This window comes from Cololabis saira, chromosome 15 (assembly GCF_033807715.1).
Source record: "Cololabis saira isolate AMF1-May2022 chromosome 15, fColSai1.1, whole genome shotgun sequence".
Classification (NCBI taxonomy): Eukaryota; Metazoa; Chordata; class Actinopteri; order Beloniformes; family Belonidae; genus Cololabis; species Cololabis saira.
The window spans coordinates 24302916-24438555 of record NC_084601.1 but is presented as its reverse complement, the minus strand read 5'-3'; the positions used below and the strand labels follow the sequence as shown (position 1 = coordinate 24438555).

Below are 135640 nucleotides of genomic sequence, written 5' to 3'. Positions count from 1 at the left end.
GCTCTCCTCTCTCGCCGCCGCCGGGAGGGAGACGCCGGTGGGTAGGAATGATGCACGTTTGGGTGGGCATAGCCCACCCCTGCCCCCCCCTAAAACCGGCCTCGGTGCTGGGTCCACCGTTTGATGACAGACCAGAGGCTGAGGGGACTGGCCCGGGACTTTGACGAAACGGGAGGCGCAGACTTCGCGTCAAATAGGCAAGAACATCTTTATTTAATTTAATGACGCCAGATCTGGCTGGGGTTTTTATTGTAGCATCGGCTATCTGCTAGTTGAAACGTGTGGTCTGTTAGTCTATCTGAGTTTTATGGTGTTTTTATAGTTCATGCTGTATGGTGCTGTACTTTTTTTTTTTTTTTACTTTTTTGTAGGTGCGCCGTCACCTTAATGTTTAGCTGTGTTTTGATCTGTGTTTCTGGTGCGCCGTCACCTGTTTAGCTGTGTTTTCATCTGTTTCTGGGTGTCAAAACAGTGGACGGGGGCTAGCAGGAGCCACCATCTGACGTCACTACCCAGAATGTAAACAACAATGGCGACCTACATGTTAAATTATATTTTCAAATTTTATAAAAACAAAGACATCAACAAGGTTTTTTATATCACATTGTTATAATTGATACCAACATTTATCTTTTAAGACCTACATGTCTTAATAGCCAGGGTTCCTTTAGAGATTAGGAATCAATTATCAAGATTTGATTCGATCCGATTCGATTTGCTTCCGATATTGGAATCGAATCGATTCTTGACATTTGAATCAATCCCCAGCCCTAATTAAAAGTGTTAAATTTGATTTTAGAGGTCTTATTTTTTGCAGAAACATGCTGTGAATGATATTTCTACAAACAGAAGTCCATTTCTACATTGTTTGCGCTTAAATCAGCACAATAGATAACATAAATAACACTGACTATAATCTTCAGAAACACGCTGTTGGAAGGGAAAAAGTCCATCTTGTGTTGAAGAGTGAACACGGCGTGTGATACCAGCCTCATGTTGCACGTGAAAGATGTCGTGGTACTTTTAACATTTTTAATATCTGTAAAAGCTTTAAAGATTATATTCACATATCTTAATTTACCTGATTAATGTAAACGTCCTACACCTCTGGTGTCACGTTTAATCACGTGAATACCAGAGGAGGTACCAGCAAAGACCAGCAGAGACCAGCAAAGACCAGCAGAGACCAGCAAAGACCAGCAGAGACCAGCAGAGACCAGCAGAGACCAGCAAAGACCAGCAGAGACCAGCAGAGACCAGCAAAGACCAGCAGAGACCAGCAAAGACCAGCAGAGACCAGCAGAGACCAGCAAAGACCAGCAGAGACCAGCAGAGACCAGCAAAGACCAGCAGAGACCAGCAAAGACCAGCAGAGACCAGCAGAGACCAGCAGAGACCAGCAAAGACCAGCAAAGACCAGCAGAGACCAGCAAAGACCAGCAGAGACCAGCAAAGACCAGTAGAGACCAGCAGAGGGAGGTAAAGATCAGTAGAGACCAGTAGAGACCAGCAGAGGGAGGTAAAGATCAGTAGAGACCAGTAGAGACCAGCAGAGATCAGTAGAGACCAGTAGAGACCAGTAGAGACCAGTAGAGACCAGTAGAGACCAGCAGAGGGAGGTAGAGACCAGCAGATGGAGGTAAAGACCAGTAAAGACCAGCAGAGACCAGTTGAGACCAGTAGAGACCAGTAGAGACCAGTAGAGACCAGTAGAGACCAGCAGAGGGAGGTAGAGACCAGCAGATGGAGGTAAAGACCAGTAAAGACCAGCAGAGACCAGTTGAGACCAGTAGAGACCAGTAGAGACCAGTAGAGACCAGTAGAGACCAGCAGAGGGAGGTAGAGACCAGCAGATGGAGGTAAAGACCAGTAAAGACCAGCAGAGACCAGTAGAGGGAGGTAGAGACCAGCAGATGGAGGTAAAGACCAGTAAAGACCAGCAGAGGGAGGCAGAGACCAGCAGAGACCAGTAGAGACCAGCAGAGGGAGGTAGAGACCAGTAGATGGAGGTAAAGACCAGTAGGGACCAGCAGAGACCAGGAGAGGGAGGCAGAGAGCAGACATGGATGAACAGGTGGCCTCTGACTGGATGGATTATCATCATCATCATCATCATCATCATCATCATCATCATCAAATGTTGATCCAGGGAGGAGAGCAGAGTGCTTACAGCAGCCAGGATGATGTTCTCATCCCCCTCCTCCTCCTGATGACCTATGACTGCACACCGACACACAGCTCTACTGCCATCTTTAAGATGGCAGACAACACCCCCGTCCTGGGAATTAGCTCAACAAAGGAGATGGTGATAGACTTCAGGAAGTGTGACAGGAGGGACCGTTGGCGGAGTCCTGAGGAAACTCGGACTCTGCACCTTCTACAGATGCTCCACTGAGGGTGTTCTGACTGCTCCATCACCTGCTGGTACGGTGCTTCTGCTGCTGACTGGAAATCTCTCTGAGGGTTGTGAAGACAGCGGAGCACAGCCCTGGCTGTAAGCTCCCCTCTGTGCAGAGCATCTTTGACACGAGATGCTTCTGGAAGATCGAGACTTCTTGGACACTCCTCTCACACTGTGTTCATGGACTTTTAGCTGCTGCCGGCTGATAGAAGCCATTTTACTAAAAATCATTAAAGAAGTTAAATTAATTGAATAACATTTTATAAGAATGTTAAAAAAAACATTAAATGAGGATAAATTGCATTGCAGTGTTCTTTGTAGTTTACTGTCGTTACACAGGTGAAGTTTCTAAGTCGACAGCGGGGATGAAAATTCACATCCAACAGTTCAACATCTGGGGTGCAGATGTGCTCCTTCACAGTCACACCTGTTGTTAACAAACACTGCAGAGGTCCTAACCCACTTGTGTCATGTGTCTGAAGACCTTAATCCACCTGCAGCCTCTAAAACACATGCAGAGATGTTTGAGTCCAGAACATGATCCTGCAGTCACATCATGAGAAAGATGATATTCCTCCTGTCTTCTCTGAGTTCTCAAACTCAACATCACGATCGAGGGGAAAAATTGTTAGAAATCTCCTCTTTTCTGCTTTCCATGTTTAACATGTTCAACATCTTTGACCTCTTCCCCTCATATGCAGGCGAGATCTTTTTACGATCTGGGCAAAGCTCAGTCTGCTGCCTCCACATGTGAACAACCGTCTCTCGTCATGGAAACTCGTCATAACCAATGTTATAAAGTTACATAATTACCAGTAAAATTCCTCGAGGCAGAAAAGCATTCAAACCAGTGTAGGGAAAATGTTTTAGGAAGAAAATCGATAAAAATCACAGTTAAACAGAAAAAAAGGTTAGACCAGACATAATTAAGAATAAAAGCAGAAATATGTTTTTTCCTTTTCCTTATACATGCATTTGTTGTTTTTACATTTCCTTTTCTCCTCTTTTTACCTGAAAACTAAAACTAATAATAATAATGTCCAGATTTATAGTTAACAATATTTGAGAGGGGAAGATTTTTTTTTATTGTGCACTTCGAGAAAAAAGTTGAAATGTCGAGATTAATGTTGAAATGCAATTTTGAGAAAAAAGTCGAAATTTCACCTTTTTTCTGAACACTTCAACTTTATTCATGAAATTTTGACTTTTTTCTTAACATTTCGACTTTTTTCTCGACATTTTGACTTTTTCCTCGAAGTGCATAATAAAAAAAATCTTCTTCCTCTAAAATATTATTTTTATTTTTCTCCTGCCTGGCCCTAATACTCTCCTGTAGTTCCTGTCCATGTGGTGACTAAGAAGATGCTTTAAACAAACTCTTCAGAAAGCTCTGGGTGACGTCACACGTTCTCCAGTTCTTTATACGGACTGAGAAAGCTGGCTAAGTAATTTAGTATCACTCTGAATTTTGAGCCTTGTCTCAAGCGCCCAGAGATTTCTTCAGATTCTTGAAATATTTTGCTAATGTTATATGAAATATTGCAAATGAACCTAAGTGGCAGTAAGATATTCCTCCTGGTAGTTTTTTTTGCATCACTTGTTTTTCCATTTTTTTTTCCTTTTGTTTTTTTTTGCTTATGTCCTAACTTTTTAAAACATGTTGCTGTCATCGAATTCATAATGAACTAAATGTCCCATTTTTAGTATTTGTTGTGTCTTCTGTGTTCTATTGTGAATAAAATGTGCCCTTTTGATATGTTCAAGTCACTTCTGTGATTGGGTCTATAGTAGCACCTGCTCCAGACATTCGGGTGTTGGGGGAGGGTCTGCAAGAGTGTCCTTTTGTAGACTGGTGGGGGTGGGAGTGTCTGCATGATGTCTGAGATGCTCTGATGATTGTTTAGCACTGCGGCATTCAGAGCTGCTTCGTTCTGGTGATTATGGGCCATTCACTGGATCCTTGGAAAACTACATCCATGCTTGTAACGTTCACTTCTTTTGTAATCATTTAACCCAGATATTAGAGACCGCCAAAGCAAAGCTTCACTCTGTGTTTTCAGTATTCATACATTTACGAAATCTAAAAATAATTGTGATAAAAAAATACATTATTAACAGGACCAGATCAGGCAATCAGTTAATAGTGTAAAACTTAAAATGTGTCACAACTGAGAACTATAAACAGACATTTCAGATGTTCAGAACACATAAACCATTGTAATTATGCTGACACGCCTCAAGGTGGTGGTTTACATTGAGCTTTTGAAATAATCCAACCGTTCCAGCTGATTTACACAATAAAGAAAAACGAAAATCAAACATGCTCACGCCATTTTCAAAAAGCTAAAATGATAAAAAACATATCTCAAGCCATTAAACCGATGGAAGTTGATATTCATGATCTACAGTCTATCGTAATGAAAAGTTGGCCAATCTGTTTCTGAGGAATGTGCCACTCAAACATGTGGGCGGAGCCTTTATAAACTATTTTGTCCTGTATCTTGTGCAGGGCCGTTTTCTGGTTCTCTGGGGACGCTGGGCAAGTTTCTGTTTCTGGAGTTCGAAACTCTTCAAGGTCTGTGGAGATGCATTTCTCCGTATCATTTAAAGAAGAAAAAGACTAGATTTGGTCATTAGTTCTAAAACCATCTTTATCTTTTTGCGGTTCTAATAGAGGGAATGCGCATGACGTCACAGATGCAACTTCACAGCGGGTTACGCCCACTGAGTGGCAGAAAGACTTTCAGTTTGAGCAACTGGAAAACCTCTAAAATGGGAAAGAGCTGTTGTGCGATCGACTGTACTCATAGATTTAGCAAGAAATCTGAGTTATCGTTTTATAGACTGCCGAAAAATAAGCTTAAGAGAGACAAATGGATCACTGCAATTCACAGAAACAACTGGATTCCAGGCACTGAAACGTGGATTTGCGGTTCCCATTTTGTATCAGGTAATGTTGGATTTTTGGGTAGCTAACGTTAAACGGTCAAATCATAAAGTTCGGTGTCCTCATCACTTTAATTTCTACAACAAATCCTGCCTTGAAGTTGGACCAAGCGTCCAGACTTTTGTATGCCTTCAAGCTTTGCTTCGTGTATTTCCCCGGCGTAGAAATGAAGTACATATAAATATCAGGAAACTGGATTCGTGGCCAAATATTAATGTCCATGGACCACTGGTTCTTGGGGTAACTGTACGGGTCACTGTCAAGTCCAACTGCCTTTAATTTAAGCCGATAATCGGCTGTTATCCCGTCTTCTCCACTAGTTGCAGCTATTTTTGCTGATGTTTTACCTGAGTAAGGGGGCGTGGTCCAGTGGGGAATTGACGTCAATGCAGACCCTCTATTCTGAAACGAGTGTCAAATCAGCTAATCTACAGTGAGGAGGCGGGACATAGCCGGTATCCTGTAGCCCTTTGCATCAATGTCAGAACTCCAAACTCGCTTTTCACGGTCATGGAGAACCAGCGAGCGGTGGTAGATTAATGTTTGTCCCTTCTTTATCACATACATTTTATAACGATATTAACAACTCACCTCCGACAGTGTATAAAGCTGAGCCAACTATGCCCCCCCCCCCCTTAAGATTGATGCTCTAATTAGATTCTCATTTCAGAATTGCAAAGAAAAGGGTAACCAAGAGAGATGGTTTGAAAATGGAGATGTGTAAGAATGACAAAGGAAAGTGTAACCCAGAAAGATTAGTGCACTCTGGGTAGAGATGATCACCGGATTAATGGTTACAGGTTCTGGCTTTTGATTAACCAGATCTTGACTTTTGATTCAGAATACATTTGGTGTTGAACCGGTACAGCCTTAGACAGCTGATTTACAGATTGTTACAGATTACTTTCGTAATACTGTATTTGACCCGGTCTTTGTATGTTTAAACGTTGTGATAGTGGCCAATGAGAGCCCAGCAGACGTTTGTACGTCTGAACGTTTTGAACGTATAGAAACGTAATTCTCAGTAAATAAGACCTGGAAACAGGCATTGTGGCATAGAATTGTCAAATTGGTTTAATTCACCGTACGAATTGTTACAGATTACTTTTGTAATACTGTATTTGACCCGGTCTTTGTACGTTTTGACCGTATAGAAACGTAATTCTTGCCATTGTAAGAATGAGATGTACCTGCTGTATTCTACTGCCCTTACTTTTTAACAACTTGTGCTTTCTATTATTTTACCTTTTTCTTATCATTTTATTTCTTTTTATTTGTTATTTATGTTTTAATTATGTCTTTCCACTTTTAATGTTGATGTAAAGCACTTTGAATTACCTTGTGTTGAATTGTGCTACACAAATAAACTTGCCTTGCCTTATGGGGACACAACTCACACATATAAATGTATAATAAGCTGATTTAACTGAAAGCTCAAATTTGATTCTCTTATGCTTCGCTTCATTACAGGCGCTACCTAAGCATGACTTGGCCGACATCTGAAAAGGGCTGATGTGAAAGATTTGTGGTTCATGACACTTTAATGATGCAGTGTCACAAAGATACGTGGAAAAATTTGACTATATTTAAAACATCAGCTTACAACACTCAGGAAATTTTGATTTTGGATCATATTTTGGGTGTTAAAGGTGATAAATATGTATATAATCTCTAATTCCCTCTATTTTTAAGATTTAACTGTATTCACAAACCACTCAACACTCGATAAAACATTCATGTTACAGCAGAAAAGCAGGAGCTGAGTCTGTCCTGACTCAGCTCGGGGGTCTTTCCTCCGTCTTTCCTCCGTCTTTCCTCCTTCTTTCCTCCCCCTGAGTGAAAATGGATGCAGGTTTTCTGAGGCTCATAACAGTAACAGGACCAGATCAGGCAATCAGTTAATAGTGTAAAACTTAAAATGTGTCACAACTGAGAACTATAAACAGACATTTCAGATGTTCAGAACACATAAACCATTGTAATTATGCTGACACGCCTCAAGGTGGTGGTTTACATTGAGCTTTTGAAATAATCCAACCGTTCCAGCTGATTTACACAATAAAGAAAAACGAAAATCAAACACGCTCACGCCATTTTCAAAAAGATAAAATGATAAAAAACATATCTCAAGCCATTAAACCGATGGAAGTTGATATTCATGATCTACAGTCCATCGTAATGAAAAGTTGGCCAATCTGACCATTCAGAGGAATGTGCCGCTCAAACATGTGGGCGGAGCCTTTATAAACTATTTTGTCCTGTATCTTGTGCAGGGCCGTTTTCTGGTTCTCTGGGGACGCTGGGCAAGTTTCTGTTCGGGGCCCCGCCTCAGTAAAACTCCAGTGTGATGGAGGAGACTCTTCAAGGTCTGTGGAGATGCATTTCTCTGTATCATTTAAAGGAGCATGAGGCTCCTTTTAAGAAATGAGACTCTCTAGCGCCACCCTTCACCACGATGGCCGTCGGGGGTACTGCAGCCAACAGCGAAGTCGGCACGGGAGAACGGGGAGAACAGCAGCGTCATGTGACGTCACATCCGCAGGGCAGCGCGGGAAAAGCGGCCCCAGCCTTGCAGCACATTTTGCAGCACACAGCCTGTTCAAGGCAACGGACAGATATACTAGAGGGCTCATTCTTTTTGGTTTGGAACGCTTCATCTGACATTATTACTAGAAAAATTAAAACGTATACAATTTTTTTTCATAAATCCAGCCTCAAGCTCCTTTAAAGAAGTAACAGACCAGATTTGGTCATTAGTTCTAAAACCATCTTTATCTTTTTGCGGTTCTAATAGAGGGAATGCGCATGACGTCACAGATGCAACTTCACAGCGGGTTACGCCCACTGAGTGGCAGAAAGACTGAGTGGCAGAAAGACTGAGTGGCAGAAAGACTGAGTGGCAGCGTAAACCTTCAGTTTGAGCAACTGGAAAACATCTAAAATGGGAAAGAGCTGTTGTGGGATCGACTGTACTCATAGATTTAGCAAGAAATCAGAGTTATCGTTTTACAGACTGCTGAAAAATAAGTTTAAGAGAGACAAATGGGTCGCTGCAATTCACAGAAACAACTGGATTCCAGGCACTGAAACGTGGATTTGCAGTTCCCATTTTGTATCAGGTAATGTTGGATTTTTGGGTAGATAAGGTTAAACGGTCAAATCATAAAGTTCGGTGTCCTCATCACTTTAATTTCGCCAACAAATCCTGCCTTGAAGTCGGACCAAGCGTCAAGACTTTTGTATGCCTTCAAGCTTTGCTTCGTGTATTTCCCTGGCGTAAAAATTAAGTACATATAAATATCAGGAAACTGGATTCGTGGCCAAATATTAATGTCCATGGACCACTGGTTCTTGGGGTAACTGTACGGGTCACTGTCAAGTCCAACTGCCTTTAATTTAAGCCCATAATCTGCTGTTATCCCGTCTTCTCCACTAGTTGCAGCCATTTTTGCTGATGTTTTGCCACTCAGTGTGAGTAAGGGGGCTGGTCCAGTGGGGAATTGACGTCAATGCAGACTCTCTATTCTGAAACAAGTGTCAAATCAGCTAATCTACAGTGAGGAGGCGGGACATAGCCGGCATCCTGTAGCCCTTTGCATCAATGTCAGAACTCCAAACTCGCTTTTCACGGTCATGGAGAACCAGCGAGCGGTGGTAGATTAATGTTTGTCCCTTCTTTATCACATACATTTTATAACGATATTAACAACTCACCTCCGACAGTGTATAAAGCTGAGCCAACTATGCCCCCCCCCCCCTTAAGATTGATGCTCTAATTAGATTCTCATTTCAGAATTGCAAAGAAAAGGGTAACCAAGAGAGATGGTTTGAAAATGGAGATGTGTAAGAATGACAAAGGAAAGTGTAACCCAGAAAGATTAGTGCACTCTGGGTAGAGATGATCACCGGATTAATGGTTACAGGTTCTGGCTTTTGATTAACCAGATCTTGACTTTTGATTCAGAATACATTTGGTGTTGAACCGGTACAGCCTTAGACAGCTGATTTACAGATTGTTACAGATTACTTTCGTAATACTGTATTTGACCCGGTCTTTGTACGTTTAAACGTTGTGATAGTGGCCAATGAGAGCCCAGCAGACGTTTGTACGTCTTTGTACATTTTAAACGTATAGAAACGTAATTCTCGTCAGTAAATAAGACCTGAAAACAGGCATTGTGGCATAGAACTGTCAATTTGGTTTAATTCACCGTACGAATTGTTACAGATTATTTTTGTAATACTGTATTTGACCCGGTCTTTGTACGTTTTGACCTTATAGAAACGTAATTCTTGCCATTGTAAGAATGAGATGTACCTGCTGTACTCTACTGCCCTTACTTTTTAACAACTTGTGCTTTCTATTATTTTACCTCTTTCTTATCATTTTGTTTATTTTTATTTGTTATTTATGTTTTAATTATGTCTTTCCACTTTTAATATTGATGTAAAGCCCTTTGAATTACCTTGTGTTGAATTGTGCTACACAAATAAACTTGCCTTGCCTTATGGGGACACAACTCACACATATAAATGTATAATAAGCTGATTTAACTGAAAGCTCAAATTTGATTCTCTTATGCTTCGCTTCATTACAGGCGCTACCTAAGCATGACTTGGCCGACATCTGAAAAGGGCTGATGTGAAAGATTTGTGGTTCATGACACTTTAATGATGCAGTGTCACAATGATACGTGGAAAGATTTGACTATATTTAAAACATCAGCTTACAACACTCAGGAAATTTTGATTTTGGATCATATTTTGGGTGTTAAAGGTGATAAATATGTATATAATCCCTCTATTTTTAAGATTTAACTGTATTCCCAAACCACTCAACACTCGATAAAACATTCATGTTACAGCAGAAAAGCAGGAGCTGAGTCTGTCCTGACTCAGCTCGGGGTCTTTCCTCCGTCTTTCCTCCGTCTTTCCTCCGTCTTTCTTTCCTCCCCCTGAGTGAAAATGGATGCAGGTTTTCTGAGGCTCGGGATGCTTGGTGACTGATGTTGGAGCTCTGCTGGAGCCAGAGCTTTCTGAGCTGTGATTGGATGAGCCTGCTGCCTGCCGGGCTCTCATTGGCCTCTATCACAAACACAATCGTCTCATTCCATTCAAATCTCAGCCCTCCTTCAGAGAGGGGGGGCCGCAGGGTGTGTCAGGCCTGCTGATCCCTGCTCACGGTCTTACAGGCTGCAGGTCTCGCTTCCTCTTTTCTGCTGTTTACATCAGTTCTTCTGTTGTTGCTGATTTCTTATTCAGAAAAAACTAGTTGTGTTTGTTTCAGACTTCACAAACTCATAAATGTGTGAGGAAACAATATCGTAAGTTTAACAGTTCATAGACTGCCAACTTTATAAGAAAATAACTAAATAAAAGAAAAAGATAATGAATCTTGCTCAGCTAGCAAGATAGCGTAATATGGGGAAAAAGCTGTGTTGTGTTTGAGTTTTTTCTTGTAAATTTAGAATGATTTAAATCAAGTATTTCAGAATTTTCCATAAAAAACAATCAGACTTCCTTACAAATGTGCAAGTTGATAAATGCTCCATCAGCACTGGATTAAAATCAGGACCTCTGGGATTTCAATTTAGTGCAAATTTTCCGTGTCTGTGATTTGCAAAGTAAATCATTCCACCGCGATGACCCACCTTCTGTCAGCAAATACCCAGGTTAGGAGATACTTCTAATGCACATGCACATGCATGTCAGTCATTTGGTGATGGGGGGCAGGAATCTATATTCATAAAAAATTTTCAAACAAAGAAGTCCAGATCAGCTGGAGAAGGACATGATGACATGTTTAAAAAATTACAAATACTAACAATCTATGATGTGAATAAGTATCAAACATGAATCCTGATATATAAAGTCATATGCTCTCCGTTAACGTTACCCAGACATTTTCATAATTATTTTGAGTTTAATAAAACATCTAAGTGAAACATGCTCAACATTATCTGCATTCAAAAGACAGCTGAAAAAAAGTTTATAGATTTTTAATATATCTGTTTTTTTCATTCACCATTATTCAAATTTATTTCTAAGCTATTTAATTGTATTCTGAAGTATCGTATAACTCTGAGTTATCAGTTATACTGTATTGTGCTTATATGGTTTTGTGAATTATTGTTTTTTATTTTTTCTTGTTTTTAGGAGGGGGGAGTCGCTTATAAGCCCTTCAGGTTTTTATGACCTCTCCTGCACATCTTTTCTGAACCTTTTCCTATGTGTAATGTTCCTTTTTACCAGTGCAAACAATAAAACAAACAAACAAACAAACATGTAGCTGCATCATGAGTAGGGACGGGAAGTGATAACATTTTTAGATTCCAGTTCCATTTTCAACTCCAAAATAAAACTGTCAGCCAGGGACAAACACAGTCAAGTCAAATCCAATCATACTGTTTATTTTTGCAAATCTTCAACCCTCACCCAGTATTGAAAATTGCACTGTTTTCGTGTTTTTTACTGAAATGTGACCAGACTTTGGAGCGTCTGTATCGCTTGGGCGCCATGTTTACTATCGACTGCTGGCTAATGCAACGTTTCCTAAGCTGTGCGTGATGATGTCATCGTGGCTACTGGAATCAAAAAAGGGAATCGAAACACTGGGAACCAGTTCTGACAAAGAACCGGTTCTTGATTCCCATCCCTAGTCATTATGAAAGAAACCTTTGTGAAGCTTAAACCCTCTCTGACAACGCAAACCTTTAGGCTTCAATGGAAAGTCTATTTACATTTTCCATGGCAACTTAAACATGTAGGCTGATACACCATTTTCTGTTTTTGTCACATGTGAAAATGTGACGTGTGGTCACTGAACTAACTGTTGAGTGTGTGATCAGACGCTTTTAGTTTTTTTTTGTCAGGAATTCTATTTTTTCTAACTCTTCTACTACCTTTTGAAGGAACTCGGTCAATTAAGCGTGACAGGACTTTTTGGTTTCCACCAGCTGAGAACAGTTTAAGTGCTTTTTTCTTCTGTAAACTCTGGCTGGTTGCTTTGCTAAACGCAGTAGTGTGACGATTGCGAATGAGGAAGTGATAACGGCTAGCCATTGAGGGGAAAGCTTTCTATAAACTCTCCTGGTGTGGTAGTACAAACAAATTCATCCCCCTCAGAGTCGTCATGGATGTGAAACCAAACAACTGAGACCAAAACGTTTTTTGGCAACAAATCCCGCGTACAAATGTTAAATGTCGAACAAACCAAATCACTTTTTCCATCTAGTTTTAACATAAAATAACTTCTTCTTCATCAGAATGTATCTGTTGCGCCAAATTGGTGTGTTGTTGTGAGAAACAATATCTTTGAATATTAAAGGAGCATGAGGCAGGATTGAGGCAGGATTTATGAAAAAAAATTTGTATACGTTTTAAGTTTTCTAGTAATAATGTCAGATGAAGCGTTCCAAACCCAAAAGAATGAGCCCTCTAGCGTATCTCTCCGTTGCCTTGAACAGGCTGTGTGCTGCAAAATGTTCTGCAATTCTGGGGCCGAATTTCCCGCGCTGTCCTGCGGATGTGACGTCACATGACACTGCATCCACTTTCTCCCCGTTCTCCCGTGCCGGCTTCACTGTTGGCTGCAGTAACCCCAACGGCCGTCGTGGCGAAGGGTGGCGCTAGAGAGTCTCATTTCAATTAAAGGAGCCTCATGCTCCTTTAATTGAAATGATAGGACACGTTCATCAAAATTGAATAACTTGGATAACAGTTTTAGGAACGTCAAAATCTCATCTACGGCAATGTCTGACTTAATAATCTGACAAATTGTAAAGAAATAAAAAAAAAGAAATTCTAACTTTACAAACTACAGCAATTTCGGAGATGCTTAGATTTCCAAAGTGATGAACCGCCAAATCTATAAGAAAATATAATAACAAATAAGGAGGTTCCATGCTGTCCCGTACTTTGTCTGCTGAATGATAACTCTCAATTTGTAATGTCAATACACGAAAAAAGAATTTGGCTTTCCGGCTTAACTGCTGCTAAAAAAATTTTGGTAGTACGGTGGAAACCACCACATAATCTACCACTGGATCACTGGTGGCATCTTCTGATGGATATTTTAACCCTTGAGCTCTCTGTTGCACGGTCTCATGGAGCAAAAGAAAAGACCTTAAAATCCTGGTCAGAAGCCATCAGAGTTGTGAAGTCTTGCCTATAAAGGGGGGGAACGGGGAGGGGATGGTGCAGATCACTCACTGGGGTGGGAGGGTTTTTCTTTTTCTTTTTGTTGATTAATTGCTAGTATTGGGATGGGTATGCAAGGGTGTGTGTGTGTGGATGTGAATGTGTGTCTGTGTGAGAGCGTGTATGTGTATGTATGTGGGAGGAGACAGACAAGCGTAAATATGTACAACATATGAAATATTTTTGTTTTGTTCTAACTATTGTGACAAATTCTTTCCCCTGTTTTTTGCGTTTGTTTTTTTTTTCAGATGTACAGTGGGCATGTTGCTACAGCAGAGCGGTGCTTGTGACTGTCTGCCCCCTTTTTCTTTTTAAAAGTTGGCAAAAAATTAATAAAAAATTGTTAACAAAAAAAAGAAAATATAATAACAATAAAATGTCAGTTTTTTTTAAATTCTGACTTTATAAACTTAAAATGTTATCAAAACAGTGCCCCCCCACCCGCCCCCCCTCCCCCCCACCGTGTGCACACCCATATACAAAATCTGACAATTTTGACAAATAACCATAATTAAATATGAATTTTGATTTATAAATGCTCATATTAACATAGAAAACCTGGATTACAACACATACGGATCATAACTTTGTAATTCTATAAAAGTACAAGTCACTATAGGTGACAGCTCATGTTATTTCTCCATAAATACTTAATACTGAAGCTGACCTTACAGCTCATGACACGTCTAGTGGCTATCAGGGCTCGATGCAACATTATGATCTGTATATAGACAGAAACCACTCTGTAAAGAGAAATAAAAGCTTTCTGATTAAATTGAGCTGTATTTGTCAACTATAATTGTCATTTTTTGACCAAAACAAAGCACCGTTTGGCCACATATCTCGAAGACAGCCCCATACGGCAGTACCGTGCTACAACATGCAGACGTAGACCCTCTGCCTGTCAGGCAACACTGAGGTCACAGTGACAAGTGTGCTGCTGGTACCCAAACACATTATTGTTGAAAGCTGCTGGTTTTATAACACTGTGTCCTGCGGATGAGAGGAACACGGAACATCTGCTCTCGCATCGGATTTGTTTCTTCCTCTGCTGGATGATCCGGGTGAGTTTTTCAGCCTCTCAGAGAACATTTGTTGACATTTTCCACATTTCCAGGCGCCTTTTGTTTCATCCTGACAGAAAAATCACACCTCTGAATGGAAGGTCTGATGATGAAGCAATGGTTTACACCGATATGAATGAGGAAATATATGCTGGCCTTAAATCTATGCAAACAAAGACATTGTATAGTGTTTCTGAAAAGCGGAAAATATTTCTGTGCTAGTGAGAGATCATCATCTATGTCCCCTCATAAAGCCTGGCTTGTGCTGCAGTTTTGGATGCAGTGCAAGCGTATCGCCTGATTTTCCAGGACCATGGACACATCACTGTCTGAAAACAAGAGCAGAATTTTCTGCTAAAAGAAGGAAAGGATCTGCACGGGAAAAATATTCACCTGTGGTTTTACACAGGGCTGGTTCTAGCTTTCTGAGGGTCCCGGGCAAGATTCTGTTTAGAGGCCCCCCACCTTTTAAAACTCCACTGAGGCGGTAGAATTCAAAACCTCTAGAGATGCAATTATCTGTTATTCTGCAAGAATAAAACGGGCTAAATTTGTGTGTGTGTGTGGGCGGGGGGGGGGGGGGGGGGGGGACAAAAAAAATTATTAAAATAATCTGAGTTCATACACTTAGAAAATTGGACAGGAAAGGATAGAAAAAAAGAGACAATTAATCTGGTCCAGATTTAACAGGTACTCCAGACCCATCCTGTCTTTGTGTTGGGGATTAGTAGCTGAGTTATCAATAAAGTTACAGCTGTTGTGGTTTATTTAAAAATGCTTTTTTGCTTGTATGGATACTGCTCTTCCAAATGGTCCTTTGAAACTAGAAGCATCTAATAAAGTAATTGGATTGATTTACACACATCATCGTAGCACAAACTAACCACCAACAGGATCCTCTTCTGCTAAGCTAAAATCAAATAGACTTCTAGTGTTCTTAATAGATCTCATTGGGTTGCTGATACAATTAAAGGTGTTTTTTCTCTAGGATTTTATCAGGAAGCATAATAGTAAGCATTTGTGTAAACAGTAAAATCCGGCTGTATCATGGCTAGATTAGCGTCAAACATATAGCTGTTACTGGGTAAAGAGGTGGTTATGTTGCAATATGTCAAGAGAAATTGTGTCTGAGACAAAGACCTGGTTTCTCTGGGTGTCAAAAATCTAAATTTTGTGTTTATTAGATATAAGAGTATTCTGTATAAGGTGTTTACAGGAGTTGCTTTTCCGATATTTATTACATATTATGGGTTTAAGTGTTTAGGTTAGACTTTTATTACTGGTTCCTGCAGAATATTCTGGTATAGAGGGGATCGTGGTCCACTTGGTGACCAGTTTCTGAAGCTGCAGAAGAAGCCCAAACCATCATGCTTCCACCACCGTGCTAAACAGTGGATATGAGATGTTTCTGCTTTCTCCTACATGGTGCTGGACCGTTACACCAAACTCTCACTTTGGTCTCATCTATCCATTTCAGTTCATTTTTAATCTAGCTTTATTTATACAGCAACAAATCACAACAAATGCCATCTCCAGGTAGGGCAAGAATACAATTCAGCCCAAGTAATACTAAGCCATTAAAAAAAAAAAAAAGCTTAGTTAAGGAAACAAACAGATCCCCTCAAAACTTTTCATCAATACAATCCCCTGTCCTGAGCAAGCACCAAGCGACTGTGGAAAGAAAAAAAAACTCCCCTTTAACAGGAAGACCCTTCTGGGAAAACCAGACTCAGGAAGGACGAGCATCTGCCTCAACTGGTTGGGGTTTTAGAGGAGAGGAAAGAGGTGAGAACAACAAAAACAGCAGATCAGGAACACCTGCTAGGAAGAACACGGTTAATAACAACAACAGCAGTGTCAGCTGGAGTAGAAGAGGACAGAATGCATCATGGGAGCCCCCCCGGCAGGCTATAGCAAAGATACTCTATACAGAAGATCACGCATTACCGTTTCTGACAATGGTATGAAATGGTATACACTTCCTGTCTCCTAAGTGGGCGTGGTCGCCCCTCTCCCCACATCGTTTTGGAAGTGTTGTGAACGATATGACAGCAGCTAATATTAATAGCTAATTTATTACTTACCTGTCTGCATCCTTTGGAAAAGAAAAGACTGACAACTGCTTGTTCCTGTTATTACAGTCAATTGCCGCACAAAGCTTAGGCATTTTTAACACTAACGCTTTACTGATGGACTATTATCTGTTCATGTCAAAACAATACAACATACAACACTAGATACAGTACAACTTTAAAATTTGCGCCTTATTTTGCTGCTCGTTTTTTTTTATCTGCTACCTTAATGCTACCTGATATCAACCCAGTACAAGATCATCAGATCAGTCTAATATTCTTTTTTTCCCTTCCAAAAAGACTTCAATAATAACATTAACAGTATTATTAAGCAAAGAAGCAAGTTTTATTTTAGTTTAAAATTTCAGTTTATCCGATTGGAAAACGACGTTGGCAGTTCTGCCGTGACCGACGACTCTGAATCTCTGAATCAGCACCAGAGAGGAGAGCTATAGCCAAAACTCACAAGAGTGTGTTGCTCAGACAGAGACAGATCTCAAACAAAGTTCATTTTCTCCTAATCTGTCGGTCTGAAAATTTCCATTTTGGTGTCAGAATGTTCAGAAGGTTTGTGGCTTTTGAAAAATGGGTCCCATATTTACTTAGGTTACTATGGGGCGAAGGAATTGGTAATAATCTGTGCTCACGTTCACTTTTCCCATAGGACTCAATAGACTCAGGACCTGCTGTTAGTCTCCTAAAGGGCAGTGGGGAAACCCACGTGACACGGATACAGGAAACTGAACCGTAGTGGGGTGTCTCGTTTCAAATAAAACGTCTCTGGCTATAGGCCTGTAGGAGGATAAGTAAGGGATGTTGCAGGACACCCGAGCCATCCCTAACTATAAGCTTTAAACAGGAAGGTTCTAAGCTTAATGTTAAAGGTAAAGAGGATCTGCTTCCCAAACTCAAACTGGCAGCTGGTTCTGGAGGAGAGGAACCTGAAAACTGAAGGTTCCACCAAAATATGCAACTATGAGCTCTTTGAGGTTTGGCAAAGCTTGGTCATGAATGTATGTGGGGACGTCCAGAGGACATTGCTCCAGAAGTCTGCCCCTTTGTTCAGATGCAGTTTTATGAATCTCAGTTGTGCTTCCAGGTGAGGTTTTCTTCTGGAAAACTGTCTAAACGAACTATGCTGCTTCAGTCTTCTCCTAAATGTGTTGTCATGGACTACGTTTACATGCAGTCAAAATTCGGGTTATTGCTAATATTCCGGTTACTGAAACATTCGGAATATTCCGTTTCCATGCGTGAGCAAACAGGGTTATCCCTGTATACATGGTAATTAATCATTTGGGATATCTGGATCAAACCAGCGACGCACAGAAAACAAATTCATATTCCGTTTGATCGGGATATTCCGTTTGGCGTTTACATGACCGAATATTCAGGTTTTTAATAGGAGTAACCCAGGGGTAATATTCCGGTTTTTAAAAACCGGAATATGAGCAAATTTAGGTTATTCAAAGGGGTTATTGGTGTTTACATGGCCGTGCAAATTCGGGTTATTGCCAATATTCGGGTTTTAAAAGGGTTATTGAGTGCATGTAAACGCAGTCATGGACTTTAATGTTGAACATACTCAATGAGGCCTGCCGGCTCTGTGATGGATTTTTTTTCCTAACTTTTGATGTTAACTAATGCTATTTAGCATTCATTCTGATCAAATGTGTCCATCCTTTCATTGTTTACCTCAGTTGCCACAAACTAGTTATTTTAGCTGAACTTAGCTCATGCTAGCCTGTGGTGCTAACTACCGGTTTTCTTCTATTTTTTTTTTCAATTTTATTTTTGTTTGGAATCACATGTCAACAATACATACATCTTTAACGCATAGTTACTTGTTTCAACACAGTGCTCCAATTTGTTTTTTCCATTCACAAAACATGTTATAACAGAACACATGAACATGGGGTGTTTTCTATTATAGTAATAGAAGAAAATAGATACTCAAACAAATCTTGTTTAAAAGAGGTAAGACAAAAGAAAATTAAACAAAAGCAGGGCGTTTCAGGGAAATATAAATTTTCCATTGCTCCCAGATGTCTTTGAATTTAGATTGCTGCAGCGTCATTGAGAAAGTAATTCTTTCCGTCACAAATATATCATAAATTATATTATACCGTTCATCTATAGATGGGATGTCTTCTATTTGACTGCATTGCACAGTCTGCCATAATATTCATTTACTGGAATGTTTCTTTTAAAATGCTTTTATAACCCTTTCCATGTTGCAAATGTTCTTCTAAGACATTAGTGATGTTGTTCCCTCTTGCTATTATGTTAATAATGTTGTTGTTAATGTTGTGATGCCTCCTTCTGACCATTTAACTTACAGATGTACAGGTTTTTATGGACTGATTTCTGTTCCTACTGTAAGTTTTTTTTCTGAGGGCTCACAATAGTTAAAGGGTAATAAAAAATTTACACTTCTAAATAATTCACATTTTCTTTTCAACCGCAGCAGGTTAGAGACCTTTTCTTTTTGTGTCTGGAAGGAAATATAAAAATAAAATACTCCAGCCTGCAGACAAAAAATTTTTTTTGTTTTTTTAAAAATATATATTAGTGTTTGATAAAAGCGTTAACATTGTTTTTTTATACTTATATTTATATATATTAGTGTGGTATTTCTACAGCTTCAAATGAATGGCTGATAAAAATAGATAAACGCAGCAAGGTTCCAGTGGCAGAAATTCCAGTATTTTTCTCATGATGATTTTATCAACTTCATTGTTTCATTGTATCCGTTGAATAAATCTAGATGACCTGCTTTATATCCAGATTATATGAATATGTAGAACTGTGACGAGGCCGCTAGCACGGTACAGTCAGCATACGTTTAGCATATCTGATTTACTAGCCTGCTAGCTACGATTTAGTGGAGCAGAACCAGTCTAGACAAACAGGTGAACTCCTCCAATAGTCTACTGAAGAAAACTGTAACTACATTCTTGTGAAAGAGCACAGAAAATGGAGAGCAGAAGAAGCAGCATCACAAAAATAACCTAAGGCCACAGTAGCTAACCTTTTAAACATTTAAGTTAATGGTTTAAGCAAGCTCACTTTTTCTACTGGCAGGTTTCTTCATTTACACTCATTTAGGCATCGTTAGTTCAACTTTAACTCCAAAGTTGAATCAGTGTAGTAAACATTGTCTGATTTGTGGGCACATGGCTTCCAAAAATGCTAGTGCAGCGCCATATACAGGTAGTTAGCTAAACAACTAGAATATTATGGAACTGTGAAAACAGCTTATGTGCTAGCACCAGGCTAGCGATCCTCCTGAACTGAGATCAGCTGAGTCTGAAACGGCACCCTAACTACTAGTCCACTAGTCTGCTGCCGCGTCATAGGGATTTGTTTGCTAAAGGAACTGTCAGAGTCTACTGAGGTGTTTTGTTGGCGCTGTTCCCTGCGTCATCGCTGTTAACCAGATAAAACATAACTGATCACCGCCACCGCCTTCATCATTACTGTAAAGACTACAACCATTATTATAACTAATATGAAGACTCTCTCCAGCTAATCCCACAATCTAGTTTGTGAAGAATCAGTAAAATAAGGTGTATGATCATGTTGTCATTTAGCTTGTTTGATACATATTTTGTTTGAAGACAAGTTTTTTTTATAAAAAACATTAACATGGAGCTGTTTTTTTTTCTTACTTGAGCACAGTATGATGGTCTGGATGGTTGACTAGTGACCATTGGTTGCACACTGCTTTTCATTGCATTGTGGGATACACTGAATGCAATTAACACAACGTGACTCCTTAACAAAACATGAGCAGAATGAATGACTACATTTACATGCAGTCAATAAACCTTTTCTAACTGGAATATTAGCAATAACCCGGTTACGCACGGCCATGTAAACACCAATAACCCCTTTGAATATTGCTCATATTCCGGTTTTTAAAAACCCGAAAATGACCCCTGGGTTACTCCTTTTCTAACCCGAATATTTGGTCATGTATTCGCCTAACGGGATATCCCCATCAAAAAGAGCAGGAATTTGTTTTCTGCGCATGTTCTTTTCGCAAGGAATCTTGATTCTTTTGAGTCCAGGAAGTTCTTATAAACATGGAGGAACGCAAGACCAGGAGGAGACTAATCACTTCATAAATGTAATGAAAGACATGAACATTTTGGCATTTGTAGACAGTAGAAAGTACCGGGATAGCCAGATTTACAAAAAGGTGAGCGAAAAGATGCGCAAACAGGATTTGTACGAACGCCAGACCAGATCAAACCCCGCTGGAAGATGCTTGACTGGAAGACGTCAAAAACACGCTGGTTTTTGTTGTTGTTTTGGATTTGGATACAGGAAGAAGAAGCGGAAATGGCGGGAATTGCGTCATGACGTTCTCAGTGCGTCGCTGGTTTGATGGCGATATCCAAAATGATTACAATTACCATGTATACAGGGATAACCCTGTTTGCTCACGCATGTATACAGATTATTCCGAATGTTTCAGTAACCGGAATATTGACCTTAACCTGAATTTTGACTGCATGTAAACGTAGTCATGCGCTGCGTCTGAAATCTCATACTTCCACCCTAATGAGTATGCAAAATGAGTGTGCGAGATTTCTTAGTGCGTCCGAAACATTAGAACGTACTCAATAGTGTGCTCTATCCATACTCATTCCAGAGAATTTTTTTAATGTGGATTGATGGACACTAGCCGAGCAGAAACTTCCCACAATGCAATGCAGTGGCGTTTGGTTGCTAAGTGATACGTATATGTCATAAGTATAATATTAAGTATAATAATATTATTATATAATATCAATATTATAATATTCGTATTTAATAATATTATATAATGTAATCTTGTTTGGGCCAGAATAAACGGGAAAGAGCAGAGCGCTGCTACCGCTGCTGTGACAGGTTACCATGGTAACAACCCCACCCTCCCTACGGCAGGAAGTGCCGTGTGCGCTCTTAATAGTACGTCCGAATTAATGCACACTACTGATATTTACTCAAAAGTGTGCCAAATTTAAGTATACGTTTTAGTATATACTTTTAAGTATGGCATTTCGGATGCACCCAATGTGTGTGTAAACTGTTCAAAGAGTGACATTTAAGCATAAACCAGCATTCATGAAAATAGTAGTTCCAAACCTTTTGTAGCTATGATCAAATGCACTCCTGCCTGTGACCACACGCAGCGCTTGTGTAAGTAAGGAGAGCACCTACACAAGAATTCATGATTTATGAGGGTCCTGCCAGTTTGTGATTGATTGGCATTTCTGAACGTTCACGTGTTTTTTCAATCCAATCACAATTTGTAAATCACAATAGGTCAATAGTGAGGATGCAATTTACCTGTAAATCTACTCACAAATTTACAATCGTTTCAGGAATGAAGCCCACTCTGTATTTGTCGAACTATAATATGATAAATGGGCCACATTGAAGCTACAAAGCAGTGGAAATGTCAGTAGAGAAAGCCATACAATCTATCAATGCAGCAGAAAATGACATCTTAGTGACAATTTGTCTTAAAATCAAGATCAAAATTACCAGATGTGTCATTAATATAAATCCTGGAAGCAGTATGCTGAATTCAACATGTGTTTTTTGGGGGCAGTAGAGCTCATTAGCAGCAGGTGACCTATCCTCACAGATGTTTTGCTCTGACTCATTTTTGTCTGTTTGTGGCATTTTTCCATCTCCTGGGTCAGATTCATCTGGGTCAGGTCGATTTATAGTTTGGAGTTTGAATGTGGAGTTTCCGCCGGCATGGTGGCCTCTGGGGAGGGAGGGGCAGCCCGCTCCGTCCAGACTCCACATCTGCACACAGCGGCCTCTAATCTCACACAGTGCCAGATTAATTTTAAAGCCGCTTTTAGTGCTTAACCTCGCGGTGTGCACTCTGATATCAGCTATCACAGCCACAACTCCAGACAGATGTATATATGTGTACTTCTGTTTGTCACAAATGTGTTTCAGTTAGAAACCATTAAGCACAGGTCTCCAAGCTTGAAATATACAAACGAAAATCAGAAATAGGTGAAACGATGTGGAAATGTTTAATGGTTTTCATGTTTTCTTTCTTTGTTTTCCAGTTAACCATTTTCTGGTCTGAAAGTCATCACAAAAAAATTGGGGATATTTAGTCCTGGTAAAAAGTTTTAATAACTATATTTTAAATATGGGATGTTATCAGGTGATCGTAATAGGAATTTGGTACAAAAAATGAAGAGTCTTTGAGCATAGACAGAGGAATTTTTAGCTAGCCACCCCACCCTAGCCCAGTTAGTTCATATTAGAAAACCAAATAGCAGACTTTTTCTTTAGGATTAAGAAACTCTGAATTCAAACCAACTCTGATGTCTGGTATAGTGAGAAGGTCAGAGTCTCCCAGGGACTCCAGAGCAGCCAGTTAAGGTGGTTCATCTGGTTAGGATGCCTCTTTGACTTCTGCCTGTGAGCTGTCCTGAACATGTCCAACCAGGGGAAAGCCCTGAGACAGACCCTGGATGTAGAGGGAAAATATAGCTCTCCTGGGAATACTTTGGTATCCTCCTGAAAGAACAGGAAATTGTGGATGTGGGGAGGGAGGTCTGGGCCTTTCTACTTAGGCTGCTGCCACCCGTGACCCGTGAAATAGAATTAATTGAAGTTAATTGATGGATGGATGGATGGATGGACAGATGGACTGATGGATAAATGGATGGATGGAGTGACAGATGGAATATCTCTGAAGGCAAATTGCCTAAAGTATACATTATGAAATGTTAAAGGTATAGTCTGTAATCGTATTCAAAAACATTTATTGTTATACTGGGTGAAATGGTCCTTCCATCCTGAGAGTAGCCAGTGAATAATGTGTTCAGAAAAAGGAAAGAAAAAAATCTGACCTCTCTGACAGCTTTAATCCTGTAAAAACTCCAATCTGTTTTTTGCGCACCGAATGGCACGGATTGGTCAGAGGACCAGAGGATTGGCAGGGGGGAAAGAACCAATCAGATGCCTTCATTTTAAGTCCCGCCCAGGCCCCCCCTCTGTCCCATGCGCTCACTCATCACGTCGAATGTAACGGCTCGCCCTGCTAAAAAGGCTAAAAAAAGAAAGCCAGAGTGCGATTCTGCAGCGCAGGTTGTCCGCTACTGGGGGTCTGCCACGGACCGTGGGGTCCGTGGGGGTGGAGGCGTCTCCATCCTGGCGAGGGCGGAGAGCGCCGGTGCGGGTGGCGGTGCGCTGCGGTGCCCTGCAGGCTCTGGAGCCACGGCTACGGCGTAGGCTACAGCGTACCTGACGTCCCAGCACCGGCGCTCTCGGTGAGGGCCGGTGCGGGTGGTGGTGCGCTGCGGTGCTGTGCTCAGGAGCCACGGCTATGGCGTAGGGTACGCGGCGACGCGCACCATTCTGCGTTGGTGTAACGCGGAACCATAAATCAGCCTTCAGTGTGTGCTCTGTGCGCTGTTCTGAACGTCTCTGTTTCTCATTTTGCTGGGACATCGGGTCCCTCCGCCGAGACACAACTTTTGCGGTATGCGTTCATTGTTGTGTCTAAAAATGATGCGCAGTGCCCACCCAATCAGAAACGGTACAGATATTTTGTGATATTTTTTTATTTTTTATATTTAAAAAAATAAAATTATAAAAAAATAAAGGATCCCCATAACTTTGATTGGGTGGGCAGGACGCACGTTTGGGTGGGCACAGCCCACCCCTGCCCCCCCCTAAAACCGGCCTCGCTTACAGGTGAATGAGACATGGGGTAGTTTTGTTGAAAATGTTTTGTCCAAAATGTCCTGGAAAACTCGACTCCTGCAAATGCGCGTTCCCCAAAGTTTGTTGGGGCGTGGCTTTGGACGGAGCGCTGACGGGAGGGGAAGGAGGGGGTAGGGCTTAGAGGAGGTGCCACTTTCAAATCTTGCTAGCTCTCCAACATTACTGACTATACCTTTAATATACTTCCTTGTGTAAAACACTACAGAAAAATTGTATATTAATCTTTGGAGGGAGTATAGAAAGGAGGTGTGAAGGACAAGGGAGAAAGTCTTAGCTAGATATCCATGATGTCCAAACCGCAATTCATCAACAGCCAATAGAATCACATGGACAAGGGTTACTGTGGAAACCTTTCACAACACTTCCGTACAAAGCGTGATTCATTTATGACAATTTAAATGTCACAGTGTAAACAAATAAGATCTATATCAGGGATAAGCCATCACACTGTGCAAACATAATTTACACTAACTGAGGATTGCCCCAAGGCTCTGTATGAGGACCTCTGTTTCTTTTATTTTACATGTTTCTACTCAGTTTCATTTTGTGATAAATAATACAAAAGTCAGTTTAAATGCAGATGACACTGATTTATGTTCTCAATTAGTATTCCAGATGCTTTTTGGGTAGAAATGGGCACTGTGTGTGAATTTCATCACTTCTTCATTAATTTAATTAGTATTATCCATCTTTTTCTGATTTGCAGTTGTACATTAGGATGTATTTTATTCTCCTTAAATGCCACATACTACGTATAATATTAATATGTAGTTGAGCTAATATTTCCCTCAATAAAATAGGTTGCTGCTAATTGGCTATATTGTAGCCTGCTCTTCAAAATTATATCAAAGTGCAGTATAAATATGATCGTTCCACATTAGAGTCAAAAGCTTCATGGTAGCTGTATATTTATAGTGTATCAGAGCTACTGTATTAATCTTGAACTCTTCATTGGGGGTGTTTTTCATGGCAGGAAAGTGTCAACTTAAGATTTTATCCTGTTATAGACTGGAAGGTGGAAGCAACAACAAGCACAACATATGATGTGATAAAACTCCCAGCTACAAACTGCTGTTGTGGACCATCTGCTCATCTGCTGTGTTTAGTTCTCCTTCCACACTCCGAAGCTCACCTGGAACCCAAATAGCGATTTTTTCTCTCCCTGTCAGCATTCATGTGGCAATGCCAATGTCTACTCAGCACTAAGGCTTCCTGCTGCTTCCTCTGCTGTTGTATCTTTAAACTCTTAAACTGTCAGCAAACCTGTGAATCCCACTGAGAGGAACAACCTTTTTTAACATCTCTCCCTGCATAGTAGTAGCTTATAAAGATTGAGGAATGTAGGCTAGAATGATGAAGTACACATTCAAACCTCAAATAAGAAGCTGGGATGACACTTAAAATGCAAATAATGACTTTTAAATTGACTCTTATTACAGTTTAAACCCTTAGTTAACAAATTAAAAAGTAAAAAAAACACTAAAATAAACCTAAGAAAATACAAATATATACAAATATAAAAGAATACGGACTCTGCTGTGTTTTTAAGATGATAAAATCCTGTCTTTGTCTTTCAGAGTCAAAAAGAACGTCCAGATTTCTCACTTAGAAGATTTAAAAGGTTGCAGTTTTGTTCAAATGATCTCTCTCTTGTTTTCAGGACTGATAATTAAGACTTCAGTTTTGTCCCAGTTAAGGTGTAAGTTATCTGCCATCCATGACTTAATCTCTAAAATACATACTTAATAATACTTCATGTAAATAAAATACAACAGAACTTTAATAAACAAATAGCTGATTGCTTACTTTGGTAATGTTACTAGCTACATGTTGGATTATGAAAAAGGAGTGAGTGAAGTTCCTTCAACGTTCAGAGTAGGGAGTCCAACCTTAAGGAGCATTAAAAAACTCTTACTGAAACTTGAGAGTACAAATATTGGTTGGTTCATGGCAATTGTTTGGTGAGCTGTGAAGCCGCCATGGACAAAATTTACCAAACTTTGGCATGAATCCAGAGTGTTGTATTGACATGCAGTTATCAAGGTCAGTTAAGTTTGGATTATTACACCAGAGGATACTGGCTAAAGAATATCACGGATATCACGCACACAAGTTGTAAATGTGAACAGATTGTTCAATAAAGATTCTCTCATCAACTTTTCATTGTGAGGTGAGGTATTGCAAATTGTGACCACACGCAGCGCTCATGCACAAACGTGTGAAAATCAAAGAAAGTACCTCAAACTATTTTGTTCCTTTCAAATGTATATATTTTTTTTAAATGGCAGGGAACTAACATAACTACTGTAACTAAGAAAGTACCAGAACTGGTGGGTTTGATTTAGTTTTGAGTTCAAGTCAAAGTATATCTTTGAATAAACTTGTATTTTCCATATGACCCCAAGTTTTTCAGATTTGGCTGTAAAAACCATTTTTGTTACTGTTTGTTGCTAATTAAAGTCTCTCTGTCACTGTTGACAACTTGTGATAGTTGTTGTTGATCTGTATTCAGCTGGGCACCCTCACTGTTGTAAAAAATGCATCCCTGGAGGAAACTGATCATGAAAACAGCAGACCAAGTCACATGCACTTCCACTGGGACTTGATACTAACTGGAGACAAAAGAACTAAAAACAAACCAAAGTTTCATCGTTTAGGTTGGGAGAAATTTCTATTTAACAAAGTCTGATGTGATGAAAGTATTTCTAGAAACGTCATCCCATTTCTATTTTTATGTCCTCTGAATGGTTGAAGTTATTTTTGGTGCTCTTGACAGTGAAATTATTAATAATGGTCTATTACTCAAGCTATGCCGTGAACCTCATTTAGCTCCACTCAACCACCAATGTATAAGCTGTTGTAGCACAATGTGGCTCCAAAATGTAAATAATGCCAGATAATTCTAAAAGAGGTTGGGGCATACATGAAAATTGAACAGAATCTCATAATGCCAATCTCATAAACATATATTTTATTCACAGTGAAGCAATGAAAACAAGGAAATTTAGCATTTCAAGGAAAAAGAAATGCAAAGGTGCTTCGAGGCCGAGTATTAACTGTTTTTATACCAGCACTGCATTACATCATTACCCATTATAATTTTTCTAAGACAAAGCCAATTATGAATTATGAGATATTAAAAATCTTCATGTTTTACAATATTCTTAAACTGATTCACCATTTAAGTCATTTAAGTTTTTCTCAGACTGGTGAAACTTTGTCCTTCTTTACCGCTAAAAGAGACATCCTATTGCCATTTTTAACAAAAAAATGCCATCAGTCAAATATTGGACTTTTTTTTTTTTTATGTTTTGATACAAAGCTTTGGTTTTGGAGAGGAAAAAGTAAAAACATGGCCAACACACGGCCAACGTTCCGGGGGCCGACCTCGGGACTGGGCAGACCGGCGAGACAGCTCGGGGGGACGACCCCGAGGCCTGGGTCTTGGCGTGGGACCTGGACGACTTGGCGTGGGGCTTGGCAGGGGAACTTGACTTGACGGGGGAACCTTGACTTGACGGGCGACCTTGACTTGACGGGGGAACCTTGACTTGACGGGGAACCCAGGATACGAGGCGCTGGCTGCGGGGGGTCCGGGACCATCACCGGAGCTGATGCGACCGGGACCACCGCCGACGATGCACCCAAGACCACCGCCGGAACAGCGGCTAACTGGGGCTGGCGTTGACGCCGTCGCTCCAGAGCCTGGATGCTCCGGGGCCCACCTAGAGCCAGGCATGTTCCCCAGAAGGGAGACTCCTCCTCGAACCACCTCCTATTTCTCCACCTCCCGGCAGAGAAACATCCAGAGGGAAATCCACTCTCCCGCTGGTTCCATTTTTGGTCGGTCCGTTCCGTCACGTCACGTCTGGTGTATGGTGTGGACCCAAACGCAGGAGAGCAGGAGGCAGGAGTTGCAAAAACCAAGAATTTATTCCAGAAAACCAAAAACAAAGCGCTGCTTGGCAGGATCAAAAGAAACTAAACAGGGATCAAAAAACTTGAGGCAGGAAAAACGTTCCAGGAAACATGGAGGACAAAACAGTACGGACCGACAGGGAACAAGGGAATGGCAAGACCAGATATACACAGGGGATAACGAGACACGACGAGACACAGGTGCAGACAATCAGGGCAGATGGGACACAGGCGGGGCAAAACAGAAACTGAAAGGCTGGGGGGAATGTCAAACCCTGACACCCAGTTGTGGAAGCTCTGCTCGTCTCCCTCTTTTCAGGAGTTGACCAGTCCCAAACTAAATTAATCCAAATGTATTTTTTTAATTTATTATTTTAATATTTTAACTTAGTTTATGCTAACTTACAATGCTAACTAACTACATCCGTTCTGATAAATCATACGTAAACTAAAATAGCTAGCTCTTGGTAACTTACGTGCTGACATGTGAAATCAGGATGTTTGGTCAGATTTGATCAGTGTGAATGTAAGGTAACTGTAGTTAGCATCTTAGGTTAGCATGAGCCAAACTAAACTAAAGTTGATAGATTTGATCTCTTTCACAAATGGACTGTTGCAGCTCCAGGTCAACAAGATATTTAAAATATTAAGCTGTCGATTGGTTTCCTTACTTGGTATTTCTTTGCAGGTGTTGCCATGACCACAGACGAGGTGGAGAGTCACCAGAACAAGCCAAAGCAGCAGGAGGAAGCCGGCCAGGACGCCTCCCCCGAAGATGAGCAGCTCCAGCCTCGCAACCGAAACTCGGCCGGCCGCGGCCTCACACGCCTCTTTTCCTCCTTCCTGAAAAGACGTTCACAGTGTGACAGTGAGGGAGGAGACCGGGTCAAGGACGATGAGGAAGAAGCCAAAGCCCCCATCGCTGACCCAGAGCCTGAACTGAGAATAGAGGGAGAGGTGGCCCTGGACCAGCACTCAGTCAGCAGTGCAGACGCTCAGGTTAGCCAATGTCTGGGTCTCTGGGGGGGGAGATGTCACTCCTGGGTTTGGCATCATGTCAGGGAAGGACACTGAATGCACTGTTGGGAGGTTAATTACTAGGCTTATCCATGCATCCATCCATCCATCCGTCCGTCCATCCATCCATCCATCCATCCATCCATCCATCCATCCATCCATCCATCCATCCATCCATCCATCCATCCATCCATCCATCCATCCATCCATCCATCCATCCATCCACCTCTGTTTACCTGAGGTCAACTTGCAGTTGAAACATAGAGATCCAGACCTCCCTCTCTGCAGCTACTTCCTCCAACTCTTCTGGGGGAATGCCAAGGCATTTCTAAGCCAGTCATGAGATATAATCTGTCCAGTTTCTAGCATCTTCCTGGTTGGAACATGGCCAAAACGCCTGTCCAGTGAAGCTTCCACGAGGCATCCTTATCAGATGCCTGGATTACCTTCACTAACTCCTTCTGATTGGGAGGGAGACTACAGCTACTCTGCAGAGGAAACTCATTTCAGCCACTTGTATTATTGATCTCTTTATTGTGCTCTCTGTCCACAACTCATAATCACATGTGAGGGTAGGAATATCAAATTGACTGGTAAACAGAGTCTCTTAAACTCCTCCACTTGAGGGGGCACCTCCTCCCAAAACTTGCTATTTGATGAACCCAAGAGAAGCAACATTATCTAGAACAGGGGTCGGCAACCCAAAATGTTGAAAGAGCCGTATTGAACCAAAAACACAAAAAACAAATATGTCTGGAGCCGCAAAAAATCTTGTATAAAAGTCTTGTATAAAAAAAAAGTCAAAATGTTGAGAAAAAAAGTCGAAATTTGGAGAAAAAAGTCAAAATGTCAAGAAAAAAGTCGAAATGTCGAGATTAATTTTAAAGTACAATCTTGAGAAAAAAGTCGAAATGTCGAGAAAAAAGTCAAAATGTTGAGAAAAAAGTTGAAATGTCAAGAAAAAAATCAAAATGTCGAGAAAAAAGTCGAAATGTCGAGATTAAAAAGGAAAGGAAAAAGGAAGAAAAGAAGAGAAAAAAGGAAAAAAAAGAAGAAAAAAGAAAAAAAAGAAGAAAAAAGAAAAAAAAGAAGAAAAAAAGGTCAAACATTTTTGAAAAAGCTCCAGGAGCCACTAGGGCGGCGCTAAAGAGCCGCATGCGGCTCTGGAGCCGCGGGTTGCCGACCCCCGATCTAGAATAAGCAGAGATGAAATCCTGAGGCTCTCAAACTGACCAATTACATACTTATCACTAAATAGAAATATGGAAAATATCAAGAATCACTTGTTAGAGACAAAAAGTCACTGAGCTACTTGAAGAACAACAATGAACACTTCACTTTCTACAGCCAAACTCTGAATTCAGTCTTACCTGTATAATCTTTTTATTAGAGTTTTTTTGAAGAATAATATTTAGACAGGCTTTGCAAATTGCAAAATGCAATTCCTTTCAATAAGAACTATTTTGGGTTGGTTTCAAGCGTCAACCATATAACTTCCGGATTGAGTCTCACGAGGATTCGTTACAGTTCCTCGACTGGCTACTAGAGACTGGCTGCAAAAGCGATTCAATCTCCACCGACTCTAATGTTAAAATGTCCAACATTAGAGCAGAAATAAACATATTTACAGCCTGGTTTTGGTTTCAATCCTTTGATTTCACATCCATGACAACTCCGAGGGGGGTGAATGTTTGTGTACCATGCCAGAAAAGTTTATATAAAGCGTTACATTTCTTTTTAATATGATTGATGATTCATAGTGATTGATAGTCAGCTTAGCCATTGGCTAGATGCAACGTCCATTTTTAAATTTCACCATTGAGGAAAAAAAAAAAAAGGAACGACAAAATTAGCTTCAAAATCAGTCTTCAGAAAACATTTGACCTAATGGTTCATCCATTGTTTTGTCTGTGGGTATACTGGGTGACTCAGCAATTTGATTGATTGACACCTCTATAGCGTTCCACAAATAGACAACACCTCAGACATTGTCCAAACAGAATGAAGATTAAATCTCGTGGAATTTTTACAGGAATCTGATTAAAGTCTGAATACAGAGTTGGGCTGTAGACAGTGAAGATGTTTTTTTCTTGTTGTTGTTTAAATGCTATCTCAGTAATTTTGTGTCACAGAGTCAACATCTTACACCGTTACAATTTGTGGAGCCTTTGCTGGTTTATGGATAACAGACTACTGTTTGTGGGCGGTAGCAGTGGGTCGCTACTGCTACTTTAACTTAACCTACATACATTTAAACTGCTTCCCAGACAGTCTATTTAATTTTAAGCACACTAATGTAAGTTTTAGTAAAACTACCAAAGGACAAATTATTTACAGATATTATTAGAGTACAGCATTGTCATCAACACGACTCTTTCAGGCTCTGCAGGCGGAGAAGAAACAAGCAGAAGAGAAAGCTGGGAAGGACAACAACAGTGAGAAGGAAGAGGAGGCTGCTCTGGAAAAGGATGAGGAAAAAGAGGAGTCTGGTCCTGAAGGAGAAGATAAAGAGGAGAAGGAGAAGACTGCAGAGGAGGCCAAAGAGTCCAGAGCTCAACGGCGGCTGAAGAACATGCAGATCAAAGTCACTCTGCTGGACGGCACCCTCTACGAGTGTCAGCTGGACGTAAGACATTTTTTTGTTATCGTTTTAGAAAGATGATGAAAATGGTAGAAAAATAATTATTTTTGTGTAAAACTAACAGCAAAACATTTCTGTTTAGAAAAAGTTTACATGTAGTAATTATTTCCATACGGCTGTTCTGCTCCTTAGTTGGAGGAATGGCAATGATAGACCATCATGTAGCCTGGATTCTAGACCTGTTGTTGATAACAGTCTGGATTTTCCTTTTCCGCTTTGGTCTGGAGCACTCAGTGCCCATTTCTCCCAAAACAGATCTAGAATACTAATTAGAACATAGAACATAAACCAGGGTGTCGTCTGCATATAAACTGACATTTGTATTAATCGTTACAAGACAATGATGAGTGGGAGCATGTAGAGTTAAAGCAGCAGAGGTCCTCATACAGAGCCTTTTGGGACTCCTCAGATAGTACAATGTATGTTAGGAGTGTGTGATGCGAGATCCCAGATGCCTCCACGCCCACAGATATTGCATCTCGACAAGGTTACCATAAGGGTTATTGTGTACATAGTAAGGTGTTTTCGGATAACACCTAAAGATTTTTTTTCTTTCTTTATCCTGAGAGAAAAAGACTGCTAGCTATCCAGTTTGTCAGCCCTAGCCAGCACAGTGCATGTGTTTTCTCCGAGATCCAGAGCTTAAGTTCAGATGGCTCAATGAAAATGATACATGTAACACCACAATAAGCATTGAAAAAGTTTCACAACTACCGAACACTGAAATTCCTCCAGATTCATTCAATAGTTTAATGATATTCTGCACTGTAGAATGAGAATTAAACAAATCTCTTCCAGTCTTTCTTTTAGGTATATTGTTTCGAAACATCTCAAAGCAGAGCTCTTCCGTCAATCGTTGCTCCTGAAAGATTCATATTTTCAAAAACTTTTCATTTTCCGCCTTGTCCTCTTGTCTGATTTGACCGAAGGCATGGATAAGTGTTGTGGATCTTCACTCACCTGCAGAGTTTTGTTTTCATAGCCGAGCGATGATGTCAGGTGTGAATCATTTTTAATATTCTTCGTCTTGTCTGTGTCTTAGAAACATGCCAAAGGCCAGGAGCTGTTCATGGGAGTATGTGATCACCTCAACCTACTGGAGAAGGATTACTATGGTCTGGCCATCTGGGAGACTCCCACCATGAAGGTGAGATCAGTTAAAGGAGCTTGAGGCCGGATTGAGGCAGAATTTATGAAAAAAATTTGTGTACGTTTAAAGTTTTCTAGTAATAATGTCAGATGAAGCGTTCCAAACCCAAAAGAATGACCCCTATAGTGTATCTCTCCGTTGCCTTGAACAGGCTGTGTGCTGTAAAATGTGCTGCAATTCCGGGCCCGAATTTCCCGTGCTGGGCTGCGGATGTGACGTCACATGACGCTGCATGCGCGTTCTCCCCGTTCTCCTGTGCCGGCTTCACTGTTGGCTGCAGTACCCCCAACGGCCGTCGTGGTGAAGGGTGGCGCTAGAGAGTCTCATTTCTTAAAAGGAGCCTCAAGCTCCTTTAAGGGAGGCAGCTTCATACTCTTTCTCCCCTGATCTCAGGGTTTTTCGTCTAGGCTGTATTTGGCTAATATTTGGGAAATATATATAGCAACGGGCAGAAGGTTTAGCCTCTGTGCTAAAGGAGTGATCTGTATTTCACGAGTAATCTCTTTCTCTTTTCTCAGACTTGGATGGACCTGACCAAAGAGATCCGTAGGCAGGTTCAAGGTGAGTTGAACTTAACAACATTCACACCCTCAGTTGTCTTTTTCTTTTTGAACATGTGGCTTTCAGGCATTTTCTTATTCCAACACAACTTTATTTTCTTTCCAAAGGTACCGACTATAATTTCACTTTCAATGTGAAATTCTACCCACCAGACCCGGCCCAGCTGTCAGAAGACATAACAAGGTTTGGTGCTACTTCCACTGATTCAGACTTCTGATTCTGGTTTCCCTTTAAATATCTTGAACTTGATGGCAGTAGCTCCTTTAAAAAATGTTGGGACATGGAAACGAAAACCTTTCCTTATATGATCAATAGATATGGAGTAACTGAAGAAATCTCCTGTGCGTTCGGAGAAGGATGAAAATCTGTACTGGATGCCAAACGTTTTGTACAAAAAATGGATGGCAAGATTTGTAAAGTGAAACTCTGAAAAAGTTTTAATTTGAAAAAAGATACGGGATGTAATATCTCTGTTTCAAAACTGGAATGCGTTTAGGCTAATTTAGCTACGTCAATGCAAAATGCAAATCGTGAATTTTAATTCATTAACTGAAGTAAAAATCCACTAAAAACTGGAATCAGACCACATTTTCACCAAAATCATTTGAAACATAAGTTAATTCAGCTAAATGGAAAAAATACTGACTCGGACTGCATTTGAATAATTTAAATGGAAATATATTTGGATTTAGTTGGACTGAATTGAATTTCAATGTACTTCCACTGAATAAGACTAAATTATTCAACTGAAATGAAACGAACTGGACAGGACTTGGTTGAAAGGATTTGGACTATAATTGGATTCCACATGACAATATTTCACTGAACTGAACTGGAAGGGAATTTAATTGAACTGGACCAAATTGGTGGTTTTTAATTAAACATGAGTCTAGATTCTCTGCTTTGCATTAAAGGTCCATGAGATCAGTTTTGTTGTAAAATACTTGTAAAATAATTCATTGAAATCCACAACTGCTCCTATCACAACCCGCTGTTGTAGGTATACACCAACAGCTTGACTGAGCTTTATTTATCTACATCTTTAAGTTCTCTCTGTAGTAAAGCTGCTTCCTGGTTCCTTCTAGGTACTACCTGTGTCTCCAGCTGCGGAAGGACATCCTGCAGGGCCGTCTTCCCTGCTCCTTCGTCACCCTCGCCCTGTTGGGCTCCTACGCCCTGCAGTCGGAGCTGGGCGAGTACGACCCCGAGGTGCACGGCAAGGAGTACGCCAAGCAGATGAAGATGGCCCAAGGTCAGACGAAGGAGCTGGAGGATAAAATGATGGAGCTTCACCAGACGTACAGGTCAGGAGATCTCAGTTCCCCAGAAACACGGCTCCACTTTCTTAATTCATCAGCTAGCTTTCATCAAAGTATAGAAAACAGAAATTAAGCATATTAAGCTCTGGCTTTCCTCCCGTTTCCTGCCAAATAATGCTGTGTTTAAAGTACCAATGGGTCGGCCCAGATCTAAGATTTTGTTGGGTTTCTTCTGGGGTGTCGCACCAGGTCGATGAGTCCGGCCCAGTCAGACATGATGTTCCTGGAGAACGCCAAAAAACTCTCCATGTATGGAGTGGACCTCCACCAGGCAAAGGTGAGTGCCAGAAGGTCCACCAGATACGGACTCATGCTGTTAGACCCAAATCACACAAAGTTGGGATGATGCCAATGAAATACAAAACAACCGATCTGACATTTCCTTCGACTTGGCTGGTTTAGGGGCTATGTGTTATTACTAGGGCAGGGACTTTATCGCGTTAATTACGATTAATTAATTACAGAAAAATAACACAACAAAAAAAAATAACGCATTTAATCGCAATTTACTTTTGCACTCCAAACAGTGCGGAACGTTTCCTATTGCACGAGTTTCCGGTATAAGTTACCCGTAATACTGATGCACAGTACTCAACACGAGAAACGTCAATGGAAACCCAAACCGATGGGAAGTCGTTGCTGGGTTCGGTGGGCGGAAATTTTAGTTTTAAAAAACTACCGAGTGGAAACCTGGACAGTTCTGTGCAAATTGTGCAAGAAAGAATTTGCCTATCACCGGAGCTCTTCCAGTCTCCGCTTGAATATAGCTAACTTGAATTTAAGTTTGTGCCCTGTGGACAATGCAATCATAATCCTATTATTCATATTGCACTTTATATTCACACTCAGTTATCAAAATAAACACAATTTTGTTGTTTAAGCTCATTTATGTGTCAATTCAATGATTCAGTCATATACCAAAATCCATTTAAATTGAAAAATGTTGCTTCTTGTGTCAAATATTGATATGCGATTAATTGCGATTAATTAATTACAAAGCCTCGAATTAATTAGATACATTTTTTTAATCGAGTCCCACCACTAGTTATTACTTCATTTGATTTGGTAATAGACCATTTCCGGCCTGAAACCAATTCTTAAAAGTTAGGATATGTTTAAAAGTAATAGCGGATGATGCGTCTCTGGGGTTGGAGGCATCTGGGATGGATGAAACGGACCATCCAGACTGGTGTCAGCAACAAGTTGCCTTCCCTCGACATTTCTGAGTCGCTCCCTCATCGAAATGGTGAACAGTGTCAGGTATTCTTGTATTTAGGCGTAGTTTGGTGCAGCTGAAGATGTGCTGATGGATGCTGGTGTAAGTTCTCCACACATTCTAGGTGGTCCTTTACCGCTCTTGTTCCAGTTACTCCAAAAGAGATGTGCAGCACTGATTGGGAACGGACTACATGGACTCAAGTAGCCAGAGTTGATCGTCACACCGGCAGGGACTCTTGAGACATTGTTTTCATAGACACCTACTTTAAATTTGTCCTCTTTAGCAGCTCTACCAGCTGTCACTCTTTTTGGAGGGTTTCTGTGGAAATCCGTGTCCTTTCATTCATGAGGTCAGACACCGACGTTGGACGTTGGTCTGGCTCACAACGTCAGTTTCAGTTCTCCCAAAGGAGCCAGATGGGGTTGTTGTCAGGGCCAGTCCAGTTCTTCCACAGCAAACCCCAACCAGGCCTACACCGGTGTTGGAGCTCAGTCGTGTTGGAAGTTCTGAACTCTTCAGCCCAGTGGCGTAGGCAGAAATATTTTTTTGCGACTAAAATGGGTGGGCCATATTATCCCAGAAAAACTTTTAAGCAGAAAACACGACAAACAGACAGATTAAAGGGGGTTCATCAATTCCGGATAAATGGAGGGGTACCGTAGGTTGACCGGGAGAGAATGCTGGTGCCGGCGAGCCAGCGGCAGGACTAACCTCCTCTGGGGCTGAGTGTGAAGAAGTGGGCTGGGTGGACTCAGTCCGAGTTTAGCCATTGTTGTGGTGATAAAGCCGGCTAGCTTGCTGGCTAAAGGCAGCTCAATCTGTCGGAACCAGAGCAATCAATTATGTCCCGAGGCTCCCTACGACTTGTTTCAAAAGTAAATTTTTAATCAGAAGAAATAAATAAAGGCTGAACACAAGTCAACAACAAATCACATTTATATTTATAACTTTTCTCATACAATATTTTAGAATATGTTTATGTGAAACATGTATTTTGATCAAAGTTGGCTGGCAGGGCTGTGAGTAATGTGGGTGGGCCAGTGAGTAATGTGGATGGGCCAGTGCCCCCCACGCCCATTACTGGCTACACACCTGCTTCAGCCATGAAATCATCAGAGCATTGGCATCTTTTAACCTCCACACGCCTCAGCAGTAGCTGATGCCACTCTGATTTTACGTGGTCTTCTGCTTCCTGGCTGTTGCTGTTGTTCCTTAACATTTCCACTTTTTTTTTTTTTTTTTAGATTTTTGTGGCTCTAGTGGCCCTTTATTCAAGTTGCAGACAGGAAGGGGGTAGAGAGAGAGAATGGGGATGACATGCAGCAAAGGTGAACAGGTGAACAAAGGTGATTCGAACCTGCGGCCGCTGCAGGACTGTAGCCTCAGTATATCAGCCGCTTGCTTAACCCACTGTGCCACCGAGCGGCCCAACATTTCCACTTTCTAATAACATGACTTACAGTTGGATGTGGGATATCCAGCAGCGATGAAACTTCAGGAACCCTCTCACAGCGAAGGAAGTCGCTGAGCTCTTCACAACCAAACTATTTGTTTCACAAATGTTTGTGACTTACATTTTTCACAATCATTTTTGACAGTTTCACTTTGTTTTTTTTTTCTGTATGGTGCTTTAAATAGAAAAATTAGCAGTGGATTTGTTGGTAAAGAAAAAAAAAAAGAAAAATCTAATCAAGATAACTTAGGCAGACTTTACAGATGTTTTCAACCTGAAATGTGATTCAAAGTGCTTTACAGCGACGAACTGGAACTTAAAAGGCCATGAATGGTGATAAAACAGCAAACATCAAAATGTTAATAACATGATCAGATTTGAAATGCAGTGATATATTTTTAGAAACACAACTCCAAATTAAGAAGAGGTTTAAAGCAGCCACCCGTACCTCCATCATCTTGAACACCCACCTCAACGGCCGCTGGGGGTGGACTATCCGTGGAAGTACAATTTAACATGCGGACAGAACAAAACGGAGCTAAATATAAAAACAACAGAGCACTCAGATTAACTGGAAGGGTTCACGTTATGTAACGACACGCGATGTGCTGCAGAACCTCATCAGATTAATGTGAACATGATTCCTCCTTGTGATCCTGCGTCAATACAAATGTCTTCAACAATACATTTCCAGTGTAAAATCTGGATTCAAAGACATCTGGTAAGAAGAAAAACAAAACTGGCTTGGGAGGGTTCACCCCAGAAATCAGGTCAATCTGTTTGCATCAGAGCAGGACTGAAGGACAGGTGGATGTTTTTAAAGGCAAGGCTGCCTCCCTGTGGATGTCTGGGGGAACTGCAGCAGCAGAAGGCTCTGGCCATCGGGCTCCTCCACCTGCTCATCAACTACAATACTGACATACTGACCTACGACGGAGTATTAGGGCCAAACTAAGACAAAAAAAAATGGAAATTACGAGAATAAAGTCATAATATAATGAGAATAAAGTCGTAAAATTACGAGAATAAAGTCGTAATGTTGCGAGAATAAAGTCGTAATAGAATAAAGTCGTAATATTACGAGAATAAAGTCGTAATATTACGAGAATAAAGTCGTAAAATTATGAGAATAAAGTCGTAATGTTGCGAGAATAAAGTCGTAATAGAATAAAGTCGTAATATTACGAGAATAAAGTCGTAATATTACGAGAATAAAGTCGTAAAATTACGAGAATAAAGTCGTAACATTACGAGAATAAACTCGTAATGTTGCGAGAATAAAGTCGTAATATTATGAGAATATAATTTATGAGAACTCTAACAGGAAGAGCTTCTTCTCCCTGTGTTAAAATGAGGAATATTGAGCATCTTGTGAAGTTATATTTATATATTTATAATATATTACGACTTTATTCTCGTAATATTATGACTTTATTCTCGTAATTTTACGACTTTATTCTCGTAATATTATGACTTTATTCTCGTAATTTTACGACTATATTCTCGTAATATTACGACTTTATTCTCGTAATGTTACGACTTTATTCTCGTAATATTATGACTTTATTCCTTTTTTTGTTTTTTTGTTTGGCCCTAATACTCCGTCGTACTGACCACACCGACACATCATGGTTTCTATGTTTTAGTAAAGTAACAGCTGAGAAATACATACATGACACATTTTTGCCGGAAGAGTATGAGGGCCATGCAGGAGAAAAAATATTTGAGAGGGGAAGATTTTTTTTTATTGTGCACTTCGAGAAAAAAGTCGAAATGTCGAGAAAAAAGTTGTTAGTTTCTCAGTGCTCTCATGTGTTGTATGACCCGACACGTGTACATGTTAATGAAACTCTTTCTTTGGTTCTGGTTTCACCGTCAGGATCTGGATGGGGTTGACATCATGTTGGGCGTGTGTTCCAGCGGTCTGATGGTTTACAAGGACAAACTGAGGATCAACCGTTTCCCCTGGCCCAAAGTCCTCAAGGTTTCCTACAAGCGCAGCAGCTTCTTCATCAAAATACGGCCGTCTGAGGTAAACCCTGGCTCTTCAACTCTGAATATATGAGAACCAGAACTGCAACCCAAGTTAAGCCTTTCCCAGTAAGACCTAAAGACCATTTCAACAAAAAGAAATCATAACTAGTGACCAACAGCTCTATGCTACAAAACACTTGCCATTTATGGGTTTGAAGCTAAAAATCCAGACTTTAGCAGGATTAAGAGTGATTTATGTTTCCACAAAGGAACAGTGCTGGTGGCCAGGGCCGGCCCAAGCCTTCATGGGGCCCTAAGCAAAAATTAGATTTTGGGTCCCTCTATTACTGCCAATTATACTGATTATTGATCATTCAGACACCCACTATAAACTTATTTCATGTTCTTCCCTGTCATTACAAATACACTTGTAAAACTAGATGTAAGAACTTTTTGTTTTGTTGTAGATTAACAAACTTGCAGAAAAATCTTTCAATTAATATTTTCCAAAGAGCTGCACAGTTGCAGCAGTGTTGTTTCCATCATCCTATCGTCAGCCTGGCATGTTTTTATCCATCTATGGTTTTTAATCTGAAATGGGAGCAAATTCAGCTACAAAAGCGGCCTGTGGTTGATTAACATGTAACATTTAAAGTGATATAGGCTAGTACTAAGTGTGATACTGAGTGTCATCTACAGTGTAGGCCTACTAAAAGAAACAAAATAATCAAATAGATCATTTATAAACCATTTACTGTAAACACGTTATCTACTTTATTTTTTGGGTTTAAATAAACTGCAACAGCAATGTGCCACAACAATTTAAAGTGAAACAACAACAATTAAGTCCAACATCAAAGTACTACAAAAACTAGAACTATAATTAAAATCATTCAACTTAGATAAACAGTACGACGCCAATAGCCTTCAACCTACTCGTCAGATGCGACGTGCCGTCCGTGATGCAGGGTTGAATGAACACATCACCAGTGGAGCTCTGGAGCCGAGTGGCAGTATCTACTCTAGTCTGTTAACATAATATTGTTTATGTAAAAATATTAATTATTATGTTTTTGTACAATAACATACCTTTGATAATGTATCATCATTCACACATAAAAAAATAATGTTATTTTTTATTGTATTTTTTTTTACTCTTGGGGGCCCCTAGTGGTCACGGGGCCCTAAGCAGCCGCTTAGTTTGCTTACTCTCTTCTGTTGGCCATATAAGGCTGCCATTAATACAAGGTCTGATTTGACTTTTGTTGTCTTGATAAATGTTGACTTTCCCTGATTTGACAGTTTACTTTATACATCTGCTTTGAAAATGACAAAGAAAAGCCCGTAGGGAGACACACGTGGAAGCATCTATCAGTGCTGCCATGTGCACCCATCATATGTGTTGTGGTCCACGTTGACTCACTTTACTTCATGTGTTGCTGGTTTCAGGGAAACGCTTTGGCGTAGTTGTCCCTGGAGATGTGGGTGAACTCTTAATTCAAGTCCTTTTTTAAGCCCAATCCATACAGGATAAACCCTGTTTTATAAACTAACCTCTCGTTCGTTCATGCACAACTGGGCCAGTAGTGTTGCCTGGACTGTTGAGCCCAAACATGTTATTACGATCATTTACAAGGTCCAGCAATGAAAAAGGGCCAGGCCACCATAGTTGACGTCTTCATCTGACATTGTATCAACATCTTTGACTTCCTTCAGTGTTGGTGTGCTCTGTTACAGGAGTGGAGGGCGGTTCGCGCTAGACTAATGGGAACGCCCCTAACAGCTAACAGCAACAGTGCTGCATCTCTAACATTAGCTGAGCTGCTGGTTGATGTAGATTCACAAGGGCATTTGCAAATATGAAAGGACATTTTTGTTTGAACAGCTTGCTTCATCTTAGCTGTTCATAATTTAGAGGAAACTAACTAAATTAACGGTTTGTTTTCTCAGGGATGACCCACCCTACTCTGCTTCTGATTGGCTCATCAGTCATCCTAAACCTAACCAAACTAATTAACAAAAGCAACAAGTACTTGACATTTAAAGGCAGCAGAGGGTGGGTCATGCTCTCACCATCGCCTGGAAGAAAATTGGGCAATTTGTCTTGAATGATGAGCATCAGAGGGGGCTGAGAAGTGTGTTTGCTCAGTGCTGACTGAAAAATAAGTGGGGGTGTTTAGCTTGCGCTAGACCACTGGGTAGGAGCATGAATCGCCAGGATGACCACACTGACCCAACAAAAACTGACTGAGCTGGCGGCTGAAGAAGAACAGAAAACCACCTTCATTTTCTGCAGCCTCACTACTGAGTCACCATCATGAATCTGATTCAAGGAAAAACCAGATTCATGTCATTCCAGGCCTCAGTGACAAATCAACATCCGTCTTGATCACTCAGGTTGTTTCTGTTTGCAGTAAAAATGTAAAAAAAAAAAGCAGGATGACAGAAAATATACAATCTTTTCCTTGTTCTGATTGGATAACACCTAAAGTCATGTGGATTTGTTAATTGCCTGTCGTTTCTATTAGCTGTGAAAACACAGAGATTTAAATAATCTAAATCCATCATGTGAGATATGGCCTTGCCCTAACACTCAAACTCAGCAAATACGCAGCCAGGGCTCATAGGGCGCCTACTAGGCTTGTAGTCAAGAACGCCTAAACCGAGACCAAGACATTACCAAGAACAGAGAGTATCAAGACCAAGACCACGACTAGTTATTTCATCATCTTGCATGGGTTGTAGAACATCAGCCCCATCCTGGTTCAGCTAGTTTCCATATGAGCAGAGGTGGACAGAGTACTCAACCCCAGTACTTGAGTAAGAGTACAAATACTACTGGTCAAAATTTACTCTGTTACAAGTAAAAGTAGCTCAGTCAAAATATTACTCGAGTAAGAGTAGAAAAGTACTTGCTTTTAAAAGGTACTTAAGTATCCAAAAGTAAATGCTTTTAAATTTACTTTAAGTAAAAGTAAGAGTAAGAGTAAATTTCTTATTTTCCACATCAGTAAATTACTATATTTTTTCTAAATTAATTTAAGGATCTTTTAACTCTTGTTTCTGAGAATTAACTCTTTGAAACCAGCTGCACTGATGTGCTGCTTTTAGAACCACAATGTTATATAAAACCTGCAGAAACACCAAAAACAAATCAAATGAATGGGATCATAAGAGGACAGCAGATGATGCAGAGTTTATTAACAATCATGAACTGAAACCAAATGAACCTGCACCATCCAACTAAGTCTGGATCCCCCTCAAAGACCACTGCTTTACAAAAAAAGCAGGCGCATTGTTGCGCCTCTGTGTTGACAAACGCAGGCTACTTTGGCGGTATCGTTTTGAGGAGGCTTGACGTATTTCCGCTTTACGTACATCCCAGTGGAGAGCGTGCACTGTGATAGGTCTCCTCCTTTGACAAAAACAGCTTGTGTCCAATAGGATTTTAGGGAAGAAGAAAAAAGAGCAGACCTGAAAGTAACGAGTACTTTTCAGCTTTCCTAGAAATTTACTCGAGTAAAAGTAAAAATATTTGTGTTGGAAATGTATTCAAGTAAGAGTAATACGTACCAAAGAAGTCTAATACTCAAGTAAAGTACAAATCCTCTGGATATGTACTTAAGTACAGTACTCAAGTAAATTTACTCTGTTACTGTCCACCACTGCATATGAGGTTGTTTTCAACTGCAGCTCAATAACACAGAGAAGTGGATTTCTGATGTTGAACTCACTATAAATGTTTTAATAAATTAGCTGAGATCAAATATGTGACTGCACGACTGCTATTTCTACACTATTGGAGGATTGACTTGCTTTTAATTTGCTCTTTACAACATCAGGAAAATCAGACCCTACCTGACAGAACATACGACACAGCTCTTGTTTCAGGCTCTGGTCATGTCACGTATTGACTACTGTAATTCCTTGTTGGTCAGCCTTCCTGCTGCTCCAGAATGCAGCAGCACGTCTGATCTTCAACCAGCTCAAGAGAGCTCATGTCACTCCGCTGCTAATCTCTTTGCACTGGCTTCCAGTTGCAGCATCAAGTTCAAAGCTCTGCTTCTGGCTACCAGACAATTACCCAAACGGCTCCTGCCTACCTTCACTCCTTCATCCAGAGCTACACTCCCTCTACCTTCACTCCTTCATCCAGAGCTACACTCCCTCTACCTTCACTCCTTCATCCAGAGCTACACTCCCTCTACCTTCACTCCTTCATCCAGAGCTACACTCCCTCTACCTTCACTCCTTCATCCAGAGCTACTCTCCCTCTACCTTCACTCCTTCATCCAGAGCTACTCTCCCTCCACCTTCACTCCTTCATCCAGAGCTACTCTCCCTCCACCTTCACTCCTTCATCCAGAGCTGCACTCCCTCCACCTTCACTCCTTCATCCAGAGCTACACTCCCTCTACCTTCACTCCTTCATCCAGAGCTACTCTCCCTCCACCTTCACTCCTTCATCCAGAGCTGCACTCCCTCCACCTTCACTCCTTCATCCAGAGCTACCCTCCCTCTCCACAGCTCAGCTCAGCCAGTGAAAGACGCCTGGTTCTTCCACCACAACGTGGTGTGAAATCAGTATCCAGACTCTTCTCCTCCATTGTTCCCCGATGGTGGAACGACCTACCAAACTCTGTCTGATCTGCTGGTCTGGACCTACTTTTAAGAACAAGCTAAAGACTCAGATCTTTAAGGAGCACTTCTGCATCTAGTAAACTTCTCTGCTCATGAGAATGAGTTAGAAGATTTGTCGTTAGCAAACTCAGCACTGAGTAAGCTGCATGTACTTATGACAGGATGATCAAATGATGGTGTCTTTTTAGACCTGGATTTCTTGTATAAAGGGACTGTTGGGTTGGGCGGGGAAATAAATAAATACATTCTAGCACTGGCATGGCAGCGCCTGTGTCCAGCTGGACTTTCAGCAGTCTGACCAGCATTGATCCAGCTGTACCCTGCTATGTGATTTCTTGCTTGTGTTGTTCTTTCAGATGTAAGTCACTTCGGATAAAAGGGTCTGCTAAATTACAGTAGTAGTAGTATTAGTTTTACGGATTGACACGACTACTAACTAGTCCCAAAGTCACCTAACAAAATAACCAGTCTCCAACACCCCCCCTCCACCTCAGAAAAGTCTAATGAATAGTAAATGTTACAGATTTAAATTGTAATTAATTTGTAGATGAAACGTGAATTTTAAATATTGAAGATACACACAATTATCGACTTGAACTTGCACTTCAACAATACAGTCAACTTATTCCAATGGAGTCCAATTAATACAAAGCCAATGAAATGACAAGAGTATTTATTGTTTATCAAAACCTTTCTTTTATACAATACCCCGTCCTGAGCAACAACAGGCGACTGTGGAAAGAAAAACTTCCCTTTAACAGGAAGAAACCTCTGGCAGAACCAGACTCAGAAAGGACGAGCATCAGTCTTGCAGGTTGAGGGGACAGGAAAGAGGTGAACCCTTCTTCCCTGTACACCAGGCAGTTACAGCGGATAGCCACGACCATTTTAAATGATAGTTTACACCCTTTGCACAGTGAATTTCAGTTTCTCCCCTCTGGACGGAGGTTGTCAGTCCCATTTTGTAAAACAAAACGTTATAAAAACAGCTTTGTTCCAGCTGCAGTAACACTGGTGAACAAGCTGTAGTTTGCACAAAAGTTGCACAAGTCACTTTTCGGAGCACGATGTATTTTACAATGTTTTTATCTTATTGCTCTTATCCATTCCTAACTTGGAGGAAATTTTGCTCTTGGTGTTTTAATTCTTTTTTAGCCTCATGTCTTTTATTTCTTATATTTATTTCATGAACTGCAGCACTTTCTGTCGAGCCGAAGCTGTCTCTTGTTTTATGTGTATGTGTTTTTCTTAAATGTCTTGTTCCTGAACTGATTGTTTGTTTTCTGTTGCTTGTTTAACTCTCGACTGCAAAACCAGTTTACCCTTGGGTATCAATAAAGTAACCTGACCTGAGGAGATAAATGCATTTGTTCATTGTTATTTCTTTTAACATTATTTTTTGGTCTGACAGGTGGAACAGTACGAGAGTGCCATTGGCTTCAAACTCCCAAACTATAAAGCAGCCAAAAAGCTTTGGAAGGTTTGTGTGGAGCATCACACCTTCTTCAGGTTGGATTCTCTGTTTTTATATCATGTTACCAAACTGACACAGCATCAGATCTTGTGACCAACGTCCATCTGGCTTGTTCAGGCTGACCTCCACCGAGATGGCCACCACTCCCAGGAAGTTCCTGGCTCTGGGTTCCAAGTTCCGTTACAGCGGTCGGACTCAGGCTCAGACCCGGCAGGCCAGCTCGCTAATCGACAGACCGGCGCCGATGTTCCAGCGCTCCTCCAGTAAGAGGAACTCCCGCAGTCTGGATGGAGGTACGACATCAGAACCTCAACCAGTGATTTTAAATTTTAATTAAAATTTAAATTAATTTTTATTTTAATTAATTAAAATGTAATTTTAATTTTAAATTTATTCACAAATTTTATTTAACTCCAATTAAAATGCACAAAATTTCAAAGGATATCTCTTCAAAATGTCCAAGATGTAAAAGAATCGATGGAACATTTGTACATACGTTTTGGTAATGTGATCTTTTAATAAGTTTCTGGAAATCAATTCATTCCTTCACACAATCAGTATTAGAAATTAATTTTGAGTTAAGCTCCAATTTGTATTTATTAAATGACACACTGGATCTTCAGTTAGACCGGAAAAAAAGCAGGATATTAATTATGATCACATACTTCGCTAAGAAATGCATACTTTTACTTTGGAAAGATGATTCCCCTCCAACTTTCAAGTTTTTTTTGGATCAAATTTCAGTTTTTTTACCATTGGAAAAATTAACTTTAGAAAAATACAACCGTGCTCATATTTTTCAAGAATTTTAGTTCCCATTATTCTCAAAACTGGATAATTTTTCCAAAGGGGACCAATGAGTATCTTTATTTTCGAACTTGTGCCTTATATGTATATGTTTGTATGTATATATGGGTATATATATATATAGTTTGATATCGCTGTTGCTGCCATTATATATTTTTTTATTTATTTATTTATTTTTTAATATTTATTTAATTTTGTTCTCCCTTAATGTATGTTTTTTTTTCCCCTAGGGTAATTATGGGGAGGGTAGGAATGTGGGTATAATAGAAATCATGCATGTGAAAATGTGAATTGTGAAAATTATTGTGAAATAAAAAGATATTAAAAAAAAAAAAAAAAAGGACCTCAACCAGGACGCCCTGGAGGTTTCAAAGACAAATTAGAGTTTCGATGTCTCCAGTCGTTCATGGATGACCTTTATACGAGAGAAGAGACAGTCATCTACAAAAGTTTTATAGAGGTTTTCAGTTCTTTATAAATGCAGACATTTTGCTTCACACCAGTCTGGAAAAGATTATAAAACCATTTCCAACCTGTTTGGAGTTTAATGTCCAACAGTCAGAAGGGTTATTTAGTGATAAACGTGAAAGACAGGAAGTCCAAAACCCCAAGATGAGGAAAACAAGCTTACATCAAAGAAGCGTAGAGGCCTGGTTGGAGTACAACTACCGTACCTGTGTTACCACAAATTAGCCATCTTCACCCCCAAACCCTTCCAGACCGATCCAGTGACTGTGGTCTCCCAGTACAGTTAACAACACAACAAGTTATATTATCTTTAAAGTTAGAGAGATCCATCTCTGTTCTACTTCTGGTCTTAATTTACAGCTTAGCATTACATAGTTAGTCGATTGACACGATAGACCACGATGTAGCGGCCCCTCATGAAACTCTGTTTATGCATTAATTTGTGGTCTAATATAAATGAACTGAAAATGAGACATTTTAACATGGAGGTCAGTGGAAAGCAGCTCACTTTGGGAGACAACTTTTAGTGTTCATACAAAGAACTACATATTTTAATGAGGTCTCTTTAGCGAGCCAGACAAGCTTCTTGGTTCCGACAAAATTAGACATGTTTAATATCATCACCAATCTTTATTCTTGTCCCATTCAAACTGCAATAGTTCCTTGAAGTAGTTAAACTCAACTACAAAGTGGGAGCATTGATTGTTGTTTTGTAGTTGTGTCAATAATGACCACAATATTTGCAAAACCTCTGTCTTGTAGTCTTAATTCTTTTAATAATCTTTCTTACGACTTTTGCAAAGCAATCTTACGGAAGAGTATTAGGGCCACTTAAAAAAAAATAAAAAGAATTCTGAGAAAAAAGTGAGAATTCTGACTTTAATCTCAGAATTCTGAGAAAAAAGTCAGAATTCTGGGCCACTTAAAAAAAAAAAAAAGAATTCTGAGAAAAAAGTCAGAATTCTGAGATTAAAGTCAGAATTCTGACTTTAATCTCAGAATTCTGAGAAAAAAGTCAGAATTCTGACTTTAATCTCAGAATTCTGAGAAAAAAGTCAGAATTCTGACTTTAATCTCAGAATTCTGAGAAAAAAGTCAGAATTCTGACTTTAATCTCAGATTTCTGGGAAAAAGGTCAGAATTCTGACTTTTTTTCTCAGAATTCTGAGAAAAAAGTCAGAATTCTGACTCTAATCTCAGAATTCTGACTTTAATCTCAGAATTCTGAGAAAAAAGTCAGAATTCTGACTTTAATCTCAGAATTCTGACTTTAATCTCTGAATTCTGAGAAAAAAGTCAGAATTCTGACTTTAATCTCAGAATTCTGGAAAAAAGTCAGAATTCTGACTTTAATCTCAGAAATCTGAGAAAAAAAGTCAGAATTCTGACTCTAATCTCAGAATTCTGACTTTAATCTCTGAATTCTGAGAAAAAAGTCAGAATTCTGACTTTAATCTCAGAATTCTGGGAAAAAGGTCAGAATTCTGACTTTTTTCTCAGAATTCTGAGAAAAAAAGTCAGAATTCTGACTCTAATCTCAGAATTCTGACTTTAATCTCAGAATTCTGAGAAAAAAAAAGTCAGAATTCTGACTCTAATCTCAGAATTCTGACTTTAATCTCAGAATTCTGAGAAAAAAAGTCAGAATTCTGACTCTAATCTCAGAATTCTGACTTTAATCTCAGAATTCTGAGAAAAAAGTCAGAATTCTGACTTTTTTCTCAGAATTCTGAGATTAAAGTCAGAATTCTGACTTTTTTCTCAGAATTCTTTTTATTTTTTTTAAGTGGCCCTAATACTCTTCCGTACAATCTAGATATGGTCACCATAAAAGGCAGATGTGATGCCTCACTGTTGGAAATGGTTTTATAACCCTTTTTAGATTTGACGTGCACCAACCGCTTTCACCGAGACTTTAAAATGTTGTTTCCTCCTTGGACTATTTTAGCAATGGCCTTGACTCCTGACAACAAATCCAGTCGCCCGGTCAGCGCACCCGTTATGTCCCCGGTCTCTCCGGGGGAGGCGACCCCATCACCACTGCTGCCCATGCTGCAACGCCACGACCGCCATTACAGCTCCACACCCAAAAGCCAACGCTCCTCACACAAGAAGATGGAGCACAAACCGGAATGTAAGCCAGAACACACCAAGAGCCACCACAGCCCCAAACCACAATCTACTCCAGAAATCAAGGTAACAGACTCTTCACAAACACACGTGTAGATGGATTTTTTGCTTCTTGGACTGGATGTGCTCCCACACATAGGTTTTAGCATGTTTTTGATTGGAATTGACCCTTAATATGTGAGTTTTGTGTATGCTACCAGCACACGACCAAGAAAGAGAGGAGGCATTCACCATCTGTAACCAATGAGAGAAAGAGCCAGGTTTGTTTACCTGATGCATGACCAGACTCGACATGTTCAGAATGGTTAACTCTTTGTAGACATGCTAGGGCTTTATGTGAAACAGAATACTGATCAATGAACACCAACCATCTGTGGTGAAATTTACAATCTCAAACCAGACATTTCCGACTAGAACCTTTTTTCACAGACAAGGAACACACGTGTTTTATGTCTTTGCAGACTGAATGAACCCAAGTTATTTCATCTGTTTCTTTGCCAGATACAAAGAATTCATGGTAATTTACTTTCACTTTAAATCTGAAACACGTTTCACAACCGCTGAGACAATTTAGAGTTAGTAAGGAGGTGAAAGAAGAAATAATGATGTTATTTCATATTTCAAGTGATCTTTACCGGTTGTTACAACCCAGCTTGTTGGGCTGCAACATAAAATGGAGTCAAGGTTTTATTAGAGTTAAGAAGTGTGAAGAACACAGGACCACCACCAATAACATCGCAAGCAGCAGCTAGATTGGTAAGGCCAATGTGATCCATGCCAGGGAAGTTATATCCACACCGTCAGAGGTGCTGCCAAGCTGGATTAGAAACAAAGCCACCAAAACAGGATTACCAAAGCCATCTGTAAAAAGAAGAAAAAGAAAAACTAGAGAAAAAACTAAGAACTTCTGCTACTACTGACCAAGTGTGATATGCTCAGATCTCAACATATTGCACACAGAAATAGTTGGCAGGAGAGACAGATGGTTAATAATTTCCCCAGCCAAAAGTGGATACTCTCAATTATGAGGATCAATGTAAAATGGAAGTGTGACAAAAAACCAAGTGAACACAAACAGGCACAAGACTAATAGATTGGTTACTAAACAACCCAGAAAGAGCAACGAGTACTTCAAATGTGAACTGCCAGCACAAGTAGTCACAATTTCACACACAAGTTACAAGATCCACTGAGAATCAAGTAGTGTAGCTCACTACCACACAAAGTTACTGTGTTCACCTAATCAGTAACATCCATAAGTGTTCCAACAAAAATTGGACAGACTTTGACACAAAGGGTCATTATAACATAAAAAAACAATAGCCTCATCTCATTATCATACAATCATCCATGACCAACATATGCACATAAAAGGTAACACCTGAGCAATCCTTAATTTACTGCATAGCTCACCTGAAGACCATAGCAGAGCTGCAAAAAAACAGAATGTTCAGCTTCAGAACAGCCAAATACATCACTAGATGGGCCCAAAAGAGATTAAGCTCATGCAACACAAACCCTTACAAATCCATGCTAAAGAAGGTAAAGATGGTTTAGTAAGCTTGTCCAGAGATGGGGTGCACCATCAGACCGTAGAAACATGGATTGCACTGACTGAGGAGTACCGCAAGTCTCTGTATGAGGATCTTTGCATCTTTTATTCCACATGCTCCCTAGTTTTGTGTTATTTCATACAAATGTCAGTTTATATGCAGATGACACAGATTTTTTTCCCCATAACATTGCTGGGTTCAGAAGTATCTGTAATAAACGTAGACAGAGTAAAAAACTAAATCTTCATCAAATTAATCAAAATAACTCCTGGAACGCTTCATCACTTGGTATTCTCAATCCCAGAACACATTTTTAATGTTGTGAGAAGAAACAGAGACACAGAAAAGTGGTAAAACCTTTACTGTTCCAGACTTTTTTGGGAATGTGTTGCAGATGTAAAACTCCCCAAAAATGTATATATTAGCAAATAAAATGAAAATAGTTAGCTAGACCATGAAATACCTTGGGTTCACTCTGCAAAGAAATGTTGGTAATTGTTATACATTGTCTGTGCTATCAGAAGTTTTTCTGTCTTGGGTTTGTATTCTCAGTTAACCAGTTAAAGTCACAGGAAGTTTGGGGTTAATTAGAAAACCTTTTTGCATGTTATGTTTCTTAATGTGAGGACAGGTGTTAATATGTGTTTCTTCTGAGGGGGAAACAGCACTCTCTACAGGACAAAAAGATGGAGATGGTTCGAGTGAGGAAGGTCAGCGGGTGTCACAGCTAGTTGTCTTGCTGACCTGCCATCTCCATGTCAACTCATTGCAATTTTCTGCTTGCTGTTACTCTGACGTTCTTTCAGCATCTTCCAAATCATTCAAGAGTGGCGTTGCTGAAGCCATTCAACCATTAGAGATTCTGCTTGGATCTCAGTAATCTCTGCTTGTATTTCACAAAAGATATACTGCAGTCAATTAGTGTAAAAACTTTTTTTTTTATTGTTGGACAGGGTTATGAGGAAATACCAGTAGTTTTTAATTCTCTAAGTTATAAGTCAGACTAAGATGAAAAGTATAGTGAAAGACAAGAGCTCATTCACAGTTACAAAGAAAAAAGTTAGCTTAGTGTAGCATAGAGTAAAGGTGATATTCTGGCTTAGAAAATACTTGTTAAAGTCTAACTCTGTTGACCCCCCCCCTGATCTTCATCTAAGTCACAATTTAAAAAGTGAAAAATAAGCAAACCGTTCTCTGTTTCCCATACTTGAGTTGAGTTTTGAAAACCAGAGATGGCCCTTTGATCCCTGCTCATTTTATATTGTTTATTTCAAAGAGATGCCATCATCACAAATGAGCAAAAACATCACCGCCAAACAAGTGAAAGCCTTCAGTGACTACTGATAACAGAATGTCCCATTTCAGAGAAGTAGTTTTCAACCACCCCTCCTTGGGAAGACTGGAACTGACTCAAATTCACCTCAACGTGCTTAGACATCCGTCAGTCAACAGTTAGACTGGAGACAGTTTAGTTCTCTGACTACTCTACCTAGAGGTGATATCCAGCCGAGATGACTCCAAAGACACAACACAAAATTCTCAATGAGGTAAAGAGGCGGCAGCTAACAGCTAAAGGACTGAAGACATCACTGGAACTGGAAACATCTCTGTTCAAGAGTCTACCAGGAGTCACTAGACCAAACCCAAAATGTTGAAAGAGCCATATTGGACCAAAAACACAAAAAACAAATATGTCTGGAGCCTCAAATTATACACTTCGAGAAAAAAGTCGAAATGTCGAGAAAAAAGTCGAAATGTCAAGATTAATGTTGAAGTACAATCTTGAGAAAAAAGTCGAAATGTTGAGAAAAAAGTCAAAATGTTGAGAAAAAAGTCGAAATGTCAAGATTAATGTTGAAGTACAATCTTGAGAAAAAAGTCGAAATGTTGAGAAAAAAGTCAAAATGTTGAGAAAAAAGTCAAAATCTCGAGAAAAAAGTTGAAATGTCGAGATTAAAAAGGAAAGGAAAAAGGAAGAAAAAAGAGAAAAAGGGAAAAAAAGAAGAAAAAAGAAAAGGAAAAAAAGAAGAAGAAAAAAAGAAAAAAGAAGAAAGAAAAGGAAAAAAAAGAAAAGAGAAGAAAAAAGGAAAAAAAGAAAAAAAAGAAGAAAAAAATGATTTTCTTTTTTAAAAAGCTCCAGGAGCCACCAGGGCGGCGCTAAAGAGCCGCATGCGGCTCTAGAGCCGCGGGTCGCTGACCCCTGCACTAGACAGTCAGATAGAACACCACATAGGAAGAAAACGTTAAAGGTTTGCCAAAGAGCACCTCTGTAATCCACAACACTAGAGGGGAAATGGTTTTGCGGACCGATGAAAGACCAGTTGAATTGCTCAGGAAGAACAATCAGAACATAGTGTGGAGCAAAAACATCAAAACATCATCCACGACAGGAAGCACAACGGAAGTAGCGTCATGATTTGGGCTTTGCTTTCGTTGCTGGACTGGTGCTACTGAAATCTTTTTTTGAAGTCACGCCCAAGGAGGCTCAACCAGACTGTTTCCTCCAGAGTTATGGATGCCCAAAGGGTGCGTTCAATCAAAACGTTCACCTTAAAAGGACAAAATCCGCAGAGATAACCTAGAAACAATCCTAAGGTTCAGCTAGGCCAGGGGTCGGCAACCCAAAATGTTGAAAGAGCCATATTGGACCAAAAACACAAAAAAAACAAATATGACTGGAGCCTCAAAAAATTAAGTCCTGTATAAGCCTTAGAATGAAGACAAACACATGCTGCATGTATCTATATTAGTTATAAATGGGAGAAGATTTTTTTTTTCATTATGCACTTTGAGAAAAAAGTCGAAATGTTGAGAAAAAAGTTGAAATCGAGAAAAAAGTTGAAATGTTGAGAAAAAGTCAAAATTTTGAGAAAAAAGTTGAAATGTGGAGATTAAAAAGGAAAGGAAAAAGGAAGAAAAAAAGGAAAAAAGAAGAAAAAAAGAGAAAAAGAGGAAAAAGAGAAAAAAGAAAAAAAGGAAAACAAAAAAATTAAAGGTCAATCATTTTTGGAAAAAGCTCCAGGAGCCACTAGGGTGGCGCTAAAGAGCCGCATGCAGCTCTAGAGCCGCGGGTTGCCGACCCCTGAGCTAGGCTTACCCCTGCTTTACACGATGGACCCCAACAGCGACACAGTAGACCAGGCTGTCGGGGGGGTAGTGACGGCCTTCCCTCGGCATAAATGAGCAGCATGGGGACAGGACTGCTGCCGGGGCCGTAACAAGGACTTAGATGAATATCAGACCCCATGTGATGGTGAATTAATTCAGAAAACCAGTTCATTCCCAGGGGTTGACATACTTTTCCAACAAGACACGTGAAGGTTAAAAAATGGTGATAGATTAATGTGACGTCCTTTAAAATATGCAGAGAAGCAGATACAGTCTCCGCTCTGTTCAGCAGCATCTTTGCATGAAAAACCAGTCACAGAGTCTTCATGGTTATCTGTCGCTCTTCACGCTCATTACTGACGGTTGTTTGCTAAGTTCTTCATCTTCTTTGCTGAAATGGCCAAACTGTGAACTGCAAAAAACGACTTTGTTTTCCTGCAGCCCTTTTCTTCTGTTGTTCATGTCAGTGTCATGGTCATCACTCCTCTTTGTGAGACATGAGTCACATATTTCTGGGGCTTACAAAGTTTGGACAACATGCACTACAGAGACTACAACCAAAATAAACAAAAGGTCGAGATGACATGGGAGATGCAAATAAAAGGGAAAGTATTGGTTTTTGCTTTCCCTTTGAATATAATTTTGCTAAAGATTATCGATCCAAGAGTTCATGTTAATTTTCCCCTCCTCAACTGTCTTTCATTTTGTCACTGTACATCATTTTTACAAATCAAAAACCTGCAGGATATTCCACAAAACGTTGGAAATCTATAGCAAGTAATGTGGTGAAATAAAAAATGATGTGACCTCAAAGAGATGATGTCAGCAGGTGATTAATAATGATTTAGAAACCTTTTCACTTCAGGCTTCAGAAATCAAATATCAGAGTTTGGCTCCTTTTTTGCATTTTCCATATTGTCCCTACTTTTACTGATTTTGAGTTGTTGCAAGCTGACCACGTATGGACAAGTGCGTTTCCATTACCACTAGATTTGTGCAAGAAACAAATATCGACAAAGAAACCCTGTAATGGAGATGGCACTAATTTAAAAAAAAAAACTCCCAAATATTGAATAAACCCTTTTTACACTTCCAGGAGGTGGTTTTCTTCACCTGATTTGATTATCCACTTGTTTCCAAAACTGTAATATGAAACACTTTTTGCGCATTTGCATGTCTGGATGTGACACAGCCGGTCAATCTAAAGTCTAGTTTCCAGCTGTTTTTAACCTCATAATATGATGTAGTTGTCCTGCAACATACTTATGGTAATCATTATACATCACATAAAGGCTTTACCTCATCATTTAATGACGATAGCAGCAATCGCAATAATTTATCAAAGACTAAAGATATTTTTGTCTATCTTCTTCAGTTTTGAGGATTTTCTTTTTTTTATTGTTTTGAAGAGAAGTCTCGCAGGACGAGATACGCAGAGAGTTACGTGAATTACGCTTATTCAAAAAACACAGTTCAACAGAAACACCGACCCCTGCAGTGCTGCCTTCATCGGAAATGCCGACATTTAATTTTTTTTTGCGCAAAAGTGTAATGGAAACGTGACAAGTGTGTGTGTGTGTGTGTGTGTGTGTGTGTGTGTGTGTGTGTGTGTGTGTGTGTGTGTGTGTGTGTGTGTGTGTGTGTGTGTGTGTGTGTGTGTGTGTGTGTGTGTGTGTGTGTGTCTTTCAGCGGTCTCACACCCAGAGAATCACTTAACAAATGAAGTGACTTGAGTACTTAAATCAATCCTGTGTTGTTTATGATGAGCTTCCTCCTTGTCCTTATTTTCCACAGAAGAGAGCTAAGAGACTCGAGGGTGAAACTATTTATATCAGACATAGCAATTTAATGTTGGAGGTTTGTATTTCGGTCTTCAGATATCTGTGATGCTTGTTTGATGTTAACGTCCGTCTGCCTCCAGGAATGCTGTGTTCACTCTCATTATGCTTCATTTCTATGTTTGTTTCCTTCTTTCTTTCTTTGTAGCTGAACCCTAAGGGCTTGGCATGCACCATTTTCATGTCCGATTCTCATGCAAGTAGCTTCACTTCATTTATTGTCATGTTTGTCGTCTTGTGAAAGAAATAATTGGGAAAGGTCATCTCAAAGTTACAGTTGTGCAAAAGTTAGTTGTGCAAAAACAGTGAAAATCATCTGGCTGTAGTGGAAATTGGTGTTAGGTAAATGAAACCTCAGACAACAACATCATTTTTCATCACACCATTATTTACTGTGTGAGTATCCTAAGTACCCCCTTACCGTTTCCATAGTGTTTGTGAGGCTACCGGTAAGTTTCCGCCAGGTTCTGTTAATTTTTTGCATATTAAGCAGTGATGAAGGGTTCATGGTTTGGGATTGCGATCATTAAGAGGACCATGAACTCCACTGAGACAAATATGAAATCCTCTAGCTTAGTAGTTCCCACACATTTCTTTTCATGTTACTTCATTTAGAGGTAAAGGTAATAGGATGGTGAAAATGTTCAGTGTCGTTGGTCTGAGGTTGTATTTACTTAATACTAAGGCCCACTATGATCATCTGATTTTTTTAAGATTAAAAAACAAACAAACTGAAGCAAAAAACCCCAAAACATAGGATTTAAAGAGGGATCAAGGCTTTTGCACAAGACTATATAGCTGAGTATCATCTGCATAGAAATGAAACCAATGTACATGACTGTACTGTGGTTCCATTCAGTCAGGTGTCGGTTACTGAGCATGCTCAGTGACTGGTCTGTAAGAGGAATGCATCTATGATGAATTCCCTCTGCTGTTTGGCTGCTTTGACGAGTTCAAGTGTTTGCAGACGCTCTCTGAACTGTGATGATACAAAGAAAAAAGTTCCTTCTCTCTTTCCCAGTCATTGATGTCCCTCAGCTGTCCCTCTCTGGTTCTGGATTGTTCTTGTTCCCGTTGACTTCCCCAGTCTGATTCGTTATCTCCATTCTTCATGCTGCAGACTGTCTATGTATGACTGAACTTCTGTTGTCATGGTTACCGTGGTGAGTTTCCATAAGGAAAGGGATGACATTTCCTTCTCTTGTAAAAGTCCTCGCTGTGTCATAAACCTGCAGAATAGCAAATTCTGCAGTCTTTTTCAGATTTTTAGTTTTAATCATTTCTTGCTGATTTGCTGACAGTGTACCTGGCTTTCAGGTACAACCATGACGGATGATGTCATCCCTCTCCTCATGTGTCTCTACTGTATAGTCATGATAAAATGTGAAAACATCTCATGGAAATAGATGGATTTTATGACATACTTGAACAATTTTAATCCTATGAGGACCATTTCCACGTAAAAATGACGATTCCAGCACCAAGTGGTTAAGCTAATACATGGCAAAAAGTCAGCAATGTGGCATACTGTGGAAAACCATAACTAGCGACCAGCTGCTAAACTCTAAAATCACTGGACTGTTATCGAATTAAAGACTCTGAGACAAAAACTCACTGAAATAGTAGCCAAAGAACGACAAAAAACAACTTCACTTTCTACAGCGCAACTCTGAATCTGGTCCTAACTTTGGTGTTTAATCATCATAAAATCAGATTCCAGAGAAAAGGTCCACTAGATTCATGTCAGGTGGGACAAATAAAAATCACTTTTTGCTGTTTCTCGTCATGTCTGTTGGTGGCATGGACATGCAACACGGAAGTAGCTCTTGCAAACATACAACTTTGGCTATATCCCAAATGGGATACTTTTATGAATACCCTCCAACTAGGGCTGTTCGATTTTGCCCAAAAATAAAATCTCGATTTTTTTCTCTCAAAATCCGATTTCCGATTACGATTACGATTATTTTGTGAATTGACAAAAGGCAAAGAAATGATTTCAAATATGCTGTTTTTTATTGAATATTTGCCCCATTGGGCTTTAAGTGCAAACTTTGCTCTTATTAAACCAAAAATGAATGAATAAAGTGCAAAACTCTGTAAAATAAGTTGAAAAAAAGTTTTAAAAAATATAATAAAATATAAAGTTTTATCTCTGGAAAAAAAAATCAGCAAATCAGCACTTGCAAACATACAGTAAGTTATATTTCCAATTAAATAAAACAAGACATTTTCTAATTAAACTAAACTGGGTCTTTGCATGCTAAATAATAATGCAACCCATGAAGGAGGTAGAGGTGTGTAATGTCAGTCATTACATTTGCTGTTCACATTTGCAAGTTTTTTGCAAGGAACACGAGCCGGTCTACCGCATCTGGCTTGAGGGATGCCCGGTGGCATGTTACAACGCCCCCTCCTACACTAAAGAGCCTCTCCGATGGGGCACTTGTCGCAGGTATTGAGAGGTATTTCCATCAATCATTAATATGGTATCAATCATTAATATGTGTGCAGACAAGGTAAAAAAAAAAAAAAAAAAAAAAAAAAAAAAAAAATTAAAAATCGATTTTACGATTTTCACATTTTAACATCGTTCTAATTACATAATCGCGATTACGATTTAAAATCGATTAATCGAACAGCCCTACCTCCAACATAGTACACTATGCACTCTGTGTACTTACGTGCCGAGTATAAGAATCAGCGCTGTTCCCACGTATAAATACCTTTGTGCTCTTACCGGAGGTAACACAGGCAAACTTTCTTGGCTGCTTCCTGAATTACCAGCATGCCAATAGCAAATTGTATATTTACATATTATTAACAAACATTTAAAAAAGTTATCAATTTTGTGTAAGTATGGATGTAAAATAACAAAATGGTGTTATTTAAAACAGGTGATGGCAACAACATATTGTAATGATAATTTAACCATGTTTATTTGTATTGTACTATACATTATACAGTGGAAACATGTATTGGAATAACCAAGGAGTACCACAAGGCTCTGTATGAGGACATCTTCCTCTTTAATGTTATCATGTTTATGATTTGTGAGCAGCAGTATGGTTTCATTCTGATGTAAACATACAGGGGCAGTATTATTCCTTTTGTGGGATCGCTGGAAGAAGTCTGCAGTGTCAGAAAGTTTTTGTTAGAGCGGTTTAAGACATGCATAAGGTCAGCATGATACTCCCACTGCCCCCTCACTGCATCAAGCATCGGGTCTGAGCCCTTTCATGGTGCCTGTTAATGAAGTAGGGTGAAAGATGAGGGCACAGGGGGGGTTTATTTGTTTTTTTTTGTCAAATTCCTGAAGGAATACCTGTTGCCTGAAGACTATGACCGTGTAAGGAAAATCCACTCTCTCTTACATAAGGTACAAGCAATGACCACAGTTCTCTGTCTTAGCTCTACCCAGGATCTGCAGAATCGTTGGGACTCTGCAAATCCTGCCTTTCCTGTATTTCTTTTTAACATGCTCTGCTGTAACACAAGTGCACCTCATTTTGATGTCACGTGTAAAACGATAATTAATCACTGTAACATTGTACACAAGTCAGAAAGCATGGGACAGCAGAATATCAACCAAAAAAATACCAACTTAAAATACTAATTTTTGTTACAACTTCCTTTTCCTATATGGATGATCGCTTTATCACATGTCGCTACTCAATGTAGCTACTCATTTAAAAACAGTGTCGTCTTCTGTCTTTACTTGTTTTCTTTTTTCCCTTTGTACACATTTCCCTCATCCTATCACCATCAGTCATTGTTTCACTGCTCGTGCTCACACTTCCCCCCTTTCATGGAACTAACGTGGCTTTTATGTCTCATTGAAGGACCTGGACAAGACCCAGACTGGGATCATGCGTCACCACACCAGCATCAGTGAGCTTAAGAGGAGTTTTATGGAGTCGGTACCAGAACCTCGGCCCAGCGAGTGGGACAAGCGTCTCTCCACCAACTCGCCGCTCCGCACAGTGACTGTCAACGGCCAACTACAACCAGCAGTGAGTCCAGCAGATGAACTCCACCCAAATTCATAGACTTGAACATTTTCAGTTCACCCAAACATACTATGTGTTTCCAGGCTGTACCCCTGCCTTTCACCCAAAGCAAGTTGGGATAGGCTCCAGCAGATGCTTGTGACCCTAAATTGGAATAAGTGGCTATCGATAATAGATGGATGGAAAACCAATATATCTGTGTTTACCTGATTTCTGCAGTCTCCGGTTCTAAAGACCCAGATGGTCACCATCTCTGACGTGACCAACTCCCTGAGAGGAACCGTGGCCTACAAGGACATCCCGCTTGTCCATACTGAGACCAAGACCATCACATATGAGTCTGCACAGGTGAGGGTCATTACAGCCAAATGCGCAATTAAACAGCGAACTGCACAATTAAACTGTTTCAAGCTTTCTAGAGTGTCTGGGCAAGATTCTGTTAGGGAGCCACAATTTAGTGTGATGGAGAAGTTTAAACCTGTGATGATGCATGAATCCATTACACTTTGTTTTGCTCATCTAAAGTTCAAAGTTCAGTTGAGTTTGCTAAATAAACCTAACACACATTTTTCTGAGGCTAGCTGAACTAGCTTGATGGGGTATTAGGGCTATGTGAGGAAATAATTTGTGACGAGGAGGAAGCACAATTCCATGAAAAAAACTCTGAATTTCTGGCTTTATAAATTTAAATAAACTGAAGGGAAAGCAAACCAAAACTCTGAAGTTGTGACATTGTAAAGTCCCAAATCTGCAGTTTCATAGTCAACATTTTCTTTGGTTTTATGAGGTTTTTGTGAAATATTTTCCCCTCCGTGCCAAGTATTATTACTTGCCTCAAATTTTTTTCTAATTTCTCTGGATGCAGATGTCCAGTACAGGCATATAGGCACAGATTGAGCACAAACACTCAGATTAATGAGAAGGCAATTTGCAGCAACCAGGATCCCCCTAGTTACAGTTTGAGAACCACAGCAGAGGGTTTAAACAACTCCTTGACGACCAAATGGATTGAATGTGTTGATACTGATCAGTTTTTATGCAGTATAACAAAAAAGAAAAAGATATCCCTCCCACAGCCTGTGGACAGTCTGGGAGAAAAGGAATCAGGAGTGCTGTTGACAGCCCAGACCATCACCTCTGAGACCATCAGCACCACCACCACCACCCAGATCACAAAGGTCTGTTCACTTCTTTAACAGTCACGTCTGCCAGAGCTGCCAGATCTTCTGACACTATTTGGTGTCTCACAAAAGTATTTATTACCAGCTGGATGGCGATTGAGATATTATTAAGGCTTAGGCTATTTACACATGGGTGCAAGTACTGATGCATAGGCTATTTACACCCTGCTACAAATATCAATGTATGCTATTTGCACCCATGTATTATTAGAAATAAAAATGTAAGAAAATTATTTATAAAAAAAAAAAAAAAAACATCAGCTCAACAGTGATTGACAGGTATTCACACCACTTTTGATAAACTTCATTTAATCTCTTCAAAATATCTTACATGACATAAGAGCAAAAATTGTTCATTCAAAAGTGTGAGAGCAGACGTTTGCCTGGCTCTATTGTTTGACATGCGGTGCGTCCGAAATGCCATACTAAACAGTATATACTCAAAAGGTATACTTAAATTTGGCTTTTGAGTAAATATCAGTAGTATGCATGAATTCGGACGTACTACTCAGAGCCACACGGCACTTCCTGCCGTTTGGACGGTAGTTGTTGCCATGGTAACAACTCCTGTCACAGCAGCAGTAGCAGCGCTCCGCTCTTTCCCATTTATCCTGGCCCAAACAAGATTACATTATATAATATTATTATATATGAATATAATAATATTAATATTATATAATAATATTATTTTACTTAATATTATACTTGTGACATATACGTATCACTTAGCAACCAAACACTGCTGCATTGCATTGTGAGAAGTTTCTGCTTAGCAAGTGTCCATGAATGAGTATGGATAGCGCATACTATTGTGTACGTACTAATTAGTTTCGGACACGCTAAAAAATCTCACATACTGTTTTTGCTACTCATTAGCGTGGAAGTATGGGATTTCGGACGCAGCTATGGTTCCAATTTTAGAGTGGTGCACATGCGCATGGGCAAGTGAAACAGCGCCTTCTGTTGCAGACACGTTGGTGCACATGCGCATGGGCAACGCATTTGTTTTCATATGTCAACAGGGTGTCAATAGCTCAGCTGGTGGGGGCTTGCTATTTGTACCCTGGTGCAAATAGTCACTCCGTTATAAAAATTGCTCCTAGATTTACCTTGAACTTAGTCTCTATACTGAGTTCAAGAACACGTTCTCACTTTCAGAGAGAAACTCAGAGGAGGTATTATGATTCCCAATTCGGAGGCCTATGTGGGCCGAAAATATGGGGAACATGAGGGATACAAGTGGGCTACATGGGCATGAGCTAATAAAGGGACAACATGTGTGGGTCCCACATAGTTTTAGTAAAGTATGCCCCAGATTAAAAATGTAACCAGTTGCACCACAACCAGAAAAACCAGGCAGTTCTCCCTCAGATCCATGTGGACAAACACAGCCAGGACCCCCACACAACCTGCAGACAAGCCCATGTTGGACCCTGTTTTGCACCCCACTTTTAGCTCAAATGGGACCCACATACACATGCTGGCTGGGTGGGAGAGGAAGTTTGATATTTGGTGAACCAATAAGTGGTATTGATAAGTTAATATACTTCTGCAAGAGGACTTTGCTTTGAATTTTGCGGAGAGATAGATATTTTGAGAAAAGGCAACATCTACATAAATGTTAAAGTGTCTCATTACATTAATTTAAAGTAAAGTAATACATGAAAAAGATAAAAATAAATAATTCAAAGAGAAACTCTGAGTAAGGACCAGGCGGATAATAAACCACAACAAAGAAAGCAGTTTCCTGTGAGTTCACAGAGAGTATTCAGTTTATATTTATATCTTCAAACATTGTCAAATGAGGCTCAAATAAGACTGGGTTGTGAGGAAAAACTGTCAGTTATTTAGCATTATCCCAAATGTTAGAACGAGATCAGAGGGATGGAGAAGACTGGGGCTAGGCCCATGCATATTGTCAGAAAAGGCACATGAGTGTAATACTGAGTTAAATGGGGAAGTTTAAGCTACCACTCTCAACCTTTACTCAAACTGTAGAGGCTGTTCAAGATTTTTTTTATTTGTATTTAGAAGTATATATAGTAGCCAGTGCATATCATCATATCATTACTTTTTCTGGTTTCCCTGAAATTGTGGATTCTGTTAACATTTATAATCTTCTGGCAGGGACAGTGAAAATATTTTTTTGTTTTTATCTTTTCCAGTAATTGGAAATATGTATGTATGTACACAGTATATACATATGAATATACTTTGAGGTATACCAGGTGTACCGAATGAAGTGGTCAGTGAGTATAAGTCAAATATGTATTTTAGTCTGTTTCATGTCTCTGTTGTAGACGGTGAAAGGAGGGATCTCTGAGACCCGCATTGAAAAGAGAATCGTTATCACTGGAGACACTGAAATTGATCATGACAAGGTGAGGAATGGAAATGATAACACAAGAGAGGCCTTTTTCCCACCTCATTTTTGCTCATGGATCATTATCAGTGATGATCTCTGCAGTAAGCAGCTAGTTGGCTATATTTTAGCTTGAACGTTGGCTGTCATGGTTTCAGGTGATTTCAATCATGATTTGGAAAGACTTATAAATTAGCGAGAAACAGCTAATAACTCTTTACATCATGATTTCACAAATTGGCACAAAAGTTCTTAATTGCCAAACATACATTTACAAGTCCATGATTGGGCATTAATCCATGACACTTTAAGAAGAAAACATGCCAACTTTCTCAGTCTAAAGTTCAAATTCAAGTTGAGTTAGCTAAACAGACCTAGCACACGTTTTACTTTACAGAAGATAATCTTCTTACACGTTTTAGGCTAGCTGAGTGAGCATGATGGGATATTAGGGTAATTTAAGGAAAAATAAAGGCGTGGCGGGGGGTATCTGGGCTCACCATTTAAGAAATTCACAATTTCAGGATTTATTAATTAAAGATTTGGGAGTAAAAGAATCAAAACAAGCGAAACTGACTTCATAAACTCACAAACAGTTTAAAGTTGAGCTAGAAAAAAAAAACTAGCATGAATTCAGCTAAAATAGCATAACTGCATTTTAGGGCCATCTGATTTTCTTCGTAGGAAGAGAACCAGCAGAGAGGAATAAAATATTGAAAAAAAAAAAAATCTATGTTTTTACTTTTTAAAATTCCAAATTTACAAAATAAAAAATATTAAAAAAAGTTCATTCTAAACTTGTTAATTTTCAATGTCAGAATTCTTTCACTTTATAAACTTGCATATTTTCAAGAAAAAACATAATAATAATCATGAGAATTTATAAATTCAAAACAAAATTTCATGAAAACAAATGTACATCTGAATATTCTTTCCAAATGAAACGAAGTTGATGAGAAAAACGAGAAAATCACAGGTTCACTGCATTCACACAAACAAAAGTCAGAGTTACTGTAACAGTCATATTTCTCTTTTTTTAACTGCATTTTCTGTGTTTTACCAGGTTAGTCTGATCGGAGGTGATGAATCTGTTTCCTGTCTTGGTTTTTGTTTTTGTTTGCAGGCTTTGGCTCAGGCCATCAAAGAGGCCAAAGAGCAGCACCCAGACATGTCTGTTACCAAAGTGGTCGTTCACCAGGAAACAGAGATCAGCCCCGATTAAGAAGGTGAGGGGGGACCTGAGCATACTTTTAACTTAAAGTCTGACGAGTCCAGAAAGCGAGTTTTATGAATATGTGAAGGGCCCTTAGAGAGCACAGTCATACTCTCACATGTTAGAGGAACTGATCTGGAGCCGATCCCAAATATACTGAATTAAGTGCCTTGAAAGCAAGGGGATTACAGCAAAGCCTCCAACTAAAATTGGTACATATAATTTAGGATGTTGTGCATCTCAGGTAACAATCACTTTGAATCTAAAGTAAACTGTATGAGAAATATAGCTTTTGAAAAAAAAGTGGTTTTGTGGAACAAATTGCCCTCAGCAGTAAGTTGTGCCGTTAGAGAAAATACACTGGGGTAAATTGTGCCATTGGCAGAACATATCATTTTAATCTCACAAACAATGACGCTACTGTATATAAAAGCAAAACAAATTCAATACAAAATTAACATTTTTGTCAGGGTGCGGTTGTAGTAGGACCCAGATGCAGGAGACCAGGAGGCAGGAATTCCAAAAATAGTGATTTATTGTACTTAAATCAAAGAAAAGCGCTGCTGAGCAGGAATGCAAAACACAAGAGCCTAAACTTAAGCCAAAAACACAAAACATGACATGACACATGGAGGTAGAAACAGTACGGACCAGCAGGGAGCAAGGGAAAGACAAGACCAGATATACAGAGGGGTTAACGAGACACAGGTGAAGATGATCAGGGCAGATGGGAACAAGGGAAGTCAAGACATAACTGAAACACAAAGACACGGGTTTCAAAATAAAACAGGAACTGACAAAACAGTGAAAATTTTCACAACATCAAATGCCAGTTTGCAAGGCCAATTAACATATGAACACATAGCCTACTCCTACTCTTCAGACAGGCTTTCAACAGAACTCTTAAGATTTTGCTTCAGAAACTTTGCACTGATGTCATCACCTTCCACTGTGTCCACCAATCCAATGTAGTTGATTATAGTTTGATTTTTTACTTGCAAACTTCACAATGAAAAAGTCACCAGCAGACAGATCCTTGTCACCAACATCATCACCATCATCATCACCATCACTCTGGACACATGATCTCTCATAATCAGTGCCATCGCTCAGTGGTATCGGAAAGTAACTCTGAGCTACTGGAGAGCTCTTTCTCTTTGGATTTGCTTTTCTTCAGGCTTTTCAGAGCCCTATCTAATAAATTATCATAAGTGCCAGTGGCACAACATAACCCAGGCCCTTTGGCACAAATTACCCCAACCCCACCATTTGGAAGAAAATGCATCCCCTAGCTGTTTTAAGTTACTATCATGCTAACCGTATAGATTCATGGTGTAGCTTAGTAAAGCACTAAAACATGTGTGAACTGTTTTCTAAGTTGTCTATAATTGTTCAAACACTGCAATCAAAAAACCTTGTTCGTAGAAATTTTACTTTGGAGGACATCAAATTGTTTTTTGAACTTAAATGTGCTTACTTCTCAAGCCATGTGTCTCCCTTCTTTGCAGGATGATTGCAATGGATGCCTCTCCAAAAGTATGTGATCACATGACCAATTTCTTCTATGGTTTTCTAGATAACAGGGGTGGAACAACTTGCCCCTTGGCACAAATTACTCCACTCTCCCTGTAGTAAAAAATTACAACAGTAAACAACAGATTCCAGTGGAAATTTCCACAAGATTATTGTAATTCCAAGTTTCGATGTGCTTTGTGTAAATTGATTGCGTTTTATCCACGATTGAGCGCCAGAATAGACTCGACACGTAACTCTAGCGAAAGACAGCTGACACTCATTTCTGGGACGTTCAATGCTCCGTCAGTAACTAGAATGGCTGCCGTTCACTGCACCTTCATCCACTCTGAAGTTTGAATATGGCGCAGTGACGTTTGACGCAGTCTCACTGTAAAATCAAGAAAACGCCACCTGAATAGCAAATTCGCAAAATGGCATTTCAAAGTAACTGCAAAAGGTAGCCTACTGCCTCCATGTCATCTCAGCTTTGTGTGATTCTAGTAAATTCTACTCACTGGAAACTTGATTTCTCTTTTCCCAGTCTACACCTTTCTCCCACTGCATTTTCCCTCCTCTTCCTCCTTCAGTGTGTCTATACCACCCCTGCTGCCCAGCATTCCAGGTGAAACACCAGGACTCATCAGGGGGATGATCTTCCATGACCAATCAACTACTTCTTCGTGTAGATTCTCACACTTGAGGGACAAAGTCACCAGAAAATTCCCAGGAAGCCTCAGAGTATTCCCAACAATCCCCCTCCAACTATTCCCAACAGCTCCGCTCTCGTTCCATTTCCTGCCAACGCACCGACAGCTGTAGTTTTCAATTAAAAAAAACACTGCTCAAAAAAATATACGTATACACATATATATAAATATATATTACGGAAGAGTATGAGGGCCATGTAGGAGAAAAAATATTGGAGAGGGGAAGATTTCTTTTTATTGTGCACTTCGAGAAAAAAGTCGAAATGTCATATTAATGTTGAAATACAATTTCGAGAGAAAAGTCGAAATGTCGATGTGGCAGGGTGGAGGAGCTGCAGCCACTCAGGATGATGGGACACAGGTGTGTCCCGTCAGCCTCTCCACCCTGCCAGCCTTGATAAGTCAGGGCTGGACAGCAGCAAGGGGGCTGTTGGAGAAGGTGCTTGTGCACGTGTGGCGGTGTGTTGGGAGTTTTGTGCAGAACCCTTTATTAGACCAGATCACCGCCACACGTGCACAAGCACAGCATCCAACACATCAGCATACCAGGGCCCCTTGCTGCTGTCCAGCCAGCTCCTCCCGCGCTGCTGCGGCGAACCTCAAGCGTGGCGCAGGGGTGGGTCGCTCCGCGGCCACCAGTGCTTCCAACGCCACGAGCTGCCGCTCCCCCCTGGCTCTGAAGCACGGCTGCCAGGTCTGCCATCGCATGGGCGAGCGCCTCCAGGGCCCGCTCCGTGCCTCCCTTCTCCATCCCGTCGGCCCCCACGTTAGGCGCCAGTGTAGCACGGAGAGTGCCACGGGGCCCGACCGACAGGATAGAGAGGACACGGAGTTTAGTGCAGAACCCTTTATTTGCCAAAACACACTCACACGTGCCCAAGCACCTTCTCCCACAGAAGCAGACCACCAGTCTCAGCAGCAGCTTCTCCTCTCCCTTTGCTGCTGTCCAGCCCTGCCTTATAAGGCAGGCAGGGTGGAGAGGCTGACGGGACACACCTGTGTCCCATCAGCCTGAGTGGCTGCAGCTCCTCCACCCTACCACAGTCGAGGTTAATGTTGAAATACAATTTCAAGAATAAAGTCGAAATTTGGAGAATAAAGTTAAAATACAATTTGGTGAATAAAGTGGAAATGTCTCCTCTGGCCCATCAAATCCAGTTAGCAGAGCGACTGACAGCTATGCAGCAGCAGCCGTAACTAACTAACTAACTTACATTCTTGGATTGTAACGTTAAGGGTACGTTTCTGAAGTTATGCAACTGCATATGTGTGATATATGTTTCAAATCAGTATCGTCATCATGAACTTTTTTCTCAATATATCGACTTTTTTCTGGAAGTGCATAATGAAAAAAAAATCTTCCTCCTCTAAAATATTATTTTTATTTTTTTCCTGCCTGGCCCTAATACTCTTCCGTAATATGTACATATATATATATTAGTATATACACACACATTTACTGTATGTGTGTATGTGTGTCTGGTTTGTAGTCATAAAAGAGAGAATTTTTCTCCCATTTGGGAGGAAATTAAAAAAAAAAAAACAGTCCTGGGCATTTGGTCTTTTAATCTTGAGATAATCTGCTACTTTATTTTTCTACAGCCTTTCTTACTGTCAGAAATGGTGATCAGTATCTTCGAAGTCAACAGTTTTTTAACAATTTGCTGAAACCAGCGCATACCAGGGGATTGTGGGTAATTTTTCTCGGGGTTGTACATGTCAGGATTGGAGCATCCCTCCCAGATTTTGAGTTTGGTGTTATTTCTTGTACAGTAAATATTTTATTCTCCCTCCGTGTGGAAAAAAAAGAAGTATTTTTTCAATTTATGTAAGAAAAGATCAATTTTATGTAAGTGGGAGAGTTGCGCGGGGCGGGGACTACTTCTTTCACCATACGGTCATGTGCAAAGTTAGTGCTCCCTGTTTTAATCCTGTTTTCTCGTGAAAACATAGAATAATAGTCTGGTTTATAGAGAAACCTTTTTTTTTATCATCATCTCTGCTTAACAGTGGGAAACTGGTGAAATCATAGACTGTATGAAGAAAACAGGAAAAACTAAACTTTCCGCCATCTCACTCTTGGTTTCTGGGTTTCTGGGTTTCTTGGCACGACTTGATTCTGCTCCACGAACCGGGTTAATCCGAAAATGGAGAAATGGCCAGAAAAAACCAGGCTGACACAAGTTTGCCCCCTAAATCCTTCACAGGTGGATGCCCACGTAATTATTATAAATATTGTTGTTGCGTACATCATTTTTGTTAAAGAAATGATGAAATGATATTCATCTGGGTTGTTCTTGCCTAAAACAGGATGGAAAGAAGGAGTTCTGACTTTTGCAGACGACAGTTTGGTTTAAACATTAGTGGAGTGATTTATACTGTACATGTTTTGACTGTTTTAGCTGTCGTTCTTGTAGTTTTTGTGTCACTCAAAGACGGGTTTATCAGGACCAATGAAATGTTGCATACTGAAAAGACCGTTTCTTTATTTATTACCACCTCTGTTGTCTGTTTGTCTGTCTCACTTCATACGTAGAACCCCACCGGTTAAGAGTTAGACTCAGCACAGGTTTTGTTTTCAAAGATCTTGTTAGACAGCTGTAGTCATTTTTAATGAATCTCACATCACTGTCTTAAGTGTTCCTATATTTATATCACATTTCTACTTTTCTAAATGTGTGCTCATCCATACTGATGGAATTCCATGAGTTTATGTCCTTGATTGTTCTTAAATTGTTGACAATTTCAGAAATAAACTGTATAAAAAAAATACATCTTCATCTTGAAACTGATTGACTCAAACTATTGTAAAGATCGAGCAGAGCTTTTTTTCCTCTACATTCAGACTAAACAACTGCAGTAATCCCCACGTCCACCAGGGGGCCCCCGCGCTACCAGCCATCCATCCATTTTCTATACCCGCTATATCCTTTGCAGGGTCACGGGGGTCTGCTGGAGCGAATGAATCCCAGCTAATTTCCAGACCCAGATAGACACAAACAACCAGACATACTCACACCTACACCTACGGGCAATTTAGAATCATCAATTAAGCTAGTACGCATGTTTTTGGACTGTGGGAGGAAACCGGAGCAACCGGAGGGAACCCACGCAAGCACGGGGAGAACATGCAAACTCCACCCAGAAAGACCCCCGCCGGGCCAGGGAGTCAAACCGGGAACCTTCTTGCTGTGAGGCAACAGTGCTAACCACCAAGCCACCGTGCTGCCACGAGCCCTCACCTGATATCAAGTATTTGTGGAGAAATGATGCAAGAAGTATCTGGAATCTAAACCTGCGTCTCCCTGTTGAGGGTCACGGGGTCTACCAGCAGGAGTTAACCGAGGCGGGTCTCCAGGCCATCACAGAACAACACTCAGACACTTAGGCCCCGTTTACACGGGGCAAAAACGGAGGCGTTTTCATGCGTTTTGGCCGTTCGTTTACACGAAAACGGAGGTCAAAGCCCCCAAAAACGATCATTTCTGAAAACTCCGGCCAAAGTAGAGATTTTCAAAAACTCCGTTTTCACGTTTGCGTCTAAACAGAGAAAACGGAGGAAAACGGAGATTTACGTCACATTATGCAACAGAAACGTCACCAGCAGCGTCATGAGTGCGACCTGTGTTTACAATTAGTTTGGCCACCGTCAATATTTTCTTTTATTTTACCTGTTTTAAATTCTCTCAGACTCTCGTTCCGTCTTGGAAGTAAAGCCCTGAATTATGGTCCCGTGTTAAATTGACGCAGAGCCTACGGCGTAAGGTACGCGGCGATGTGCGCCGTACGGTGTGCGTCGCCGCGTACCCTACGCTGTAAGCTCTGCGTTGGTGTAACGCGGAACCATAAATCAGCCTTAACTGGAAGTTACACGTGTCATTTGTTGATGTTTTTTCCAGGATTCTGATTGGCTGGCATGACGTTAACAGCGTTTTCATGCGAGTCCGTGTAAACGAGGATATTTTTGAAAACGTAGGGGGGAAAATATCCGTTTTTGTAAATACCCGGCTACGTGTAAACGTGGCCTTAGACCCCAGTCAGCTATCTTTAGGGGGAAACGCTCCCTGTTTCAGAACAACTGCTCCAAACGGGACAGGTGTGAAAGCACCCTGAATGTTACAAGAATAATCACATGAACTTGACAAGACACGCACAAAGAAGTTAGAAGGAAAACACAAATAATACATCTTGAGAATAAAATTAAAGTTAATGCAATTTTTGGATAACAGAGGTAAAATTATGAAATAAAGCTGTTATTATAACTGGGCAAAAAGTTGTTCTGTTGTGAGAGTTCAGTGGTAAACTTCTGAAAATAATGTAACAGCATAAGAAAAACATCTACATCAATAAGAATTAAGTACAAAAGCTGAAAAGTTGTAATTTGATGAAAGAAGGCTGAAGAACAGTGGGGGGGAAAAACTTGTAGGGTCTGGGTTCAGCTGCGTCTGGCTTCATTTACATCAACTGTTTTGTAATTTGGTTTATAGGAGTAATTATAAGAATACTTCGGTCTAATTAAATATATCTCATTAGTGAGTGCTTTGAAATGTTGTAAATTACACAAATAAAATTGTAAAATTAAGAGTGAAGACATAAAATTACAACAACAAACTCCCATCTGACCAGGACAGTTACTGTCCTGCCGTTGGACAGATCCTTGGTCTGGTTCTTACGTGGACAGGTCCTTGGTCTGGTTCCTACATTGGACAGGTCCTTGGTCTGGTTCCTACGTGGACAGATCCTTGGTCTGGTTCCTACGTGGACAGGTCCTTGGTCTGGTTCCTACGTGGACAGGTCCTTGGTCTGGTTCCTACGTGGACAGGTCCTTGGTCTGGTTCCTACGTGGACAGGTCCTTGGTCTGGTTCCTACGGGGACAGATCCTTGGTCTGGTTCCTACGTGGACAGGTCCTTGGTCTGGTTCCTACTTTGGACAGATCCTTGGTCTGGTTCCTACGTGGACAGGTCCTTGGTCTGGTTCCTACGGGGACAGGTCCTTGGTCTGGTTCCTACGTGGACAGATCCTTGGTCTGGTTCCTACGCTGGACAGATCCTTGGTCTGGTTCCTACGCTGGACAGGTCCTTGGTCTGGTTCCTACATGGACAGGTCCTTGGTCTGGTTCCTACGTGGACAGATCTTGGTCTGGTTCCTACGTGGACAGATCCTTGGTCTGGTTCCTACGTGGACAGATCTTGGTCTGGTTCCTACGCTGGACAGGTCCTTGATCTGGTTCCTATGTGGACAGATCCTTGGTCTGGTTCCTACATGGACAGATCTTGGTCTGGTTCCTACGTGGACAGGTCCTTGGTCTGGTTCCTACGCTGGACAGGTCCTTGATCTGGTTCCTATGTGGACAGATCCTTGGTCTGGTTCCTACTTTGGACAGGTCCTTGGTCTGGTTCCTACGTGGACAGATCTTGGTCTGGTTCCTACGTGGACAGGTCCTTGGTCTGGTTCCTACGGGGACAGGTCCTTGGTCTGGTTCCTACATAGACAGATCCTTGGTCTGGTTCCTACGGGGACAGGTTCTTGGTCTGGTTCCTACGGGGACAGGTCCTTGGTCTGGTTCCTACGTGGACAGATCCTTGGTCTGGTTCCTACGTGGACAGATCATTGGTCTGGTTCCTACGTGGACAGATCCTTGGTCTGGTTCCTACGTGGACAGGTCTTTGGTCTGGTTCCTACGTGGACAGATCCTTGGTCTGGTTCCTACGTGGACAGATCCTTGGTCTGGTTCCTACGCTGGACAGATCCTTGGTCTGGTTCCTACATGGACAGATCCTTGGTCTGGTTCCTACGTGGACAGATCCTTGGTCTGGTTCCTACGTGGACAGATCCTTGGTCTGGTTCCTAGGTTGGACGGATCCTTGGTCTGGTTCCTACGTGGACAGTAGGAATGGGCGATATTTTACCGTTCACGATAAACCGTCATAAAAATTCCCCACGGTAAGAATTTGTATCTCACGATAAAAACGATAAATTGAGGAAATGAGAAAGAAAGAAAGAAAGAAATGAGCCTGAAAGAAAGAAAGAAAGAAAGAAAGAAAGAAAGAAAGAAAGAAAGAAAGAAAGGAGCCTGAAAGAAAGAAAGAAAGAAAGAAAGAAAGAAAGAAAGAAAGAAAGAAAGAAAGAAAGAAAGAAAGAAAGAAAGAAAGAAAGAAAGAAAGAAAGAAAGAAAGATATGAGCCTGAAAGAAAGAAAGAAAGAAAGAAAGATATGAGCCTGAAAGAAAGAAAAAGGAAAGAAAGAAAGAAAGAAAGAAAGAAAGAAAAAGGAAAGAAAGAAAGAAAGAAATGAGCCTGAAAGAAAGAAAAAGGAAAGAAAGAAAGAAAGAGGAAAGAAAGAAAGAAAGAAAGAAAGAAAGAAAGAAAGAAAGAAAGAAAGAAAGAAAGAAAGAAAGAAAGAAAGAAAGAAAGAAAGATATGAGCCTGAAAGAAAGAAAAAGGAAAGAAAGAAAGAAAGAGGAAAGAAAGAAAGAAAGAGGAAAGAAAGAAAGAAAGAAAGAAAGAAAGAAAGAAAGAAAGAAAGAAAGAAAGAAAGAAAGAAAGAAAGAAAGAAAGAAAGAAAGAAAGATATGAGCCTGAAAGAAAGAAAAAGGAAAGAAAGAAAGAAATGAGCCTGAAAGAAAGAAAAAGGAAAGAAAGGAGGAAAGAAAGAAAGAAAGAAAGAAAGAAAGAAAGAAAGAAATGAGCCTGAAAGAGAGAAAAAGGAAAGAAAGGAGGAAAGAAAGAAAGAAAGAAAGAAAGAAAGAAAGAAAGAAAGAAATGAGCCTGAAAGAAAGAAAAAGGAAAGAAAGAAAGAAAGAAATGAGCCTGAAAGAAAGAAAAAGGAAAGAAAGGAGGAAATAAATAAATAAATAAATGAGCCTGAAAGAAAGAAAGAAAGAAAGAAAGAAAGAAAGAAAGAAAGAAAGAAAGAAAGAAAGAAAGAAAGAAATGAGCCTGAAAGAAAGAAAGAAAGAAAGAAAGAAAGAAAGAAAGAAATGAGCCTGAAATAAATAAATAAATAAATGAGCCTGAAAGAAAGAAAGAAAGAAAGAAAGAAAGAAAGAAAGAAAGAAAGAAAGAAAGAAAGAAAGAAAGAAAGAAAGAAAGAAAGATTCCCTTTGATGACACTTTTTGTATTGGTATTTTTTTTATCGTTATTGGGATAAATGCCAGAAATTATCGTGATACATTTTTTAGTCCATACCGCCCATCCCTACGTGGACAGATCCTTGGTCTGGTTCCTACGTGGACAGATCCTTGGTCTAGTTCCTACGTGGACAGGTCCTTGGTCTGGTTCCTACGTGGACAGATCCTTGGTCTGGTTCCTACGTGCAGTTCTTGGGATGCAGTGACGCAGAGACTAAAGAGTCACATCACATTTAGTTTTAATGTGATAGAGAAGCTTGTAAGACTCACAGAGATATTTTCCATCTTGTGTTTTCTCCTCTTTGGGAAAGCGTGGTGTCGCCTACCGAGCAGACAGGTGCAGACTGGACCTGGTTGGCAGAAGCAGAGGAATACTGTGTTTTATGTGTTTGTGGGGGGAGTAGACAGCTGCCAGCGTGAAGATTTAAACCTCTAAATCGTAGTGGGAGTGGAGAGTGTCGGTCGGAGGCCCGCTGTGGGGCCAGAGCAGAGACTGGAGCTTCATTTTCAACAGAATTCCTGGCTGAATGTGGGAATAGTTTGGTTCACTTGAAGCTCGTTTTATATGGAATTTAACTAAATGGATATTTTAGTTCTTCAAAATGATGCCAGGTTAGCCAGGTTGTCTGGACCCACAGAAGCTTTCCCACGTGATTTATCTATTTGTTCATTTTGGCTTCAGTTTTGTTAAAACAGTGGTGGTGAAAAACGTTGCCTGAGACTGTATTTGCTTATTACAAAAACCCATTTGTCAGGTTTTCAAGCAGCAGGTGGACTCAAGCACGGATGTGACTAAAGTATGGTTTAATAATAAATCACACAGTGTGGTCAGACGCACGCAGAGACACATGCGCATCCTGAGCTCACAAACAATGAGACATGATGAGACCATGTTTTATTGAAAGTTTGCAGTATACAAACAATGTACAACAATCAGTCATTTCATTTCACAACCTGTGTAACATCAGCAACACAGTGCACAGTCATGCATCATCAAACAACAAGAAAATTAGACAATTAGAAAAAATAAAATAAAATAAATAAAAAGAAAAAAAATAACTACATAAAAGAAACAAAACCTTGTTTTGACAGACTTCATAATATCTTGCATAAAATTATAATTATATTTGTGACAGCTTAATGGTTGAAAAATCTCAGAATGGATATCCATCATTGATGTACATTTCTTATTTGTAATTAACTTAAGAGACTTAAGATAATAATTAACTTCAATCAAAAACAACTTAAATAATGGAGAGTTTTGGAATTTACATTTATGGATGTGAAATTTTCCTAATAAAATATAAAGCTTGACAATAGTACATAACTTCTTTTCTTTGAATTCAAAATAAGTAATAATGTTCTTCCCTTCAATGACTACGTTTACATGCAGTCAAAATTCGGGTTAAGGTACTGAAACATTGGGAATAATCTGTTTCCATGTGTGAGCAAACAGGGTTATCATTGTATACATGGTAATTAATCATTTGGGATATCTGGATCAAACCAGCGACGCACAGAGAACGTCATGACGCAATTCCCGTCATTTCCACTTCTTCTTCCTGTATCCAAATCCAAAACAACAACAACAACAACAGCAGCACGGTGGATAATGAACAGCCCAGTAGAAGTCGTTTTGTTTCTTGGCTCTGTAGTACGTCTTTATCAGCGTCTTCACAGAAAGGCTATGTGCCTCATTGTCACTGAGGAGTTTATCACAAATTAAGGCGGATTTAAGGTTCTGCGTTAAACCAACGCAGAGTCTACGCCGTTGCCGTCACGCCGTCGTGAATCCTTCGGACTTCTCCGTCACTCCAATTCGCCGCGGTGCAAAACCCCCCCAGAGCGCTAGTTGATACTTTTGTTTATCTCCCGTTTTTTTTCCGGTCACAGTGAATCAAAGAGATAAAGATAACTATCGTGCAAAAAACCAAAACAACCCAAAAAAAAAATAATCACGCACGAAGAAAAGAGCGCTGAAAGTTCACTACTGCTTCACAAACCGGAACCAGAAATGCGTTTCTACCAAGCAAACCAATCACAGCCCTCTCAGTCTGCGTTGGGTCTGCATCGCCTCAAAGCGTATTTACATTTTTGGGAGGTGCACGTCAGGCTACGGAGAGCCTCCCGCGTAGCCCTATGGCGTAGGTTTAACGCAGAACCATAATTCAGGCTTTAGATGGAAAACAAACGATAATAAATTGAATTTAGCTGCATGTTCAACAGATGTAAGACTGAAGCCCGGAGTAAAACTCATTTAATAATCTCTGTGAGAAGGATGAATAAAACCATCAGTCAGTATTGTAGCTGTCCAAAAACAGCTTGGAAATCCTTTTAAAAACAAAAAAATAAATGACACATTTTCAGTGAGTTATGCGGGCATCGCTCCATGATGTCACTTCAATTAGCTCAGTTAAGCTCATGTTAGCCCGTAAGGGTGGAGAACTGTGTTCAGATCCATCCATCCTCTTTTCAGATGTCATCACCAAACATCTGAGACCGGGGCTGCCAAGCCCGGAAGGAAATGTGAGTGGTCATTTATTTCAATATATGAAGCCGTTCTGCTGCGAGGCGGTCTCCCAGTACAGATGAAAGTGATGGCTGAGCCTTCTCGTTTCCACGTCCCCGAGTAGAAACCCACTCGTGGAGCGTCGCCATGTTTTCTGCAGACTGTTGGCAGGCGGTCAGGATGAAACATATGTCACGTCCTGGGTCCTATCGTGACTCACGGCTGCTATTTTCAGCCATCTCCCGCAGTTTCACCTCAAACAGTCTGTTGTTTCCTGTTTCCTGAGTTCAGGAAGACGAGGAAGCGTCACACAGGACCCTTCATTTGGATGAGAGTCTGAATGTGACCTCGTGTTCATGCACTGATGTCGAATCACGTGATACAGAGTGTGAATGACAAACAGTGTGAAAAAAGTTAAAAGATCATATCATATAATCTCCAATGATGTGGCAACTGTAAAAGGAGTCACTGATCACATAGGAAGACCTATCAACATAACAATCAGTCTCTAAAGAGGGATTCTTCCCCCCAAACCATCCCAACTCCTACATGCTCAACTACAAGTGTTTCTTCTTCCTCTGTTTTCAATATTATTATCAAAGTAATTCTGGGACCGTTTTATCCCTGAATATAGGATATTAAATGTAGATCAGCTTCAATAAAAGCAGATATTTGGCTCGTTTGCCAGTCTGGAGCACTCAGGTGTGCATTATCACAAGTGAGAAAGACATCAGCAACTGTTGCCGCATATGAGTCTAGAAAGGTTTATCCAAACTGTTTCACAAAAAGCTGTGGATGTTTGTCCCTAAGGTGGTCTATATCTACAGCTTTCCTTGTGTGGCTGCCTAAACTCGGCCACATATGAACCAGCCATGATCCAATTCACCTGCTAGTAAGCCCTGCTAGTCTGGACACAGAGAAAAGAAATCATCGTGGAAATAAAGCAACAGTACAATGAATTAAAAGGGTTTAACAAATGCAAATTTAATTAACAATGACAAGAATGTAAACAAATAGACCATAACGTCAATAACATTCTCCGCAACAAGAAACATTCTCATCATTAACTTCGCAAAACTGGAGACCATTTAGGTTGAAATTAAATAAACATACTCTAAAGCCGAAAACTGGAAATATAAAATGAGGTCACCCAGAATGTCACCCGTGACGCTGCAGACACAGACGCCGAGGGTCGTGTCATCACCACGGACAGCGCTATGAAATCACGGCGCATTAGAAATCATTCACACATTGACAAATACATTCATCCGCATCGTCAATCTACAATACAATTTCAAAAGTTACACAAAGCTGGTAATACAAACACTATTTTTTGGATGGATATCGCTGATAATTTTCGGTCTTGAAATGCCTTTCTACTTTCTTAACCTTTTGTTTTAATTCCAGTTCTTGAGTTGGTCTTCCGTTTTTTGTTATTTGAATTTTTCCTGTGAAAGGCCGTCTTGAAAAAAGGAAATGCTTTCAAGCTAGCCACAACGTCACTCTCGTCTTCCGCCATTTAACTCCATCTTTCAACCACTCTGCAGAGATTTGATGTTGGGACTTCATGAAGGCCTACGATCTTTTGTTTTATTCCCGCCCACTTGAAATGAAACCGTGATTGGTCGATTTGCCCTTCACTCTCCACACCAAAACACATAGCTTGGCTTTCCCTGGGATTCGTGAAGTCCTAACCAATGAATGAGCCAGCTACCGTAACCGGGCCATAGTCCTAAGAGGCCAATGGAAAATGGCATTGGGCTGTTGAGTTCATAAGTAATTTTTTTCTGTTTTACTACAACTTCAACTAGATGGATGGTAGGTGTTTCCCAACCAACCACCAGTCTTTTTGGTTACGTACATTTGCACGTTTGTACAAGGGCTGTCAGTTTAGCGCGTTAATTAGATTAATTAATTACACTGCTAATTGGGGCGTTATGAAAATTAACGCAATTAATTATGAGTGGCAAAATGAGCAAGTATTTTAACTTTGGCCCATTGAGGGGCCCGTTGGCCACTTGGCAGTGGCAGGTCACTTCCCTCCTGCTGCTAGTCAAACAAACAAAGCAGGGTGACAGACATGGACGCGACTCAGGGGAGCGAAGCAAGCAAATCTTTGTTAGGGCCTTTGCAAGTTTATGTATAAAAAGAAAGAAGACGGGACTATCAACAAGAACGCGGTGATTTGTACATTTTGTAAAAAAGAATTTTCCTATCACCGGAGCTGCTCCAGCCTGAATTATCATTTAAACGCTAAACATGTCCGGACAAGTTCCACTGTAAACATTACAGCTACTAGTACTTGAATCGCTGTATTGAGTCAGATTTAGTTTTAATTTTGAATTTAGAGTCTGCTTAAGTGCCTATTTGAGTCTCAGCCTTATTTTATTTCTGAATTTTATTTATTTAACTGTATTTGTATTGCATTTTTGAATAATGCACCTGGCCTAATTGGTTTGCTGATGTGCTTGAGCTTTTTCTTTTGAATTTCATTTATGAAACACACTTCACCAATAAAAATGTGGAATTCAAATCTTCTCTTAGGGCCTGAATTACTAAGATCCTAAATAAAGAGTACTAAATTGCGTGTGCACTGAAAAAGTTTGCATGTGCTGTTGTTGTTGTCATGGTTTGGTTGGTAAAGGACCCAAGTGCAGGAGACAGAGGGAGGCTGGAGTCAGGAGTTCTCAAAAACAAAAGGGTTTTAATCCAAAAAGGTAAAGCAAAGCGCTGCAGAGCAGGATAAATACAAAAACAGGATCAGGACCAAAACACGAGGAGACATGGAGGAGAGAACAGTACGGACCGACAGGGAACCAAGGAATGACAAGACAAGATATACTGAGGGGATAACGAGACAAGACGAGACACAGGTGCGGACACAATCAGGGCAGATGGGACACAGGCGGGGCAAGACAGAACTGAAACTAAAACTGGGAGGAAGTGTCAAAACCCTGACAGTACCCCCCCCTCAAGGGACAGATCCCAGATGTCCCCAGAGTCGTAACCCAGGGTGGGCGGAGGGGGCCTGGAGGAGGGCCCAAGCCACACACGGCCAAAGTTCCGGGGGCCGACCTCGGGACCGGGCAGACCAGCGAGACAGCTCGGGGGGGCGTCCCCGAGGCCTAGGCCTGGGTCTTGGCGGGGAGCCTGACGGGGATTCTTGGTGTGGCTCGGGGACTTGACAGGGCTCGGGAACCTGACGGGGCTCGGGAACCTGACGGGGCTCGGGAACCTGACGGGGCTCTGGAACCTGACGGGGCTCTGGGACCGCCTCAGGAACCGAGGGCTGCGGGACCGCCTCAGGTACCGAGGGCTGCGGGACCGCCTCAGGTACCGAGGGCTGCGGGACCGCCTCAGGTACCGAGGGCTGCGGGACCGCCTCAGGTACCGAGGGCTGCGGGACCGCCTCAGGAACAGAGGGCTGCGGGACCGCCTCAGGAACAGAGGACTGCGGGACCGCCTCAGGAACAGAGGGCTGCGGGACCGCCTCAGGAACAGAGGGCTGCGGGACCGCCACAGGAACAGAGGGCTGCGGGACCGCCTCAGGAACAGAGGGCTGCGGGACCGCCTCAGGAACAGAGGGCTGCGGGACCGCCTCAGGAACAGAGGGCTGCGGGACCGCCTCAGGAACAGAGGGCTGCGGGACCGCCTCAGGAACAGAGGGCTGCGGGACCGCCTCAGGAACAGAGGGCTGCGGGACCGCCTCAGGAACAGAGGGCTGCGGGACCGCCTCAGGAACAGAGGGCTGCGGGACCGCCTCAGGAACAGAGGGCTGCGGGACCGCCTCAGGAACAGAGGACTGCGGGACCGCCTCAGGAACAGAGGGCTGCGGGACCGCCTCAGGAACAGAGGGCTGCGGGACCGCCTCAGGAACAGAGGGCTGCGGGACCGCCTCAGGAACAGAGGGCTGCGGGACCGCCTCAGGAACAGAGGGCTGCGGGACCGCCTCAGGAACAGAGGGCTGCGGGACCGCCTCAGGAACAGAGGGCTGCGGGACCGCCTCAGGAACAGGAGTCGGGGCAGACAGGAGGCGGGGCGCCGGAACCGGGGCAGACAGGAGGCGGGGCGCCGGAACCGGGGCAGACAGGAGGCGGGGCGCCGGAACCGGGGCAGACAGGAGGCGGGGCGCCGGAACCGGAGCAGACAGGAGGCGGGGAACCGGAACAGGAGCAGACAGGATGCGGGGAACCGGAACAGGAGCAGACAGGATGCGGGGAGCCGGAACAGGAGCAGACAGGATGCGGGGAGCCGGAACAGGAGCAGACAGGATGCGTGGAGCCGGAGTCGGGGGGCAGAGGATCCCCGGAGCTGCCCGAGTGGGGACCCGGGTCCGTGGTGCTGGCTGCGGGGGTACCCGGGTCCGAGGTGCTGGCTGCGGGGGTACCCGGGTCCGAGGTGCCGGCTGCGGGGGTACCCGGGTCCGAGGTGCTGGCCCCCCCTCAAGGGACAGATCCCAGATGTCCCCACAGTCCACATCCAGGACGGGCTGGGGGGGAACACGGGTCCTCGGAGCTGGCTGAGGGGGGGCACGGGTCCTCGGAGCTGGCTGAGGGGGGGCACGGGTCCTCGGAGCTGGCTGAGGGGGGTCCGAAACCATCACTCCAGCAGGAGCTGAGGCGTCCAGGACCACCGCTGGAGCCAGAACAGGGGGCGATGCGTCGAGGACCACTGCTGGAGCCGGAACAGGCTGGGGCTGGCGCTGACGCCGTCGCTTCCCCTGGGGCTGAGAACCCCTGGGCCCGCCTCGAGCCAGGCGTGTTCCCCAGAAGGGGGAAACAGGCTGGGATGCGTCCAGGACCACCTCGGGAACAGGAAGAGGTGCGTCCAGGGCCCCCACCGGAACAGGCTGGGGCTGGCGCTGACGCTGTCGCTTCCTCTGGGGCTGAGAACCCCTGGGCCCGCCTCGAGCCAGGCGTGTTCCCCAGAAGGGGGAAACAGGCTGGGATGCGTCCAGGACCACCTCGGGAACAGGAAGAGGTGCGTCCAGGGCCCCCACCGGAACAGGCTGGGGCTGGGGCTGGCGCCGTCGCTTCCCCTGGGCCTGCAGGCTCCTGGGCCCACCCAGAGCCAGGCGTGTTCCCCAAAAGGGGTTCCAATACTCCTCCTGGCGCAAAAACTCCATAAAGGTGAGGTAGTCTCCCGCTGGGTCCATATGGTCGGTCCGTTCTGTCATGGTTTGGTTGGTAAAGGACCCAAGTGCAGGAGACAGAGGGAGGCTGGAGTCAGGAGTTCTCAAAAACAAAAGGGTTTTAATCCAAAAAGGTAAAGCAAAGCGCTGCAGAGCAGGATAAATACAAAAACAGGATCAGGACCAAAACACGAGGAGACATGGAGGAGAGAACAGTACGGACCGACAGGGAACCAAGGAATGACAAGACAAGATATACTGAGGGGATAACGAGACAAGACGAGACACAGGTGCGGACACAATCAGGGCAGATGGGACACAGGCGGGGCAAGACAGAACTGAAACTAAAACTGGGAGGAAGTGTCAAAACCCTGACAGTTGTGTGTTTTGCGGGTGATCAACTAAGAATGCTTGCACAATTGATAACAGGCGCAAACAGCAGTATTTAAATGAGGTGTTGCGTGTCTTACTGTTTGCGCCATGGAGAGTCTGGATGGAAGCAGGAGAAGCAGGATAGTCGCAAGCGCAAAATGAAATTTGACGAGTTGGAGTTAGAGATATTAGTGGAAGAGGCAAATAAACACATTCATGAACTACAGCAAAGAAATATAAACATTACCAAAAGAAACGCAATATGGGAGAAAATCTGCGATTGAATAAATGCAGTAAGACAAAAAGAACGGCAGACGAGGTTAAAAGAAAGTGGCAAGATATAAGGCAAAGAACTAAAGAAAAAGTGGCCTTTAATAAAACTTCGGCAAACAAGACAGGTGGAGGGCCTGCGGAAGAGATGCCTCTAACCAGCATTGAGCAGCAGGTGCAGCTCACCTTCTGCGAGGAGCAGATAACTGGGATACCGGGGTATGACACGCTAGAGCCAACTGCAGAACAGGCGCACAATAAGAAACACTTTTTTCTCCATGAAAACACGTGATTTATTTATTATCACAAATAAAAAAATGAATGTGCCTCCTGTGGCAACCTTTTGCTGAATAATACTCGATTTAACATTCAAATAAAATATTTCTCCTTTTGCATGTGGAGAATCCTCACCACAAGTTGAGCCATCCCCACCCCAGTCCTCAAATCAGGCACCAACAAGCATCCGTGTGTAATGCTGGGCAGATTAGCACCTTCCTTTCGAACGTATTAAAAACAGACACAATCACAATCCCTGCAAAAACTTTCAGGCTTGGTAAATCTCATTGCGTGTGGTATATGAACCTATTTGCATTTTCCCCTCCCAGTATTTAGCGCTTTCTGGCGGGTACGCCCCATATTGATTATTCATCAGGGCAAAAGTACTAAATGAACAGCGTGTGCTATTTTCCTCATTTGAGAGGCGCAGTCCTCTTTGCACGCTGTTAGTAGATCAGCTTGCACATTGGTTTGCGGGTGATGTCAAGTTTGTACACGTTTTTACGCACGCAAACCTTTAGTAAATCAGGCCCTTAGTGTATTCAATTGATTAGTCATGCACTGCAATTTTGCAATGTCCTAGAATTCAAATTCTTTATTTGGGGACCTTTATCAGATATGAGAATAAAATGCGATTAATTAGATGAATTATTATAAATCCTGTAATTAATTAGATTAATTTTTTTAATCGCCTGACAGCACTAGATTCAAAAGCTCCCTTCAGGTTTTATCCAGTTCTCCTGCACAGCTCAGGACTAGAAGACGAGGGCTGAAAATGTTACTGTGCGGTAGAAACTCCATTATGATTATCATTCGTTCTCTGTTTCATTTCTTGGTTAAGATTTAATGTCTGGCCGAGTGCTTATGATTCCAGGAGCTGCAGAGTCTGTTTCCAGCCAAGTTGTCCATCATAATCTCCACACTTTGAGGAACTGAGCAGTCCAAACATAGTTCCACTTGTAAAGAATCAAAACTGCCTTCCTCTGGCCTGAAATCAGCGTGTGCATGTAATCCTCAGCATGAATCCAGGCCTCCTGCCACTGAGACATTATCAGCTTACTGGTTATGGTGATGTGCAGCTTCCCTCCTGTCAACTTGAATTATGCTCCTGCAGTATGCTGATCCAAGCATTTTCGCTCTTTGCTGGCTCTGAAAAGACCCCCATCAAACCCGTCATCATAATCACTGCATTTTATCACCGGGCCCCAAAACACAAAAGCAATAAAGGGTTGAACCAGGGAGTATCTGGCGTAGCAATATCCCAGCTCGCTAACAGTGTTCAAGCTGAGAATGATGGTGTTTTAGGGCTATCTGAGGGGAAAAATTACAGAAGAGTGCGTTGAAATTCCATCAAAATAATCTCTGACATTCCGAATGTATAAACATGAATATTGAAGAACAAACTCAGAAACTGTAAACTTGGTTGAAAAAATAAGATTTTAGCTTAACTTTACTTTGCCCATTAGCTTGATACATTTTTTTTTTTTTTTTTTTACCTAAAATGGCTCTAATCCACCATCATGCAAGTTTAGCTAGGATGATCAGTGGTTATGCTTTAATATGTTACACTTTTAAAAGAAAACAAGCTATTTGTGAATAAGGCCAGGCAAGTTTATTTTTATAATACAGTACATGTACAAGACAATTCATAGTATTTTACGGAAAAAGATTTTTTAAAATGCATTCAGAAGTAAAAGAGTTTAAAAGCAGAAATTAAAGACAGACAGACATAAGTTAAAAAAAATGAAACAAACTTGATGAAAAGTTGCAGTGCATTATGGGAGATTACTGAAATGTATCAGTAAATAAAAAGGTTTTCAACCTTAATCTAAAGCAACTGAGAGTTTCAGTAGCCCTGATGCATTCTGGGAGTTTGCTACACAGGTGAGGAGCATAAAGACCGCTGCTAGTCTGAAATGAGAGAAACACAGGGAAACACACAACGGGCCCACAAGCCTTTGAAATCTGCAAAACAGAAAACAGGAGACACAAACAGCAACCATTTCAGGTCTCTGAAACTGAGGCCATGTTTACACATAGGGCCTGATTTACTAAAGGTTTGCGTGTGTAAAAACGTGTGCAAACTTGACAGCACCCGCAAACCAAAGTGCCAGCTGATCTACTAACAGCGTGCAAAGAGGACTGCGCCTCTGCGCAAAATAGCACACGCTATTCATTTAGTACTTTTGCCCTGATGAATAATCAATATGGGGCGTACCCGCCAGAAATCGCTAAATACTGGGAGGGGAAAATGCAAATTGGTCCATTTACCACGCGCAATGAGATTTACCAAGCCTGAAAGTTTTTGCGGGGATTGTGATTGCGTCTGTATTTAATACATTCGAAAGGACGGTGCTAATCTCCACATGCAAAAGGAGAAATATTTTATTTGAATGTTAAATCGAGTATTATTCAGCAAAAGATTGCCACAGGAGGCACATTCATTTTTTTATTTGTGATAATAAATAAATCATGTGTTTTCATGGAGAAAAAAGTGTTTCTTATTGTGCGCCTATACTTGTTCTGCAGTTGTCATACCCCGGTGTTGTGCCGTATTCAGCACCCCTGCCGGGAAAAGAACCCCCTCGTCTGACAAAAATGATATTCTCATTCCGTGTCACGTTCTGTTTAGCGTCCAGTTTTGTGTTAATGATTCATGTTTAAATGCACTCATGGATTCCACAATAGTCATACTTTCCCACAATCACAGTCACAGATAACAAAAATCGGGTAAATGGTTATTGATGTCATTAATTAATAGCCTGCTTACTGTGTTGTCTTCCATAATATTTGTAAATATATATAATATAAACTCCTAAGTATGTGTTTGTGTGAGTGTGTATATATAAATATATTGAAGTGTCAGTGTGTTGTTTTTTTTCTTGGTCTACTTATCATTGAATATACAAGGGGGTGCTTTTCACGGCAGGGGTGCTGAATATGGCACAATTTGCCTCTTCCACTAATATCTCTATCTCCAACTCGTCAAATTTCATTTTGCGCTTGCGACTATATCCTGCTTTCCATCCACTCTCCATGGCGCAAAGTTTGCGCCGCAAACCGTAAGACGCGTAACACCTCATTTAAATACTGCTGTTTGCACCTGTTATCAATTGCGCACGCAATCTTAGTTGATCACCCGCAAAACACACAACAGCACGCGCAAACTTTTTCAGTGCACACGCAATTTAGTACTCTTTATTTAGGATCTTAGTAAATCGGGCCCATAGTCGGGTATTTACAAAAACGGATATTTCCCCCTCTACGCTTTGAAAAATACCATCATTTACACGAACCCGCATAAATACGCTGTTAAGGTGCTATGAGCAGCCAAACCTACAGGGGGCAGTGTAACGAGAAGCATAAAGTCATGCTAGCCAATCGGCATCCTGGAAAAAAACATCAACAAATGACACGTGGCCAAACAAATTGTAAACACAGGTCACACACATGATGCCAGTTTCTGTCGCATACTGTGACGTTCTGAAGCCTAAATATCCGTTTCCCTCTGTTTACCAGCAAACGTGAAGTCAGAGTTTTGCAAATCTCCACTTTGGCCGTTCAGGAATTATCGTTTTTGGTGACTTTGAGCTTCGCTTCGTGTAAACGAACGGCCAAAACGCATGAAAACACAACCATTTTTGCTACGTGTAAACGGGGCATGAATCAAGACTTGGCTACTGTGATTATCTGTCCCCCAAAACTGTGGAGTGAGTATGTAGGTGAGTGAGCAGGTGTGTATGTCTGTGTAACTGTATGTGTGCAAAGTGAAAACAAGGTTTTACCTGAACTGCAACTACAGTGGAGAAGGGAGGGAACAACCCTGCCACCCGAGAGACCAGGGGTCGACAAGGAAGAAACTCAAACCCAGGCCACCAGCTGCCCCACGGATGACCAGAAGAGGGGGGGAGGAAACCCCCCCGCTAGCAAGCCCTCGCCCCCTCCTAGATTTCTAACTTGGCTCTTGGTTTTTAGCTTTACTGCTTGAAGCTGAGTGCTGACTTTAATCTTTCTTCTTTGGCTCCAAACACTTTTATTTCTGTTTTGTCTTCATTTTAAATTCTGGCACATCCACTCTTTAATTTGACAACAGAGGCCCCAGAACTGAACCTTGAGGAACTCCAAATGTTATTTTTGTTAGCGCAGCTTTGTAGTTGCCTAAAGACAATAAATAGGCCCTGTCTTTTAGATAGGACAACCAGGCAAGTGCTGTGCCAGAAAGTCCCACCCGGTTCTTCAACCAGTCTATCATGATGTTATGGTCAAACTTGTTGAATGCAGCACTGTGTTCCAGTAAAGCCTGATTTATGGTTCTGCGTTAAACCAACACAGAGCCTACGCCGTTGCTGTGACGCCGTCGTGAACCCTTCAGACTTCTCCGTCACTCCATTTTGCCACGGTGCTATACCCCCCCAGAGCGCTAGTTGATACTTTGTTTAGCTTCCGGCTTTTCCGGTCACAGTGAATCAAAGATATAAGGACAACTATTGTGCAAAAAACCAAAACAACCCAAAAAAAAAAAGAAATCACACACATATACGAAGAAAAGAGCGCTGAAAGTTCACTACTGCTTCACGAACCGGAACTGGAAATGCGTTGCTACCAAGCAAACCAATCACAGCCCTCTCAGTCTGCGTTGGGTCTGCGTTGCCTCGACTCGTAGTTACATTTTTTGGGTGGTGCACGTCAGGCTACGGCGTAGCCTACAGAGAGCCTCCTGCGTAGCCACGTACCCCATGGCGTAGGCTCTGCGTTGATTTAACGCAGAACCATAATTCAACCTTAAGACCAAGACTGAGATGTTGCCACTATCCGTATTGGAGTGGATGTCATTAAGGACCTTGACTTGAGCTGTTTCAGTGCTGTGGTGTGACCGGAAACCTGACTGGTAGACATCAAAACAGTTATTTAGTGTTAGGAGGTTGTAGATCCGTTGAAAAACAGCTTTTTCTATGATATAACTAAAAAAGAGGAGGTTTGATACGGACCCATAGCTATTCGTAAGTTAATAAAAAGTTCAAATTCACATTGAGGTAGTTGAATAAACCTAGTTACCTAAGACATCTTTGCTGAGGCTAGCAGAAGTAACACAATGGTGTTTTTGGACCATTTGATGGAATAAAAAATGGGAAGAGGAATGAAATTCAATGAAAAACAAATGGCTTTAGTCATAGAGGGTAACAAAAACAATAGACAAAGCATTAGGTCATGTAGACTCTTTCCTCAGTGTGCAGGCATGTTGCCTGGAAAGCTGACAGGAACTCATCCACTGTATGTACAATCAAAGTTATCTGTGGCTGCCAGCTCCTTCAGCAAATTCCCACTGAAATATCTCCAGAGCTGCCAGTGGAAGTTCACAGCAGAATAAACCATTTCACATGTTGACTCAACAGCATTTTTGAAAATTACTCCTGAGTTTCATTGGTGATTCACTAATCGCGGTAGCGTGAAGATTACGGGGGAGGAAGTGATAGTGGCTAGTCACTGGCTGAGACAACTCTCAATCAACATATCAGAAATATATTTATTGCTTTATATAGCAAGCCTGTAAATATGTTTATTTCTGCTCTGAAGTTAGACATTTTAACATGGGAGTCAACAGAGATTGACTCACTGCTGGGTCCAGTCCCTAGTGGTCAGTAAAGGAACTGTATTTTTTTATTTTACTATTTCCTTTATGATAAAACTTGGAAGATAAAATGTTAGTGCTTATGTTTATCTGGCTTCAAGTTGAATTTTATAGATTCAGACATATAGCCTGTTTTTTTGTTTTTTTCTTAAAGTGTGGCAAATAAATGCTTTACCGCAGATTAATTTAAAGGGTCGGAATCTTCCATCACTCTGCAGTTTTCCTACTTCAGGTGGCCCCTGAGGGAATCTTGCCCTGGGCATCCAAAAGCTACAAATGGCTCTGATGATGACAGGAGGGCATTCATCCACTGAAGCTAATGAGTTCCAGAGTTTATTTTAAATAATGAATGAATGACAAAGGGTGCATTAAAAAGATCAAAAAAACTGTCGGGGTGTTTAGCAGGAGACGCAGTTATGTAACACGTAATCTCAGCTCGAGTCAAAAGAGCCTGAGCACAGAGTAGGAAAGAGCTAAAGCAGCTTCATTAGAGGGAAATGTCAGAGGAATATCTGCAGGCAAAACACACGCACGCACGCTCAAAAAAAAACAACCTTTCTTTACTGTGCACTGACACTCCTCAGTGTAACGTCAGTGGAGGACACTGTCCTCCCTGTGTGGTTCAGCGAGGTTAGAATCAAAGCTTTGCTTTTTCAGAATTATTTTAATTTACAGACCAAGGGATGATGTGAGCAGAGACCGGTTTCATGAGGGAACTTCTGTATAGCGGGACCACTTCTACCAAAGACCTGGCTCACAAAAACAAAACATATAAAAATAACAGATTATAAGAAGTTACGGCAACATTGTAGACTGGCAAAAGCTTTAGTTTCCACATTTTCGTCACACATTTGATGTCATCTGCATATAAACTGACATCTGTAATAATCAACACAAGATGACACTGAGTGATAGCATGTATAATTAAAGAAGTAGAGGTCCTCTTCCAGTGCCTTGTGGTACTTCCCAAGTAGTACAAAACATGTTTCCATATTGATGGTCCATCTGAGGCCAGAGATGTTGGCACGGACTCTGGACAACGTTACAAAATGTTCAGGAAAATCACATTTTGAAAAACGTTTTTCAGTTTTTTTTTTAAACATTCAGCTACACTCACAGCCTTTAATAGAATAGGTTGCAGGTCTGAAATACCAAAATGTATTTATATTAAACACATAAAATAAGGTTAATGACGGGAAAAAAAATAAAAAATCTTGGGTCCCAATGCTTTCTGATTTGGAGTTGCTTTTCTTTTTCTGACATGGAATAGATGGGTTTGTTCAAATTATTACAGAAAAAAATGCAATATGCATCATGAAAGGCTTACTGTATATGACTCCCACATTCAAACATTCAACTAATTGTTTTGGTTGATGAGATTTTATTCAGTTCTATTTACACAGAAGAAGTTTGCAGGAAAATAGACATTATACCATTTTTACATCAAAACAACTGTTTTCCTCGAGTATTTTAAGTTTAAGCTGAACAGCAGTGAAAAGATTATCGACAAGTGTAAAACAGGCAAGGTCATTGGTCAGAGCATGTAATGTTAAAAAAAAAATACATTATAAGTTATTATGAGCTATGCAAAGTTAAAATAGCAAACTCTAGTCAAATAAATAATAACATAGTGCAAAATGTCTCCTGCTGACCTGGCAAAGACCAGGACGATGTACATTTCTGCCAGTTCCTTCAGTGTAATTCCAGCTGACAGGAATTACAACATAGCTGACCATGTGATGGGACGTGAGTGTGGAAAGTCTATCAACACCCTCTAGGATGACCTTGTCATACGTAATTATTGTTTCTGCTCATTTGTTTGCCTGCCCTAGCCTCCAGTTAGTAGCGATGACGTTAAACATTAGAGCCCGAATAAGTAGGGCAGAGCTTTCCTGGTGGACCCAAAACAAGTAAAGGCCAATGGTATGACTGTCTGACACTGTCTATACTTAAATAACCACGTATTTAAAATGTTCTACGACTTTCCACATGTGGTTAAATAAAACGCAGAAACATCAGGAAACACCAGCAGCAGCTTGTTTTCCAGCTTTCGGGAAGCCTCTTTTGTGATGACTTAAAAATGAAATATAAAAAAAAGGCACAAATTTAAAAGAAACTCTTTTTTTATTTATTTTTATAATGAAAAAAAAAAGTTGACATTTCATTGTTTGGTAGCAAAACAAGATATTTAGTTATTTGAAGAGACGGGTGTGTGGTGGAGTGTGCGGTTCAAGTTAAAACAGTGAAACACACCAAGCTGCTAACGTAAGTTTAGCTGAGGTCTGCTGTGCACCCGACACATTAGAGCGTTTTGAGGGGAAAAGTATGGTGGGGGGGGGGGGGGTCCATGGAAAAAAGTATGAGTATTAGGACCAAACTAAGACAAAAAAAAAATTGGAAATTACGAGAATAAAGTCATAATAATATGTGAATAAAGTTGTAATATTACAAGAATAAAGTCGTAATTTTACTACTTTATTCTCGCAACATTATGACTTTATTCTCGTAATTTTACGACTTTATTCTCATATTATTATGACTTCTCATAATTTCCTTTTTTTTGTCTTAGTTTGCCCTAATACTCCGTCGTATAAACTCACAAATTTGTGAGTGAAAACCTTTCCCGGTGCATGTCTGAGTGATAGTCTAAGGTCTTCAAAGTAAAATACCAAAATGTTCAGATATTGTAGTCTGTAACCCGCTTTTCTGAAGACAACTTTTGAAGCCTCGTTTTGTGTCACTGCGTGGTAACATGTTGGTTAGACCTGACACCATCTATAATCCATGAATCCATCTGGGCCAGTGAGCAGGCCTGGGAATCAGCTGGACCATGTCCTTCTTAGAACATTCATTCTGATTTAAGTTGTCCAACATCCTTAATTCTGATGTCGCTTTTTTTTTTTTTAAATATATGTTTATTGCTTCTCAGAATTTCAAAGATACAGAACGGACAAATGAAAAAAGAAAAGATAAAAGAAAAACCCTCCCCCCACCCTCAAAACAAACAAAACTGGAACAGATTCAGCACATCTCGTAAGAAAATAGTAAAGGCCACAATCACTACAATAAACTAATTATAATTAAAGAAAACTGCACAAAGTAAAATGAGTAGTAAACACAGCAAGGAGTTTCCCATTGATACATTAGTCTTTTCTTTGAAACCATTGCAGTACAGGGTCCCACATTTTCTTAAACATCTCTTCCCTGTCTTCGTTACAATTCTCATTCTCTCCAGGTGAAGCATACCTGCCATTTCTCTCAGCCACAAATCATATGTAGGTGCAGTGTCTGCCCTCCAAGTCCGGAGGATGAGCTTTTTTGCAATGACAGTTCCAAACAGAATAGCCTTTTTCTGATATTTGTTGGCAAAAGACAAAGGGGTAGTTGCCCCAAGGCGGATGCGGCTCCCAACATCCCCCATAAGCCATAGAAAAGCAATGGAAAATACCTTTCCAGTATGTATGAAGTTTACTGCATAACCAAAAAGAATGTACTAAATTACCAGTCGCAGACTTGCATCTGTTGCAAATGGGTGAAACGTCGGGAAAGAAACTGTGCAGCTTTTCTGTAGGATAATACAGTCTATGTAACGTCTTAAACTGTATAAGACTGTACTTTTTCTTCCAATTCTACATTCAGCTCATCTGTCCATGTCTGCTTAATACTCTAATGTCACTTTTGAAACAACATCTGAAACTAATACGGCCAGAGCTGAAACCCTGCTCAGTCACGTGTGAACGGCCTCAGGTGGCCGCAGAAGCCCAAGGCCACCCAGAGGTGTCGGGCTGGTCACGGCGGCCTGTGGGTCAGCCAAGCCTGGCAACGGCCCGTTGGTTAGTGGTCTGGTTGGAAGGATCCTGAAAAGACATGGGAAGAAGCCTGAAAGATAGAAGCTGGTGAGCGACAGCTGGTCCAGTTGGCGAGGGAAGCTGCTTCATGATGCTTCGCTCATTTTTGCCCCCAAACCCTCTCAGGTTAGCTAACTAAAACCATGCGTAGTGGTCACTTGGAAAAGTTAATAACAAGCTATGTCAACTCAAAACTGCACTAAGCTCCAAGAAGTCTGATGCCATCTAGTAATTAACCACAGCCATCAATCAAAATTGTGGTTTTATATAATTTTACATGAAAATTCACTCCTCTACAGCTACTGTCACTGATGTGAAATCTAACTACAGAGATCAAAACAGGCTCTAAATATGTTTATTTCTGCTACAAACATGGAGGTCAGTGCAGATTGACTCACATTTAGAGCCACTCCTAGTGGTTAGATTTGACTGGATGTGTTTTGTTTACTTCTGAGTTTAATTCAAAATTGTAAGGTAAATGTACACTGCTGCTTGCTGCACAGTTCTTGCAGAAGGTTCCAAATTTAAATGTTTAATTTATGTTAAGAAGCAGCTGTAAGGGCCAAAATCTCCATAAAAAAAAGTCGAATTATAAATTAACAGCGCAGGGAGATGAAGCTCTTCATTTTGGAGACAAGTCCCGTGGTCTAATGACACCGAAATCGACCTGTTTGATCAGAAGATATAAAAATGTCTGTCATTGGTTAGCTGAGGTTCACATGGTTGCACTTCTAAGACCATTGCTTATGTTTTTCTTTGTTGGCATTGTGTTTAGACGAAACTCCTTCCATCTCCTCACAGCTTCACGCTGCAAAATAAACGTAACACAATGTTTTCTTGCAGAAGGAGGTCTAAAATGATAAAAAATGTAACATGAAATATCATCTGGGAACTGAAACTTTCTTTACATTAGCTATGGCAGGCAGACGGCCTTATGTAAGGTGCTGAGGGAGAGGCCGTGTGGAGCTGAGCTAAGACATGGTTTGTAGGACAAACTAGAAAGAGATCCATCTTGATTATTCTGTTTGAACCACTGCCTCCACCCCCACCCTCCACTCCAGCCCCACCTCAGCAGCTCTGGATCCACGGCTGCTTCCCCGAGGCAACTGTTCAACGAGCCGGGGAGGATGAGATGTTCCTCGCCTCATTTCACTCTGGACACACACCCAACATGATCTCAGACTGAAAAATGAGGAAATGAGCTCAAGTTCAAACAATAACTTCATCTCAACACAAGCTAAAGTAAACACAGATGATTATAATCCACAACTATAACATCAGTATGTGTAAACAAGCTCATTGTGCACTGATCCTGAAGAAGCAGCATGAATATATGAATATTTGGAGCAATAGAGGGAATGCGCATGACATCACAGAGGCGACTACACAGCGGGGTTTCACCCACTGAGTGGCAGAAAGACTGAGTGGCAGAAAGACTGAGTGGCAGCGTAAACTTTCAGTTTGAGCAACTCGAAAACATCTAATATGAGAAAGAGCTTTTGTGGGATCGACTGTACTCATAGATTTAGCAAGAAATCTGAGTTATCGTTTTACAGACTGACGAAAAATAAGCTTAAAGGAGCATGAGGCTCCTTTTAAGAAATGAGACTCATTAGCGCCACCCTTTGCCATGACGGCCGTCGGGGGTACTGCAGCCAGCAGCGAAGCCGGCACGGGAGAACGGGGAGAACGTGCATGCAGCGTCATGTGACGTCACATCCGCAGGACAGCGCGGGAAGCACATTTTGCAGCACACAGCCTGTTCAAGGCAACGGAGAGATACGCTAGGGGGCTCATTCTTTTTGGTTTGGAACGCTTCATCTGACATTATTACTAGAAAACTTAAAACGTATACAAATTTTTTTCATAAATCCTGCCTCAATCCTGCCTCATGCTCCTTTAAAAGAGACAAATGGATCGCTGCAATTTGCAAAAACAACTGGATTCCAGGCACCGAAACGTGGATTTGCGGTTCCCATTTTGTATCAGGTAATGTAGGATTTTTGGGTAGATAACGTTAAACGGTCAAATCATAAAGTTCGGTGTCCTCATCACTTTAATTTCTACAACAAATCCTGCCTTTAAGTAGGACCAAGCATCAATATTTTTTCATGCCTTCAAGCTTTGCTTCGTGTATTTCCCCGGTGTAGAAATTAAGTACATATAAATATCAGGAAACTGGATTCGCGGCCAAATATTAATGTCCATGGACCACTGGTTCTTGGGGAAACTGTACGGGTCACTGTCAAGTCCAACTGCCTTTAATTTAAGCCGATAATCGGCAGTTATTCCGTATTCTCCACTAGTTGCAGCCATTTTTGCTGATGTTTTGCCACTCGAGTAAGGGGGCGTGGTGCAGTGGGAAACTGACGTCAATGCATACCCTCTATACTGACGCAGAAACATAGATCAGCGTTTAAGACACAAAATGGTCTCCAGTCCCAATTTCCACTGGGAACAGTCCCTGCCACTTTTCAAAATTGCGATCATGTGTCCCCCTCTTCCCCCTCCACTTTCAAGGTCCATTTGTGACAGCCAGTCATAATTGCCAACGGGACACAGGACAGACAGAATACCCACGTTTGTGTTCATTATGGGGGGGTCAGAATCATGAAAAATTAAGAATTCAGAAAATTGGTAAAAATGACAAAATTCTGAGAATTCTGTCCTGTTCTAGAATTCTAGGATTGATATCAGACATTAGGTTTCAATCCCAGATATACTCAGAATTCAAGAAAAACAAGTCAATCTCTAAGTTCTGAGAAGAAAAGTCAGAATTATTGATAATTTTCTCAGAATTCTCAAGATTCATGACTTGAACAAGGTTTTTTATTTTTTTGAAAATTCTTCCAGGATTTCTCGGAATTCGAGGAACTGTCATGGGGTGGTTGGTTGAGGACCCAAACGCAGGAGAGCAGGAGGCAGGAGTTGGGAAGAACTTAAATTTATTTGCAAAAGCAAAAGCAAAACCAAAAACGCTGCTGGGCAGGATCAAAAGGCAGACCAAGAACATGATTCCGAAAACTGGACGAAGGGAACATGGAGGGAGGAAACAGTACGGACCAGCGAGGAGCAAGTGAAAGACAAGACTAGATATACACAGAGGATAACAAGACACAGGTGCAGACATACATATTAATACAACATATTACAACATATTATACAATGTTTTACAATGTTTTATACCTAATATGAACCAAGTGGTGCCACAAAATAAAATTGGGCCCTGGGCTGGGGGAGTACCGCCCCCCGCCAGCGCCCCCTGAAGCGCCGCCCCTGGTATGTTTCATTTTGAGCAACAGGTGGTCTGGAAGGGTCCAAGGGCGCAGCTTGGCTAACTGAGCTTCGCTTAAAGGCAGCAGTCTTGCAGTCCCCCGGAGCTCCATCACAGTTGCTTCTCAACTGGTGCCCAATGCCCGTTTCAAATGTAATTCCCGTTGTAACAGGGGTGTGAGGATGTCTGGGCAGATCTAATCATACCTGCAGTGACTGAGCTGAGGTGGGCGTGGTCAAATCAGCCTCCAGGCCTGATGGTTCTGTATTTTTGGATTAACTGAACTTGGGCCAAGTCAGCTCCCCTCATCATGGCAGCGTCCAGCTGTGATGAAGACCTCACACTGACTGGGGCTCTGATCTGGCTCCACCTCTTTCAGATGTCAAGTTCCTCTTCTGCAGTCTGTGGTGTCAACACAGAAATAACGCCGTGAACAGGTTCAGTCATGTGACAGCTAATCCCCAGAGCTCGGGAGCATTTTTAGTCGCTCGTACCACAGAGATGCCCTTTGAAGATTTACTGACTTATTTTGGATTGACTTGCTGCTGTGGGTCTTTTACATCTGTAAATCTGCTAGTTTTTAATTTTTTATGAGATTAAATACCTCCTCTGTTTGCTCCTTTAAGCCGCTCTAGGTCATTTACGCCAGACTCAGCTGCTATTTTCTGTTGCTGTTTGCAGACTTTGCATTGAAATTCTGCTCCTCCTCTGCTGCTCCACAGGAGAGAGGGAAATAAGGCAATAATGGTGTAAGACACTGAAACAGACCTGCTGCAGTCGCTCACTGGGGAAAACGGGAAATCAGACTAAATAAAATTTGATTTACCGGTTTCTTTGCATGTGTTCTGAGCACACGTGAACATATAACACAACCCTGCTGTGGCAGCGTCGGTGCCAAGCTGTTTTCAGATGTGGAATGGTGCTTTGAAATTTATACTGCAGTTCTGAAATGTTTCACGAAATGTTTCAAGAAAAAAGTTGAAATGTCGAGAAAAAAGTCGAAATGTTGAGAAAAAAGTCAAAATTTCGTGAATAAAGTAGAAATGTCGCGAGTCGCCAGAACCTCCTCAAACCACAATTGCAAAATCCTGTTCTGCAGGACAACTTTGGGACAGTCATCCTTCTCCTGTAAGAGCAATAAACTCTGGAACTCACTGCCATCAGAAATAAAATCCATCTCAGAGTTTAACATGTTCATCACCAACACTAAAACCTGGTTCAAGAAAAATCTAAACTGTACTCATCTGTAAATAGTGTGTATATTTGTGTGGAGAGTGAGTGAGGGAAGGTTTTATATCATGTAAATGCAATATTGCATTATTGAATTGTATGGTCTTTTTAATTGATGTATATTAATTTTATATTGTACTGCAATGTTGTGGAAGAGCCCACCTGGGGACTGGAGTTGAGAATTAGCAATAGCTATAAACTCTACATGCATCACATCAGCTGCAAGCTTGTATCTATGTTTGACTGCATTGTCCCTGTCAAATAAATATACAAATACAAAAAAATACTTTTGCTGAGGTCAGCTGAGCTAGCACGATGCCATTTTTAGAGAAACATCGTTACAAGGAGCAGAGCTGGGCAGGGCGGGTGAGGGTTGGCACGAGGAGCTCGCTGGAAGACAGCTAGCTCCAGAACCAACTTCAACCCTTCAAGGTCCTCCAGGAGGGTTCAGGGGTCAGTTCCTGGCAGACAAGGGTCCAGACAGAATCCCAAAAACCAGGCTTCAAACCTGTAGTCCAGTTGCTAAACCTCAAGTGAGAGTCCACTCCCCAGTACAACGCTGTCTGAGTCAAGAAAAATCCAAATCAGGTGAAACCCGAATGGCGAAGCACATGCGGTCTCTAGTAGGCAGGTGTTGTTTTTTCTTTGTCCAACTAAATTTACATTAACTTAAATAGTTTGAGATCACTTGAGGAATTTGATGGTGTCTCAAACTTACCGACAAAACCGTCTCTGCTAACGTTACAGAGTTAGCTCCATTTTAAGATACATTTTAACAACAGGCTGCAGCTCTGAATGCTAGCAGCAGGCTATTCGTCTGTAAAACAAGGCAGTAAAGGTTAGTTTTACTTCACTGTTCAGCAAAACCTGGATCACAACCATAGAGAGAATTTCCTCTGTCGCTCTGTCGCTGCTTTAAACTGAACATTTTCTTCCAGAGACACTAAAACAGTTTGTTCCTGAACATGACGCACATATGAAAGAAATTAACATAGATATTATCTTTTGCCTCATCAATATGAAATATTACATTGAATAAAAATCTTAAGACTCATCTGTGATTCATGAGTCTAAATGCCGTTAAATAACAAATCCAAGTCCAAGTCGTTAATGCTTAATTTCAATCAAGCCAAATGTCCACAATGCGTTAATAATCACTGGGCGCTCCTCATTCTTTAAGGTTTTATAATAGCAGTCCTCAGTGCTCCTCAGACACTGATGTGTTTGGACATATTAGCTAATGGACAGCAACAAGCATGCAAACGCCCCGTGATTGTTCATTTCTGTGCCTTCTTGCCCCCTTGTTGTTGCTCCATTGGGCAGGAGGTCCTGCCTCAGGCTTTATGAGCTGTTACAAACCAAAAAATCATCAACGGCTAATTAAACGAGAGGCGACGGAGAGGAGCTGCATTCATGCCCGAAGGGAACCATAAAGTCTAATAAGGGAAGGACGCTGAAGCGCGAACAAGGCTCTGTTGATGATAATTGGCCCTGGAGAGTTCATCCCCCCGCTGGTCCACCACACTGTTCCAGGTCTTCACAAATGATCACGCTGGTACTGTGGTAAGGGAGAAGTGGGGACCAGTTCCTGACATTTTCTTACAACCACTAATCTACAAACTAAGAGGATATGATGAACAGGTTAAGGTGTCATTTTAACTCGTCTGTCAACAATACAAGTTTCAAATGCGGGATGATTCATCCAAGTTAGCATCAAAATCCTCCAACAGTCCTGAATAAGGACAGGTCCGAGCTGCAGGCAGGCCAATCCAGTAGCCATACCCTCTTCTTTCTCAGTCTATGTAATGTTTCTGAATGGGTTTTGAATTATTTCATTTCAAAAAAATGTATGGATGTTCCTGGAAAAGCTGTGCTCTTAAGGGCAGCATATCTTGCTCTCAACTCACAATGTTATCTGGTGTGGAGAGGTCAGTCACATTTGCAGTTATCTGTCTCTGGAGGAGGATCAGAGCCGGTGACTTGAATGAAAATGAATATACCCATGTAGAAGGCTTTGGTTTTGGAGACTGTTACAGAGTCTCTAAAGATGATTGTTCAAAGATGGATACTTATTCAAATGAAAAACATAACAAAGAACACTGAGCATCTTCTTCACAAGACAGTAATTCAACAACAGTGTCTTCAGTCAAATCGGATGCAACACACCTCCTGCCAACAGCCAGAACCATAATGATTCATTAAATAGATAATGAAAGTTACTACATCATCTAATTTCCCCTTCAGGATTTATAAAGTATTATTCAATTGGATTGGATTGGATTGAACTAAATTAAATTGAACTGAACTGACTGGAATTGATGATAACAGGATGATAAGTAGTCACCTGCCCAGGGTGTCACCTGCCTTTCACCCAGAAAGAGCAGGGACAGACTATGGCAGATACCCATGACCCATGAAAAAAAAAGATATAGACAATAAATGGATGAATGGGTGGTGATAACAGTCTGCATGATTGTCATCTGCATATAAACTGACATTGGACATTAATGTATACAAAGTAAATGCTGAGTGGGAACATGTACAATCAAACAAGCAGAGGGCCTAATACAGAACTTTGTAGTACTCCTCATTTAGTACAATTCATTTGTTATTTTGCCCAATCCTCCATCCCAGATGTCTCCAAATCCAAAGAAGTCTGGGAAAGGTTAACACAAAGGCTTATTTTTCCAAATTAAAACTTTGTTGTGACATTTTGAAAGTATTGTTGTATTTTAGTGTTGAGATAATTAAAGTGTTCTGGAGCGTCCACTTCAGGGAAGACCGACAGCCGTTTTTAATGTTTTCCACTTCGGAATTATGTTTCACAGTCGAACGTTGAACTCTAAATTATTTCTGGTTTTATAACCTTTTCTACACTGATATGCAGCAACAATGTCTTGTCTAAGACCATTGCTGATGTCTTTCCCTCCTGGCATTGTGTTATTACGCATCTGAATTCAGACCTGCAAACGGACAAAACATTTGCCTTTAGAGGTTTGTGCACCAGCTTATGATCAAATCACCGAGGGGTGACGATTAACAGCACCTGGCTACAACTTGCCCACTTAAATCCTATGGCAGTAGCAATGGGGCTACATACGATTGTCCATATGAGTTAATTTTTTTGGTTTGTTTGTTTGTTTGTTTTGTTTGAAATAGTTCCCACTAACTTCTGCACACGATTATTTCTAGATAAATAGATGCAATTGAACTGACAGACAGATAGGCACACACACTACACATATAGTATATGTAAATAAGTATATGTAAATAATTTAATACATAGTATGTGACACTTTTATGGCCAATTTCAAGTATGTTAGGTTTCTTGGAAATACAGAGGGACAGACAGACAAGTATAACATCATCATGAACATACTGTAGAAACAATGAGCAAACCTAAGAAAAAACATCAACATTGCAATAAAACATCATACAAAACCAACAATGACATCACATTGCATATGTATTCAGATGTAAAATATTGCCATGCATTGCATTTGGAGTCAGGGACGTCAATAAAGACGCTGCATTTGTTGAGAGCCGTCAGCAGTTTCTGGGCCGAGGAGTCCAGATAATTTGGTTCAGAAGTGATTACACAGTGAAAAAAAGTTGAGCATGCTCGGTCCTGGAAACAAGCAAACCCATTTGGCAAAGTGGTACCATGCATAGCTGCCAGCTGAAAGTGGAGTAGTAAAGGATATTCCAAAGTTCAGCAGTGACAGTGTAGGAGATGCTGTATGGAACAGGGCTGTTTCTGTCTATGTACAGGCTATACAGATGTATAGAGCCCTCCCAGCCACTAGGGGGGGCCCAAACATACGCGCTCGGCCTCAATGGCCAATCATTTTATTTGTAGCCACCTGAATAAGAACACTTAAGTATATCACTGTGAACAGCTGAAGTTAGGACTCAGATATGCACCATTTGTGTTGGGAACTCATACTTGCAAGTTTTTTTCTTGCAAATGTGAGTTTATAGTCAGAAATTTAGAGTTTTCTTAAAAACAGAAAAATTAACATTTATATTCATAACTTGAGTTTTCTCTTATATTTCTCAGTTTTTAGAGTCACAGTTTAGTTTCTTGCAGTTTTGAAAATCGTTAAGACTCGCTTGCAACTGTAGTTTTTTTGTTTTTTATGTATAGGTAAAATTTGAGTTTTCACACAGATTTGTCTGTTTATGAAGCCCGAATTTTGGAATTTTCTTGTGAATTCTCAAATTTATTGTCACAGTTGGAGTTTCAAGCAAATTGCAAGTTTATAACATGAGAATTTTGTGGTATGAATAACGTGAGTTATCTTATAAATTAGCAAATTTATAGTCACAAATTTTGAGGTTTGCAAATGCATAGTCATAATTCAAGTTTGGTCTTGTAAACCTGTCAGCTGTAGAGAGGTTTTGTTACATCTTTGTAGATCTATAAAGCCTAAACTTCTGATTATCTCTTTTACATTCGCAAGTTTATACAACTACAATTTTTGTAGCCGTGTCACAAATTTGCAAGTTTATAAAGCCACAATTTCATTATAAGTTCAGCAGTTTAGAAACTTGAATGTTTTTAATTTATAAAGAAAGAATTGGAGAGTTGTATCGTAAATTTGAAACGTTATGTTTTAAATTCTTCAAAATTTGTGAGTTGAAGTATGAATTTCTGATTTATACTGCAAACTCAGATATTTATAATCACAATACATTTCAAGTTTATGAAGCTAGAACATCAATTTTCTAACAAATTTGTGATTTTAGAGAATAAGAACATTTTCAGAGTTTGTGGCAGAAAGACTGAGTGGCAGCGTAAACTTTCAGTTTGAGCAACTCGAAAACATCTAAAATGGCAAAGTGCTATTGTGCGATCGACTCTACTCATAGATTTAGCAAAAAATCGGAGTTGTCGTTTTACAGACTGCCGAAAAATAAGCTTAAGAGAGACAAATGGATCGCTGCAATTCGCAGAAACAACTGGATTCCAGGCACCGAAACGTGGATTTGCGGTTCCCATTTTGTATCAGGTAATGTTGGATTTTTGGGTAGCTAACGTAAAAAGGTCAAATCATAAAGTTCAGTGTCCTCATCACTTTAATTTCGTCAACAAATCCTGCCTTGAAGTAGGACCAAGCGTCTAGACCAGGGGTCTCGGACTCCAGTCCTCGAGGGCTGTATTCCTGCATGTTTCAGATGTTTCCCTGCTTCAGCACACCGTGATAAAAGGAGCTGTGACACCAACAGAGCTGTCCAGACCTTGATGACAAGCTGGTGACAACCATTCATTTGAATCAGGTGTGTTGATGCAAGGACTGTGGACTGGAGTCCAAGACCCCTGGTCTAGACTTTTGTATGCCTTCAAGCTTTGCTTTGTGTATTTCCCCAGCGTAGAAATTAAGTACATATAAATATCAGGAAACTGGATTCGTGGCCAAATATTAATGTCCATGGACCACTGGTTCTTCGGGTAACTGTACGGGTCACTGTCAAGTCCAACTGCCTTTAATTTAAGCCGATAATCGGCTGTTATCCCGTCTTCTCCAGTAGTTGCAGCTGTTTTTGCGGATGTTTTGCCACTCAGTGTGAGTAAGGGGGCGTGGTCCAGTGGGGAAGTGACATCAATGCAGACCCTCTATAGTTTCAGAAACTCATCCCACCAGAGTTTTACCAACAGAACCTTACAAAGGGCCCTGCCAAAAAGCCAGAAACGGCACTGTCGCTGAATGATATCAAACATCAGCCACATGGAGCCAAGTGAAGGCCATTCCCTCAACATTTCACCAAAGACGGAGGAAAAAGGCCAGGTTTGGAATATCCCGGGCTGGATCTTCTAAAAATCTGGAGTTTGAAGACGTTTCTATGTAGAAGTGTCCAGTGTACAGTGAAGCTCAAGTAGCCATCACTGGAAAGGCCCGGAGCCAAAACTCTTATCCGAGTTGGAGCACTGGTGCTCGAGCTGGTCCAGCAGTCTGTCCACCGAGTCCTCTTTGTTCTCCAATTTCAGGTAGCGTCTCGCCCCACCCAGGTCTAGCTGAGGCCAGCTCCCGTGGGTTTGTTCCTCGGCACACTGGGTGGGGATGTCCACGCAGACCTGAGAACTGGTCTCTCTGCTGGTCTTTTCCAGCGTATTTATCTGAAACATCTCAACAGGAGTGCGGAGTCCTTCCTCCTGATGGACTGGGGTTCGGGCGATGGAAGGGTGAGTCCTGCAGCTCATGCTGTAGCAGCGCCTCGGCTGGGCCTCTGGGACGGCCACCTCCTCCATCCCCAGCGTGGACATGGAGGTCGCTCCCACCAGCCTGCCGCCGCCTCCAGCACCCGTCTGAGTGTCACTGCGTGAGTCGAGGGAAGACGGCGGCTCCGACTCGTGGTGGTGGAGAACAGCTTTCTGGTAGATTCCTTCTGCACTGTTCCCGGGTTCTGTGGTGGTTCTGGTCTGGAGTACTGGTTCAGAAGTCGCCATGTGGTGCAGACACAGGATGTTGACGTGGGCAGCAGGTAGACTGCTCACCCACTGGTAGTGTCTGGCCATGGAGTTGGACGCCGCCATCTCTCTCAGTCCTGCCGAAGGAACCGCCGCCGATACGGAGCAGATGACGTTTCGCATCTGAGCCAGCAACATCTGAGTCTCCCTGTCCCGGTTCTCGTACAGGACGGTGTTGGCACATATGAGGATGAAGAGGCCCACCCCCATGATGACAGGCCCCAGCAACTTCATGCGCTCACCGTGGAGGACGTTGGTTGGAGATAAGAGCTTGCTAGCGCCCAGGCTCCAACCGGACATCTCCGACTCGGAGATCCCCTCCTCGTCCGAGGCTCCCAGGATGGACGACCCCGATAACCTGTAGGGCCAGTAGCCGGCCACGGCCAGGGCCGTGCCAACAGCCACCACCACCACCCCCAGCACCAGGAAGGCGCCGGGCATGGAACGGATGCGAAGCCTTCCTTGAACGACGCTGTCCTTCTTCTTACGGCCTCGTAAGGAGAAGCGAGACTTCCGCGGGCAGGAAGTTGGTGAGACTCCTCGGGACTCCTGAGGCTTCATGGTGCAGGAAACTCAAAAGGTTCTGGTCCCGGTCACAGCTCGCCAGAGGACTAGAGATGAGAACAACACAAATAGAGTTGGTATCTACTTTTAAATATTTAGGATTTTTAATTGATGACCACTTGTCTTTTAAGGAGCACATTCAGTATGATGTAAAAAAGCTGAGGCTTTTGTTAGGATTCTATTATAGAAACAAGTCTTGATTTTCTTTTGATGTGAAACAGAAACTAGTAAAGGGACCGTTTTACCTGTAATGGACTACGGAGATGTGTTGGATATGAATGCATCTGTTCATCGTCTTCGAATGTTGGATAGTGTGTATCATGCCGCACTGACATTTATCACAAACTGCGGTTCTCTCACCCATCACTCAGTGCGTTTACATGGGAAGTTTAATTCCTCTTTAATTCAGAATTAAAATTAAATCCAATTTAAAATGAGTAAATATTACCATGTAAACACCTAATTCCGAATGAAAATGGCCATTCCGAATTAAACTTAATTCCGAAGTAAGTGGCCGGTTTATTCCGATTTTAAATCCGAATAGAATAATTCTGCAATCATGTATACACTCATTCCGCTTTAAATCAATTCCGGTCTTTCTGCGCTGCCCATTCCCTCGCCCGTCTGTCGCCATGACGCTTATATTCCGCGCTGGGCTTGTTTTCCAAACAAAGTTTCAAGATTTCAAGATGGCAGCACGCAGTAAACGGTGGTCAAGAGCAGAGACGATTTATTTAATAAATAGCTTGGAAGACCTGGAAATAATTAAAAGAACAGATGGCAGGAAACATAAAAATTGTGAGCTTTTCAAAGTTGTGGCGGCTAAGTTTGTTTTTGTTCCGGTAGACGTAACTTCCGGTCCGCCCCCCTATCCAATCAGAACCTTCCCAACCCCCAGACCTTAAGCAGAATTGGATAAAGCCGATCAAATGTGTTTTCCATGTAAACCTCAATTCGGAATTACTATTTCCATGTAAACTCTAAGGAAAATAGTTTAATTCGGAATAATTAAATTCGGAATAATTAATTGTCATGTAACCGTGGCCACTGTCTTCTCTACACTAAGGTAAACTGGTCATCGTTACAGGCTCGTCGCCTCAGTGACCGGTATATGTTCATTTATAAAGCCATTCTGGGTAAAATTCCTTTTTATTTATCTTCTCTTTTAACATGGAAACAAGGAGGTTACAATCTCCGCTCAATGGACATTTTGCATTTGGTTGTTCCAAAAATAAGAACGGAATTTGGGAAGAAAGCTTTTAGGTTTTCAGCATCAGATGCTTGGATCCGAGCTGCATTTACGAAACCTAATACCTGCGACTGAATTTAAAGCTCTGATGAAAACAGTGGAGTTCAGACGGTCTGTATGCAATTGTCTTACTACGGAAGAGTATTAGGGCCATGCAGGAGAAAAAATATTTGAGAGGGGAAGATTTTTTTTATTGTGCACTTCGAGAAAAAAGTTGAAATGTCGAGAAAAAAGTCGAAATGTCAAAATTTATATTGAAATACAATTTCAAGAATAAAGTCGAAATTTCGCCTTTTTTCTCGAAATTGTACTTCAACATTATTCTCGACATTTCAACTTTTTTCTCAACATTTCAACTTTTTTTTCGAAGTGCATAATGAAAAAAAAATCTTCCTCCTCTAAAATATTATTTTTATTTTTCTCCTGCCTGGCCCTAATACTCTTCCGTACCTTATAAACAGCAAACTTCAACTATTTTTGTCTTTTATCAATCAGAGTAGCTTTACTCCACAACTCCAAACTCATCTGGTTGACTCCAGATGTGAGAAGTACTGACAACCATTAGCTTCTGTTCGTCTCTGGGTCCATCGTACCAACATCAGAACATCCCTGATGACTGAGCTTCAGCCAGCTGTCAACTCCTGGGGTTCACTTATGTTTTCCTCCACAGCTGTGAATGTTTCATAACAAAGACATAATTATGACTGTCTCTGTGTTTTATGACTTAAACACATTATTTGTCTGTTTTTGTGGATCAGTTTTGTGATAAATAAATGCAGAAAAGCTAAGTTAATTTCAGGGGCTTCATGTAGGTTTTCTCATCGCTGCGCAGAGTATGACCGTAAAGATGACATGATTTAGTCTGATTTATCTTCACTATTATTATTTATACATTTATTTTATTATTTAGTTTCATGATGTTCATCTTAATGGACATTATTGTAATAATCAATTGGATCAAAAGATATCTGAAGATCGCAAATTTCGGCTTTTTTCTCAACATTTCAACTTTTTTCTCGAAATTGTACTTCAACATTAATCTCGACATTTCGACTTTTTTCTCAAAGTGCATAATGAAAAAATAATCTTCCTCCTCTAAAATATTATTTAAATTTTTCTCCTGCCTGGCCCTAATACACTTCTGTAGAGGGAAGAACAACCAATAGACAAATATATATAAAGTATTTAATAATTGTGTAACCCAGACAGAAAGAAAAAACACACAAAATGAACTCTTTAAAATGAACTAACTCCTTAAAAATAAAAAGGTAATTACGCTAAACCAAAGAAAAACAAACAATAAAAACTCAGACACAGAGAACACAACAAAATCCGATATCAAATACCAAACGAGAATGTCAATACACCAGGAAAACAGAGACCAACTCCACAGACCGTGATATCGGCTCTCCTGGACACAAGTCTTGCTTTCGCTGCACTGCTCACCAGCGGTAATCACCGCAGAAAAGAACCCGATCCTTTAATCCGTTTAAACACTTCTGAGAAGCCTTCTGCTTTGGAGCATCAACATTTTTAAAGACTTGTCTGTCATTCTCCAGTCACCGGTAAAAACTGTTCAGAACACGCTGAAAGAATCTGCATACAGACTTGAAACACACTCCAAACACGTCAGCAGGGCCATTTCTCATTTCTTGGGGGCCCTTTGACCTTAAGGGGACAACAATGCGTGACAGGAAGAGGGAAGTACGGAAGAGTATTAGGGCCATGCAAGTGAAAAAATATTTGAGAGGGGAAGATTTTTTTTTTTATTGTGCACTTCGAGAAAAAAGTCGAAATGTGGAGAATAAAGTCGAAATATTGAGATTAATGTTGAAATACAATTTCGAGAAAAAAGTTGAAATGTCGAGAATAAAGTTGAAATACAATTTATAAAGTGGAAATGTCTCCTCTGGCCCATCAAATCCAGTTAGGAGAGCGAGTGACAGCTATGCAGCGGCAGCCGTAATTTAACTAACTTACATCCTTGGAGTTTAACGTTAAGAGTACGTTTCTGAAGTTATGCAACTGTATATGCGTTTCAAATCAATATCGGAAAGCCAATTTTGACTTTTTTCTCAACATTTTGACCTTTTTACCGAAATTGTACTTCAACATTAATCTCGAAGTGCATAATGAAAAAAAATCTTCCTCCTCTAAAATATTATTTTTATTTTCCTCCTGCCTGGCCCTAATACTCTTCCCTAGGGTAAGATTCCATGAAGCCAAACAAAAAAACAAAAAAACAACGAGCAATTGGTTTGACGGAAAACTCGACAATTCTGACTTTACTAGTTCACAAATTTGTGAGAAAACAAAAAGGAAAACAAGAGTTTTTAAACTCATAAATGTGTTTCCTCTTGCAAATTTGAAGACATGCACCATCTCTATCTGATCTGAAACATTGTAAAATTAAGTGTACAAACTGTACAAAGTGACGAATTCTTGCTGGAAGATTTCTTGAATTTGTAGTTTAGACACAGTTTTTGTTTTCTCAAAGACAGTTTATAGGGTTTAAAATTCAAGATGTTTCGTTCCATTTGTTTATAAGGTAAATTCTGACTTTTTCTGTTTTTTTTAGTTTTTTTTTAAATTTTTGTCTGCATATATATTAATGGTTAATACCATGTTGGTAAGAACCTAAGGCATATATATATGCATTTTTAATATAAAATATTTATCATATATTTATAATATATCATATATATTTATTTTATTAATATATATATATATATATATATATATATATATATATATATATATATATATATATATATATATATATATATATATATATATTTATTTATTTATTTATTTATATACACATACACACATACATATATATATGTTTTTCTGTTATTAATCGGTTAATAAAATAATCATTTCTGATGTTTTTTTATTTTTTTTATTTTTGCATTTATCAAGTCAGTTTCTTTTTTAATTTCTTTTGTTTTATTTAACCTTTATTTATCCAAAGATGTCCCATTGATATACAAGATCTCTTCTTCCAGGGAGTCCTGGACAGCACACATACGTTTCATATATAAGACAATAAAACATACATATACGATGAACATAAGATACATCAAATCAACATCTTAAATTAACTTTGATTTAAAAACCGCGTTTTCCCTGAAGGGCTGATTTTAAAATACCTTTAAACACATTTACAGTACGGGGTTGATTTTATCTTGCAACTCCCATAATGAAGGGGAATAAAAGAAAGATGAGGTGTGACCGAGATCTGACTGTTTAGCGGACATTTAAAATCATCCCAGTTGCTGCTCGTCTCCAGTTTCTGAAATTTCTTGCACGTTTTGAGTTCATAAAGTTATACTGTCAGAATATTTCTCAGCCTTTTTCACGTTTATGATGTTAGAGTTTTCAGTTTTGTGACTTTATTAAGTCATAAATTATAAGTGTTATGCAATTATTTAACTTACTACGGAAGAGTATTAGGGCCATGCAGGAGAAAAAATATTTGAGAGGGGAAGATTTTTTTTTTATTGTGCACTTCGAGGAAAAAGTCGAAATGTTGAGATTAATGTTGAAAAAGTCAAAATTTCGCCTTTTTTCTCGACATTTCGACTTTTTTCTCGAAGAAAAAAAATCTTCCTCCTCTAAAATATAATTTTTATTTTTCTCCTGCCTGGCCCTAATACTCTTCCGTAAGTTAATGACATTAGAAGTCGGATGTCTTTTTTTCTTTTTGTCCACTGCGCAGCACAACAGTCTTCCTCAAACTGCCCCAATACTGCTGCTTTAGCTCCGTTGGCCTCTTTAATATTTATCTATGTTTATTTTACCTCAATTTGAATTTAAACTTTAAAAATGCAGTCTACTTTTTTCTTCCAATGTAACAGATTAATTCCAAGGTCATCTTCATGAATCGGTGGAGTGTTAGTGACGGAGAGACCGTCAGCAGAATGGTGCCCAGCAGGGGCCCAGGGCCCCCTCAAAGCTAGAGCCGTCCCTGTCATGGATGTTAACTCCTGGAGCTACAAGTTGCGCCTCGTGCAGAGTAAATGGCACGACTGGGTGCGGAAAAATCAAATGCATAAATACCTGCTTTTAGTGTGACAGAAGCTCCACGAGCCCAATCTGCATAAGCACCAGACAGACGCGTGGAAACGTCCCGATTTAAATCCACTCGCGGAAAAGCTGGAATTCATCCGCAGACAGCAGGAAAGCGTTTTTAACCCCAACTGGCTCTGGACTGCCGAACCGAGCCTGGCCGGGCTGCAACTCTGGGTGGTGATGGGAATGTGAGAGTGAGCGAGCTGCAGCATCCCATCATCCTCATCCCCATCACCCTCCTCATCCTCATCCTCTCTGACACTGACTCAAGCACAAACTCACCTGCATCCCTCTCTCTCCGCTCGGAGCTTTCAGAGTTTCTGCTCAGACGTGCAGAACATCCGACCCGAGCCCGCTGCACCGGGACCGACCGGGACCGACCCGCCCGGACCCCGAACACACCTGACCGGAGCAGAGCAGACCTTCCCGCTCCACTGGCCGCGATGCCCCCGGCTCCGGCTCGGCTCGGGTCTGCTCGGCTCGGATCCGGCTCGTCACAGAGCCGCAGACACCCCCGCTGCAAGTAACGCACAACCCTTCAAAATAAAAGCCCCCGGCAGCAACAGCTGAGGGTTGATCCGTCCCGGGGCCCCGGATCAGCTCCGTCCCGGGGCCCCGGATCATCAGCTGCTTCCCGGGGCCCCGGATCAGCTCCGTCCCGGGGGCCCGGATCAGCTGTTTCCCGGGGCCCCGGATCAGCTCCGTCCCGGGGCCCCGGATCAGCTGCTTCCCGGGGCCCCGGATCAGCTGCTTCCCGGGGACCCGGATCAGCTGCTTCCCGGGGACCCGGCAGGGCCGTTGTTGTGCCGTATTCAGCACCCCTGCCGTGAAAAGCACCCACTCGTATATTCAATGATAAGTAGACCAAGAAAAAAAACAACACACTGACACTTCAATATATTTATATATACACACTCACACAAACACATACTTAGGAGTTTATATTATATATATTTACAAATATTATGGAAGACAACACAGTAAGCAGGCTATTAATGACATCAATAACCATTTACCCGATTTTTGTTATCTGTGACTGTGATTGTGGGAAAGTATGACTATTGTGGAATCCATGAGCGCATTTAAACATGAATCATTAACACAAAACTGGACGCTAAACAGAACGTGACACGGAATGAGAATATCATTTTTGTCAGACAAGGGGGTTCTTTTCACTGCCAATTTCTGCTGGTTTGCCAAAAAATGCTTCCTAATGGTTTTCTACCTTTGTAGAGCTACAATTTTACTGTGTTTTACTCCCTAGATTAGATTTAGATTAGATTAGATTAGATTATTTATTTACTGTACCCTTCAGTAAATTTGGTTTACAGTGAGTGATTCATACAATCCAAAACCATACACTCAACAACACAGGACAAGATAAAGTGATGACAGTGCTTTGGCTAAAAGAACAAAGAACAAAAAGGATGGCCCCGGATATGAAGCAAGATAAATTAAAACATCAGTAGATAAAAAACACTAAAATATTCAAACCAAGCCAAAGGATAGAAAATGTGCCTTTTCATAAAAACAAGATAAAGGAAACAATACAAAACATAAATACAAGGTTATGTTGCAGTTTCTCTCACTTGTTAATAGCACTGATTGTCAGTGGTTGACATTTCCCCCAGTTTGTGTTTCTGTTTTGCCCTGCCTGTTTCCCATCTGCCCTGATTGTTCACACCTGCGTCTCGTTACCCCCTTGTGTATATCTGGTCTTGTCTTTCCCTTGCTCCTTGTGGTTCCGTCCTGTTTCTTTCCTCCATGTGTCCTGCCAAGTTTTTTGCTCTAGTTTTTTTATCCCTGTTTCTGTGTGACTTTTGATCCTGCCAAGCAGCGCTTTTGGTTTTTGGTTCTTGCCTTTTTGTAAAATAAACCCTTTTTTGTTGAACTCCTGTCTCTCGATCTCCTGCATCTGGGTCCTCACCACACCAGCCTGACACTGATGGCTGCTGTTACAAAGCTGTTTTTGTAGTGTTTGGTTTTGCAAGCAAGTACCATGAACCTCTGTCCTGAGCCCACTTCCTCCCCCCCCCCCAGTGGCCCTTGTCGCTTGCCAGGCCGTCATTGTAAATTAGAATGTGTTCTCAATGACCTGCCTGGTTAAATAAAGGCCAATGACTGAATGAATATCAAATAAAGCGTTTTTTTTCTCTTTATCGTATAATGTTCACAAAGTGTATTGCAATTCATGTCATGGGTAGTGTATTTTGAAGGATCAAATACTCAAAATCCCATATCAATTTTACATTGTGTAAGAAATGATTGGCGTGGCAATCAAACTTTGACAATCGACTGTGCGCGTGTGCAGAACCAGAAAGTAGCATTTCTCGGCCGGTAGCAAGGATTGGCAGAACACCGGCCCAAGCCTCCATGGGGCCCTAACCAAAGTGTGATTTTGGGGCCCTCTATTACTGCCAATAATACTGATCATTGATCATTCACACACCCACTATAAACTTATTTCATGTTCTTCCCTGTCATTACAAATGCACTTGTAAAACTAGATGTAAGAACTTTTTGTTGTAGTTAGATTTTAATCCACAGTGATTAAGATAAGATAAGATAAGAAAAGAAAAGAAAAGAAAAGAAAAGAAAAGAAAAGAAAAGAAAAGATAAGAGAATCCTTTATTTTCTCCCTCAGTGGGGAAACTCACTTTGTTGGCAGCAGTACACTTAAGACACACAAGCAGGGGAGGGGTAAAAGAAAAGTAAAAAGTCAAAAATATATATAATTACAAAATATGAACAGTATATACAGTACATTGAAAAAAAGAAACAGTGCAAAAAAAGCAGGTAGAATGTGTGTATGGTGGACAGGCAGATATTGCACATATGGTATTTTTATTGCACGTGTTATTGTCCGTTAACTACTGAGAGCAGGCCTGGTTGTAGAGTCTGATGGCAGCGGGGAGGAAGGACCTGCGATGCCCGGTGGTGCATCGCGGGTGACGAAGCCGGTCGCTGATGGAGTTCTCCAGGGCTCTGATGGAGCTCTCCATGGTCCTGATGGAGCTCTCCAGGGCTCTGATGGAGCTCTCCGGGGTCCTGATGGAGCTCTCCAGGGTTCTGACAGTCTCATGAAGGGGGTGGGAGACATTGGTCCATGATGGATGACAGCTTAGCTACCATCCTCCTCTCCCCCACCACCTCCACAGGATGGAGACTGCAGCCCAGGACAGAGCTAGTACTACTACTACAGTACAGGACAGAGCCGGCTTTCCTCACCACCTTGTCCAGTCTACCAGTTATAGTACCAGTTATAGCACCAGTTATAGTACCAGTTATAGCACCAGTTATAGTACCAGTAGTACCAGTTATAGCACCAGTTGTAGTACCAGTTGTAGTACCAGTTGTAGTACCAGTTGTAGTACCAGTATTACCAGTTATAGTACCAGTAGTACCAGTTATAGTACCAGTAGTACCATTTGTAGTACCAGTAGTACCAGTATTACCAGTTATAGTACCAGTAGTACCAGTTATAGTACCAGTAGTACCAGTATTACCAGTTATAGTACCAGTAGTACCAGTTATAGTACCAGTAGTACCAGTATTACCAGTTATAGTACCAGTAGTACCAGTTATAGTACCAGTAGTACCAGTTATAGTACCAGTTTTAGTACCAGTAGTACCAGTTATAGTACCAGTAGTACCAGTTTTAGTACCAGTAGTACCAGTTATAGTACCAGTAGTACCAGTTATAGTACCAGTAGTACCAGTTATAGTACCAGTAGTACCAGTTATAGTACCAGTTTTAGTACCAGTAGTACCAGTTATAGTACCAGTAGTACCAGTTTTAGTACCAGTAGTACCGATTATAGTACCAGTAGTACCAGTTATAGTACCAGTTTTAGTACCAGTAGTACCAGTTTTAGTACCAGTAGTACCAGTTATAGTACCAGTAGTACCAGTTATAGTACCAGTAGTACCGATTATAGTACCAGTTGTAGTACCAATATTACCAGTTATAGTGGAGCTCTCCAGGGCTCTGACAGTCTCGTGAAGGGGGTGGGAGACATTAGTCCATGATGGATGACAGCTTAGCCACCATCATGCCTCGTGTCCAAGACAAATTTCTCCTAAGGGAGACAATAAAGATTCATCTTATCTTATCTTATCCTCTCCCCCACCACCTCCACAGGATGGAGACTGCAGCCCAGGACAGAGCTACTACTACTACTACAGTACAGGATAGAGCTAGTACTACTACTACAGCCCAGGACAGAGCTAGTACTACTACTACAGCCCAGGACAGAGCTAGTACTACTACTACAGCCCAGGACAGAGCCGGCTTTCCTCACCACCTTGTCCAGTCTACCAGTTATAGTACCAGTTGTAGTACCAGTTATAGTACCAGTAGTACCAGTTATAGCACCAGTTGTAGTACCAGTTGTAGTACCAGTTGTAGTACCAGTAGTACCAGTAGTACCAGTAGTACCAGTATTACCAGTTATAGTACCAGTAGTACCATTTGTAGTACCAGTAGTACCAGTATTACCAGTTATAGTACCAGTAATACCAGTTATAGTACCAGTAGTACCAGTTATAGTACCAGTTGTAGTACCAAAAGTACCAGTTGTAGTACCAGTAGTACCAGTTTTAGTACCAGTAGTACCGGTTGTAGTACCAGTAGTACCAGTTATAGTACCAGTAATACCAGTTATAGTACCAGTAGTACCAGTTGTAGTACCAGTAGTACCAGTTATAGTACCAGTAGTACCAGTTGTAGTACCAGTAGTACCAGTAGTACCAGTTGTAGTACCAGTAGTACCAGTTGTAGTACCAGTAGTACCAGTTATAGTACCAGTAATACCAGTTATAGTACCAGTAGTACCAGTTTTAGTACCAGTAGTACCAGTTATAGTACCAGTAATACCAGTTATAGTACCAGTAGTACCAGTAGTACCAGTATTACCAGTTATAGTACCAGTTATAGTACCAGTAGTACCAGTTATAGTACCAGTAGTACCAGTTATAGTACCAGTATTACCAGTTATAGTACCAGTTTTAGTACCAGTAGTACCAGTTATAGTACCAGTAGTACCAGTTTTAGTACCAGTTGTAGTACCAGTAGTACCGATTATAGTGGAGCTCTCCAGGGCTCTGACAGTCTCGTGAAGGGGGTGGGAGACATTAGTCCATGATGGATGACAGCTTAGCCACCATCATGCCTCGTGTCCAAGACAAATTTCTCCTAAGGGAGACAATAAAGATTCATCTTATCTTATCTTATCCTCTCCCCCACCACCTCCACAGGATGGAGACTGCAGCCCAGGACAGAGCTACTACTACTACTACAGTACAGGATAGAGCTAGTACTACTACTACAGCCCAGGACAGAGTCATAAAAGGCCATGGAAGCAGACAACAGATTAACAAATCGTTCAATCTTCCAGCAGTAGTCTACTCTAGTCTGTTAACATAATATTGTTTATGTAATAATATTAATTGTTGTGTTTTTGTACAATAACATACCTTTGATAATGTATGAATCATCACTCACACATAAAAAAATATTTTTTATTTTTTTAACTCTTGGGGGCCCCTTAGTGGTCACGGGGCCCTAAGCAGCCGCTTAGTTCGCTTATGCCTTGGGCCGGCTCCGGGCCCCGGATCAGCTGCTTCCCGGGGCCACGGGCAAAGCTCTGCAAGGGCCCCCATTTAGGAAAACTCCAGTATTCTTGGTTGGTTCAAATCCTTTAAGGTGATTTGAAATGTGATCAAATTAATATATGTTACACTTTAAGAAGAAAACAGGTGAGATTTGTGAAATTAAATTTAAATTTCAAGTTGCGCTTGCAAACATAAAAGTAGCCAGACACAACCAAGCATCAACAGGTATGATTTTGTAATAAGCTGCAGTCACTCTAGTAACCAGTAGGGTCTGGATCCATCCATCCATTTTCTATACCCGCTTTATCCTTTGCAGGCTCACAGGGGTCTGCTGGAGCCTATCCCAGCTACTTTCAGGCGAGAGGCAGGGGTTACACCCTGGACAGGGCCACATATTCAGACAAACAACCAGACACACTCACACTCACACCTACGGACAATTTGGTGGTCAGTAGAGGAACTGCAGGTTTTCTTAGCTTTGCATCAATACCAATGACCATGGGAGGTCTAAGGTTCCTGGTTCGTCTCCCGGTCTATGTGGAAGTCTATGTTCTCCCTGTGCTTCCGTGGGTTCCCTCCGGTTACTCCGACTTCCCCCCAGTCCATAAACATGCGTAGTAGGTTAATTGATGATTCTAAATTGCCCATAGAGGTTGATGTGAGTGAGAGTATATTATTTATATATACATTTATATACATGGCCCTGTGATGGACTGGCAACCTGTCCAGGTGTACCTCTCACCTATAAAGACCTGGTAGGTTCCAGCAGACCCCGTGACCCTGTACAGGATTAAAAAGGTGCAGAAGATGGATGGACAAACACATAACACCTACATGTGAAACTTTCACAAACGTAACAAACGGCTGACAAACTGTTGGCTGGTTCACAAATCCAGCCTCATTCTGATCGTCTGTGCCGAGTTTCTTAAACTTTGGTTTATTACGTCCAAAGATTTAAACCAGTCTTTGGCCCGCACCTAAAAAACATTTTTAAATAAGCATAGTTAGTATAGTTGCCCCATATTTCATGAAGATTGGTGGAACAGCTTCAGACTAGTTCCTTTAAACAGACAAACTGTCTTGTCTCAAAATTCTATTCCAAGCTGCAACACTTGACTACAGGCACTGTCGTTCTTACGGAAATCATGGGAGACTCAGTTGAAAACAACAATAGACAGTGATACACGAGAGGAAATTTTACTCTTACCTTTGAAAATATCCATATGCAACAGACTCAGAAATACAATATAATATTCTACAATGTCTAAATATCTCCATACATGAATAGTAAATATACAACAGGGGCCTCTCCAAACTGTCAAACTACTTTAAGAAAAAGATTGCACTGTCTTTGGGAATGTGAAAAGATTCAACATTTCTGTCAAACTGTATGTGATGAGGTTAGTGTGATAATCGAACAACAATTACAGCCAAACCCACTGCTATGTCTATTGAGATTAGGGCTGTTCGATTAATCGATTTTAAATCGTTATCGCGATTATGTAATTAGAACGATGTTAAAACGTGAAACTCGTAAAATCGATTTTTCACTTTTTTTTTTTTTTTTTACCTTGTCTGCACACATATTGATTGATACCATATTAATGATTGATGGAAATACCTCTCAATACCTGCGACAAGTGCCCCATCGGAGAGGCTCTTTAGTGTAGGAGGGGGCATTGTAAAAGCCACCGGGCATCCCTCAAGCCAGATGCGGTAGACCGGCTCGTGTTCCTTGCAAAAAACTTGCAAATGTGAACAGCAAATGTAATGACTGACATTACACACCTCTACCTCCTTCATGGGTTGCATTATTATTTAGCATGCAAAGACCCAGTTTAGTTTAATTAGAAAATGTCTTGTTTTATTTAATTGGAAATATAACTTACTGTATGTTTGCAAGTGCTGATTTGCAGTTTTTTTTTTTCAGAGATAAAACTTTATATTTTATTATATTTTTTAAAACTTTTTTTCAACTTATTTTACAGAGTTTTGCACTTTATTCATTCATTTTTGGTTTAATAAGAGCAAAGTTTGAACTTAAAGCCCAATGGGGCAAATGTTCAATAAAAAAACTGCATATTTGAAATCATTTCTTTGCCTTTTGTCAATTCACAAAATAATCATAATTGTAATCGAAAATCGGATTTTGAGAGAAAAAAAAAAAATCGAGATTTTATTTTTGGGCAAAATCGAACAGCCCTAATTGGGATGGATCCCTGAATCACTAAAACGGCATAAAAACACTTTAAGGTTTTTGCTAATGTTGGGCCGAAAGGCTATTATGACTAAGTGGGTGGGAGAAGAACCTCCCTCAACACATCTGTGGAAGTCGTTGATAGCGGACTATATTTCTCTGGAAAGACTGAGATTTGGATTTAGTGGTCAGAGGTGCCTTTTTACAGCAAAATCTGGCAAAGTGTTGGATTACCTGGGAACTGCCTGAAATGTTGGATTCAGTGAGGACCTTAGCAATCATTGCTGTGTATGTGTTTTGGATCTGCTACATATTTCAAATTATTTGTATCTATACTGTATTGGACATTTATAATAAAAAGAATGTTCAAAAAAAAAAAAAAAAAGACAAACTGTCAGGACGGTTTGATTGGATTGGGGATCTTAAAAGGAATCAGCGTTGGACCACATTTAACCTTATAGCACCACCTGGAGGACTGTTAAGGTGCTGACAGTGAGGGAGCGAGTCAGGTGATGCGTTCTGGTTACATCTGATCTGGATCATTTAACCTGAAGCCAATTTTACTGATTTTAATAAAGAAAATCCAATAATTTATTTTCACTCTCCTCCAACAACAACAATAACGGCAACAAAACAAAAAAAAAGAAAGAAAAAGCATGAGTCTTTTAGCAGTAAATGGGCTCCGGCAGGCTGGAGGTCATGTATTCCTGCTCGGCGTTGAGCTCTGCCAGCTGCCAGCGGCTGTCGATCAGAGCGTCGTACACCTCCTCGCTGAGCTCCATGAACTTCTTGTTGGATTCCACCACGTCCAGCTCCAGTCCTGGATCTGCAGGTGACAGGACAGTTACAACCTGAAGCAGAGGACTGGGACCACTGGGATTTCTGTACTAAAGCAGTTTTCTAAGTAACTGACCTTCAAGAATCTCGTCCTCCGGAACTGCTTCATCTTCCTGCAACAGCATAATTAACACAAATTCAGGATTAGGCCTGTGTTGAAAAAAACTTTAAAAAAAAAAATTGATTTTTCGATTCTCATTAATTCTTAAAAATCGATTTGTATGTCTAAAGATCTTTTTTTTTTCATCATTGCAACTTTTGGTATTTTTTTTGTGTATGCCCAAAAAAGGAATGTTTTGATGGACACGAGAATAACTGGTGCCATGTTTTTGCCTTTAAACATGTTTAAAAGTATGAAAACCATAAGTTTTCAGTTCTAATTGCATAAATTGTCTATATTTCATTACTTTATATACTGTCTTGGTGTTTGCATTAAATGCTAAAAACCAAATTTCTCAAAAATGAAAAATCAAAAAAGACCGAAATGGAAAAAATGAGAACGATTTCATTCGTCCTCTGTTTCCTCTGGATCTGTTTGGTAATTCTGCCCCACATGATGTTTCTGAAAGCAGTTCTATCAGCATTCTGGGAGGTGATTGGTCCTTACAGCATCATTAGCTGCCAATACTTGCTGTTGAATCTCAATATAACACTAGTATTAATATGTTGCATAACTACACAGTCATATAATTCATGCAATAGCTCAAAAAACAGTTTTAATAACAATAACCCAAATCAAAATCGGAATCGAATCAAATGTTGATAATCGATTCTGAATTGGAATCGATTCTTGCTATTTGAATCAATCCCCAGCCCCATTCTGGATTTTGTCTCCTAGTAGTTATCAGTTCTCATCCGTTTCCATCTCTATACCGATGCACAGAGCTCCTGTTGCCAATAGGGGGCGACAGGAGCTCTGTGTTATCAGACTCCAGCCAGAGTTTTGATCTACCGCATTAATAGGTTTATAAGGTCACAGTTTCCCCCAGTACATTCGATAGGATATTAAGATACTCTCAGTTTTTACCCGCAAATTGGGTAGAGTTGAGTTTTTGTCTTTTTTTCCCCCTCTTGATTTGAGGAATTTATTTAAAGTCTCACGTTTTAAATTCCAAAATCTTGTAATCTTATAAAAATTTCAGAAGAATTTTCTTTATTGCATATTTGCAAGTTTTTTCCCTTCCAGATTCACATTTTCAAATCTTTAAAGCCAGAATTTTTCTCTTTTTCAAACAAGTTTGAAGTCACCTTTTTTTAAACCTCAGAAATGTTAAAAATTTATAATTTCTTACTTTTCTCTTTTCTTTGAGTTTATAGTCAAAAATAGTGAGTTTTCTCACAAATGTGAGGTTAAGTTAGAATTTCTCACATTTGCGAGTTATAGAATCAGAATCAGTATGTTTACATGGGAAGTTTGATTCCTCTTTAATTCAGAATTAAAATTAAATCCGATTTAAAATGACACCTAATGAACACTTAATTTCTGAATGAAAATTGCCATTCCGAATTAAACTTAATTCCGAAGTAAGTGGCTGGTTTATTCCGATTTTAAATCCGAATAGAATAATTCCGCGATCATGTCCTACACTCATTCTGCTTTAAATTAATTCCGGTCTTTCTGCGCTGCTCGTTCCCTTGCCCGTCTGTCTCCATGACGCTTATATTCCACGCTGGGCTTGTTTTCCAAACAAAGTTTCAAGATGGCAGCATGCAGTAAACGGTGGTCAAGAGCAGAGACAAAAAAAATAAAAATAAAATCAAAACAAATCCAAAAAGGATGCTAATAATGTGGTTCTCCATGTTGTTGCCAATCGAGTAAGTTTGTTTTCTTCCGGTAGACGTAAATACATAAAGACGTCCGCCCCCCCTATCCAATTAGAACCCTTCCCAACCCCCAGACCTTAAGCGGAATTGGATAAAGCCAATCAACCGTGTTTTCCATGTAAACCTCAATTCGGAATTACTATTTCCATGTAAACTCGAAGGAAAATAGTTTAATTCTGAATTATTTAATTCGTAATAATTAATTCCGACTTAAAAAACATCATGTAACCGTGGCCACTTTCAGTGTCCTGGACGTCTGGGCTCACCTGTGCTTGAGCATACTGGGAGTAGTCGTACTGCGGATAGCCGTAGCCGTACATCCCCGACTGGTCGTACCCCCAGGACGAGTAGTAGCCAGGATAGGCCTGGTACTGGCTGTACTGGTTGTACTGGTCGTAGCTGGGTCTGTAGGCCGAGTTGGCCGGCCAGGACTGTTTCTGCTCCGACTGCTGCGGCGGTTTGTTCCTTAAACTGAAGAGGAGGAAAAGCACATGAGATCTCCGGCGACAGTTTGGCCTCGGCTCCAAAAACATCAGCCTGCAGACTCAACAACGTACTTGTTGGCAGCCAGACTGAGACGCAGGGGTTTGCTGCCCAGTCCTACGGCGCTCTGGCACTCGTCCAGGGCTCGCTTCTGGAGCCGCTCGTCCGGGAACTGAACGAACCCACAACCTCTGCAGGGACAAACATAGGCAGGGTTCATAAAGGGACAGGGGAAACGGTCGGGCAAGGAGAATAAAACATCCCAAAATGCTTTAAACCATTAATAGGAAGTTTTATATGTAAATATTTAAAACTTCTGTTTCAATATCAATTTTCTTCCTTTTGAGCCACAACCTTAAAATGAGAAAAACATGTGCTTTAAATATAAATGATTGTGCTTAAAAAGTAAAACCAGAATTGGGTGTACTTTATAAATGATCAAACATTCTGGTATAAAAGTGCTATAATTAGCTGTACTGATCTTGGGGACAGATCCTTATGTTCGCAGCACTGGTGTTGCCCGTGCAACCTCAACTTTACACTCTCAGTTCTTTAAGCTGCTTTTGAAACCTTTAGCTTGTGGCGCTTTTCCACTAGGACCTAATCAGCCCGACTCGTCTTTGCACTTCTCCTCTAGGAGTCGAGGTGGGAGGAGGCGTGCCGAGTAGATACTTTTCTGTAACTATTCTGCCGAGGTTCTAAGCAGCTGAGTCGGCTGCATCTGACATCATCACACTACAGGCCACTGATTGGTCGGGGGGGTTTGGAGTCAGACGTCTGAGTCAGGAGGCGGAAATCAGAGAAAGAGCGACTCTGACTTCTTGTTCATTTTATTTGACCAGCAACGGCAGCAAAAGTCTGTTCCATGATCCAACTCTGAGGTGCAGATGTTCATAAACCTGGTGGCTGAGGAGAGAATTAAAAAGGGATCTAGACGGGCGATAAGGAACGACCAGATCTACCAGGAGCTCTGTCACTTCATAGCTGCTCGCGGCTCCAGATGACTTTTCAACAGTACTGAGACAAAAACAAACAATAAAAAGCGTTGCCGCTTGAAGCTTCTTAAACTCTCATTTTTTAACTTGGTATTGAACACGAGCCACAGATCCAGCAGCACATCTATCATCTCCTCCAGGTTCTACATCTTTAGTGTTGTTGTCTTCTTCGTTTAGATACACAATCAAATACGTCACAGCAGCGTCGCTCCAACCTCCTACTTCTGCTCCAGATGTTGAATTGTTATGGAAAAGAAACCAGGGCGAGCTGAGAGATACTAGTGGAAAAGCGCCATTACAGAGTCGGGGAGGAATGACCGAGAGATGCTCACTTGGAGTTGCCCATGCTGTCCAGCACCACCTTCCCACCTCGACACGACGGGTAACGGTTGTAGAAGAACTCATAAAGCATCCCATCATCCACCTCCGGGGTTAGATCTCCCACAAACAGAGAGAACATCTGACTGCAACAGGAGAGAGAGAGAGATTCAGACAGATTTGTTCATTCTAAATTCAAGTTGCACAAGCTAAATGAACCTGATTAACATACTGAGCTGCCTGAGCTAGCATGGCTCCATAACGGCAGAACCACAGGAAAAGAAAAGATAAAGAAAAGCACATATGGGGAAGAATTGCAAGAACAAAAAATTCTGACTCCCAAGTTTCTTCCTCTCATTTACAACATGGCACCAAGCAGCACCAGGACAAAGAAGAGTCTTCAAAAACCCTGAGTGACATCACAGGGCTATTCTTATAGTCTGTAGCTTCCACTCACCCGGTTTCCGCTTTCCCAAAGGTGGCTCGGTTCAGCTTGAACCTCGTTGGCTACAGGAGAGAAACCAGAATCAATCAGGCTGTTTCTCAGAATTTTCTATCAAATAAAAAATAAATGACAACTAAAAAAAAGAAATGAGCGTCGTCCGTACCGGATTGGCCCCTGGAAGAGCTTTTCCGTTGACTTTACGCAGACACCTCTCAGCTGTTGCCTCATCGGTCATCTCCACAAAACAGTAACCCATCGCTCCCCTAAGGAAAAGAACAGGGTTCATCATCGTCATCTGCACAGCGAGGACAAAGCCCACGATCAATATTCAGGTTCTTAGGACGCTTTACATTTAAATTGTCATCATCACTTTTCAAATCAAGATGATTCTTTAACTTTCATTTGTATGCTCGGGAATGCAGTTACGATTTATGCTCTTGTCCCTGGCACACAGAGATTTCTTCAGTCTACAGTAATTGATACTACGGACTGTGCATGATGACATATTCAAAGATCTTTCAACCCTCTGTTCAGGGATAATCCCCTGAATTTGTTTAACTTGTTTTTTATGACATTATTCTATTAAACACAGATTTTAAAACCTTTTTTTTGGCATTAGGTCTCCTGCACATGGAACAACTTGAGGTGGACTTGGTTCTCACCCGGTCATCTTGTTGCGGATGATCCTAACGTTGACCGCCTGCTCTCCCATGGTGGAGAAGGCTCTGGTGATGAACTTCTCATCCATGTAGGCGTCCAGCTGGGGAGAAACGAGCAAATCTGCTGGATTATTGTCTCCGTTTTTTCTTCTTTTTGAAAGTGAAAACAAAACTCCAGATGAATTTGCTGTTATAGTTACACACACACCGATATATACATACACACACATATATATATATATATATATATATATATATATATATATATATATATATATATATATATATATACACACACACACATATGTGTGTGTATGTGTGTATATATATATATATATATATATACACATACATACATACATACACACACACACAAACACGTTTGTTTGTATGTGTGTACATATACATACACACACACATATATATATATATATATATATATATATATATATATATATATATAAACACACACACACAAACATTATATATATGTATATATATAAACACACACACACATTATATATATATATATATATATATATATATATATATATATATATATATATATATAAACACATACACTTTATCAATAATACGTTTGAACACACTCCATATGGCAGCTAAAAAGAGGCTACAACTTTTTAAAAGAACTAAACTGCGGTCTTCAAATGGAGCCGAATGTTGTACTTTTTTAATATAACCTCTATGGAAAAAGGCAAAGCTTTCAATTATTGCTGCTTATAGAAAGCAATCGATGTAAAACTTAAAATTGTGGTTTTCCGAATAGAGTTCTGCGTCGACGTTGGTGTAGCTCCAGCTAATGCTAAAGGATTCCCAGCTATAACGATTTGTAAACTCACGTTTCCCATCCATAATGTGCTCATGATGCCGTCGGCGTGAATATTCTTCAACACGGTGTTTGTTTGCTGTAAAAACAATAAAACTATAAACACAAACAACACAGAAGTAAGTGAAAGCCCTCCACGCTGCGCTCTTCTTCTTGTCTTTAAAATACGGCAGCAGGCAGGGAGTCAGGAGCTGCACTGCCCCCTAGAGGATGTCAAACAAATAGATACAAATAAAACACTAAACATCTCATTTCGCCAAGAAACTGGCACTGCCCACTGACCCAAAAGAATAATAATAAAAGGGTACGTGCCTTATTTCAAAAAGATATTGTTGCTACCCCTAATATTACTGTTTATTAGAATCGTTTCACAGATCATATTGATTGGGAAAAAAATTGGATGCTTCCTAACAAGTTTTTAATCACAAATAAGGTTAAGGAGGTCTCTTACAAAATCATACATAAATATTATCCTGCTAGCCATTACATGCAGAAATTTAAAAAGGACATTAATACGAACTGTTCCTTCTGTAATTTACATCCAGAAACAGTTGTTCATTTATTCTGGTTTTGCTCTCATTCGAAAAAACTATGGGCAGATATTAGCAAATTTATTATAGACTCTTTAACTATAGATTTTAATTTACATTGGGAAAATGTTTTTGTTTTCCATTGTTTTCCTAAGAAAAAAGGAAAATGTTACTTTTTGATAAATCTGTTTTTATTTCTTGCCAAATTTCATATTCATAAGAGTACATTTTCAAAGAAAATCCCTTGCTTTTATGTTTTCCAGAAAGAAATGGAACTTTACTTAAAACTAATCACTAAATCAACAAATCTTCTGTATAATCTTCTTGAATAACAAACATCACCCCTGGCACATGTTCTGTATTCTATTTGTATACTGTTCCTGTATACTATTCTGTGATAATTCTTTTAAATAAAGTTTAAGAAAAAAAAAGAAAAGAAACTGGCATTGCAAATAGATATCTTCCCTTCTCGCTTTAATAACATCAACGATCCATTCCTCCCTCTTAAATCAGCTGCACACTCCCATATAGAAAAAACCTGGGACTGATCCAAACAACCTGTATTATTATTATTATTTATTTATTTATTATTTTTTTAAGAGAAAGCCATCTTTTATGATTGTAATTAGAACTATTTCTGCCGATATCCAGTGGAATTTCTCAGCTTTGGTCAATCCAAATATCCAATCCAAAAGTTATTAGTTTTATTTTGTGTTGTAAGTGTTTTGTATGCTATGGTATTTATCTGGGGGTTTTCTTTTAGCACTGACTGATGACACTTTTAATTTCGTTGTTATATAACAATGACAAACTAATCTAATCTAATCAAATCAAGTCCATCATTCTGCGTGGAGTTCCTGTAGCCGCCAGGAGGCCTCAAGCTACAAAGTCAGTCCTATACAGTATTTGTGTCAAGAAATAAGATGAATTGTCTACATTTGTAGCCTGCCTCCTAAACAATATTGAACCTCTACAATGTGAAGAACTTAGATTATGAATTGTATTTACATCTGGATTGTGATCTGAATGGTTTTTCAATCTGGGATTTTGTCAAGTAAAAAATGAAAATCAATTCATAATTTACTGGCTGTGTAAACTCTTTAAGGATTACATAAACCTTCAATAGTTTTTCTTTTGAAAATATGAGCTTTTTAAAAAGTGAACTCAGGATTATGAGTTTTCTCCCAAAACATTTGCAAGTGCATTTTTTTTTTTTTTTTTACTTTTCTTAAAAAAAAAAACTTCATAGGGTTTAAAGTTTTTTTTTGCAAATTTTGATAAAGTGGATAATGAGAAAAGTTCACTGAGAACTGAGGGGGGTTTCTAGAGGCTCCACTGCCGCTCAGTCTCTGTCCCTCCAGTTCCTTCTTTGTTCTTGTGAAAATGCTCTTAGTTTCATTATTAAACACAGCTGTGAGTTTTGTTGTTTTTTAGGATTTGATTTCACCAACGTTTAAGTCACTACTGATTGCGATCATTCAAGATTATTTTCTGATCACATTTCCTCCTCAAAGATGACGGTTCCCCGCTGGCCAGTTCATTAGCCAGTTTAAGTGGTCTGCTTGGATGTTTTCTTTGCTTGATGTCAATGGTTTGAATATTCTGGAACAAATTAACATCTTTTCTGGCCTCCGGCAGGAGGGTCCCCCCTTATGATCCAGGTCCTGGTCCAGGTTTCTTCCCTCCTAAACAGTTTTTCTTGCCACCGTTTGGCTTAAGGTTTTTCTCCCAATAGGGGAGTTTTTACCTGCCAGTGTTTATGCTATGTTTATGTAATAATTGCTTGGGGATCATGTTCTGGGTCTCTGGAAAGATCCTAGATACAACTTCTGTTGTAATAGACACTTTATAAATAAATAAAATTGAACTGAATTGGAATTGAAATTGAATTTTCAACGACTACAGGATGTGCCATGTGACATGGTTGTGTAAGAAAAGAGACGCTGCTGACTGCATCACTTAGGGTTTAATAACTTGTTGCTCCTGAAACACAACCATCCCTGCAGTAATCGTCCAACGAGAGGCTCTCCCCTGTTGGATTACTTACATACAGGGGACTGTTTCTTTGGATGGGCACTTTAGCAGAATCAATAGCTGTAAATAGCTTTTGTTTGCAACGAATATAAGTCATATTTATATAAAATCAAAAATTCAGAATGTTCCATACAACACACATACACACTGTATATAAGGCATATGAGAGTTTATAAAGTGAGTTTATCTTAGATTAAATGTCCTCTTTAGATTCATTAATCTCGCCTGTTTTCAAGTGGAGCAGATTATTGCATCATTATGAACTCATACACCACCCTAGTTTTACTAAATGGTGAGTAAAGCGATAAAAGTGGCTCATTTGATCCGATTCAGGTGGTCTACAAAACCTCTGATACCAGAATTGTCACATTTTAATAATAAATTAGATATTCTTGAATTTGAACTGAAGTAATTGGTCCCAGATGAGCTTCATCAGCCACTCAGCACAGATGAGACATTAAAATTATATTCCATGTATACTTTAATAAGTTCATGTTTGAGTCCCCCTTGTTATTGAGACAATTCAGGCTGAAAACAGGATGTTTTAACTCAGAGGTGTGAACTGAATCAACAGAAAAACCCGAGCTAAAAGAAGTAAACAGCACTGAAACTGTACAGAAATGATATTTTAGTGTAAACTGACTAACAGACTCCAAATGGAGCAGACAGAGCAAAGACTGCAGTTAAACCAGAAAACAAAAACAGACAACAGGTCTGGCAGCAGATCTGGAGACAAAGACGATGAAGATGAGGTATCAAAGTGCCTCTCATACGTGCATGCACACACGTGCACGCTCTCAGTCCATCTTCTCCTTGTGGACCAGTTTGGGGGCGTCAACAAAGTCTTGTCCGTTAAAGAGGATGATGGTGGCGGTGATGGCGCTGGCGGCCCCCCAGAACATCACGTAGGCGAAGGTCTCTGTCCAGGTGTCCCCTGGAACAACACACAGATGTCACTGATTCATCGCAGAAGATTCATCACCATGACAACCAGAAAGGCTCAGTGACACCACTGTCTGTTTTCTTTCTTTCTTTTTTTTTTTTTTTTTTTAATTTTTATCTTTTATTTGGAAAAGCCTTGATTTCACAGATGCAGATTTATATAGCGTCAAAATCACTTCAAGTAAGTTAACATAACATTGGCATGACATTTTGTAGAACTTCTGATGTCCAATTTGCCTCCTGGCTCTTCCCAGAATTTTCTTTGTAAAATATTTACATGGAACATGGAAAGCTTCTCATCTCAAATATTACATACAGAAAATTACACACAACGCAGAATGAGTAAAGATCATAGATTATATCAATATAGTATCATATTACAAAACACATTTTGTAATATGATACTCCTGAGAAAACACTCCTTATTTTTGTCAAGTTAGTAAAAGTCAGACCTAATAGGTTTTATTTGGTCAGTCCACTTAGATTTCTTCTTCTCCATTTTTAGAGAGAATGACAACTTTTCCATTACATATATTTCATATATTATTCCTATCCATTCATCTATAGTGGGGGATTCAGGTTTTAACTACCTCCTTGTAACAGCTTTTTTTCTCGCTGCAAGGAGTATCTGTAGCAGTTTCTTATCTTTGTTATTCCACCCCTCAAATTGGATGTCACCCATATGTAGAGTATCAAACCGGTAAGGAATTTTGACTCCTAATATATTAACAACTGTTTGTTTTCATGTATTTTTGCCTATGAGAAAACATGATGCCTATAGTTCTATATTTGATACGTTATCACAAAGTCACACTCCAACTTGGTTTCTAGAACTTCATCAGAAACTTCCAACAGCAGCAAAGCTTGCTGAGACCAAAGAAGTGTACATGGAAACCTACCAGCCATCAGAAGACAGACGATGCACATGGAAAAGGCCACCAGCATCACGATGGGCAGCTGCAGAGGACGAGGGACAGAGTTAGACCGGCCCCACCACCAGTATGACCAGTTCCACTCACTGGGACTGGAAACAGCGGCCCACTCACCGTCAGGAACTTCCAGTCCTTCTGCACACGAAGAGGAGTGGCAGCATCCGACTCATCCACGGCAAAGTTCCCCAGAAAAAGGTCAATGGAATCCTGTCAAGACACAAACGCTCACTTTCACCACGCTGGTCAAACTCTGCCCTGGAATTAAGCTATCTGGAGGACGGGGCCTCTGCTGCCATTATGGAGCCCCGGGGCAAAGTTCTGTTATGGCGCTTTTCCACTAGAACCTACTCGACTCATCTCATCTCATCTCAGCCAAGTTTCTTTTCCACAACAATTCAGCACCTGGAACAGCAGTAGGAGGTTGGAGTGAAGCTGCTGTGACGTATTTGATTGTTTGATCTAAACGAAGAAGACAACACTACTAAAGATGTAGAACCTGGAGGAGATGATATATGTGCTGCTGGGTCTGTGGCTTGTGTTCAATATCAAGTTAAAAAATGAGAGTGAGAGAAGCTACAAGTGGCAACGCTTTTTTTTGTTTGTTTGTTTGTTTTTGTCTTGGCGCTGCTAAACAGTCAGCTGGAGCCGCGAGCAGCTATGAAGTGACAGAGCTCCTAGGGGATCTGGTCATTCCTTATCGCCCGTGGAACTAGCACAAACATGTCTTCAACAATTCAATAATTTCAAGAGATTCAGAATTTCTGAATTCATCCGTCCATCCATGCATTTTCTACACCCGCTTAATCCTTCTTGCGGCGAGGCAACAGCGCTAACCCCGACGCCACCGTGCTGCCGGTGTTCTGAATTCATAAACGTGTCAATTTACAAGAAGTCTCAGAAAAACTCTCAACTTTACTTGGCAAGTGGCAAGTTTATGAAAAAAGCATCTAACAGGCAGCTATTTTATATAATAATATGATTTTGATATTGCATTTAATTATGGGGAAATGCTTGCAAAAAATATACTCAGTCCATTTTCATTAATTAAAAAAAAAGCCATAAGAATAATTAGTAGAAAACAATATAGTCATCCTTCAAATCCATTATTCCTTCAGTTAAAACTGTTGACATTTCTTGAATTAGTGGACCACAGAATTCTGCTGATTATGTGGAAAGCTCATAAGAAATGTTTGCCAATCAATATACAGAAAACATTTAACTTAAAAGGAACAGAGATCTTTAAAAAAAACAAAATCCAGGACAAAATTAATGGAACGTTGTGTTTCTGTAAAAGGTATCAGTTTATGGAACAATCTGGATACAGAAGGCAAAGAATGGAAATCAAACATTACATTTAAAAGAATAATAAAAGCCAGTTTGATGAAGAAATATCATGATAATTGTTAAGTTAGGTGGGTTTTCTTTTTTTTCTCTCTCTTTTTAGCACCATTGTCATATTTCTTTTCTTTGAATCAAAAAAGAATACGACTATCTGTGTTTGACGACGGCTCAAACAGCGATCGTGCTGTGAGCAGGTAATCACCAGCTCAGCTTCACCGCTCAAACAGAGTCACAGTATAAAAAACCATGAAGAAGAAATTAACAGTTGATATTGCTACCGTTAGAGGACACTACAAATAAAGCAATATAAACAGTAGAAGGCAAAACACATGAAAATAAGGTCAAGCGCACACCGTGCGGTGGGATTTATTAGTCTTACAACGTTAGGCTGGTAAACACTGTACAAACATACTTTACCTGTCTGAAACCATCAGAAAAGTTGTTTTTGTAGTAGCGGATCATGGAGTTCCATCCATCCATCAGCAGCCCCCACCTGGTCCTCTTCCCCGTCCTGATGAAGGAAGAAACTTTGATTAACAGCTCTGATAATGAATAAATAAGTTAAACAGAACTGTGTGAAAAATGCAGCAATAAAAACAGCACATTTTTTAAAACTTGCTATTTACTATTTTAACATTTAAGAGCAGCAACACAACAAAAAGTTGGTTACTAGTACAAAGGTCAAAGAGAAATGAATACGTTATTTCTAACAGATAATATCAATGCTTGACTGCCAGAGTGCTCATGAAATGAGAACTAGCGGAGCGCTGCTAGAATTTAAGAGCAAAGAATATGCGTTAGCTTATGTCGGCTAAATGCAGCCGTTGTGTTTTGATCAGGGATGAGGATCGATTCAAATGTCAAGAATCGATTCGATTCCAAAGATTCAGAATTGATTATCATGATTTGATTCGATTCCGATATCGATTTGGGTTAGTGTTATTAAAACTGTTGCATGAATTCTATGACTAGTATATGAGTACTAGTATTATATTGAGATTCAACAGCAAGTATTGGCAGCCAATGATGCTGTAAGGACCAATCAGCTCCCAGAATGCTGATAGAACTGCTTTCAGAAACATCCTGTGGGGCAGAATTACCAAACAGATCCAGGGCAGCAAACAGAGGCCGTATGAAATCGTTTTTATTTTTTCCCACATTCCGTTTTAATTTTTTCCATTTTTGGTTTTTAATTTTTGAGAATTTGGTTTTTAGAATTTTATGCAAATGTAACCCCAAGACAGTATATAAAGTAATGAAATATAGACAATTTATGCAATTATAACTGAAAACTTTAATGTTTTCATACCTTTAAACATATTTAAAGGCAAAAACATGGCACCAGTTATTCTTGTGTCCAACAAAACATTACATAAACAAAAAATACCAAAAATTGTAATGTAATGATGAAAATTCTCAGCAGAGATAAGAAGGATCCTCACTCTGTTGAAATCTTTTTTTTTGGCAAACAATATTCGACAATGAAATTTGTTGGAGACTATTTTTATGATCCAATTTTTGTATATGACACTGACTACCTGTTTCACCCCTAATGCAGATGATACTTATTTATTTTACGATCAGTATTCCAGATGTATCGGGAAGAAATTGGTCCCTTGTGCCCTGAACCGAATTAAAAAAGGAGCATCCACAATCGTATTAGGAACATGTCCAAGGACATCAGCTGTTGTAGGAAACAATGGCCGTATTACAAAATGGAAAAAGGCTTTATTGTTCACCATTTGTCTGGAATGTATTCCAGACTTGAGACGTCAAACAGATGAATTGCAAGTTGATGAGATAAATCGTAACTTAAACTTATTCATTCAATGATAACTGGCTACGTAGTATCTTTTTTCTGTTTTTAACTTCACACAGTTTGGTTACATATCTGGTAACTGAAATTGAATCAGAGTTTAAATATCTTGGTTTAATTTAATCTCCACTGGAATGAGATCAAAATCAGTGTAAGAATTTGAAGCTCAAAACAAAAACCCAAAGCAGCAGATGTTAGAGTGGTGGAGGATGTTGTATTACTGTACCTGGTGAAGTCTGTTTTCAAGGCTCCAGTTCCAGCATACTGAACAGCGCATGCATTGGCATTGTCAGCCCATGCTGTTAGAGAGCATATACACACACACGCACACACACACACACACAGAGAAAAAACATGAGGACACACTCAGAGTTGACAGTTTTTACAATCACAACACCAGCTGGAAGATGAGCATGAGCACCACATTACCATTTTTGTAGATCTTTTCAAATTCGGCCTGGTCTTCAACGCGCTGACCAACGTTCAGAATCCCCATCCGCTGTGGACGAAGAGTCGCAGGTCAGCAATATTCCATATTTTCAAATCAAATGGTAACAAATAAAATTGCTAGTTTTTCCCAAAACATTTTTGTGTTTTGAGGGGCGGCAGTGGATCAGGTGGGTTAGCGGGTCGTCCAAAAACTGAAGGATTGGTGGTTCAACCCCCCCCCCCCCCAAATGGTGCACCTAAATGATTTTAAGACGTCTTCATTGTACTTGAAGTTTTTATTCTGTTTTGTATACTGTACTGGTGAGATTCTTGGCCAGGTCTCCCTCCACAAAAAGATTTTATCTCAAGGGACTTCCTGGTAAAATAAAATAAAAAAAATTCTACAAACTACATTTAGCTGTCAAGTTAGCCTTTATTCATTTATCTTATTTATTTTATGTCAGCTTACCATTATTATTTTAGATTTTATTTTTGATTCTACTCTAACCCTGAATGACTTTACTAAAGCATTTCTTACTTCCCACTCAGCTCAGGTAATCCCGCCTAGGGCTGAAATGATTCCTCGAATAATTTGAGTAATTCAATTACAAAAAATGATTGAGGAGTTTCCTCTGCCTCGAGTAATCATTTAATTTTGTTTAACATTTAACTACGTTTAATGCGGCACAACGCGCTGACGCCACGCACGTAAAGGACGAAGAAAGAGGCGGCAGATGTGTTTGGTTTTAACTAAAAGAAAAGGCAGAAAATGTCAAAAGTGTGGGAGCATTTCCAGCTGGACACCAAGGCAACACTGTTGCATGTATCACTGTAAGACAGCGCTGATACCACAACAGTTCGTCCTCAATGCTGCAGCTTCTCCACCAACACCCTGTTTACTCCGAGAGCGGAGGACCGTCACCCGAGACACGGTCAAATTAAATTAATGTAGCGCTAATTAATGAGATTAAAGTTACGGTACCTTGCTAGCATAACGTTAGCCCTGTGGAGGGCTAGGTTTCTATTAATTATTACTACCGTCGATGCAGCTAACGCATTTAATCTGTAAAAACACAGAGCTGTAGAAGGATGAGGGTGAAGAATAAAAACCTAAAAAGCTAACTGGGTAGTTGTCAATTTTAGCTCTGTAGTCATTGATGGATAAAACATCAAGTAGCACTGGTCCCCAATGTGCTCCAATACAGCAGGTCTCAGAATGTTATTTTCAACACTGCCAAAACTCAAAATCTTATCAAGACTTAAACTAACTTAAAACTTAACTAGAACTTAAAATTAGCTTGACACAAATGAAAGTTCAATTGAAACACGTCGGAAAAACACCTAACCTTTTAAGTGATGTGTGTTATCAGGTGTAATGGCATTTTTAGGTTAGAAATAAGAACATTTCTTGGTAAGATCCTTTTTTGAGTTTTTTGAGTGAAGGCAGTGAATTTGGTCAACTGGTGTAAGTTCAGAGTTTTTAAATGCACAGCCATGATCCTACTATATTATGTAATTTAGTCTTAGTAATGTCAATTAACATCTAACATCTTATGTATATTTATAATTGCTCTTTAACCAAACAAAAATATTTTTTATCCGATTACTCGATTAATCAATGGAATTTTCAGTAAAAATAAAATATTCGATAGCTACAGCCCTAATCCCACCAGAATGTTATCAACTCCCCAAATACTTGAGGTCTGAGGTTTTTCCTGAAACTGGGGGGGAAGGATCCTTATAATTTGAGATGAATATTTTATTGCACACAGAATGTTTGTGAAATGACACAAGCATGTTTTAGGACAAGCATCTGTCACTCATGACCTGGGAGTTTTCTACAAAACATTTTTTAACATTTAGGGTTTGTTTGAGGTTTAATCTAAGTGTGCTGAGGCATTGTGCTCCACGAAGCAGGCTGCATCACCATAGCAACCAATAGCTCTTCCCCCGCTGTAATAATTACAGTGTTTTGAAATTTATGGACTTAGTGAAAATTAGAACAGCAATAATAATTGTTCAAAGTGTTAAATGTTCAAAGCAGAAACAATGCACTGCCTGAAAACATTCAAAAAATGTTTCAAGATAAAGAAGGAAAATATCATCTAAGAGGAAAACTAAATTTTAAACAACCTTGTGTACGTACTGCTCTTAAAAGCATGTGCTTATCCGTCTGTGGGGGAACTTTGTGGAATGGTCTTGATGAAGAAATCAAAACGAAGCACTAACTCTATACAGTTTAAAAACATACAAGAAAACAATTCTTGACAAATATAAAAATAAGGACCTCTAAAGAACTCAATTTACCCTCTGTATGTATTTCTTTTATTATTATTCTGTTCCTTATGTGATACAAATGTAACTACCTGCATTCATGGATCATCAAAGAAGGGACTGGGAAATTACATTTTTGAGTTTAGGATATTGTAGGAGGCTAGTTTTATTATGCCTTGATCTTTGTTTATTAATTGTTTGTGTTGTATTTATTTATTTTGTTATTATTTTGTTTTTTCTTATTCTATTTTAATTTTTATATTTTCTATGGCATATGATATGATATAGTGAGGAAGGGACAGGACTAAATAAGCATTCTGCTTCCTCCTGTTACCTCTCCAACACATTATTTTGCTGTTGTTCTTTATTTCTGGATGAAACTGTTAAATTGTTTTGCTTTATTTGATATTTCGACCCTTTAATTTGATGGTGATTTGTTGTTGTTTGAGATAAAGCCAACAATAACAAAAATTAAAAAGAATTACATAGTAAGTTTTAGTTTTAGTACTTCTTCAAAATTACTAGAGAAGTTTTCTAGTTATGAATTCTTTTATATTGCAATAAAACATAAAGAAGTCAAACCAAGTCCAGCGCCCCAGCAGCAGAGGGTGAACACACCTGAAGCTGAGACTGCAGCGAACGGCGGGCCAGAAGGCTCTGGATCACGTTGGTCCGGTCCAGACAGTCCATGCAGTTACTCCGGAAGACTCCGCTCTGCTGGATCAGGATCTTTCCGTCCGTGTTCACCATGAAGTAACTGCAACACGGAGGAAATCCTCGATGACTCGTCACGGTTAACAACCGCACATCAGCTGAAAACAGCTGCTTCACTCACCCATATTCATCCTGCGCTTCTGCCACAGAATCCACTAAAATCTGCAGGCGATCCCACCTCATTTTGCTGCACTCTTTGTGAAAGTCGAAGGCGATGTAGCTGAGGACAGAAAACATGATGCCACAGTGTTGTCATGAGGGCCGTTTCTAGGTTTTTGGCGGCTGTATGCAACATTCTGTGTGGAGGTTCAGCGTGACGTGGGACTTCAACTCTTTTCAGTGACACATTAATGTTACACTTCAAAATACTGGTTCAATTGGAATTAAAATAAATCTAAATAACATAAACGTAGATGAGCGAGTATGAGAGCGTATTAAAACCTTATGATGAGCAAAAAGCATTTTTAGATTGGATCCCACTAATATTGCTGCATGATGAACGCGTGTTTATGGCAATATAAACGCAAGGTGTGTTATCTGTCACCTCGTGCCTGGAGTTGATTCGGGAGGCGTGAACATAACGTCACCTGTGTGGGTTGTAGAATGACGTATTATCCCTACATCAGCAGGATTTATCACCGTCAGACAGGTGTAGTTTTCAAAACCAGAATGGATGAACATCAGGATGAGTGTTTTTTGGCTGGTTTTTCTTCTTGCAAAGCCCTGGTTTGTCATTTTTGTGTCCAGTTGTTCAAATAATGGACCATCATCTTTGTGGTTGCCGACATACGCCAGTTTATGGATCTGAGGCTGATCAGCTTGTTGATCCCAGTTACTCATCTTGCTAAGGGTGCTTTCACACCTGTCCCGTTTGGAGCAGTTGTTCTGGAACAGGGAGCGTTTCCCCCTAAAGATCGGTTTGTTTGGTACATGTGAACACAGCAATCGCGCTCGGATGTGGGACAAAACAAGCGAGCTGATATCGCCTAGGAGAGGTGGTCTCGGCTCGCTTCCATTCCAGACCTGGAGCGATTCGTTTGCAGTGAGAACATAATCCACACAGAAACATACAGAAACAAATTAGCCACACTCGCTTACGATGCTCCATAGTTGTTGTTTTTCCCGGGGTACGGAAGAGGAAACTCCTTCCGCGTTCATTTCTGACCAATGAGAGAACAGTTGGTTTGCGCATGGCATTTGTTAACAGCTTTGAACCGTTACAGACGGTTGCCTCGTGAACCCAAACGCCACAAACAAAAAAACTTTATCGATTTAGCCCCTGAATCGGAAGAAAACAAACGGGCCACAGGTCTGAAAGCAGCCTAAGAGATCACACCTGAGACCTCCTGCTGCTGTTGTTACTCTCATCAACTGTTTCCTAATTTTATAAAATAATAAATAAATAAAAACTCCCCAGGTGGGTTGTACTCAGTTTACATGATCAACAAATCCCTCCCACGACCCGCCACCCCAAGTTAGTTCTGTTTACATTAGACCTGACCTGCAGTTAAGTGAACCCTCGGAGGAGAGTTATTCAGGGCAGCTCGACACGCCAACCGTGTTGGTCGATGTAACACACGACACGCTAGATCTGTGCGTTCAATGCGGGGTATCCGCCAGTGTAAAAGACTTCATAAACTCATACATTTTCAGGAAAAATTATCTGATCATCGTTTATAAACTTAC

General features: G+C 40.6%; 4 protein-coding genes across 4 annotated transcripts in view; 1 reads left to right on the top strand and 3 right to left on the bottom strand.

The window, feature by feature from the left end:
• The first annotated feature begins 14495 nt into the window (after nt 1-14495).
• Nucleotides 14496-66895, top strand: epb41a (erythrocyte membrane protein band 4.1a). Its single transcript, XM_061741147.1, has 21 exons — nt 14496-14611; nt 29045-29355; nt 31754-31999; nt 33057-33161; nt 33683-33725; nt 33833-33908; nt 34811-35029; nt 35234-35321; nt 39596-39748; nt 45743-45840; nt 45923-46098; nt 49029-49276; nt 49411-49470; nt 51429-51473; nt 55666-55728; nt 59552-59722; nt 59939-60067; nt 60796-60897; nt 63201-63281; nt 64386-64488; nt 66532-66895. Exons 2-20 carry the CDS (start codon nt 29053-29055, stop codon nt 64482-64484), a joined length of 2505 nt encoding a protein of 834 aa, XP_061597131.1. The 5' UTR covers nt 14496-14611; nt 29045-29052; the 3' UTR covers nt 64485-64488; nt 66532-66895.
• A 34861-nt stretch (nt 66896-101756) lies between these two features.
• Nucleotides 101757-103440, bottom strand: tmem200b (transmembrane protein 200B). The gene has a single exon (XM_061742031.1). It carries the CDS (start codon nt 103396-103398, stop codon nt 102253-102255), a length of 1146 nt encoding a protein of 381 aa, XP_061598015.1. The 5' UTR covers nt 103399-103440; the 3' UTR covers nt 101757-102252.
• Nucleotides 103441-117145: 13705 nt separating this feature from the next.
• On the bottom strand, nt 117146-123130 carry LOC133461214 (tRNA selenocysteine 1-associated protein 1-like). The gene is made up of 9 exons (XM_061742030.1): nt 122956-123130; nt 122099-122196; nt 121600-121699; nt 121449-121498; nt 121006-121137; nt 119753-119869; nt 119462-119666; nt 117448-117484; nt 117146-117360 (listed from the first exon to the last, which is right to left on the bottom strand). Exons 1-9 carry the CDS (start codon nt 122977-122979, stop codon nt 117200-117202), a joined length of 924 nt encoding a protein of 307 aa, XP_061598014.1. The 5' UTR covers nt 122980-123130; the 3' UTR covers nt 117146-117199.
• A 2839-nt stretch (nt 123131-125969) lies between these two features.
• sacm1la (SAC1 like phosphatidylinositide phosphatase a) overlaps nt 125970-135640 on the bottom strand; it is a 25387-nt gene continuing 15716 nt past the window's right edge. Inside the window, exons 13-20 of the mRNA XM_061741146.1 lie at nt 134076-134174; nt 133859-133997; nt 130967-131036; nt 130764-130836; nt 129139-129232; nt 127495-127587; nt 127348-127405; nt 125970-126440 (exon numbers count right to left, since the gene is read on the bottom strand). Of these exons, the coding sequence (XP_061597130.1) occupies nt 126304-126440; nt 127348-127405; nt 127495-127587; nt 129139-129232; nt 130764-130836; nt 130967-131036; nt 133859-133997; nt 134076-134174 (763 nt within the window). The 3' untranslated portion in view covers nt 125970-126303. The remainder of the gene's footprint in view (nt 126441-127347; nt 127406-127494; nt 127588-129138; nt 129233-130763; nt 130837-130966; nt 131037-133858; nt 133998-134075; nt 134175-135640) is intronic.

Excerpts from the sequence above, each read along its gene's own strand:
- epb41a (XM_061741147.1), top strand. The coding sequence starts at position 29,053 with ATGACCACAGACGAGGTGGAGAGTCACCAGAACAAGCCAAAGCAGCAG. Across the intron at positions 32,000-33,056 it reads TCTACGAGTGTCAGCTGGAC|AAACATGCCAAAGGCCAGGA; the intron begins GTAAGACATTTT and ends TCTGTGTCTTAG. Across the intron at positions 49,277-49,410 it reads AATCTACTCCAGAAATCAAG|CACACGACCAAGAAAGAGAG; the intron begins GTAACAGACTCT and ends GTATGCTACCAG.
- tmem200b (XM_061742031.1), bottom strand. The coding sequence starts at position 103,398 with ATGAAGCCTCAGGAGTCCCGAGGAGTCTCACCAACTTCCTGCCCGCGG.
- LOC133461214 (XM_061742030.1), bottom strand. The coding sequence starts at position 122,979 with ATGAGCACATTATGGATGGGAAAC. Across the intron at positions 122,197-122,955 it reads GCACATTATGGATGGGAAAC|CTGGACGCCTACATGGATGA; the intron begins GTGAGTTTACAA and ends GTTTCTCCCCAG. Across the intron at positions 117,485-119,461 it reads CCCAGTATGCTCAAGCACAG|GAAGATGAAGCAGTTCCGGA; the intron begins GTGAGCCCAGAC and ends ATGCTGTTGCAG.